We start from the raw sequence: 121,896 nt of genomic DNA on the forward strand, positions 1-121,896 counted from the left end.
CACCGACCGGCATCCCATGTCCCACCCACCGACCCGCATCCCATGTCCCACCCACCGACCCGCATCCCATGTCCCACCCACCGACCCGCATCTCATGTTCCACCCACCGACCCGCACCCCATATCCCACCCACCGACCCACATCCCATATCTCACCCACACCCCTTGTCCCACCCACCGACCCGCATCCCATGTCCCACCCACCGACCCGCATCCCATATCCCACCCACCGACCCACATCCCATATCTCAACCACACCCCATGTCCCACCCACCGACCCGCATCCCATGTCCCATCCACCGACCTGCACCCCATGCCCCACCCACCGACCCGCATCCCATGTCCCACCCACCGACCCGCATCCCATGTCCCACCCACCGTTCCGCACCCCATATCCCACCCACCGACCCACATCTCATATCTCACCCACCGACCAGCACCCCATGTCCCACCCACCGACCCGCATCCCATGTCCCACCCACCGACCCGCATCCCATGTCCCACCCACCGTTCCGCACCCCATATCCCACCCACCGACCCACATCTCATATCTCACCCACCGACCCACACCCCATGTCCCACCCACCGACCCACATCCCATGTCCCACCCACCGACCCGCATCCCATGTCCCACCCACCGACCAGCACCCCATAACTCACCCACACCCCATGTCCCACCCACCGACCCACATCCCATGTCCCACCCACCGACCCACATCCCATGTCCCACCCACCGACCCACATCCCATGTCCCACCCACCGACCCACACCCCATGTCCCACCCACCGACCCGCACCCCATGTCCCACCCACCGACCCGCACCCCATGTCCCACCCACCGACCCACATCCCATGTCCCACCCACCGACCCACATCCCATGTCCCACCCACCGACCCGCACCCCATATCCCACCCACCGACCGGCATCCCATGTCCCACCCACCGACCCACATCCCATGTCCCACCCACCGACCCGCACCCCATATCCCACCCACCGACCCGCACCCCATGTCCCACCCACCGACCCACATCCCATGTCCCACCCACCGACCCACATCCCATGTCCCACCATCCGACCCGCATCCCATGTCCCACCCACCGACCAGCACCCCATATCTCACCCACATCCCATGTCCCACCCACCGACCAGCACCCCATATCTCACCCACACCCCATGTCCCACCCACCGACCCGCACCCCATGTCCCACCCACCGACCAGCACCCCATATCTCACCCACACCCCATGTCCCACCCACCGACCCGCACCCCATGTCCCACCCACCGACCAGCACCCCATATCTCACCCACACCCCATGTCCCACCCACCGACCAGCACCCCATATCTCACCCACATCCCATGTCCCACCCACCGACCAGCACCCCATATCTCACCCACACCCCATGTCCCACCCACCGACCCACACCCCATGTCCCACCCACCGACCAGCACCCCATATCTCACCCACATCCCATGTCCCACCCACCGACCAGCACCCCATATCTCACCCACACCCCATGTCCCACCCACCGACCCGCACCCCATGTCCCACCCACCGACCAGCACCCCATATCTCACCCACACCCCATGTCCCACCCACCGACCCACACCCCATGTCCCACCCACCGACCCACACCCCATGTCCCACCCACCGACCCACATCCCATGTCCCACCCACCGACCCACACCCCATGTCCCACCCACCGACCCACATCCCATGTCCCACCCACCGACCAGCACCCCATGTCCCACCCACCGACCCACATCCCATGTCCCACCCACCGACCCGCATCCCATGTCCCACCCACCGACCCACACCCCATGTCCCACCCACCGACCCACATCCCATGTCCCACCCACCGACCCACACCCCAAGTCCCACCCACCGACCCGCACCCCATGTCCCACCCACCGACCCGCACCCCATGTCCCACCCACCGACCCACATCCCATGTCCCACCCACCGACCCGCATCCCATGTCCCACCCACCGACCCACATCCCATGTCCCACCCACCGACCCGCATCCCATGTCCCACCCACCGACCCGCACCCCATATCTCACCCACACCCCATGTCCCACCCACCGACCCACACCCCATGTCCCACCCACCGACCCACACCCCATGTCCCACCCACCGACCCACATCCCATGGCCCACCCACCGACCCACACCCCATGTCCCACCCACCGACCCACATCCCATATCTCACCCACACCCCATGTCCCACCCACCGATCAGCACCCCATGTCCCACCCACCGACCCGCACCCCATATCACACCCACACCCCATGTCCCACCCACCGACCCGCATCCCATGTCCCACCCACCGACCCACATCTCATATCTCACCCACAGCCCATGTCCCACCCACCGACCCACACCCCATATCACACCCACACCCCATGTCCCACCCACCGACCCACATCCCATGCCCCACCCACCGACCCGCACCCCATGTCCCACCCACCGACCCACACCCCATGCCCCACCCACCGACCCACATCCCATGTCCCACCCACCGACCCACATCCCATGTCCCACCCACCGACCCGCATCCCATGTCCCACCCACCGACTCACACCCCATGTCCCACCCACTGACCCACATCCCATATCTCACCCACACCCCATGTCCCACCCACCGATCCGCACCCCATGTCCCACCCACCGACCGGCACCCCATGTCCCACCCACCGACCCGCACCCACGTCCCACCCACCGACCCACATCCCATGTCCCACCCACCGACCAGCACCCCATGTCCCACCCACCGACCCGCACCCCATGTCCCACCCACCGACCCGCACCCCATGTCCCACCCACCGACCAGCACCCCATGTCCCACCCACCGACCCGCACCCCATGTCCCACCCACCGACCCGCACCCCATGTCCCACCCACCGATCCACACCCCATGCCCCACCCACCGACCCGCATCCCATATCCCACCCACCGACCCACACCCCATGTCCCACCCACCGACCCACACCCCATGTCCCACCCACCGACCACACCCCATGTCCCACCCACCAACCCGCACCCACGTCCCACCCACCGACCCACATCCCATGTCCCACCCACCGACCCGCACCCACGTCCCACCCACCAACCTGCACCCCATGTCCCACCCACCGACCCGCATCCCATGTCCCACCCACCGACCCGCATCCCATGTCCCACCCACCGACCCACATCCCATGTCCCACCCACCGATCCTGAGAACCTGCACCCACTTGGAGTGAGCATTGACAAGGTAGAGGAACATTGCCCTTTGAAAGGAGCCCGCAAAGTCTATATGGAGGCGAGATCACGGTCTACCTGGCCATTCCCACGGGTGAAGCGGGGCTGCAGAAGGCAACTTCTGGTGTGAATCATAGAACTTACAGTGCTGAAGGAGGCCATTCGGCCCATCGAGTCTGCACCGGCCCTTGAAAAGAGCACCCTATCCAAGTAACCTCTACCCTATCCCTGAAACCCAGTAACCCCACTTAACCTTTTTGGACACTAAGGGCAATTTATCATGGCAAATCCACCTAACCAGCACATCTTTGGACTGTGGGAGGAAACCGGAGCGCCCGGAGGAAACCCACGCAGACACTGGGAGGACGTGCAGACTCCGCACAGACAGTGACCCAAGCCGGAATCGAACCTGGGACCCTGGAGCTGTGAAGCAGCCGTGCTAACCACTGTGCTACCGTGCTGCCACGGTTGCTTTTCAGGATACTGAGGTGCCGGACGAGGAACTGCCCAGCTTCGCCTCTGAAACTGAAATGAATGTTTCACCACGTCCAGAAACACCACCGACTGGATGCTAATCACGCAAATGCCGCTCTCCGGTCCGATATACGCCTCCTAAAGCCACACGTCTGTGTATGCATCCCATCCCTGGATGTGAACGTTGGAACAGACTTCGTCGGGGAAGAGTGTTATAACCCCAGTGGGAGGTCCCAATATCGGGACTATTTGGTTGCTCATGACTATCACGGAATATGAACTGCCCCTTTAAGGGGGCGGGGCTTCCCCTTAACAGTGGGAAGGGCGGAGGTCAAGGAAGGAAACTTTTAGGGGAGAAGTTTGGATTTGTATCGTAATAAACCTTGTTCGTTAATTTCTACCTATCACAGAATCACAGAATTATACAGTACAGAAATGGCCCTTCGGCCCATCGAGTCTGCACCGCCACATGAAAGACACCTAATCTGTCAATCCTAATCCCATTTGCCAGCACTTGGCCCATAGCCTCGAATACTATGACGTGACAAGTGCTCATCCAGGTACTTTTTAAAGGATGCGAGGCTCCCCCCTCTACCACCCTCACAGGCCGTGCGTTCATGGCCGTCACCACCCTCTGGGTAAAAACTTTTTTCCTCAAATCCCCCCTAAACCTCCCATCCCCCACCTTGAACTTGTGTCTCCTTGTAACTGACTCATCAACTGAGGGGAACAGCTGTTCCCTATCCACCCTGTCCATGCCCCTCATAATCTTGTCCACCTCGACCAGGTCACCCCTCAGTCTTCTCTGCTCCAGCGAAAACAACCCAAGCTTATCCAACCTCTTCAGAACTTAAATGTTCCATCCCAGGCAACATCCTGGTGAATCTCCTCTGCACCCCCTCCAGTGCAATCACATCCTTCCTATAATGTGGCAACCAGAATTGCACACAGCCCTCCAGCTGTGGTCTCACCAAAGTTCTGTACAACTCCATCATGACCTCCCTGCTTTTGTAATTTATGCCCCGATTGATAAAAGTGTGTGTTCCATCTGCCTTTTTCACCACCCCATTAACCTGCCCTTCTGCCTTCAGAGATTTATTTCGGACTTTCAGAAGGCGTTTGACAAAGTCTCGCATCAGAGATTATTGTGCAAAATCAAAGCACATGGGTTTGGGGGAGATGTATTGAGGTGGATAGAAAACTGGTTGGCAGAGAGGAAACAAAGAGTAGGGATTAATGGGACCTTTTCAAATTGGCAGGCAGTAACCAGTGGGGTACCACAGGGATCGGTGCTGGGACCCCAGCTATTCACAATATATATTAATGATTTGGATGAGGGAACAAAATGTAACATCTCAAAGTTTGCAGACGATACCAAATAAGGTGGGAGGGTGAATTGTGACGAGGATGCAGGGATCCTACAGCATTATCTGGACAGGTTGGACGAGTGGGCAAACCAATGGCAGATGCAGTATAATTTGAATAAGTGTGAGGTTTGGAAGCAGAAACAGGAAGGCAGATTACTCCCTGAATGGTTGTAAATTGGGAGAGGGGAGTGTGCAGCGGGACCTGGGTGTCCTTGTGCACCAGTCGCTGAAGGTAAGCATGCAGGTGCAGCAGGCGGTAAAGAAGGCTAATGGTATGTTGGCCTTCATTGCGAGAGGTTTCGAGTATCGAAGCAGGGATGTGTTGCTGCAATTGGACAGGGCCTTGGTGAGGCCACACCTGGAGGGAGAGCAGCGAAGGGTTACCAGACTGATTCCAGGGATGGCGGGACTGTCATATGAGGAGAGATTGACTAGGTTGGGATTGATCTCGCTGGAGTTCAGAAGAATGAGGGGGATCTCATAGAGACTTATAAAATTCAACAGGACTAGACAGGGTAGATGCAGGGAAGATGTTACCAATGACGGGTGTGTCCAGAACCAGGGGTCACAGCCTGAGGATTCAGGGTAAACCATTTCGGACAGAGATAAGGAGACATTTCTTCACACAAAGAGTGGTGAGCCTGTGGAATTCATTACCACAGGAAGTAGTTGATGCTAGAACTTTGCATATATTCAAGACTGCATAACCACTTCCTTACCTTGCAGGTCAGCTGTTCGGGAGAGAGAGGGAGCCAGGACCTTGGAAACAGCGCGGGAGTTTCAAAAAGCGCGGGAGCTGCGAGGCAGAGGGGACAGTTTAAAAGGGCGCGCTGTGGGTGAGGTAAGTACTGCATAACCACTTCCTTACCTTGCAGGTCAGCTGTTCGGGAGAGAGAGGGAGCCAGGACCTTGGAAACAGCGCGGGAGTTTCAAAAAGCGCGGGAGCTGCGAGGCAGAGGGGACAGTTTAAAAGGGCGTGCCGTGGGTGAGGTAAGTACTGCATAACCACTTCCTTACCTTGCAGGTCAGCTGTTCGGGAGAGATCAGTTTTGGGAGCAGGCCTATTGGCTGACTGTAAATCAGGAAGGATACAAAGGGTGTGGCTGAAGTGCCTATAGAAACAGAGTGCTGAAGGCAAACAGAGTGTATCTGAGTTTGGGTAAGGCTGAGTTCGGGTAAGAGGGGAGTGACAAAAAAAAAAAAAAAAAAAAAATCAAGTTAATTAAGTAAAGTAATTAACTAGTTAAGGGAATTTGGTGCTCACCTGAAGGAGGTGCAGAGAAGCAGACCTGTGAGGGAGTCTCTGGAGCATCACAGCCAGCAGGTAAGTGTTTGGCTTGTAACTGGTAAGTGATTTCTCTCTCTTTGACTTTCTCCTAGCTGTGTCGTGTAGTTCAAATTTAACTTCAGGTTTAAGTCATGGCAGGAGAGCTCAGACCCGTGTCATGCTCCTCTTGTGAGATGTGGCAAGTCAGGGACCCTTCTGGTGTCCCTGACTCCTTCATCTGCAAGAAGTGTGTCCAACTGCAGCTCCTGTTAGACCGCTTGACGGCTCTGGAGCTGCGGATGGACTCACATTGGAGCATCCGCGATGCTGAGGAAGTTGTGGAAAACACATTCAGTGAGTTGGTCACACCGCAGATTAAAATTACTGAGGCAGATAGGGAAAGGGTGACCAACAGACAGAGGAAGAGTAGGAAGGCAGTGCAGGGATCCCCTGCGGTCATCTCCCTCCAAAACAGATTTACCGTTTTGGAAACTGTTGGGGGAGATGGCTCACCAGGGGAAGGTGGCAGCAGCCAGGTTCATGGCACCGTGGCTGGCTCTGCTGCACAGAAGGGCGGGAAAAAGAGTGGCAGAGCTATAGTGATAGGGGATTCAATCGTAAGGGGAATAGACAGGCGGTTCTGCGGACGCAATCGAGACTCCAGGATGGTATGTTGCCTCCCTGGTGCAAGGGTCAAGGATGTCTCGGAGCGGCTGCAGGGCATTCTGGAGGGGGAGGGTGAACAGCCAGCTGTCGTGGTGCATATAGGCACCAACGATATAGGTAAAAAACGGGATGAGGTCCTACAAGCTGAATTTAGGGAGTTAGGAGTTAAACTAAAAAGTAGGACCTCAAAGGTAGTAATCTCAGGATTGCTACCAGTGCCACGTGATAGTCAGAGTAGGAATGACAGGATAGCTAGGATGAATACGTGGCTTGAGAGATGGTGCAAGAGGGAGGGTTTCAAATTCCTGGGACATTGGGACCGATTCTGGGGGAGGTGGGACCTGTACAAATCGGACGGTCTGCATCTGGGTGGGACCGGAACCAATGTTCTCGGGGGGGTGTTTGCTAGTGCAGTTGGGGAGGGTTTAAACTAATGTGCCAGGGGGATGGGAACCGATGTAGGAAGTCAGTGGGGACAGAAACAAAAGGCAGGAAGGGAGAGTGTGTAAAGCATGACCAGAGAAAGCAGGGCAGAGAGCAAGGAAGGTCTACATTAAACTGCATTTATTTCAATGCAAGGGGCCTGACGGGCAAAGCGGATGAACTCAGGGCATGGACGGGCACATGGGACTGGGATATTATAGCTATGACTGAAACATGGCTAAGGGAGGGGCAGGACTGGCAGCTCAATGTTCCGGGCTACAGATGCTATAGAAAGGATAGAACAGGAGGTAAGAGAGGAGGGGGAGTGGCGTTTTTGATTAGGGAGAACATCACGGCAGTACTTAGAGGGGATATATCCGAGGGTTCGCCCACTGAGTCTATATGGGTGGAACTGAAAAATAAGAAGGGAGAGATCACCTTGGTAGGACTGTACTACAGGCCCCCAAATAGTCAGCGGGAAATTGAGGAGCAAATATGTAAGGAGATTACAGATAGCTGCAAGAATAATAGGGTGGTAGTAGTAGGGGACTTTAACTTTCCCAACATTGACTGGGACAGTCATAGCATTAGGGGCTTGGATGGAGGGAAATTTGTTGAGTGTATTCAGGAGGAATTTCTCATTCAGTATGTGGATGGACCGACTAGAGAGGGGGCAAAACTTGACCTCGTCTTGGGAAATAAGGAAGGGCAAGTGATAGAAGTGCTAGTGAGGGATCACTTTGGGACAAGTGACCATAATTCCATTAGTTTTAAGATAGCTATGGAGAATGATAGGTCTGGCCCAAGAGTTAAAATTCTTAATTGGGGCAAGGCCAATTTTGATGGTATCAGACAGGAACTTGCAGAGGTAGATTGGGGGAGACTATTGGCAGACAAAGGGACGGCTGGTAAATGGGAGGCTTTTAAAAATGTGTTAACCAGGGTGCAGGGTAAGCACATTCCCTTTAGAGTGAAGGGCAAGGCTGGTAGAAGTAGGGAACCCTGGATGACTCGAGATATTGAGACTCTGGTCAAAAAGAAGAAGGAGGCATATGACGTACATAAGCAACTGGGATCAAGTAGATCCCTTGAAGAGTATAGAGATTGTCGAAATAGAGTTAAGAGGGAAATCAGGAGGGCAAAAAGGGGACATGAAATTGCTTTGGCAAATAATGCAAGGGAGAATCCAAAGAGATTCTACAGATACATAAAGGGGAAAAGAGTAACTAGGGACAGAGTAGGACCTCTTAAGGATCAACAAGGGCATTTATGTGCAAAGCCACAAGAGTTGGGTGAGATCCTGAATGAATATTTCTCATCGGTATTCACGGTGGAGAAAGGCATGGATGTTAGGAAACTAAGGGAAATAAATAGTGATGTCTTGAGAAGTGTGCATATTACAGAGGAGGAGGTGCTGGAAGTCTTAAAGCGCATCAAGGTAGATAAATCCCCGGGACCTGATGAAATGTATCCCAGGATGTTGTGGGAGGCTAGGGAGGAAATTGCGGGTCCCCTAACCGAGATATTTGAATCATCGGCAGCCACAGGTGAGGTGCCTGAAGATTGGAGAGTGGCGAATGTTGTGCCCTTGTTTAAGAAGGGCAGCAGGGAAAAGCCTGGGAACTACAGACCGGTGAGCCTAACGTCTGTAGTAGGTAAGTTGCTAGAAGGTATTCTGAGAGACAGGATCTACAAGCATTTAGAGAGGCAAGGACTGATTCGGGGCAGTCAGCATGGCTTTGTGCGTGGAAAATCATGTCTCACAAATTTGATTGAGTTTTTTGAGGGAGTGACCAAGAAGGTAGATGAGGGTAGTGCAGTAGACGTTGTCTACATGGACTTTAGCAAAGCCTTTGACAAGGTACCGCATGGTAGGTTGTTGCAGAAGGTTAAAGCTCACGGGATCCAGGGTGAGGTTGCCAATTGGATTCAAAATTGGCTGGACGACAGAAGGCAGAGGGTGGTGGTAGAGGGTTGTTTTTCAAACTGGAGGCCTGTGACCAGTGGTGTGCCTCAGGGATCGGTGCTGGGTCCACTGTTATTTGTGATTTATATTAATGATTTGGATGAGAATTTAGGAGGCATGGTTAGTAAGTTTGCAGATGACACCAAGATTGGTGGCACAGTGGATAGTGAAGAAGGTTATCTAGGATTGCAACGGGATCTTGATCAATTAGGCCAGTGGGCCGACGAATGGCAGATGGAGTTTAATTTAGATAAATGTGAGGTGATGCATTTTGGCAGATCGAATAAGGCCAGGACCTACTCAGTTAATGGTATGGCGTTGGGGAGAGTTATAGAACAAAGAGATCTAGGAGTACAGGTTCATAGCTCCTTGAAGGTGGAGTCGCAGGTGGACAGGGTGGTGAAGAAGGCATTCGGCATGCTTGGTTTCATTGGTCAGAACATTGAATATAGGAGTTGGGACGTCTTGTTGAAGTTGTACAAGACATTGGTACGGCCACACTTGGAATACTGTGTGCAGTTCTGGTCACCCTATTATAGAAAGGATATTATTAAACTAGAAAGAGTGCAGAAAAGATTTACTAGGATGTTGCCGGGACTTGATGGTTTGAGTTATAAGGAGAGGCTGGATAGACTGGGACTTTTTTCCCTGGAGCGTAGGAGGCTTAGGGGTGATCTTATAGAGGTCTATAAAATAATGAGGGGCATAGATAAGGTAGATAGTCAACATCTTTTCCCAAAGGTAGGGGAGTCTAAAACTAGAGGGCATAGGTTTAAGGTGAGAGGGGAGAGATTCAGAAGGGCCCAGAGGGGCAATTTCTTCACTCAGAGGGTAGTGAGTGTCTGGAATGGGCTGCCAGAGGTAGTAGTAGAAGCGGGTACAATTGTGTCTTTCAAAAAGCATTTAGATGGTTACATGGGTAAGATGGGTATAGAGGGTTATGGGCCAAGTGCGGGCAACTGGGACTAGCTTAATGGTAAAAAACTGGGCGGCATGGACTGGTTGGGCCGAAGGGCCTGTTTCCATGCTGTAAACTTCTATGATTCTATGATTCTAAGAGGTGGCTGGATATAGCACTTGGGGAGAATGGGATCAAAGTCTATGGGGAGAAAGCAGGATCAGGCTATAGAGTTGGATGATCAGCCATGATAGTGATGAATGATGGAGCAGGCTCGAAGGGCCAAAAGGCCTCCTCCTGCTCCTATCTTCTATGTTTCTTTTGTGAGGGCCAAGAAGAATCCAGCACGAGTTTCAAGGATACAAGAAATAACATTTATTTACAATAACATATATATATATACACAACAGCAGCAACCTCACTTGCTGCTTACTCCTTCCTGCTAGCTCCAAACTGGCCAGCTTTATTTATACAGGGAGTCTGCTAATGATTTCTCTGCCCCCCTCATTGGGGAAGCTCATACTCCCACAGGATTGTGGGATTGTCATTAGTCCCCAGCCAATGGTAAGCAGGCAGGTTATAACAGTATCTATGTATTTACTAACACACCAAGGTCTCTTTGTTCCTCTGGACTTCCCAGTGTGGTGCCATTCATTGAATATTTCCTCGTCAAATTGCTCCTTCCAAAGTGTATCACCTCACACTTTTCAGGGTTAAATTCCATCTGCCACTTATCTGCCCATTTGATCATCTATATCTTCTTGTTACCCAAGACACTCAGCCTCACAGTTAACCACCCGGCCAATCTTTGTGTCATCCGCAAACTTATTGATCCTTTATTGTCATTTATATTTATGTCATTTATATAAATGACGAACAATCGGGGGCCCAGCACAGATCCCTGTGATGCCCCACAGGACACCGGCTACCGGTCACTAAAGCAGCTGTCTGTCATCACCCTCCGTCTCCTACAGCTCAGCCAGCTTTGAATCCACCTTATCAGGTTCCCTGTATCCCATGTGCATTTGCCTTCTTAATAAGTCTCCCATGTGGGGCCTTGTCAAAGGCTTTGCTGAAATCCATGTAAACTGCATCAACTGCACTCCCCTCATTACACACCTGGTCACATGCTCAAAAAATTCAAATTTGTTAGGCATGACCTCCCTCTGCCAAGCCATGCTGACTATTCCTGATCTCTAAAAATTCCTGGGGCGTCATTCACCGACCCCCCAGAGGGTCGGAGAATGGCCGTTGGCCGCCGTGAATCCCGCCCCCGCCGGTTGCCGAAGTCTCCGAAGGGAGAAAAGTCGGCGGGGCGTTAATGGCGCCGCTGCCGCGGAGAATGTCACGGGTCTGCGCAAGGCAGCCGATTTTCGGCCTGCCGATATTCTCCCTTCCGGATGGGCCGAAGTCCCGTCGACCTGATGACCGTTCACGTCGACGTAAATTAAACCTCCTTTTCATCGCCGTGACCCGGTGCTCCAGGTTCACGCCGACCAGCGTGGAGGTGAGTGACGGCCTGGGGGGTTGGCTCTGGGCAGGCGATGGCGTGGCCGCAGTCTGAATGTGTGAGGAGAGGTGTGTCTCGGGTTGTGTGTGTGTGTGTGTGTGTGTGTGCGGCGGGGGGGGTGGTTAGAGTGGGCTGGGCTCCGGGGGAGTGCCGGGGAGGAGGTTGGGGTCCGTGCCGGGGAGGAGGTTGGGGGGGTCCGTGCCGGGGAGGAGGTTGGGGGGGTTCCGTGCCGGGATGGGGGATGGGGGGTCCGTGCCAGGGAGGAGGTTGGGGTCCGTGCCGGGGAGGAGGTTGTGGGGGTCCGTGCCGGGGAGGAGGTTGGGGGGGGGGTCCGTGCCGGGGAGGGGGATGGGGGGTCCGTGCCGGGGAGGAGGTTGGGGGGGTCCGTGCCGGGGAGGAGGTTGGGGGGGTCCGTGCCGGGGAGGAGGTTGGGGGGGGGTCCGTGCCGGGGAGGAGGTTGGGGGGGTCCGTGCCGGGGAAGGGGATGGGGGCTCCGTGCCGGGGAGGTGGATGCGAGGGCAAGTGAGTTGGTCCACCTGGCCAGGTGCCAGCCTCCAACAGTTGGACCCATGCGGTCCATGCCACCTGGCTGGGGGGAGGAGGGGAAATGGGCAATGGGATATGGGACATGTCGTCGTTCCCCTCCCCCCCACCAGGCCGTCATGTTTTCCGATCATCCAGCGATGTTCGCCGCCGTGGCGGCAGCCGCTAATGTCTATGTTGTCCTGAATGAGGAGGAGGGGGAGGAGGACGTCGCGGCCCCACGGCAACGGAGGCACCCGAGGGCGCCCCGTGTGTACCGGCCCCGGCAGTCATACCAGGACCTCACGGACCGGGAATGCAGGAGGAGACTCCGGATGAGGCGGGAAACTGTGGTACACATCTGCCACCTGCTGGCACACCTGTCACCACGTGGCACTGGCGGGGGACACCCTCTCCCCGTGTCCGTCAAGGTTACGGTGACCCTGAGCTTTTATGCAACGGGGTCATTCCAGGCACCGAGTGGGGATCTGTCCGGCATATCGCAGACATCGGTGCATCGGTGCATCCGGGCAGTGACAGATCCCCTATATGCCATGGCGCACCGCTACATCCGCTTCCCCGTGCACCGGGCCAGCCAAGATGCCCGGGCCGTGGGCTTCTCTGCCGTTGCCGGGTTCCCCATGGTCCAGGGCGCGATCGATGGGATGCACGTCGCCGTGCGGCCACCTGCAGATAACAGGGCCGTGTTCACCAATAGGAAGGGGACCTATTCGATGAACAAAGAACAAAGAAATGTACAGCACAGGAACAGGCCCTTCGGCCCTCCAAGCCCGTGCCGACCATGCTGCCCGACTAAACTACAATCTTCTACACTTCCTGGGTCCGTATCCTTCTATTCCCATCCTATTCATATATTTGTCAAGATGCCCCTTAAATGTCCCTATCGTCCCTGCTTCCACCACCTCCTCCGGTAGCGAGTTCCAGGCACCCACTACCCTCTGCGTAAAAAACTTGCCTCGTACATCTACTCTAAACCTTGCCCCTCTCACCTTAAACCTATGCCCCCTAGTAATTGACCCCTCTACCCTGGGGAAAAGCCTCTGACTATCCACTCTGTCTATGCCCCTCATAATTTTATATACCTCTATCAGGTCTCCCCTCAACCTCCTTCGTTCCAGTGAGAACAAACCAAGTTTATTCAATCTCTCCTCATAGCTAATGCCCTCCATACCAGGCAACATTCTGGTAAATCTCTTCTGCACCCTCTCTAAAGCCTCCACATCCTTCTGGTAGTGTGGCGACCAGAATTGAACACTATACTCCAAGTGTGGCCTAACTAAGGTTCTATACAGCTGCAACATGACTTGCCAATTCTTATACTCAAACATACAGGTGGTCTGCGACCACCGCATGATGATCCTGCACGTCTGCGCCCGTTACCCAGGCAGTGTACACGACTCATACGTGTTGTCGCCGTCATCCATCCCCGGCATGTACGAGGGACGCCATCCCCGGCTGAGGGGCTGGTTGCTGAGCGACAGGGGCTACCCATTGCGATCGTGGCTGATGACGCCTATACGGAGGCCACGCAATGAGGTGGAGAACCGCTACAATGATGCCCATGTAGCGACAAGGGGAGTGATAGAGAGGTGCTTTGGCGTGCTGAAGATGCGTTTCAGGTGCCTGGATCTCTCTCTGGGGGCGCCCTCCAGTATCCGTCAGATAGGGTCGGCCGCATCATTGTGGTGTGCTGCGTCCTGCACAACATAGCCCAGCAGAGGGGCGATGTGCCGCAGGCAGAGGAGGGCGGAGTGGAGGAGCAGCAGGAAGAGGCGCAGTCCTCCCCAGATGAGGGGGATGGGGGCAATGGTCAGGGCAGATGGGCTAGACACGGGCGGGTGGCTGTCCACCGTTACCGGCTGGCCCAGCGGGCACGGGACAGACTGATAGCCGCCCGCTTCACTGACTAGATGGGCGTGGGAATCGGGTAGTATGGCCACAGACCGCACACCATGGCAACAGCCGACCACCCACACTCCCCACCCATCCACCCACCCAGCACCCTCACCCCCCTCCCCAACCCCACCCGCATGCACACCCCCCCCCCCATTGCCGATCCACCTGCGGCACAACGGGCCGGGCTCACACAGTTGCGGGTGGACGCGTGTCTATTGCAGGCCATGGAGGATGATGACAACCCGCCCTGCGGTGAGCTCCTGTCTCCACATCGTTGGACTATGTCTGACCCATGGCCACAGTACCACCATCCACCCGGACCATCCCTGCATGCGGCTGTGACACTGCAGCGCACGGTCCCGTCCTCTGCCCGGGGGGATGTTGATGGCGGCCCAGGGGGAAGGGGGCAGACTCACCTGGGGCTGAGGTAAGACCACCCCTCACACACACACTTGCGCTCAACGTACATGACACCCCCGCACGCTTTGGACAGAGCACAAAGGCAGCTTCTGTAGGTGTAACATTGACTTTAATAACCAAAGGAGTTCATGCACGTGCCCTAGCCCCTAAAACTCATTTGTGCCCTGCACCCGTGCCAACTTACTCAGTGTCTAATTGTTTGGCCTTACGGGCCCTTTGACTACATCTACGTGGTTCCCCAGACGGTACAGCAGAACTGGAGGTGGACTCCTGTGGTTCCTGCCCTCTGACACTGGATCCCTTTGGCGGCCGTTTCCTGGGGCGTCCTGGCCTAGATGGGCCTGGCTGCGGCCCGGGCGACTGGGATGGCGAGCTGCCAGCCTGTCCTGCCCGTTGCCCACCCGATGCACCTGGGACGGAAGGGGGGGGGGAAGAGTCCGAGGTGTCGCGGTGTTCCGGGATCTCCCCTACATGGGGAGCCAGGACGGACCACACCACCTCCTCCTCCCTCGGGGTGCCCGATGGCCCCCAGGCCTCTACATGGGTGGGGGATGCGAACGGACTGGCCATCCGACGCCCCCCCGACATCTGGCGCTGCCAGTCCTGGAGGCCCGTGCTGGTATCGACAGGGGTCTGCAGCCATGGAGCCCAGGGGGTTGGCAAACCCTGTCTGTGACAGTGCGACGCCGGCTCGCACATGACCACTGGCGCCGATGCCCTCAGCGATGGCCTGCAGAGACTGGGCCATGGCCTGCAGAGACTGGGCTATGGTGTTGAGCGCCTCTGCCATCTGGCGCTGGCACTGGCTCATGGCCTCCTGTGAGAGGGCAGCCATGTCCTGGGCCACAGACGCCGCCTGCACGGAAAGCCCCAGGCCTCGCAAACCGTTCCCCATGTCTGACACCGTCGCACCCATTGCCTCCACCGCGGACGCCACCCGTGCGGTGTCGGCCTGGGTGGCACGCATGACCGGCACCACTCCCAGCTCCTGGACGCGGGTGGACTCCTCCACCTGCGACTGCAGCCGCCGCAAGCCGGCCGTCACCCATCTTCGCTCGTCTCCGGGTCGGTGGTTGCATCGGATCTATGTGTGGGTGTGGAACCTCCAGGAACCCGGGATCCATCTGGGCGGCAGATGTTCGCTTGGGCTGGGCTGCCCTCCGACCGCCCGGCCCCTCTGCTGCTCCTACCTCCACCTGCTGTACCGGGACGGCTGTGTTGTGCGCACCAGTGAGTGTAGCAGACGCCTCATCACTAAAGTGCCCAACCGAGGTGAGTGTTTCTGCGATGGTGGAGGGTGTTGGTGACAGCAGTGACGTTGTGTCGTGCTCTTCGCCCCACTCTGAGTCCATGGCACTTTGGGGTGGGGGTTCGTCTCCACCCATCCACTCTGAGTCACTGTCCGGTATTTCGTCTTCCTGGGCAGTGGTGTCCTGGGCAGTGGTGTCCTGGGCAGTGGTGTCCTGGGCAGTGGTGTCCTGGGCAGTGGTGTCCTGGGTAGTGGTGTCCTGGGTAGTGGTGTCCTGGCTCAGATGTGACGGGGCCTGTGGCTGCCCCCTTGTCGCTGGGTGGTCGCTCCCGCACGTGACGGGGGTGTCGTCTCCCTGTTCCTCCAGGTCTCTCCGTCTCCCGTGGTGTGCGAGGGGCATCCTGCGGGCGTCGCATGCTGGAGGGTCCGGGTCTCTCTCTCTCCCGTGGCCTCCGAGGGGCATCCTGCGGGCGTCGCATGCTGGAGGGTCCGGGTCTCTTTGTCTCCCGTGGCCTCCGAGGGGCATCCTGCAGGCGTAGCATGCTGGAGGGTCCGGGTCTCTCTGTCTCCCGTGGCCTCCGAGGGGCATCCTGCGGGCGTCGCATGCTGGAGGGTCCGGGTCTCTCTGTCTCCCGTGGCCTCCGAGGGGCATCCTGCGGGCGGTCTGCATCTGCGTGGATGGGTGCCTGGACGTTTGGTCCTGCGATACACAATGAAGCATGCATGGTTAGACATCAGGCAGTGATCAGGTGATATTGGGGAGGGGGATATAGGGGAGGGGGGATATGGGGACGGGCTGTCGTTGGCTCACTTGCTAGTACGCCCCCGACCTCTGCATCAGCAACCTCCCGGTCCTCAGGTCCGCCAGCCAGTTCCAGGGCCCTTTCCTCGTGTTCGGTCAGTGGCCTCTCATCAGCGGGGCCTCCTCCAGTCCTCACATGCTCCCTATTGTTGTGTGCGCGCTTCTCCTGTGGGAGTGGGGGGTTGGGGTGGTGGCAGGGGTAAAAGGCAACACTGTTAGGCAGGTATATGAATGCATGCCATCGGTTGCGCGTGCATAGCAGAGGTTAAGGTTAGGGCTGGATTCGCTTGGGGATATGGGGGAGGGATGATATTGGGGAGGGGGGGATATTGGGGAGGGGGGGATATGGGGGAGGGGGGGATATGGGGGAGGGGGGGATATGGGGGAGGGGGGGATATGGGGGAGGGGGGGATATGGGGGAGGGGGGATATGGGGGAGGGGGGATATGGGGGAGGGGGGATATGGGGGAGGGGGGATATGGGGGAGGGGGGATATGGGGGAGGGGGGATATGGGGGAGGGGGGATATGGGGGAGGGGGGATATGGGGGAGGGGGGATATGGGGGAGGCTCACCCTGACTGCTCTGACGAGGTCGTTCACCTTCTTGTGGCACTGGGTGCCTGTCCGTGGTGTCAGGGCCACAGCGGTGACGGCCTCTGCCACTTCCCTCCACAGACGCCGGCTGTGGCGTGGGGCAACTCTGCGGCCGTGTCCGGGATACAGGGCGTCCCTCCTCTGCTCCACCGCGTCCAGGAGCGCCTCCACATCCCGTGACTCGAACCTCGGGGCTGAGCGGCGGCCAGCCATCCAGTCGGGTGTTCTGGTCGGGTGTTCCGGTCGGGTGGGAGGGAGCAGCGCGGCCTGATGAGCCGTCACGCCGTGCGGCGCGTATGACGCTGCACGGCGTGAACCAAGTGCGCAAGCGCGGATCCCGTTACGTCGCTGCTAGCCCATTTCGGGCCGGAGACTTTCGACCCATTTTTCCGACGTGACGCAAGTCGGATTTGCGCCATTTTTTGCGCCGATCGGCGGACTTTCCGCCGATAATGGAGAATTTCGCCCCTGATGTCTAAAAATAGACATTGGACCACGAGAAAATGTGGCTGGAGAAGTAATAATAGGAAACAAAGAAATGGCAGAGGAACTGAATAGTTACTTTGCATCAGTCTTCACGGTGGAAGTCACCAGTGGGAGGCCAGAGCTCCAGGAGAACCAGGGGACAGAGGTGAGTGCAGTGGTCATCACTAAGGAGAAGGTTCTGGGGAAACTGAAAGGTCTGGACGTGGATAAGTCACCTGGACCGGATGGACTACACCCCAGGGTTCTAAAAGAGATAGCTGAGGAGATTGTGGAGGCTTTGGTGATGATCTTTCCAAGAGCCGGTGCAGACTCGATGGGCCGAATGGTCTCCTTCTGCACTGTAAATTCTATGATTCTATGATCATTCAGGAATCACTGGAGGCAGGAAGGGTCCCCGAGGACTGGAAGGTGACTAATGTAACACCGCTGTTTAAGAAGGGAGGGAGGCAGAAGACGGGAAATTATAGGCCGGTTAACATGACTTCGGTCATTGGTAAGATTTTAGAGCCTGTTATTAAAGATGAGATCGCGGAGTACTTGGAAGTGCATGGTAAAATAGGACTGAGTCAGCACGGCTTCGTCAAAGGCAGGTCGTGTCTGACAAATCTGTTAGAGTTCTTTGAGGAGGTAACAAGAACGTTAGACAAAGGAGAACCAGTGGACGTGATTTTTTTAGATTTCCAGAAGGCCTTTGACAAGGTACCGCATAGGAGACTGTTAAATAAGTTAAGAGCAAGATCCTGGCATGGACAGAGGATTGGCTGACTGGCAGAAGGCAGAGAATGGGGATAAAGGGGCCTTTTTCAGGATGGGAGCCGGTGACTAGTAGTGTGCCTCAGGGGTCGGTGCTGGGACCACAACTTTTCACAATATACATCAATGATCTGGAAGGTACTGAAGGCAGTGTTGCTAAGTTTGCAGATGATACAAAGATCTGTAGAGGGGCAGGTAGTATTGAGGAAGCAAGGGGGCTGCAGAAGGACTTGGACAAGCTAGGAGAGCGGGCAATGAAGTGGCAGCTGGAATACAATGTGGAAAAGTGTGAGGTTATGCACTTTGGAAGGAGGAATTTAGGCATAGACTATTTTCTAAATGGGGAAATGCTTCAGAAAGCAGAAGCACAAAGGGACTTGGGAGTCCTTGTTCACGATTCTCTTAAGGTTAACGTGCAGGTTCAGTCGGCAGTTAGGAAGGCAAATGCAATGTTAGCATTCACGTCGAGAGGGCTAGAATACAAGAGCAGGGATGTACTTCTGAGGCTGTAAAAAGGCTCTGGTCAGACCCCATTTGGAGTATTGTGAGCAGTTTTGGGCCCCATATCTAAGGAAGGATGTGCTGGCCTTGGAAAGGGTCCAGAGGAGGTTCACACGAATGATCCCTGGAATGAAGAACTTGTCGTATGAGGAACGCTTGAGGACTCTGGGTCTGTACTCATTGGAATTTCGAAGGATGAGGGGGGATCTTATTGAAACTTACAAGATACTGCGAGACCTGGATAGAGTGGATGTGGAGAGGATGTTTCCACTTGTAGGAGAAACTAGAACCAGAGGACACAATCTCAGACTAAAGGGACGATCCTTTAAAACAGAGATGAGGAGGAATCTCTTCAGCCAGAGGGTGGTGAATCTGTGGAACTCTTTGCCGCAGAAGGCTGTGGAGGCCAATTCACTGAGTGTCTTTAAGGCAGAGATAGATAGGTTCTTGATTAATAAGGGGATCAGGGGTTATGGGGAGAAGGCAGGAGAATGGGGATGAGAAAATATCAGCCAAGATTGAATGGTGGAGCAGACTCGATGGGCCGAATGGCCTAATTCTGCTCCTGTGTCTTATGGTCTTATGGTCTAAACCTTTCCTCTCCAAGTGGAGATAGATTCTCTCCTTCAGAATTTTCTCCATGAGTTTCCCAACCACTGATGTGAGACTCACTGGTCTGTAGTTCTCTGGCTTATCCCCACAGCCTTTCTTAAATAGTGGGGCCACATTCACGGTTCTCCAGTCCTCTGGCATCTCTCCCATAGCCAGAGAAGAATTAAAAATTTGGATCAAGTCCCCTGCAATTTCCTCCCTCGTCTCCCACAGCATCCTAGGATACAATTCGACCGGACCTGGCGATTTTTCCACTTTTGAGCCTGCCAATACCTCCTATATCTTGTCCCTCCCGATAACAACTTGCTGAATAACGTCACAGTCTCTCTCCCCGAGTTCCATATCAGCCGCCTCATGAGCTTGGGTCTGTGCATCCTGCTTACCGCAGGGCAGTCATATGAGGAGAGACTAAGTCAGTCAGGATTATATTCATTGGAGTTTAGAAGAGTGAGGGGGGATTTCATCGAAATTTATAACATTCTAACAGGATTAGACAGGGTAGATTCAGAAAGAATGTTTCCGATGGTGGGGATTCAGAACTAGGGGTCATAGTTTGAGGATGAGGTAAACCTTTTAGGACTGAGGTGAGGTGGAATTTCATGGTTCTAAGGGATCGAGGGATATGGGGGGAAGACAGGATCAGGGTATTGAACTTGATCAGCTATGATCATAAAGAATGGTGGAGCAGGCTCGAAGGGCCGAATGGCCTCCTCCTGCTTCTATTTTCTATGTATCTCTATAGAGACGTACTCCTGACTGATAACTGGATTTGAGTGTGTGTAAATCAGAGTGAGTTCGCCAGCAGCGAAGAATTCAACAAGTGTCGCTAAAAACCTGCAGAGTGAATCAGATCGTTACAGGCCCGAGGAAGAGAGAACAAGCATGCCTTTCTTCGGGAAGTTGGAAGTTTTCGGCTTGATTACTGAGAATTGGGTGCAGTATATTGAATGACTGAAATATTTTTTCAGAGCTAATGGAATGGACGGGGAGGGGATAAAGAAAGTAATTTTACTTCCTGCATGTGGGACCCAGACTTAGAATCTATTTCATATTTTAACATCTCCCGAGATTCTAATGCTAAGTTGTTTGCAGAACTAGTGGGACTAATGAAAGGGCATAATCGCCCTAAAACCTCGGTCACACCGTAAATATATAAGTTTAACTTATGGGGAGCGCCCCAGGAGAGACCATCACAGCATTCGTAGCCAAGCTAAAGCAGATTGCAGATTATTACTTTTAGATCAGCTTTGAATGATATGTTCAGAGATTGCCTTGCATGCGGTGTGAATAGTGTAGCCATACAAAATAAACTATTGACTGAGTCCAAATTGACTTTCAAGTAGGCGTTAGAAATGGCGACAGCAGTTGAGATCTCCGAAAAGGCGCTCAAGTGCTAAAAGGCAAATAAAGCTTTGAAGTTGGGGGTGGGAAACTGTGCGTAGTAACGGCGCCAGATGCAAGGATATGGGATGAGGCTCAGGCAATGCATTGAGTGCAGAAATGGGAAGAATCGCGAAATACCGAAGATTTAAATAGCATAGGAATAAAACAGGGTACTACCTAAGGCACAGATGCAGAGTAAGCAGGGCTAGCCCAGTATAAAAGACAGGTAATCCAGCATCGGTAAATAACATGGGAGATTGTCCAGTGGGACAACGTAATAATAATAAGAACCGCTTATTGTCACAAGTCGGCTTCAGTGAAGTTACTGTGAAAAGCCCCTAGTCGCCACATTCCGGCATCTGTTCGGGGAGGCTGGTACGGGAATTGAACCCGCACTTCAGCTTGTGTCCTTCAGTAATGTGGGAGAGGGCAAGGTAGCTCCCATCACAGTCGTGCTGACAGTAAACAGCCGGCCACTAACAATGGAGCTAGACATGGGGCTGCCAGCTACTGTTGTAAACAAACTAACCGACCGGTATCTGAAACCCTAAAGTTGCCAAAACAAGACAGCAAAATTAGCCAGCTATATCGGAGAGGCTATGAAAATAGCAGGAACAACTACAACCCCTGTGAGGTGTGGACAGCAGTCTGCACAGCTTCCACTGATGGTGCTGTCAGGTCGCGGACCGACCTTGATGGGACGTGATCGGCTCCGGGAGATCAAATTAAACTGGCCGGGGACCTTTAAGATTAAAGGAGGGACCTGAATGAGGCCTTAATGAAATATGAAGAAGTATTCCAAGAAGAACTTGGAAAGATTAAAGGTTTACAAAGTAGGATCCACATAGATCCGGAAGCTACATTAAGACTTTTTTGGGGCAAGGTGTTACTGGAAAAAGTTGAAGCAGAATTGCAGCGAATGGAAGATCTGCGATTCATTGAACCTGTACACTGTGCTGAGTGGGTCGCACCCAGAGTACCGGGAGCTAAACCCCACAAGACATCAGAATTTGTGGAGAGGAGAAGATAACGGTGAATCAAGCCGGTCCCTTAAGGCAGCAGGGCAGGTGGATACGTGGTTAAGAAGGCATATAGTTTAAAAACAGAAAATACTGGACAATCTCAGCAGGTCTGACAGCATCTGTGGAGAGAGAAGGGAGCTAACGTTTAGAGTCTGGATGACTCTTTGTCAAAAGCATATGGTATATGAAGAGGTAAGAAGAGAGATTGGATAGATTTGGATTGTTTTCCTTAGAGCAGAGGAGACTGAGGGAGGACAGGATTGAGATGTGTAAAATTATGAGGGGCATAGATAGAGTAGACAGGAAGAAACTTTTCACCTTGGTGGAGGGATCAATGACCAGGGGGCAGAGATTTAAGGGAAGGGGCAGCAGGTTTAGAGGGGATGTGAGGAAAACCTTTTCACCCAGAGGGTGGTGGGAGTCTGGAACTCGCTGCCGGAAAGGGTGGTGGAGGCAGAGACCCCCATTATGTTGCAGAAATATTTAGATGTAACTTGTGATCCCATGGCAGACAAGGCTAAGGGCCATTTGCTGGAAAATAGGATGAGAATGGTTAGGTGGTTGTCTTTGACCAGTGCAGACACGATGGACCAAATGGCTTTTTCTGTGCTGTACACCTCGATGACTCTTTTACCTCCTTCCCTAACCTGTCTGAAGATCCTGTATCCTGGGTTATTGAGCTGCTAATCCTGCCCCCCTCTCAACCATGTCCCAGTGACAGCAGTAACACATAGAGCCCCATGTTTGAATCTGTGCCCTCAATTCATCCACCTTGTTCATCAGACTCCATCCAATCTTGCCAAACTCCCTGCTGACTTAACTGGTCTCGACATTCTATGTCTTCCTGACTCACTTGAAGTCTCTTGTAATTTGGGCTGTGCATCTATCCCTGCTGAACCTTCCCTCTGGTTCCCAGGCTCCTGCCAAGTTAGTTTAAACGCTTCCCAACAGCACCAGCAAACCTCCCTGCAAGGACACTGGGCCCAGTGTATTTGTTTGTGAGTGACTCTGTTTGCGAGTGTCTGCAGTTTCTTACCTGTGTGTGCACATGAGATCATTACTTCTGAGGTGGCAGCTTTTGAGGCATTCCTACCATGTTTGACCTGTGGGGTAGTGGGAGCTGAAAAGATACAGTTTATCGTGATTCAGTGCCATAAGCAACATATTTCTACAGTTATTCAGGTCTGACAGACAGTATCCCAAAGGCCAGGCCTATGTTTCGGGTTCGAATCCCACTATGCAGCTTGTGGAATTTAAATGGAATCAGAATTCTGGAATTCAAAACTATTTTCAGGGATGGTTACCATAACAATTATCATCAATTATTGTAAAAACCCAACTAGTTCATGTCCTTTAGGGGAGGAAATCTGCCGTCCTGACCTGGTCTGGCCTACACGTGACTTTTCGTGACCCCTCCTGACTCCTTGCTTAAGTTCCTTCCTACTTTCCTTATATTCCGCACAGATTTCGTCTGTTCCCAGCCTTCTAGCCCTGACAAATGCCTCCTTTTTCTTTTTGATGAGGCCTACAATATCTCTCGTTATCCAAGGTTCCCGAAATTTGCTGTATTTATCCTTGTTCCTCACAGGAAAATGCCGGTCCTGAATTCCTTTCAACTGAGACTTGAAAGCCTCCCACATGTCAGATGTTGATTTACCCTCAAACATCCGCCCCCAATCTATGTTCTTCAGTTCCCGCCTAATATTGTTATAATTAGCCTTCCCCCAATTTAGCACATTCACCCTAGGACCACTCTTATCTTTGCCGACCAACACTTTAAAACTTCCTGAATTGTGGTCACTGTTTCCGAAATGCTCCCCTGCTGAAACTTCTACCACCTGGCCGGGCTCATTCCCCAATACCAGGTCCAGTACCGCCCCTTCCCTAGTTGGACTATCTACATATTGTTTTAAGAAGCCCTCCTGGATGCTCCTTACAAACTCCGCCCCGTCCAAGCCCCTGGCACTAAGTGAGTCCCAGTCAATATTGGGCAAGTTAAAGTCTCCCATCGCAACAACCCTGTTGCTTTTACTCCTTTCCAAAATCTGTCTACCCATCTGCTCCTCTATCTCCCTCTGGCTGTTGGGAGGCCTGTAGTAAACCCCCAACATTGTGACTGCACCCTTCTTATTCCTGATCTCTACCCATATAGCCTCGCTGCCCTCTGAGGTGTCCTCCCGCAGTACAGCTGTGATATTCTCCCTAACCAGTAGCGCAACTCCTCCACCCCTTTTACATCCCCCTCTATCCCGCCTGAAACATCTAAATCCTGGAATGTTTAGCTGCCAATCCTGTCCTTCTCCCAACCAGGTCTCTGTAATGGCAACACCATCATAGTTCCAAGTACTAATCCAAGCTCTAAGTTCATCTTCCTTACCTGGTATACTTCTTGCATTAAAACATATGCACTTCAGGCCACCAGACCCGCTGTGTTCAGCAACTTCTCCCTGTCTGCTCTGCCTCAGAGCCACACTGTCCCTATTCCCTAGTTCTCCCTCAATGCTCTCACCTTCTGACCTATTGCTCCCGTGCCCACCCCCCTGCCATACTAGTTTAAACCCTCCCGTGTGACACTTGCAAACCTCGCGGCCAGGATATTTATGCCTCTCCGGTTTAGATGCAACCCGTCCTTCTTATACAGGTCACACCTGCCCCGGAAGAGCTCCCAGTGGTCCAGATAACGGAAACCCTCCCTCCTACACCAGCTGTTTAGCCGCGTGTTTAGCTGCTCTATCTTCCTATTTCTAGCCTCACTGGCATGTGGCACAGGGAGTAATCCCGAGATTACAACCCTAGAGGTCCTGTCTTTTAACTTTCTGCCTAGCTCCCTGAATTCCTGCTGCAGGACCTCATGCCCCTTCCTGCCTATGTCGTTAGTGCCAATATGTACAACGACCTCTGCCTGTTTGCCCTCCCCCTTCAGGATTCCCTCTACCCGTTCGGAGACATCCTGGACCCTGGCACCAGGGAGGCAACATACCATCCTGGAGTCTCTTTCACATCCACAGAAGCGTCGATCTGTGCCCCTGACTATAGAGTCCCCTATTACTATTGCTGTTCTGCGCTTTGACCCTCCCTGCTGAACATCAGAGCCAGCCGTGGTGCCACTGCTCTGGCTGCTGCTGTTTTCCCCTGATAGGCTATCCCCCCGACAGTATCCAAAGGGGTATACCTGTTTGAGAGGGGGACAACCACAGGGGATTCCTGCACTGACTGCCTGCCCCTTCTGGTGGTCACCAATTTCTCTGCCTGCACCTTGGGTGTGACCACATTTATATAACTGCGATCTATGACGCTTTCCGCCACCTGCATGCTCCTAAGTGCACCCAATTGCTGTTCCAACCGAACCACGCGGAGCTGACATTGGTTACACTTGCTGCAGATGTAGTTGACCGGAACGCTGGGAGCGTCACAGATCTGCCACATCTCACAGTTGGAGCACTGCACCCTGCTGGCTGGGGGTGACAGGGGGAGGGGGTGACAGCTGCTGCTGGGACAGTGACCGGGGGGGGGGGGGTGGAGGGGAGGCAGCTGCTGCTGGCACACTGGCTGGGGGGGAGGGGGGCAGCTGCTGCTGGGGCTCTAGCTGGGGGAGGGGGGCAGCTGCTGCTGGGACACTTGCTGGGGGGACAGCTGCTGCTGGGACACTGGCTGGGGGGACGGGGGCAGCTGCTGCTGGGACACTGGCTGAGGGGGAGGGGGCAGCTGCTGCTGGGACTCTGGCTGGGGAGGAGGGGTGCCAGCTGCTGCTGGGACACTGGCTGGGGGAGGAGGGGTGCCAGCTGCTGCTGGGACACTGGCTGGGGGGGGGGGAGGGGGCAGTGCTGGTGGGATACTGGCTGGGGGGACAGCTGCTGCTGGGACACTAGCTGGGGGGAGGGGGCAGCTGCTGCTGGGACACTGGCTGGGTGGAGGGGGGCAGCTGCTGCTGGCACACTGGCTGAGGGGGAGGGGGCAGCTGCTGCTGGGACTCTGGCTGGGGGAGGAGGGGTGCCAGCTGCTGCTGGGACACTGGCTGGGGGGAGGGGGCAGCTGCTGCTGGGACTCTGGCTGGGGGGGGCAGCTGCTGCTGGGACACTGGCTGGTGGGGAGGGGGGCAGCTGCTGCTGGGTCACTGGCTGGTGGGGAGGGGGGCAGCTGCTGCTGGGTCAGTGGCTGGTGGGGATGGGGCAGCTGCTGCTGGGTCACTGGCTGGGGGAGGCAGCTGCTGCTGGGACACTGGCTGGGGGGATGGGGCAGCTGCTGCTGGGTCACTGGCTGGGGGTGCCAGCTGCTGCTGGGACACTGGCTGGTGGGGAGGGGGCAGCTGCTGCTGGGACACTGGCTGGGGGGATGGGGCAGCTGCTGCTGGGTCACTGGCTGGGGGTGCCAGCTGCTGCTGGGACACTGGCTGGGGGCGGCAGCTGCTGCTGGGACACTGGCTGGGGGGAGGGGGCAGCTGCTGCTGGGACACTGGCTGGGGGGCAGCTGCTGCTGGGACACTGGCTGGGGGAGGGGGGCAGCTGCTGCTGGGTCACTGGCTGGGGGAGGCAGCTGCTGCTGGGTCACTGGCTGGGGGGATGGGGCAGCTGCTGCTGGGTCACTGGCTGGGGGTGCCAGCTGCTGCTGGGACACTGGCTGGTGGGGAGGGGGCAGCTGCTGCTGGGTCACTGGCTGGGGGGATGGGCAGCTGCTGCTGGGTCACTGGCTGGGGGTGCCAGCTGCTGCTGGGACACTGGCTGGGGGCGGCAGCTGCTGCTGGGACACTGGCTGGTGGGGAGGGGGGCAGCTGCTGCTGGGACACTGGCTGGGGGGATGGGGCAGCTGCTGCTGGGTCACTGGCTGGGGGTGCCAACTGCTGCTGGGACACTGGCTGGGGGCGGCAGCTGCTGCTGGGTCACTGGCTGGGGGGAGGGGGCAGCTGCTGCTGGGTCACTGGCTGGGGGGAGGGGGCAGCTGCTGCTGGGTCACTGCTGACATCATCCCCACGCATGCGCAGGGGAGGGGGTCTCTTCCGCCCCTGCCATAGTGAAGACCATGGCAAAGGCGGAAGAAAAAGAGTGCCCCCACAGCACAGGCCCGCCCGCGGATCGGTGGGCCCTGATCGCGTGCCAGGCCACCGTGGAGGCAACCCCCCGGGGCCAGATCGCCCCGCCACCCTCCAGGACCCCAGAGCCCGCCCGCGCCGACTTTTCCCGCCATTCAAAAGGAGTTTTAATCCACGCCGGCGGGAGATGGTTGACAGCGGCGGGACTTCAGCCCATCGCGGGCCGGAGAATCGTCGGGGGTGGGCCCGCCGACCGGCGCGCCGCCATTCCAGCCCCCGCCGAATCTCTGGTGGCAGAGACTTCGGGACATGGCGGGGGCGGGATTCACGCCAGCTCCCGGCGATTCTCCGACCTGGTGGGGGGTCGGAGAATCGCGCCCCTGGTACTTCCTCAGGCTCACAAAGAAATGTTTAAAAACCATGAAAATGTTTAATATATGCAGCTCTGCAGATCCTTGCGTTTTTATACTCTCATTCTGTCTTGCCACTTGAGAATTTAAACATTATTCAGACCCTCACAGTGCTTGCAATAGGCTGCTGAACCCAGGGCTGCTGTAACCATGTCTGCAATATTGTGAAGGAGGTTGCGAGAGTAAACACTGAGGGACTGCTTCCGCTGGTTGGGGCATAGTCTTCTGGATAAGGGGCCACGCAATGTGGACAGAGTTGAGGAGAAATGACTTCACTCAGTTATGAATCTTTGGAATTCTCTGGCCCAGAGAATTGTGGGTGCTCCATGGTTGGATTCATTCCCAGAATAGACATATTTTGGCCTCTCAGGGGATTGAGGAATAAGATACAGAGCCCATCAAACCTTTTATGCCATTGAATATCATCGGTTTCAACTCTATTTTCCCTCCTGCTCACCATGAGGACTTGCTGCTTGTCTTGCTTTTGCTGAGACCTGAATGTGCTGGCCTGCTGATTGGCGGGAGCACACGCAGACAGTTCCATTTCTGACTTAGTACATTTATCTAAATCTTACCTAATTTAGTGATGGAGCCAAAGGTGCTGTCGTTTCCAAATTTCACTGCAGTGAAAAGTAAAAGAGTTGAATAGCAGAACCAGTATGTTACATTGCATGAAAATATAAACTCAATGTCGTACAGAATTTGAGAGGTACTGAAAAAAGACACATGCTACTCAAACTTTTCATGTTGAACTCATCAGGGCAGATGAGAGAATCCCAAATTTCAAGGGGAGACCAATTTATATTGCAGGGAGAAAGGGGTTCTGATTGGTTGGCAAGTTATCTCTGATTAATTAAAGTGTTGCACCAGGGAATTATTGTTCCTCACGCTTTTGTTTAATTTGAACAAAGCTGCAATGCCTGCACACATTCCTTTTGTCTGCAAAGAACAGGCTGGTTTCTCCGTCAACGGGTTCCTCAATTTCACCGGCAGCGCATGTGGTAAACCACTGTGTTCCTATATTAGAGGTTGTACGGTAGAACCTGCACTACAGGTTCACCTGGGCCCCTGCATGCTAGCTCCGCCCAGGAGCCGGGTTATAAATATGCGTGGCCTCCAGCTCGCAGCCATTTGATCAGCTGCTGTGGGAGGCCACACATCTGATACTAGCCTCAGTTTGAATTCAACTTCGTCTCCAGTCAAATTGATCGTGCCTCAATTTATTAGTATCTGATTCAGAAGATGGACCTCCGGATTAGACCAGATCGCCTGCAGCTGGATCCACACGCAAGCGATGCCAGAAAGGACTTTCAGCACTGGCTAGCTTGTTTTGAAGCGTATATCAACGCGGCGCCGACCCCTGTTCCAGAGGCTCAGAAGATTCAAATCTTGTACTCCAGACTCAGCTCCAAAGTCTTCCCGCTGATCCAGGATGCTTCCAATTACGCTGATGCCATGACTCGACTCAAAGAAAATTATGAGCAGAAGACGAACACGCTTTTCGCCAGCCACGAGCTCGCAACGCGTACTCAACTACCTGGTGAGTCAATCGAGGACTTCTGGAGGGCCCTGATCCCACTAGTTCGGGACTGTGACTGCCAGGACGTTACAGCTAAGCAGCACTCAGATCTCCTTATGAGGGACGCTTTTGTAACTGGGATTGGGTCTGATGTTATCAGGCAGCGGCTCTTAGAAGGGGCCACGCACGACCTTGCAGAGACTAAAACACTAGCGCTTATGACGGTCGCCCTGCGCAATGTCCAGTCCTACGCCCCCAATCGCGCAGCCCACTCCTCCTACGCTTCATGGGCCCCACAGGCAGCCGCCCTAGCGGGGGCGCTACCCACCCAATACGCCTGCGCTACTCGCCAGCCAGTGATCTCCGGGAGGCCCCGATGCTATTTTTGCGGCCAACAAAAACACCCCCGCCAACGCTGCCCGGCCCACACTCCCTTTGTAAGGCCTGCGCGAAGAAGGGCCATTTCGCAGTGATGTGCCAGGCCCGCTCAGCGGCCGCGGTCGCCCCCACCCCCCCCGGCATCGGACAATGGGCGCCGCTATCCTCCTCTCCCCCCCAGGCCATGTGCGAGCAATGGACGCTGCCATCTTCCCCCCCGCACAACACGTGCGTTCCATGGGCGCTGCCATTTTGTAATCCCCAGGACCTCCAGGCGCCGCCATCTTGTCCACCCCGCAGTTCATGGATACCAACGGCATTTCAGGACCCCAATTCATCAGCCGCCTCACTACCCAACGATCAACCATGGCTCACATAAGGGCAGCACGGCACCGAGGTCCCAGGTTCGATCCCGGCTCTGGGTCACTGTCCGTGTGGAGTTTGCACATTCTCCCCGTGTCTGCGTGGGTTTCGCTCCCACAACCCAAAGATGTGCAATGTAGGTGGATTGAACACGTTAAATTGCCCCTTAATTGGAAAATTGAATTGGGTACTCTAAAATTATATTTAAAAAAAACCACGGCTCGCATCCGTGGCAATCGACCAGTCCCGACCACATACTCTGACCGACGCATCCACCAGCGTGAAAGTCAACGGCCATGTGACCTCCTGCCTACTGGACTCCGGGAGCACCCGAATACGGTAAGGCGCTGCTCCCTTAAGGTACACCCTACCAATCAAAGTATCTCCCTGGCCTCCGGATCCCATCATGTAGCGATCCGGGGGTACTGCACAGTCACGCTCACAGTCCAAGGCGTAGAGTTCCACGGTTTTCGCCTCTACGTCCCCCCTAACCTCTGCACTGCACTTATCCTCGGCCTGGACTTCCAGTGCAATCTCCAGAGTCTGACCCTTAAATTCGGTGGGCCCTTACCACCCCTCACTGTGTGCGGCCTCGCGATCCTAAAGGTCGATCCTCCTTCCCTCTTTGCCAATCTAATTCCAGATTGCAAACCCGTCGCCACCAGGAGCAGACGGTACAGCACCCAGGATAAGACCTTCATCAGGTCCGAGGTCCAGCGGGTGCTTCGGGAGGGAGTCATCGAGGCCAGCAACAGCCCCTGGAGAGCTCAAGTCGTAGTAGTTAAGTCTGGGGAGAAAAACCGAATGGTCGTGGACTACAGCCAGACCATCAACAGGTACACGCAGCTCGACGCGTACCCCCTCCCACGCATATCTGACATGGTTAACCAGATTGCACAGTACCGGGTCTTCTCAACGGTGGACTTGAAATCCGCTTACCACCAGCTCCCCATCCGTAAATCGGACCGGCCATACACCGCCTTTGAGGCGGACGGCCGGCTATATCACTTCTTTAGGGTCCCCTTCAGTTTCACCAATGGGGTTTCGGTCTTCCAAAGGGAGATGGACCGAATGGTCGACCGGTACAGTTTGCGGGCCACGTTTCCGTATCTAGACAATGTGACCATCTGCGGCCATGATCAGCAGGACCACGACGCCAACCTCGCTAAATTTCTCTGCACCTCCACTCTCCTCAACCTCACGTACAACAAGGAGAAGTGTGTGTTCCGTACAAACCGCTTCGCCATCCTCAGCTACGTAGTCCAGAACGGAGTTCTAGGGCCCAATCCCGACCGCATGCGCCTCCTCATGGAGCTCCCCCTCCCCCACTGCCCAAGGCCCTCAAACGCTGCCTGGGGTTCTTCTCATATTACGCACAGTGGGTCCCAAACTATGCGGACAAGGCCCGCCCACTCATACAGTCCACTCATTTCCCCCTGACGGCCGAGGCCCAACAGGCTTTCGCCCGGATCAGAGCTGATATTGTCAAAGCTGGAATGCACGCTGTAGACGGAACACTCCCGTTCCAAGTAGAAAGCGACGCATCGGACGTCGCCCTTGCCGACACTCTCAACCAGGCAGGCAGGCCCGTGGCATTCTTTTCCCGCACCCTCCATGCCTCCGAAATTCGGCACTCCTCCGTCGAAAAGGAGGCCTAGGCTATCGTTGAGGCTGTGCGACATTGGAGGCATTACCTGGCCGGCAGGAGATTCACTCACCTCACTGACCAACGGTCGGTAGCCTTCATGTTCAATAACACACAGCGGGGCAAAATCAAAAATGATAAAATCTTGCTGTGGAGAATCGAGCTCTCCACCTATAATTACGAGATTAAGTATCGCCCTGGCAAACTCAACGAGCCCCCAGATGCCCTATTCCGAGGTACATGTGCCAGCGCACAAGTAGACCGACTCTGGACCCTGCACGACAGCCTTTGTCACCCAGGGGTCACTCGGTTGTACCACTTCATTAAGGCACGAAGTTTGCCCTACTGCGTCGAGGAAGTAAGGACGATCACCAAGGACTGCCAGGTCTGTGCGGAGTGCAAGCCGCACTTCTACCGGCCGGACCACGCACGCCTGGTGAAGGCCTCCTGCCCCTTTGAATGCCTCAGCGTGGATTTCAAAGGCCCACTCCCCTCCTCCAATCGACACACATATTTCCTCAGTGTGATCGATGAATACTCCCGGTTTCCCTTCGCCATCCCATGCCCCAACATGACGTCTGCCACCGTCATTAAAGCCCTTAATTCTATCTTCACTCTGTTCGGCTTCCCCGCCTACATCCACAGTGACAGGGGATCCTCATTCATGAGTGATGAGCTACGTCAGTTCCTGCTCAGCAGGGGTATCGCCTCCAGAAGAACGACGAGCTACAACCCCCGGGGAAACGGACAGGGAGAAAGGGAGAATGGGAGAAAGGGGATTGCTGGACCTTTGGCTTTGATTTTTATGTCATCATTGGCTACAGGAATAGTGCCAGAGGACTGGAGGACAGCAAATGTGGTCCCTTTGTTCAAAAAGGGGAGCAGAGACAACCCCGGCAACTATAGACCGGTGAGCCTCACGCCTGTAGTGGGTAAAGTCTTGGAGGGGATTATAAGAGACAAGATTTATAATCATCTAGATAGGAATAATATGATCAGGGATAGTCAGCATGGCTTTGTGAAGGGTAGGTCATGCCTCACAAACCTTATTGAGTTCTTTGAGAAGGTGACTGAACAGGTAGACGAGGGTAGAGCAGTTGATGTGGGGTATATGGATTTCAGCAAAGCATTTGATAAGGTTCCCCATGGTAGGCTATTGCAAAAAATACGGAGGCCAGGGATTGAGGGTGATTTAGAGATGTGGATCAGAAATTGGCTAGCTGAAAGAAGACAGAGGGTGGTGGTTGATGGGAAATGTTCAGAATGGAGTACAGTCACAAGTGGAGTACCACAAGGATCTGTTCTGGGGCCGTTGCTGTTTGTCATTTTTATCAATGACCTAGAGGAAGGCGCAGAAGGGTGGGTGAGTAAATTTGCAGACGATACTAAAGTCGGTGGTGTTGTCGATAGTGTGGAAGGATGTAGCAGGTTACAGAGGGATATAGATAAGCTGCAGAGCTGGGCTGAGAGGTGGCAAATGGAGTGTAATGTAGAGAAGTGTGAGGTGATTCACTTTGGAAGGAATAACAGGAATGCGGAATATTTGGCTAATGGTAAAGTTCTTGAAAGTGTGGATGAGCAGAGGGATCTAGGTGTCCATGTACATAGATCCCTGAAAGTTGCCACCCAGGTTGATAGGGTTGTGAAGAAGGCCTATGGAGTGTTGGCCTTTATTGGGAGAGGGATTGAGTTCCGGAGTCGGGAGGTCATGTTGCAGCTGTACAGAACTCTGGTACGGCCGCATTTGGAGTATTGCGTACAGTTCTGGTCACCGCATTATAGGAAGGACGTGGAGGCTTTGGAGCGGGTGCAGAGGAGATTTACCAGGATGTTGCCTGGTATGGAGGGAAAATCTTATGAGGAAAGGCTGATGGACTTGAGGTTGTTTTCGTTGGAGAGAAGAAGGTTAAGAGGAGACTTAATAGAGGCATACAAAATGATCAGGGGGTTGGATAGGGTGGACAGTGAGAGCCTTCTCCCGCGGATGGATATGGCTGGCACGAGGGGACATAACTTTAAACTGAGGGGTAATAGATATAGGACAGAGGTCAGAGGTAGGTTCTTTACGCAAAGAGTAGTGAGGCCGTGGAATGCCCTACCTGCTACAGTAGTGAACTCGCCAACATTGAGGGCATTTAAAAGTTTATTGGATAAACATATGGATGATAATGGCATAGTGTAGGTTAGATGGCTTTTGTTTCGGTGCAACATCGTGGGCCGAAGGGCCTGTACTGCGCTGTATTGTTCTATGTTGTATGTTCTATGGGTGGAGGTGTGGACCTTGGGTGGGTTGCTCTTTCCAAGAGCCGGTGCAGACTCGATGGGCCGAATGGCCTCCTTCTGCACTGTAAATTCTATGAAATCATTCTATGAAATCTATGAAATGGGGCGGTATGGAGGGCCATCCAGCTGGCCCTACGGTCCAGAAATCTCCCGGCCTCCCACTGGCAAGAGGTCCTCCCTGATGCACTGCATTCCATTCGCTCATTACTCTGCACTGCTACTAACAGTACACCGCATGAACGTCTTTTTGCCTTCCCCAGGAAGTCCACATCCAGGGTATCGCTCCCAACTTAGCTCACAGTTCCGGGAACCGTGCTTCTCCGTAAACATGTGCGGCTCCACAAGGCGGATCCGTTGGTGGAAAGGGTGCACCTGCTCCACGCAAACCCACAGTCCGCCTAATTGGCGTTCCCCAACGGCCGCCAGGATACCGTCTCCCTCAGGGACCTGGCACCAGTAGGTTCCACCCCCACACTACCCCCGTTGCCACCCTCCCCTCCCCCGCCGCCCCCATCACCCCCCCCTAGGACCGTCCGTCCTCCCCCTTCCCTCCCCCGTTGATGAAGAGGATTTTGGCACGCTCCCGGAGTCAACTTCGACCACGACAGCACCAACATCGCCGGCTCCACTTCGTCGATCTCAAAGGACCATAAAGGCGCCGGACCGGCTGAACCTCTGACTGGCCCACCGGATGACCAGAGACATTTTTTTACTGTTCTGTAAATATTAAAGATTGCGAATTGTATATAGTTATCCACCACCTCTGCCGGACTCAATTTTAACAGGGGGTGAATGTGGTAAACCACTGTGTTCTGATATTAGGAGTTGTACGGTAGAACCTGCACTACAGGTTCACCTGGGGCCCCTGCATGCTAGCTCCGCCCAGGAGCTGGGTTATAAATATGCGTGGCCTCCAGCTCACAGCCATTTCGTCAGCTGCTGTGGGAGGCCACACATCTGGGGCGAAATTCTCCCTAATCGGCGCGATGTCCGCCGTCCGGCGCCCAAAACGACGCAAGTCAGTCCGGCATCGCGCTGCCCCAAAGGTGCGGAATCCTCCGCATCTTGGAGGGCTGAGCCCTAACCTTGAGGGGCTAGGCCCGCGCCGAACTGATTTCCGCCCCGCCAGCTGGCGGGAAAAGCCTTTGGTGCCCCGCCAGCTGGCGCGGAAATGACATTGCCGGGCGGCGCATGCGCGGGAGCGGCCGCTCACGGCATCCCCGCGCATGCGCAGTGGAGGGGGCCGCTTCCGCCTCCGCCATGGTGGAGACCATGGCGAAGGCGGAAGGAAAAGAGTGCCCCCACGGCACAGGCCCGCCCGCGGATCGGTGGGCCCCGATCGCGGGCCAGGCCACCGTGGGGGCACCCCCCGGGGCCAGATCGCCCCCCAGGACCCCGGAGCCCGCCCATGCCGCCTTGTCCCACCGGTAAGAGAGGTGGTTTAATCCACGCCGGCGGGACAGGCATTCCAGCAGCGGGACTTCGGCCCATCCGGGCCAGAGAAGCGTTGGGGGGGGGGCCCGCCAACCGGCGCGGCGCGATCCCCCCCCCGCCGAATCTCCGGCGTGAATCCCGCCCCCGGCGATTCTCCGACCCGGAGGGGGGTCGGAGAATCTCGCCCCATACTAATAAAGCCTCATAAAGCGAAATTCTCCGGTATCGGCGCGACGTCTGCCGACCGGTGCCAAAAACGGCGCAAATCAGTCCGGCATTGCGCCGCCCCAAAGGTGCGGAATCCTCCGCCCCTTGACCGGCCGAGTCCTAACCTTGAGGGGCTAGGCCCGCGCCGGACTGATTTTCACCCCGCCAGCTGGCAGAAGTGCCCCGACAATGAAATTATGTAGCTTCTAGCGACGGTAAGTGAACCACACTGCGAGCCTGATTGATAAAAAATTGGTTTGTTGTTAGTCCAATTCTTTTTTTTTCATTTTATAAAATTTAGAATACCCAATTCATTTTTTCCAATTAAAGGGGCAATTTAGCGTGGCCAATCCACATACACTGCACATCTTTGGGTTGTGGGGGTGAAACCCACGCAAATACGGGGAGAATGTGCAAACTCCACACGGACAGTGACCCAGAACCGGAATCGAATCTGGGACCTCGGCGGCATGAGGCAGCAGTACTCAAGAAGGGTGCTCCTACCACCTTCTCAAGAGCAATTAGGGACGGGCAATAAATGCTGGCCTAGCCAGCGACACCTACATTCACAAATGAATAAGTATTTAGAAAAAAGCTTTGACAAAGGGTCATCTGGACTCGAAACGTTCGCTCTTTTCTCTCCCTACAGATGCTGCCAGACCTGCTGCGATTTTCCAGCATTTTCTCTTTGGTTTCAGATTCCAGCATCCACAGTAATTTGCTTTTATTTAGAAAAATGTGAGTTGATGTTATTGAAACATAAGCTCCTGTGGGGATATGGCAGCGTCGATGCTGAGGGGATGTTTCCCCTTGTGCGTGAGTCTAGAACTAGGGGACACAGTTTAAAAATGATGAGTCTCCTATTTAAGGCTGAGGTGAGGAGAATTGTCTTTTTCTTAGAGGATAGTCTGTGAATTCTCTTTGCCAGACAGAAAATGAAACGAAAATCGCTTATTGTCACAAGTCGGCTTCAAATAAAGGTACTGTGAAAAGCCCCTAGTCGCCACATTGCGGCGCCTGTTCGGGGAGGCTGGTATGGGAATTGAACCGTGCTGCTGGCCTGCCTTGGTCTGCTTTCAAAGCCAGCGATTTAGCCCTGTGCTAAACTAGCCCGTTAGTGGGGATGGGCCATTAAATATATTGAAGACAGAGTTGAATAGATTTTTGATTGTCAAGGGTTATGGAAGGAAGACAGGTCGGTGGAGTTGAGGCCACAATTATATCGAATGGTGATGTCGGATGGAGGGGATGAAGGAGCTACTCTTACTCCGAGAGTTTGAAGATGTCTGCGAATACCCCCACCAGGTGATCCGCACAAGACCTGAGTGCCCGTCCGGGTACCCGATCCGGGCCAGCGGCTTTCCGTGGGTTGACCTTCGAGAAGGCTGCTCTGACATCTGCAATGGTGATCTCAGATACAAGTTCATCCGAGGCTTCCGGGGTGGAGGGCTCGCTCTCGCTGACCTCTTGCTCAAAGCTTGCATAGAATGCATTGGGCTCATCACGGAGGCGTGCATTGGAGCCGGCGATTTTACATGCCTTCATCTTGTAGCCCGTTATGTCTTGCAGACCTTGCCATAGACGGCGGGGATCCGTGTGGCTAGCCTGGGACTCGAGCTTGGTCCGGGACTGTCTTTTGGCATTTTGGATGGATCTCCTTAGATCATATCTATAGGTCAGAGTCGCCTGACTTGAACGCCTCAGGCCTAGACTTCAGCAAGCAGTGGATATCCCTGTTCATCCAGGGTTTCCGGTTGGGAAACACACGGATTTGTTTCTTTGGCACACAGTCTTCGACACACTTACTGATGAAGTCAGATACTGTAGTGGCGTACTCGTTCAGGCTGGTCGCAGAGTTTTTAAATACTGACCAGTCCACTGACTCTAAGCAGTCCCGTAGAAGATCATCCGATTCCTCAGACCAATAATGCACGACTTTGTTAGTATTGGTATTAACAAAGAACAAAGAACAAAGAAATGTACAGCACAGGAACAGGCCCTTCGGCCCTCCAAGCCCGTGCCGACCATACTGCCCGACTAAACTACAATCTTCTACACTTCCTGGGTCCGTATCCTTCTATTCCCATCCTATTCATATATTTGTCAAGATGCCCCTTAAATGTCCCTATCGTCCCTGCCTCCACTACCTCCTCCGGTAGTGAGTTCCAGGCACCCACTACCCTCTGCGTAAAAAACTTGCCTCGTACATCTACTCTAAACTTTGCCCCTCTCACCTTAAACCTATGCCCCCTAGTAATTGACCCCTCTACCCTGGGGAAAAGCCTCTGACTATCCACTCTGTCTATGCCCCTCATAATTTTGTATACCTCTATCAGGTCGCCCCTCAACCTCCTTCGTTCCAGTGAGAACAAACCGAGTTTATTCAATCGCTCCTCATAGCTTATGCCCTCCATACCAGGCAACATTCTGGTAAATCTCTTCTGCACCCTCTCTAAAGCCTCCACATCCTTCTGGTAGTGTGGCGACCAGAATTGAACACTATACTCCAAGTGTGGCCTAACTAAGGTTCTATACAGCTGCAACATGACTTGCCAATTCTTATACTCAATGCCCCGGCCAATGAAGGCAAGCATGCCGTATGCCTTCTTGACTACCTTCTCCACCTGTGTAGCCCCTTTCAGTGATCTGTGGACCTGTACTCCTAGATCTCTTTGACTTTCAATACTCTTGAGGGTTCTACCATTCACTGTATATTCCCTACCTGCATTAGCCCTTCCAAAATGCATTACCTCACATTTGTCCAGGTTAAACTCCATCTGCCATCTCTCCGCCCAAGTCTCCAGACAATCTAAATCCTGCTGTATCCTCAGACAGTCCTCATCGCTATCCGCAATTCCACCAACCTTTGTGTCGTCTGCAAACTTACTAATCAGACCAGTTACATTTTCCTCCAAATCATTTATATATACTACAAAGAGCAAAGGTCCCAGCACTGATCCCTGTGGAACACCACTGGTCACAGCCCTCCAATTAGAAAAGCATCCCTCCATTGCTACCCTCTGCCTTCTATGGCCTAGCCAGTTCTGTATCCACCTTGCCAGTTCACCCCTGATCCCGTGTGACTTCACCTTTTGTACTAGTCTACCATGAGGGACCTTGTCAAAGGCCTTACTGAAGTCCATATAGACAACATCTACTGCCCTACCTGCATCAATCATCTTAGTGACCTCCTCGAAAAACTCTATCAAGTTAGTGAGACACGACCTCCCCTTCACAAAACCGTGCTGCCTCTCACTAATACGTCCATTTGCTTCCAAATGGGAGTAGATCCTGTCTCGAAGAATTCTCTCCAGTAATTTCCCTACCACTGAAGTAAGGCTCACCGGCCTGTAGTTCCCGGGATTATCCCTGCCACCCTTCTTAAACAGAGGAACAACATTGGCTATTCTCCAGTCCTCCGGGACATCCCCTGAAGACAGCGAGGATCCAAAGATTTCTGTCAAGGCCTCAGCAATTTCCTCTCCAGCCTCCTTCAGTATTCTGGGGTAGATCCCATCCGGCCCTGGGGACTTATCTACCTTAATATTTTTTAAGACACCCAACACCTCGTCTTTTTGGATCACAATGTGACCCAGGCTATCTACACCCCCTTCTCCAGACTCAACATCTACCAATTCCTTCTCTTTGGTGAATACTGATGCAAAGTATTCATTTAGTACCTCGCCCATTTCCTCTGGCTCCACACATAGATTCCCTTGCCTATCCTTCAGTGGGCCAACCCTTTCCCTGGCTACCCTCTTGCTTTTTATGTAAGTGTAAAAAGCCTTGGGATTTTCCTTAACCCTATTTGCCAATGACTTTTCATGACCCCTTCTAGCCCTCCTGACTCCCTGCTTAAGTTCCTTCCTACTTTCCTTATATGCCACACAGGCTTCGTCTGTTCCCAGCCTTTTAGCCCTGACAAATGCCTCCTTTTTCTTTTTGACGAGGCCTACAATATCATTCGTCATCCAAGGTTCCCGAAAATTGCCGTATTTGTCTTTCTTCCTCACAGGAACATGCCTGTCCTGTATTCCTATCAACTGACACTTGAAAGCCTCCCACATGTCAGATGTTGATTTGCCCTCAAACATCCGCCCCCAATCTATGCTCTTCAGTTCCCGCCTAATATTGTTATAATTAGCCTTCCCCCAATTTAGCACATTCATCCTCGGACCACTCTTATCCTTGTCCACCAGTACTTTAAAACTTACTGAATTGTGGTCACTGTTACCGAAATGCTCCCCTACTGAAACATCTACCACCTGGCCGGGCTCATTCCCCAATACCAGGTCCAGTACCGCCTCTTCCCTAGTTGGACTGTTTACATATTGTTTTAAGAAGCCCTCCTGGATGCTCCTTACAAACTCTGCCCCGTCTAAGCCCCTGGCACTAAGTGAGTCCCAGTCAATATTGGGGAAGTTGAAGTCTCCCATCACCACAACCCTGTTGTTTTTACTCTTTTCCAAAATCTGTCTACCTATCTGCTCCTCTATCTCCCGCTGGCTGTTGGGAGGCCTGTAGTATACCCCCAACATTGTGACTGCACCCTTCTTATTCCTGATCTCTACCCATATAGCCTCACTGCCCTCTGAGGTGTCCTCTCGCTGTATAGCTGTGATACTCTCCTGAACAAGTAGCGCAACTCCGCCTCCCCTTTTACATCCCCCTCTATCCCGCCTGAAACATCTAAATCCTGGAACGTTTAGCTGCCAATCCTGCCCTTCCCTCAACCAGGTCTCTGTAATGGCAACAACATCATAGTTCCAAGTAGTAATCCAAGCTCTAAGTTCATCTGCCTTACCCGTAATGCTCCTTGCATTAAAACATATGCACTTCAGGCCACCAGACCCGCTGTGTTCAGCAACTTCTCCCCGTCTGCTCTGCCTCAGAGCCACACTGTCCATATTCCCTATTTCTCCCTCAACGCTCTCACCTTCTGACCTATTGCTCCCGTGCCCACCCCCCTGCCATACTAGTTTAAACCCTCCCGTGTGACACTAGCAAATCTCGCGGCCAGGATATTTATGCCTCTCCGGTTTAGATGCAACCCGTCCATCTTATACAGGTCACACCTGCCCCGGAAGAGCTCCCAGTGGTCCAGATAACAGAAACCCTCCCTCCTACACCAACTGTTCAGCCACGTGTTTGTCTGCTCTATCTTCCTATTTCTAGCCTCACTGGCACGTGGCACAGGGAGTAATCCCGAGATTACAACCCTCGAGGTCCTGTCTTTTAACTTTCTGCCTAGCTCCCTATTAGTATTTGATGCACGATTAATCACTACTGAAGCGAGATTGTCGTCCAATTGAAGGCTTTAATGAACAAGTAGTTACCCCAGCAGCTCCGGTACAGAATGACTGCTGTGGGTGAAACACAGACTCTTATGCTCCTCCTGCTGGGCGGAACCAGCAGGCAGGTTCCACCACTCATACCACTACAGTATAAGGTACATCCCACCTAGGTACCACGATACCCCTAATATAGCCTACCGCATTCACCCCCTATTTAAACAAAGAGTCCGGCGGGGGTAGTGCAGATTGCGGGTTTTAACAAAATGGAAGAACCGGGTGACCCCCGGGTGGCAGAGGTTGTCGTGGAGGGTCCGGAGTCGGCCTACTTGTTCACTGGCACAAGTGCCGCGGGACAGGGCATCAGGGGGCTTGTTGAGCTTCCCGGGGCGATGCAAGATCTCATAATTATAGGTGGAGAGCTCGATCCTCCACCGTAAGGTCTTATCATTCTTAATTTTGCCCCGCTGTGCATTGTCAAACATGAAGGCTACCGGTCAGTGAGTAGAGTGAATCTCCTGCCTGCCAGGTAATGCCTCCAATGCCGCACAGCTTCGACGATGGCTTGGGCCTCGTTCTCGACGGAGGAATGGCGGATTTCTAAGGCGTGGAGGGTGCTTGAAAAGAAGGCCACGGGTCTGCCCGCCTGATTGAGGGTGGCAGCCAGAGCTATGTCTGATGCATCGCTCTCTACCTGGAAGGGGAGGGACTCATCGATTGCGTCCATCGTCGCCCTGGCGATGTCTGCTTTGATGCGACTGAAAGCCTGGCGGGCCTCTGCTGATAGGGGAAAAACCATGGACTGGATTAGTGGGCGGGCCTTGTCCGCATAATTGGGGACCCACTGGGCGTAATAAGAAAAGAAGCCCAGGCAACGTTTCAGGGCTTTGGGGCAGTGGGGGAGGGGATCCCCAAGAGGGGGCGCATGCGTTCGGGATCTGGACCTATGACTCCATCATGCACTACGTAGCCAAGGATGGCTAGGCGATCGGTGCTAAACACGCATTTTGTCCTTGTTATAGGTTAAGTTAAGGATTTTTGCGGTATGGAGGAATTTGCAGAGGTTGGTGTCGTGACCCTGCTGGTCGTGGCCGCAGATGTTGACATTGTCGAGGTACGGGAACGTAGCCCGCAGACCGTACCGGTCAACCATTCGGTCCATCTCCAGTTGGAAGACCGAGACCTCATTTGTGACACCAAAGAGAACCCTTAGAAAGTGGTAGAGCCGCCCATCTGCTTCGAATGCAGTGTACTTGTGGTCGTCCAGGCGAATGGGAAGCTGGTGGTAGGCTGATTTAAGGTCTACTGTGGAGAAAACCTTGTATTGCGCTATCTGGTTGACCATTTCAGATATGCGGGGGAGAGGGTACGCGTTGAGATGCGTATACCTGTTGATGATCTGACTGCAGTCTATGACCATCCTATGTTTCTCCCCGGTCCTTACAACCACCACTTGAGCTCTCCAGGGGCTGTTGCTGGCCTCGATAATGCCTTCCTTTAGTAACCGTTGGACTTCCGACCTAATGAAGATGCCGGCAGGCAGGTTCCACCACTCATACTACAGTATAAGGTACATCCCACCTAGGTACCGCGATACCCCTATTATGCCTACCACCGTGTTATAATTAGTATTCTTGTAACATAACCACAATCCTGCCATACCGGCAATCATTTAATAATAATCTTTATTGTCACAAGTAGGCTTACATTAAGACTGCAATGAATTTACTGTGAAAATCCCCTCGTCGCCACATTCTGGCGCCTGTTCGGGTACACGGAGGGAGAATTCAGAATGTTCAATTCACCTAATAGCACATCTTCTGGGAGGAAACCGGAGCAACCAGAGGAAACCGTAACAGACACGGGGTGAACGTGCAGAGGAATCGAACCTGGGTCCCTGGTACTGTGAAGCAACAGTGCTAACCACTGTGCTATTCATTTAGCCAACAGATTGTCAAAATTGATCTGCGAGATCCCAAAGTTCATCAAGAACAGAAATCTATTCTCCTTCCCAAGCACACAGCAATACAGAAGGCCTGTAATGGCAGGGGGAAATGGCTGGAAACACATTCAAGCATGAACAAGGATCAATACCACCATCTCGAGGACAACTAAACTTGGCCTTGCCAATGGTGTCCACATCTCTTGAATGAATAAAAAAATATGATGCCTTTAGGATAGAAATCAAGAGAATCTTTTTTACAGAGGGCTGTGAGTGTGTGAAATACAAGGTGGGAGTTTATGGCTGAAGTAACGGGGATGGTAACATTTAGAATTAGGCAAGAAAGATGGTAAAAAAGCAAAAACGGAGTGAAAGCTTTTCAAATTCATACTTGAAATAGTGAGCTGTGAGGACCATACCGAAAGTATTGTGTGCAGTGAGGACGATACTGAAAGTATTGTGTAGAGTGAGGACGATACGGAAAGTATTGTGCAGAGTGAGGACGATACTGAAAGTATTGTGTAGAGTGAGGACGATACTGAAAGTATTGTGTGCAGTGAGGACGATACTGAAAGTATTGTGTGCAGTGAGGTCGATACTGAAAGTATTGTGTGCAGTGAGGACGATACTGAAAGTATTGTGTGCAGTGAGGACGATACTGAAAGTATTGTGTGCAGTGAGGATAATACTGAAAGTATTGTGAGCTGTGAGGATGATACTGAAAGTATTGTGTAGAGTGAGGCCGATACTGAAAGTATTGTGTAGAGTGAGGACGATACTGAAAGTATTGTGTAGAGAGAGGACAATACTGAAAGTATTGTGAGCTGTGAGGACGATACTGAAAGTATTGTGTAGAGTGAGGATGATACTGAAAGTATTGTGAGCTGTGAGGATGATACTGAAAGTATTGTGTAGAGTGAGGACGATACTGAAAGTATTGTGCAGAGTGAGGACGATACTGAAAGTATTGTGTGCAGTGAGGACGATACTGAAAGTATTGTGTAGAGTGAGGACGATACTGAAAGTATTGTGAGCTGTGAGGACGATACTGAAAGTATTGTGTGCAGTGAGGACGATACTGAAAGTATTGTGCAGAGTGAGGACGATACTGAAAGTATTGTGAGCTGTGAGGACGATACTGAAAGTATTGTGTAGAGTGAAGACGATACTGAAAGTATTGTGTAGAGTGAGGATGATACTGAAAGTTTTGTGTAGAGTGAGGACGATACTGAAAGTATTGTGTGCAGTGAGGACGATACTGAAAGTATTGTGTAGAGTGAGGCCGATACTGAAAGTATTGTGGAGAGTGAGGCCGATACTGAAAGTATTGTGTAGAGTGAGGACGATACTGAAAGTATTGTGTGCAGTGAGGATGATACATAAAGTATTGTGTAGAGTGAGTATGATACTGAAAGTATTGTGAGCTGTGAGGATGATACTGAACGTTTTGTGTAGAGTGAGGACGATACTGAAAGTATTGTGTGCAGTGAGGACGATACTGAAAGTATTGTGTAGAGTGAGGACGATACTGAAAGTATTGTGTAGAGTGAGGACGATACTGAAAGTATTGTGTAGAGTGAGGACGATACTGAAAGTATTGTGGAGAGTGAGGACGATACTGAAAGTATTGTGTAGAGTGAGGACGATACTGAAAGTATTGTGGAGAGTGAGGACGATACTGAAAGTATTGTGTAGAGTGGGGACGATACTGAAAGTATTGTGGAGAGTGAGGACGATACTGAAAGTATTGTGCAGAGTGAGGCCGATACTGAAAGTATTGTGAGCTGTGAGGACGATACTGAAAGTATTGTGTAGAGTGAGGACGATACTGAAAGTATTGTGTAGAGTGAGGCCGATACTGAAAGTATTGTGTAGAGTGAGGACGATACTGGAAGTATTGTGTAGAGTGAGGACGATACTGAAAGTATTGTGTAGAGTGAGGACGATACTGAAAGTATTGTGTGCAGTGAGGACGATACTGAAAGTATTGTGTAGAGTGAGGACGATACTGAAAGTATTGTGAGCTGTGAGGACGATACTGAAAGTATTGTGTAGAGTGAGGACGATACTGAAAGTATTGTGTAGAGTGAGGACGATACTGAAAGTATTGTGGAGAGTGAGGACGATACTGAAAGTATTGTGCAGAGTGAGGCCGATACTGAAAGTATTGTGTAGAGTGAGGACGATACTGAAAGTATTGTGTAGAGTGAGGACGATACTGAAAGTATTGTGAGCTGTGAGGACGATACTGAAAGTATTGTGTAGAGTGAGGACGATACTGAAAGTATTGTGAGCTGTGAGGACGATACTGAAAGTATTGTGTAGAGTGAGGACGATACTGAAAGTATTGTGTAGAGTGAGGACGATACTGAAAGTATTGTGTAGAGTGAGGACGATACTGAAAGTATTGTGGAGAGTGAGGACGATACTGAAAGTATTGTGCAGAGTGAGGCCGATACTGAAAGTATTGTGTAGAGTGAGGACGATACTGAAAGTATTGTGTAGAGTGAGGACGATACTGAAAGTATTGTGTAGAGTGAGGACGATACTGAAAGTATTGTGCAGAGTGAGGCCGATACTGAAAGTATTGTGTAGAGTGAGGACGATACTGAAAGTATTGTGTAGAGTGAGGACGATACTGAAAGTATTGTGAGCTGTGTGGCCGATACTGAAAGTATTGTGTAGAGTGAGGATGATACTGAAAGTATTGTGAGCTGTGAGGACGATACTGAAAGTATTGTGTAGAGTGAGGACGATACTGAAAGTATTGTGTAGAGTGAGGACGATACTGAAAGTATTGTGAGCTGTGAGGACGATACTGAAAGTATTGTGTAGAGTGAGGATGATACTGAAAGTATTGTGAGCTGTGAGGACGATACTGAAAGTATTGTGGAGAGTGAGGACGATACTGAAAGTATTGTGCAGAGTGAGGCCGATACTGAAAGTATTGTGTAGAGTGAGGACGATACTGAAAGTATTGTGTGCAGTGAGGACGACACTGAAAGTATTGTGTAGAGTGAGGACGATACTGAAAGTATTGTGTAGAGTGAGGACGATACTGAAAGTATTGTGTAGAGTGAGGACGATACTGAAAGTATTGTGTAGAGTGAGGCCGATACTGAAAGTATTGTGAGCTGTGACGATGATACTGAAAGTATTGTGTAGAGTGAGTATGATACTGAAAGTATTGTGCAGAGTGAGGCCGATACTGAAAGTATTGTGTGCTGTGACGATGATACTGAAAGTATTGTGTAGAGTGAGTATGATACTGAAAGTATTGTGCAGAGTGAGGCCGATACTGAAAGTATTGTGTAGAGTGAGGACGATACTGAAAGTATTGTGCAGAGTGAGGCCGATACTGAAAGTATTGTGGAGAGTGAGGACGATACTGAAAGTATTGTGCAGAGTGAGGCCGATACTGAAAGTATTGTGTGCAGTGAGGACGATACTGAAAGTATTGTGTAGAGTGAGGACGATACTGAAAGTATTGTGTGCAGTGAGGACGATACTGAAAGTATTGTGTAGAGTGAGGACGATACTGAAAGTATTGTGTAGAGTGAGGACGATACTGAAAGTATTGTGAGCTGTGAGGATGATACTGAAAGTATTGTGTAGAGTGAGGACGATACTGAAAGTATTGTGTAGAGTGAGTACGATACTGAAAGTATTGTGTAGAGTGAGGACGATACTGAAAGTATTGTGTAGAGTGAGGACGATACTGAAAGTATTGTGTAGAGTGAGGACGATACTGAAAGTATTGTGCAGAGTGAGGACGATACTGAAAGTATTGTGTAGAGTGAGGACGATACTGAAAGTATTGTGTAGAGTGAGGACGATACTGAAAGTATTGTGTAGAGTGAGGACGATACTGAAAGTATTGTGTAGAGTGAGGACGATACTGAAAGTATTGTGAGCTGTGAGGACGATACTGAAAGTATTGTGTGCAGTGAGGACGATACTGAAAGTATTGTGTAGAGTGAGGACGATACTGAAAGTATTGTGTAGAGTGAGGACGATACTGAAAGTATTGTGTAGAGTGAGGACGATACTGAAAGTATTGTGTGCAGTGAGGACGATACTGAAAGTATTGTGTGCAGTGAGGACGATACTGAAAGTATTGTGTGCAGTGAGGACGATACTGAAAGTATTGTGTGCAGTGAGGATAATACTGAAAGTATTGTGAGCTGTGAGGATGATACTGAAAGTATTGTGTAGAGTGAGGCCGATACTGAAAGTATTGTGTAGAGTGAGGACGATACTGAAAGTATTGTGCAGAGTGAGGATGATACTGAAAGTATTGTGTAGAGTGAGGACGATACTGAAAGTATTGTGTAGAGTGAGGACGATACTGAAAGTATTGTGTGCTGTGAGGACGATACTGAAAGTATTGTGAGCTGTGAGGACGATACTGAAAGTATTGTGAGCTGTGAGGACGATACTGAAAGTATTGTGTAGAGTGAGGACGATACTGAAAGTATTGTGTAGAGTGAGGACGATACTGAAAGTATTGTGCAGAGTGAGGACGATACTGAAAGTATTGTGTAGAGTGAGGACGATACTGAAAGTATTGTGTAGAGTGAGGACGATACTGAAAGTATTGTGAGCTGTGAGGACGATACTGAAAGTATTGTGAGCTGTGAGGACGATACTGAAAGTATTGTCTGCTGTGAGGACGATACTGAAAGTATTGTGTAGAGTGAGGATGATACTGAAAGTTTTGTGTAGAGTGAGGACGATACTGAAAGTATTGTGTAGAGTGAGGATGATACTGAAAGTTTTGTGTAGAGTGAGGACGATACTGAAAGTATTGTGTAGAGTGAGGACGATACTGAAAGTATTGTGTAGAGTGAGGACGATACTGAAAGTATTTTGTGCAGTGAGGACGATACTGAATGTATTGTGTAGAGTGAGGACGATACTGAAAGTATTGTGAGCTGTGAGGACGATACTGAAAGTATTGTGTAGAGTGAGGACGATACTGAAAGTTTTGTGTAGAGTGAGGACGATACTGAAAGTATTGTGCAGAGTGAGGACGATACTGAAAGTTTTGTGTAGAGTGAGGACGATACTGAAAGTATTGTGAGCAGTGAGGACGATACTGAAAGTATTGTATAGAGTGAGGACGATACTGAAAGTATTGTGTAGAGTGAGGACGATACTGAAAGTATTGTGAGCTGTGAGGACGATACTGAAAGTACTGTGTGCAGTGAGGACGATACTGAATGTATTGTGTAGAGTGAGGACGATACTGAAAGTATTGTGTAGAGTGAGGACGATACTGAAAGTATTGTGAGCTGTGAGGACGATACTGAAAGTACTGTGTGCAGTGAGGACGATACTGAATGTATTGTGTAGAGTGAGGACGATACTGAAAGTATTGTGTAGAGTGAGGACGATACTGAAAGTATTGTGAGCTGTGAGGACGATACTGAAAGTATTGTGTAGAGTGAGGACGGTACTGAAAGTATTGTGCAGAGTGAGGACGATACTGAAAGTATTGTGTAGAGTGAGGACGATACTGAAAGTATTGTGTGCAGTGAGGACGATACTGAAAGTATTGTGTGCAGTGAGGACGATACTGAAAGCATTGTGTGCAGTGAGGACGATACTGAAAGTATTGTGTGCAGTGAGGATAATACTGAAAGTATTGTGAGCTGTGAGGATGATACTGAAAGTATTGTGTAGAGTGAGGACGATACTGAAAGTATTGTGTGCAGTGAGGATAATACTGAAAGTATTGTGAGCTGTGAGGATGATACTGAAAGTATTGTGTAGAGTGAGGACGATACTGAAAGTATTGTGCAGAGTGAGGACGATACTGAAAGTATTGTGAGCTGTGAGGATGATACTGAAAGTATTGTGTAGAGTGAGGACGATACTGAAAGTATTGTGTAGAGTGAGGACGATACTGAAAGTATTGTGAGCTGTGAGGACGATACTGAAAGTATTGTGTAGAGTGAGGACGATACTGAAAGTATTGTGTAGAGTGAGGACGATACTGAAAGTATTGTGAGCTGTGAGGATGATACTGAAAGTATTGTGTAGAGTGAGGACGATACTGAAAGTATTGTGTAGAGTGAGGACGATACTGAAAGTATTGTGAGCTGTGAGGACGATACTGAAAGTATTGTGTAGAGTGAGGACGATACTGAAAGTATTGTGTAGAGTGAGGACGATACTGAAAGTATTGTGAGCAGTGAGGACGATACTGAAAGTATTGTGTAGAGTGAGGTCGATACTGAAAGTATTGTGGAGAGTGAGGACCATACTGAAAGTATTGTCTGCTGTGAGGACGATACTATAAGTATTGTGTAGAGTGAAGACGATACTGAAAGTATTGTGTAGAGTGAGGACCATACTGAAAGTATTGTGTAGAGTGAGGACGATACTGAAAGTATTGTGTGCAGTGAGGACGATACTGAAAGTATTGTGTAGAGTGAGGACGATACTGAAAGTATTGTGTCGAGTGAGTATGATACTGAAAGTATTGTGTAGAGTGAGGACGATACTGAAAGTATTGTGAGCTGTGAGGATGATACTGAAAGTTTTGTGTAGAGTGAGGACGATACTGAAAGTGTTGTGTGCAGTGAGGACGATACTGAAAGTATTGTGTAGAGTGAGGACGATACTGAAAGTATTTTGTGCAGTGAGGACGATACTGAAAGTATTGTGTAGAGTGAGGACGATACTGAAAGTATTGTGAGCTGTGAGGACGATACTGAAAGTATTGTGTGCAGTGAGGACGATACTGAAAGTATTGTGTGCAGTGAGGATGATACTGAAAGTATTGTGAGCTGTGAGGACGATACTGAAAGTATTGTGTGCAGTGAGGACTATACTGAAAGTATTGTGTGCAGTGAGGACGATACTGAAAGTATTGTGTGCAGTGAGGATGATACTGAAAGTATTGTGAGCTGTGAGGACGATACTGAAAGTATTGTGTGCAGTGAGGACGATACTGAAAGTATTGTGAGCTGTGAGGACGATACTGAAAGTATTGTGTGCAGTGAGGACTATACTGAAAGTATTGTGTGCAGTGAGGATGATACTGAAAGTATTGTGAGCTGTGAGGACGATACTGAAAGTATTGTGTAGAGTGAGGACGATACTGAAAGTATTGTGTGCAGTGAGGACGATACTGAAAGTATTGTGTAGAGTGAGGACGATACTGAAAGTATTGTGTAGAGTGAGGACGATACTGAAAGTATTGTGAGCTGTGAGGACGATACTGAAAGTATTGTGTAGAGTGAGGACGATACTGAAAGTATTGTGTGCTGTGAGGACGATACTGAAAGCATTGTGTAGAGTGAGGACGATACTGAAAGTATTGTGCAGAGTGAGGACGATACTGAAAGTATTGTGTAGAGTGAGGACGATACTGAAAGTATTGTGTGCAGTGAGGAGGATACTGAAAGTATTGTGTGCAGTGAGGACGATACTGAAAGTATTATGTGCAGTGAGGACGATACTGAAAGTATTGTGTAGAGTGAGGACGATACTGAAAGTATTGTGTGCAGTGAGGATAATACTGAAAGTAATGTGTAGAGTGAGGACAATACTGAAAGTATTGTGTAGAGTGAGGACGATACTGAAAGTATTGTGTAGAGTGAGGACAATACTGAAAGTATTGTGTAGAGTGAGGACGATACTGAAAGTATTGTGTAGAGTGAGGACAATACTGAAAGTATTGTGTAGAGTGAGGACGATACTGAAAGTATTGTGTAGAGTGAGGACAATACTGAAAGTATTGTGAGCTGTGAGGACGATACTGAAAGTATTGTGTAGAGTGAGGATGATACTGAAAGTATTGTGAGCTGTGAGGATGATACTGAAAGTATTGTGTAGAGTGAGGCCGATACTGAAAGTATTGTGTAGAGTGAGGACGATACTGAAAGTATTGTGTAGAGTGAGGACAATACTGAAAGTATTGTGTAGAGTGAGGACGATACTGAAAGTATTGTGTAGAGTGAGGACAATACTGAAAGTATTGTGAGCTGTGAGGACGATACTGAAAGTATTGTGTAGAGTGAGGATGATACTGAAAGTATTGTGAGCTGTGAGGATGATACTGAAAGTATTGTGTAGAGTGAGGACGATACTGAAAGTATTGTGAGCTGTGACGATGATACTGAAAGTATTGTGTGCAGTGAGGACGATACTGAAAGTATTGTGTAGAGTGAGGCCGATACTGAAAGTATTGTGTAGAGTGAGGACGATACTGAAAGTATTGTGTAGAGTGAGGACAATACTGAAAGTATTGTGAGCTGTGAGGACGATACTGAAAGTATTGTGTAGAGTGAGGATGATACTGAAAGTATTGTGTAGAGTGAGGACGATACTGAAAGTATTGTGTAGAGTGAGGACGATACTGAAAGTATTGTGTAGAGTGAGGACGACACTGAAAGTATTGTGCAGAGTGAGGACGATACTGAAAGTATTGTGAGCTGTGAGGATGATACTGAAAGTATTGTGTAGAGTGAGGACAATACTGAAAGTATTGTGTAGAGTGAGGACGATACTGAAAGTATTGTGAGCTGTGAGGACGATACTGAAAGTATTGTGTAGAGTGAGGACGATACTGAAAGTATTGTGTAGAGTGAGGTCGATACTGAAAGTATTGTGTAGAGTGAGGACCATACTGAAAGTATTGTCTGCTGTGAGGACGATACTATAAGTATTGTGTAGAGTGAGGACGATACTGAAAGTATTGTGTAGAGTGAAGACGATACTGAAAGTATTGTGTAGAGTGAGGACGATACTGAAAGTATTGTGTAGAGTGAGGACGATACTGAAAGTATTGTGTGCAGTGAGGACGATACTGAAAGTATTGTGTAGAGTGAGGACGATACTGAAAGTATTGTGTAGAGTGAGGACGATACTGAAAGTTTTGTGTAGAGTGAGGACGATACTGAAAGTATTGTGTGCAGTGAGGACGATACTGAAAGTATTGTGTAGAGTGAGGACGATACTGAAAGTATTGTGTAGAGTGAGGATGATACTGAAAGTTTTGTGTGCAGTGAGGACGATACTGAAAGTATTGTGACCTGTGAGGACGATACTGAAAGTATTGTGTAGAGTGAGGACGATACTGAAAGTATTGTGTAGAGTGAGGACGATACTGAAAGTATTGTGTGCAGTGAGGACGATACTGAAAGTATTGTGTAGAGTGAGGACGATACTGAAAGTATTGTGTAGAGTGAGGATGATACTGAAAGTTTTGTGTGCAGTGAGGACGATACTGAAAGTATTGTGTAGAGTGAGGACGATACTGAAAGTATTGTGTGCAGTGAGGACGATACTGAAAGTATTGTGTAGAGTGAGGCCGATACTGAAAGTATTGTGTAGAGTGAGGACGATACTGAAAGTATTGTGTAGAGTGAGGACAATACTGAAAGTATTTTGTGCAGTGAGGACGATACTGAAAGTATTGTGATCTGTGAGGATGACACTGAAAGTTTTGTGTAGAGTGAGGACGATACTGAAAGTATTGTGTGCAGTGAGGACGATACTGAAAGTATTGTGTAGAGTGAGGACGATACTGAAAGTATTTTGTGCAGTGAGGACGATACTGAAAGTATTGTGTAGAGTGAAGACGATACTGAATGTATTGTGTAGAGTGAGGACGATACTGAAAGTATTTTGTGCAGTGAGGACGATACTGAAAGTATTGTGTGCAGTGAGGACGATACTGAAAGTATTGTGTGCAGTGAGGACGATACTGAAAGTATTGTGTGCTGTGAGGACGATACTGAAAGTATTGTGTAGAGTGAGGACGATACTGAAAGTATTTTGTGCAGTGAGGACGATACTGAAAGTATTGTGTAGAGTGAGGACGATACTGAAAGTATTTTGTGCAGTGAGGACGATACTGAAAGTATTGTGTAGAGTGAAGACGATACTGAAAGTATTGTGTGCAGTGAGGACGATACTGAAAGTATTGTGAGCAGTGAGGACTATACTGAAAGTATTGTGTGCAGTGAGGACGATACTGAAAGTATTGTGTAGAGTGAGGACGATACTGAAAGTATTGTGTGCAGTGAGGATGATACTGAAAGTATTGTGAGCTGTGAGGACGATACTGAAAGTATTGTGTAGAGTGAGGACGATACTGAAAGTATTGTGAGCTCTGTGGATGATACTGAAAGTATTGTGTAGAGTGAGGACGATACTGAACGTATTGTGTAGAGTGAGGACGATACTGAAAGTATTGTGTGCAGTGAGGACGATACTGAAAGTATTGTGTAGAGTGAGGATGATACTGAAAGTATTGTGTAGAGTGAGGATTATACTGAAAGTATTGTGTGCAGTGAGGACGATACTGAAAGTATTGTGTAGAGTGAGGATTATACTGAAAGTATTGTGAGCTGTGAGGACGATACTGAAAGTATTGTGTGCAGTGAGGACGATACTGAAAGTATTGTGTAGAGTGAGGACGATACTGAAAGTATTGTGTAAAGTGAGGATGATACTGAAAGTATTGTGAGCTGTGAGGGCTATACTGAAAGTATTGTGGACAGTGAGGACGATACTGAAAGTATTGAGAGCTGTGAGGACGATACTGAAAGTATTGTGTAGAGTGAGGACGATACTGAAAGTACTGTGTGCAGTGAGGACGATACTGAAAGTATTGTGAGCTGTGAGGACGATACTGAAAGTATTGTGTGCAGTGAGGACGATACTGAAAGCATTGTGTGCAGTGAGGACGATACTGAAAGTATTGTGTGCAGTGAGGATAATACTGAAAGTATTGTGAGCTGTGAGGACGATACTGAAAGTATTGTGTAGAGTGAGGACGATACTGAAAGTATTGTGTAGAGTGAGGATGATACTGAAAGTATTGTGAGCTGTGAGGACTATACTGAAAGTATTGTGGGCAGTGAGGACGATACTGAAAGTATTGTGAGCTGTGAGGACGATACTGAAAGTATTGTGTGCAGTGAGGACGATACTGAAAGCATTGTGTAGAGTGAGGACGATACTGAAAGTATTGTGTAGAGTGAGGACGATACTGAAAGTATTGTGTAGAGTGAGGACGATACTGAATGTATTGTGTGCAGTGAGGACGATACTGAAAGTATTGTGAGCTTTGAGGACGATACTGAAAGTATTGTGTAGAGTGAGGACGATACTGAAAGTATTGTGTAGAGTGAGGACGATACTGAAAGTACTGTGAGCTGTGAGGACGATACTGAAAGTATTGTGTAGAGTGAGGACGATACTGAAAGTATTGTGTAGAGTGAGGCCGATACTGAAAGTATTGTGAGCTGTGAGGACGATACTGAAAGTATTGTGTAGAGTGAGGACGATACTGAAAGTATTGTGAGCTGTGAGGACGATACTGAAAGTATTGTGTAGAGTGAGGACGATACTGAAAGTATTGTGTGCAGTGAGGACGATACTGAAAGTATTGTGTAGAGTGAGGACGATACTGAAAGTACTGTGTGCAGTGAGGACGATACTGAAAGTATTGTGTAGAGTGAGGACGATACTGAAAGTACTGTGTGCAGTGAGGACGATACTGAAAGTATTGTGCAGAGTGAGGACGATACTGAAAGTATTGTGTAGAGTGAGGACGATACTGAAAGTATTGTGAGCAGTGGGGACGATACTGAAAGCATTGTGTAGAGTGAGGACGATACTGAAAGTATTGTGAGCAGTGGGGACGATACTGAAAGTATTGTGTAGAGTGAGGACGATACTGAAAGTATTGTGTGCAGTGAGGACGATACTGAAAGTATTGTGTGCAGTGAGGTCGATACTGAAAGTATTGTGTGCAGTGAGGACGATACTGAAAGTATTGTGTGCAGTGAGGACGATACTGAAAGTATTGTGTGCAGTGAGGATAATACTGAAAGTATTGTGAGCTGTGAGGATGATACTGAAAGTATTGTGTAGAGTGAGGCCGATACTGAAAGTATTGTGTAGAGTGAGGACGATACTGAAAGTATTGTGTAGAGAGAGGACAATACTGAAAGTATTGTGAGCTGTGAGGACGATACTGAAAGTATTGTGTAGAGTGAGGATGATACTGAAAGTATTGTGAGCTGTGAGGATGATACTGAAAGTATTGTGTAGAGTGAGGACGATACTGAAAGTATTGTGCAGAGTGAGGACGATACTGAAAGTATTGTGTGCAGTGAGGACGATACTGAAAGTATTGTGTAGAGTGAGGACGATACTGAAAGTATTGTGAGCTGTGAGGACGATACTGAAAGTATTGTGTGCAGTGAGGACGATACTGAAAGTATTGTGCAGAGTGAGGACGATACTGAAAGTATTGTGAGCTGTGAGGACGATACTGAAAGTATTGTGTAGAGTGAGGACGATACTGAAAGTATTGTGAGCTGTGAGGACGATACTGAAAGTATTGTGTAGAGTGAGGACGATACTGAAAGTATTGTCTGCTGTGAGGACGATACTGAAAGTATTGTGTAGAGTGAGGACGATACTGAAAGTATTGTGAGCTGTGAGGACGATACTGAAAGTATTGTGTAGAGTGAGGACGATACTGAAAGTACTGTGTGCAGTGGGGACGATACTGAAAGTATTGTGTGCAGTGAGGACGATACTGAAAGTATTGTGTAGAGTGAGGACGATACTGAAAGTATTGTCTGCTGTGAGGACGATACTGAAAGTATTGTGTAGAGTGAAGACGATACTGAAAGTATTGTGTAGAGTGAGGATGATACTGAAAGTTTTGTGTAGAGTGAGGACGATACTGAAAGTATTGTGTGCAGTGAGGACGATACTGAAAGTATTGTGTAGAGTGAGGCCGATACTGAAAGTATTGTGGAGAGTGAGGCCGATACTGAAAGTATTGTGTAGAGTGAGGACGATACTGAAAGTATTGTGTGCAGTGAGGATGATACATAAAGTATTGTGTAGAGTGAGTATGATACTGAAAGTATTGTGAGCTGTGAGGATGATACTGAACGTTTTGTGTAGAGTGAGGACGATACTGAAAGTATTGTGTGCAGTGAGGACGATACTGAAAGTATTGTGTAGAGTGAGGACGATACTGAAAGTATTGTGTAGAGTGAGGACGATACTGAAAGTATTGTGTAGAGTGAGGACGATACTGAAAGTATTGTGAGCTGTGAGGACGATACTGAAAGTATTGTGTAGAGTGAGGACGATACTGAAAGTATTGTGAGCTGTGAGGACGATACTGAAAGTATTGTGTAGAGTGAGGACGATACTGAAAGTATTGTGTAGAGTGAGGCCGATACTGAAAGTATTGTGTAGAGTGAGGACGATACTGAAAGTATTGTGTAGAGTGAGGACGATACTGAAAGTATTGTGTGCAGTGAGGACGATACTGAAAGTATTGTGTAGAGTGAGGATGATACTGAAAGTATTGTGTAGAGTGAGGATGACACTGAAAGTATTGTGTAGAGTGAGGACGATACTGAAAGTATTGTGTAGAGTGAGGACGATACTGAAAGTATTGTGTAGAGTGAGGACGATACTGAAAGTATTGTGTAGAGTGAGGATGACACTGAAAGTATTGTGTAGAGTGAGGACGATACTGAAAGTATTGTGTAGAGTGAGGACGATACTGAAAGTATTGTGTAGAGTGAGGACGATACTGAAAGTATTGTGTAGAGTGAGGACGATACTGAAAGTATTGTGTGCAGTGAGGACGATACTGAAAGTATTGTGTAGAGTGAGGACGATACTGAAAGTATTGTGTAGAGTGAGGACGATACTGAAAGTATTGTGTAGAGTGAGGATGACACTGAAAGTATTGTGGAGAGTGAGGACGATACTGAAAGTATTGTGTAGAGTGAGGACGATACTGAAAGTTTTGTGTAGAGTGAGGACGATACTGAAAGTATTGTGTAGAGTGAGGACGATACTGAAAGTATTGTGTGCAGTGAGGACGATACTGAAAGTATTGTGTAGAGTGAGGACGATACTGAAAGTATTGTGAGCTGTGAGGACGATACTGAAAGTACTGTGTGCAGTGAGGACGATACTGAAAGTATTGTGTAGAGTGAGGATGACACTGAAAGTATTGTGGAGAGTGAGGACGATACTGAAAGTATTGTGTAGAGTGAGGACGATACTGAAAGTTTTGTGTAGAGTGAGGACGATACTGAAAGTATTGTGTAGAGTGAGGACGATACTGAAAGTATTGTGTAGAGTGAGGATGACACTGAAAGTATTGTGAGCTGTGAGGATGATACTGAAAGTATTGTGTAGAGTGAGGACGATACTGAAAGTATTGTGTAGAGTGAGGATGACACTGAAAGTATTGTGAGCTGTGAGGACGATACTGAAAGTATTGTGTAGAGTGAGGACGATACTGAAAGTATTGTGTAGAGTGAGGACGATACTGAAAGTATTGTGGAGAGTGAGGACGATACTGAAAGTATTGTGTAGAGTGAGGACGATACTGAAAGTATTGTGTAGAGTGAGGATGACACTGAAAGTATTGTGGAGAGTGAGGACGATACTGAAAGTATTGTGTAGAGTGAGGACGATACTGAAAGTTTTGTGTAGAGTGAGGACGATACTGAAAGTATTGTGTAGAGTGAGGATGACACTGAAAGTATTGTGTAGAGTGAGGACGATACTGAAAGTATTGTGTGCAGTGAGGACGATACTGAAAGTATTGTGTAGAGTGAGGACGATACTGAAAGTATTGTGAGCTGTGAGGACGATACTGAAAGTATTGTGTAGAGTGAGGACGATACTGAAAGTATTGTGTAGAGTGAGGCCGATACTGAAAGTATTGTGTAGAGTGAGGACGATACTGAAAGTATTGTGGAGAGTGAGGATGACACTGAAAGTATTGTGGAGAGTGAGGACGATACTGAAAGTATTGTGTAGAGTGAGGACGATACTGAAAGTATTGTGTAGAGTGAGGATGACACTGAAAGTATTGTGGAGAGTGAGGACGATACTGAAAGTATTGTGTAGAGTGAGGACGATACTGAAAGTTTTGTGTAGAGTGAGGACGATACTGAAAGTATTGTGTAGAGTGAGGATGACACTGAAAGTATTGTGTAGAGTGAGGACGATACTGAAAGTATTGTGTGCAGTGAGGACGATACTGAAAGTATTGTGTAGAGTGAGGACGATACTGAAAGTATTGTGAGCTGTGAGGACGATACTGAAAGTATTGTGTAGAGTGAGGACGATACTGAAAGTATTGTGTAGAGTGAGGCCGATACTGAAAGTATTGTGTAGAGTGAGGACGATACTGAAAGTATTGTGGAGAGTGAGGACGATACTGAAAGTATTGTGAGCTGTGAGGACGATACTGAAAGTATTGTGAGCTGTGAGGACGATACTGAAAGTATTGTGCAGAGTGAGGCCGATACTGAAAGTATTGTGTAGAGTGAGGACGATACTGAAAGTATTGTGTAGAGTGAGGACGATACTGAAAGTATTGTGAGCTGTGAGGACGATACTGAAAGTATTGTGCAGAGTGAGGACAATACTGAAAGTATTGTGAGCTGTGAGGACGATACTGAAAGTATTGTGAGCTGTGAGGACGATACTGAAAGTATTGTGTAGAGTGAGGACGATACTGAAAGTATTGTGAGCTGTGAGGACGATACTGAAAGTATTGTGTAGAGTGAGGACGATACTGAAAGTATTGTGTAGAGTGAGGACGATACTGAAAGTATTGTGAGCTGTGAGGACGATACTGAAAGTATTGTGGAGAGTGAGGACGATACTGAAAGTATTGTGAGCTGTGAGGACGATACTGAAAGTATTGTGTAGAGTGAGGACGATACTGAAAGTATTGTGTAGAGTGAGGACGATACTGAAAGTATTGTGCAGAGTGAGGCCGATACTGAAAGTATTGTGTAGAGTGAGGACGATACTGAAAGTATTGTGCAGAGTGAGGCCGATACTGAAAGTATTGTGTGCAGTGAGGACGATACTGAAAGTATTGTGAGCTGTGAGGACGATACTGAAAGTATTGTGTAGAGTGAGGACGATACTGAAAGTATTGTGTAGAGTGAGTATGATACTGAAAGTATTGTGCAGAGTGAGGCCGATACTGAAAGTATTGTGTAGAGTGAGGACGATACTGAAAGTATTGTGCAGAGTGAGGACGATACTGAAAGTATTGTGTAGAGTGAGGACGATACTGAAAGTATTGTGAGCAGTGGGGACGATACTGAAAGCATTGTGTAGAGTGAGGACGATACTGAAAGTATTGTGAGCAGTGGGGACGATACTGAAAGTATTGTGTAGAGTGAGGACGATACTGAAAGTATTGTGTGCAGTGAGGACGATACTGAAAGTATTGTGTGCAGTGAGGTCGATACTGAAAGTATTGTGTGCAGTGAGGACGATACTGAAAGTATTGTGTGCAGTGAGGACGATACTGAAAGTATTGTGTGCAGTGAGGATAATACTGAAAGTATTGTGAGCTGTGAGGATGATACTGAAAGTATTGTGTAGAGTGAGGCCGATACTGAAAGTATTGTGTAGAGTGAGGACGATACTGAAAGTATTGTGTAGAGAGAGGACAATACTGAAAGTATTGTGAGCTGTGAGGACGATACTGAAAGTATTGTGTAGAGTGAGGATGATACTGAAAGTATTGTGAGCTGTGAGGATGATACTGAAAGTATTGTGTAGAGTGAGGACGATACTGAAAGTATTGTGCAGAGTGAGGACGATACTGAAAGTATTGTGTGCAGTGAGGACGATACTGAAAGTATTGTGTAGAGTGAGGACGATACTGAAAGTATTGTGAGCTGTGAGGACGATACTGAAAGTATTGTGTGCAGTGAGGACGATACTGAAAGTATTGTGCAGAGTGAGGACGATACTGAAAGTATTGTGAGCTGTGAGGACGATACTGAAAGTATTGTGTAGAGTGAGGACGATACTGAAAGTATTGTGAGCTGTGAGGACGATACTGAAAGTATTGTGTAGAGTGAGGACGATACTGAAAGTATTGTCTGCTGTGAGGACGATACTGAAAGTATTGTGTAGAGTGAGGACGATACTGAAAGTATTGTGAGCTGTGAGGACGATACTGAAAGTATTGTGTAGAGTGAGGACGATACTGAAAGTATTGTCTGCTGTGAGGACGATACTGAAAGTATTGTGTAGAGTGAAGACGATACTGAAAGTATTGTGTAGAGTGAGGATGATACTGAAAGTTTTGTGTAGAGTGAGGACGATACTGAAAGTATTGTGTGCAGTGAGGACGATACTGAAAGTATTGTGTAGAGTGAGGCCGATACTGAAAGTATTGTGGAGAGTGAGGCCGATACTGAAAGTATTGTGTAGAGTGAGGACGATACTGAAAGTATTGTGTGCAGTGAGGATGATACATAAAGTATTGTGTAGAGTGAGTATGATACTGAAAGTATTGTGAGCTGTGAGGATGATACTGAACGTTTTGTGTAGAGTGAGGACGATACTGAAAGTATTGTGTGCAGTGAGGACGATACTGAAAGTATTGTGTAGAGTGAGGACGATACTGAAAGTATTGTGTAGAGTGAGGACGATACTGAAAGTATTGTGTAGAGTGAGGACGATACTGAAAGTATTGTGGAGAGTGAGGACGATACTGAAAGTATTGTGTAGAGTGGGGACGATACTGAAAGTATTGTGGAGAGTGAGGACGATACTGAAAGTATTGTGGAGAGTGAGGACGATACTGAAAGTATTGTGAGCTGTGAGGACGATACTGAAAGTATTGTGTAGAGTGAGGACGATACTGAAAGTATTGTGTAGAGTGAGGCCGATACTGAAAGTATTGTGTAGAGTGAGGACGATACTGGAAGTATTGTGTAGAGTGAGGACGATACTGAAAGTATTGTGTAGAGTGAGGACGATACTGAAAGTATTGTGTGCAGTGAGGACGATACTGAAAGTATTGTGTAGAGTGAGGATGATACTGAAAGTATTGTGTAGAGTGAGGACGATACTGAAAGTATTGTGTAGAGTGAGGACGATACTGAAAGTATTGTGTAGAGTGAGGATGACACTGAAAGTATTGTGTAGAGTGAGGACGATACTGAAAGTATTGTGTAGAGTGAGGACGATACTGAAAGTATTGTGTAGAGTGAGGACGATACTGAAAGTATTGTGTAGAGTGAGGACGATACTGAAAGTATTGTGTAGAGTGAGGATGACACTGAAAGTATTGTGTAGAGTGAGGACGATACTGAAAGTATTGTGTAGAGTGAGGACGATACTGAAAGTATTGTGTAGAGTGAGGATGACACTGAAAGTATTGTGTAGAGTGAGGCCGATACTGAAAGTATTGTGTAGAGTGAGGACGATACTGAAAGTATTGTGAGCTGTGAGGACGATACTGAAAGTATTGTGAGCTGTGAGGATGACACTGAAAGTATTGTGCAGAGTGAGGACGACACTGAAAGTATTGTGTAGAGTGAGGACGATACTGAAAGTATTGTGTAGAGTGAGGACGATACTGAAAGTATTGTGTGCAGTGAGGACGATACTGAAAGTATTGTGTAGAGTGAGGACGATACTGAAAGTATTGTGAGCTGTGAGGACGATACTGAAAGTATTGTGTAGAGTGAGGACGATACTGAAAGTATTGTGTAGAGTGAGGACGATACTGAAAGTATTGTGTAGAGTGAGGACGATACTGAAAGTATTGTGTAGAGTGAGGACGATACTGAAAGTATTGTGTAGAGTGAGGATGACACTGAAAGTATTGTGGAGAGTGAGGACGATACTGAAAGTATTGTGTAGAGTGAGGACGATACTGAAAGTTTTGTGTAGAGTGAGGACGATACTGAAAGTATTGTGTAGAGTGAGGACGATACTGAAAGTATTGTGTAGAGTGAGGATGACACTGAAAGTATTGTGAGCTGTGAGGACGATACTGAAAGTATTGTGTAGAGTGAGGATGACACTGAAAGTATTGTGGAGAGTGAGGACGATACTGAAAGTATTGTGTAGAGTGAGGATGACACTGAAAGTATTGTGAGCTGTGAGGACGATACTGAAAGTATTGTGTAGAGTGAGGATGACACTGAAAGTATTGTGGAGAGTGAGGACGATACTGAAAGTATTGTGTAGAGTGAGGACGATACTGAAAGTTTTGTGTAGAGTGAGGACGATACTGAAAGTATTGTGTAGAGTGAGGATGACACTGAAAGTATTGTGAGCTGTGAGGATGATACTGAAAGTATTGTGTAGAGTGAGGACGATACTGAAAGTATTGTGTAGAGTGAGGATGACACTGAAAGTATTGTGAGCTGTGAGGACGATACTGAAAGTATTGTGTAGAGTGAGGACGATACTGAAAGTATTGTGTAGAGTGAGGATGACACTGAAAGTATTGTGAGCTGTGAGGACGATACTGAAAGTATTGTGTGCAGTGAGGGCGATACTGAAAGTATTGTGTAGAGTGAGGATGACACTGAAAGTATTGTGAGCTGTGAGGACGATACTGAAAGTATTGTGTAGAGTGAGGACGATACTGAAAGTATTGTGTAGAGTGAGGACGATACTGAAAGTATTGTGTAGAGTGAGGACGATACTGAAAGTTTTGTGTAGAGTGAGGACGATACTGAAAGTATTGTGTAGAGTGAGGACGATACTGAAAGTATTGTGTAGAGTGAGGATGACACTGAAAGTATTGTGAGCTGTGAGGACGATACTGAAAGTATTGTGTAGAGTGAGGACGATACTGAAAGTATTGTGTAGAGTGAGGACGATACTGAAAGTATTGTGGAGAGTGAGGACGATACTGAAAGTATTGTGTAGAGTGAGGACGATACTGAAAGTATTGTGTAGAGTGAGGACGATACTGAAAGTATTGTGTAGAGTGAGGACGATACTGAAAGTATTGTGTAGAGTGAGGATGACACTGAAAGTATTGTGTAGAGTGAGGACGATACTGAAAGTTTTGTGTAGAGTGAGGACGATACTGAAAGTATTGTGTAGAGTGAGGATGACACTGAAAGTATTGTGAGCTGTGAGGACGATACTGAAAGTATTGTGTAGAGTGAGGACGATACTGAAAGTATTGTGTAGAGTGAGGCCGATACTGAAAGTATTGTGTAGAGTGAGGACGATACTGAAAGTATTGTGGAGAGTGAGGACGATACTGAAAGTATTGTGAGCTGTGAGGACGATACTGAAAGTATTGTGAGCTGTGAGGACGATACTGAAAGTATTGTGCAGAGTGAGGCCGATACTGAAAGTATTGTGTAGAGTGAGGACGATACTGAAAGTATTGTGAGCTGTGAGGACGATACTGAAAGTATTGTGCAGAGTGAGGACAATACTGAAAGTATTGTGAGCTGTGAGGACGATACTGAAAGTATTGTGAGCTGTGAGGACGATACTGAAAGTATTGTGTAGAGTGAGGACGATACTGAAAGTATTGTGAGCTGTGAGGACGATACTGAAAGTATTGTGTAGAGTGAGGACGATACTGAAAGTATTGTGTAGAGTGAGGACGATACTGAAAGTATTGTGAGCTGTGAGGACGATACTGAAAGTATTGTGGAGAGTGAGGACGATACTGAAAGTATTGTGAGCTGTGAGGACGATACTGAAAGTATTGTGTAGAGTGAGGACGATACTGAAAGTATTGTGTAGAGTGAGGACGATACTGAAAGTATTGTGTAGAGTGAGGCCGATACTGAAAGTATTGTGCAGAGTGAGGCCGATACTGAAAGTATTGTGTAGAGTGAGGACGATACTGAAAGTATTGTGCAGAGTGAGGCCGATACTGAAAGTATTGTGTGCAGTGAGGACGATACTGAAAGTATTGTGAGCTGTGAGGACGATACTGAAAGTATTGTGTAGAGTGAGGACGATACTGAAAGTATTGTGTAGAGTGAGTATGATACTGAAAGTATTGTGCAGAGTGAGGCCGATACTGAAAGTATTGTGTAGAGTGAGGACGATACTGAAAGTATTGTGCAGAGTGAGGCCGATACTGAAAGTATTGTGGAGAGTGAGGACGATACTGAAAGTATTGTGCAGAGTGAGGCCGATACTGAAAGTATTGTGTGCAGTGAGGACGATACTGAAAGTATTGTGAGCTGTGAGGACGATACTGAAAGTATTGTGTAGAGTGAGGACGATACTGAAAGTATTGTGCAGAGTGAGGCCGATACTGAAAGTATTGTGTGCAGTGAGGACGATACTGAAAGTATTGTGTAGAGTGAGGACGATACTGAAAGTATTGTGTGCAGTGAGGACGATACTGAAAGTATTGTGTAGAGTGAGGACGATACTGAAAGTATTGTGTAGAGTGAGGACGATACTGAAAGTATTGTGAGCTGTGAGGATGATACTGAAAGTATTGTGTAGAGTGAGGACGATACTGAAAGTATTGTGTAGAGTGAGTATGATACTGAAAGTATTGTGTAGAGTGAGGACGATACTGAAAGTATTGTGTAGAGTGAGGACGATACTGAAAGTATTGTGTAGAGTGAGGACGATACTGAAAGTATTGTGTAGAGTGAGGACGATACTGAAAGTATTGTGTAGAGTGAGGACGATACTGAAAGTATTGTGAGCTGTGAGGACGATACTGAAAGTATTGTGTGCAGTGAGGACGATACTGAAAGTATTGTGTAGAGTGAGGACGATACTGAAAGTATTGTGTAGAGTGAGGACGATACTGAAAGTATTGTGTGCAGTGAGGACGATACTGAAAGTATTGTGTGCAGTGAGGACGATACTGAAAGTATTGTGTGCAGTGAGGACGATACTGAAAGTATTGTGTGCAGTGAGGATAATACTGAAAGTATTGTGAGCTGTGAGGATGATACTGAAAGTATTGTGTAGAGTGAGGCCGATACTGAAAGTATTGTGTAGAGTGAGGACGATACTGAAAGTATTGTGCAGAGTGAGGATGATACTGAAAGTATTGTGTAGAGTGAGGACGATACTGAAAGTATTGTGTAGAGTGAGGACGATACTGAAAGTATTGTGTGCTGTGAGGACGATACTGAAAGTATTGTGAGCTGTGAGGACGATACTGAAAGTATTGTGAGCTGTGAGGACGATACTGAAAGTATTGTGTAGAGTGAGGACGATACTGAAAGTATTGTGTAGAGTGAGGACGATACTGAAAGTATTGTGCAGAGTGAGGACGATACTGAAAGTATTGTGTAGAGTGAGGACGATACTGAAAGTATTGTGTAGAGTGAGGACGATACTGAAAGTATTGTGAGCTGTGAGGACGATACTGAAAGTATTGTGAGCTGTGAGGACGATACTGAAAGTATTGTCTGCTGTGAGGACGATACTGAAAGTATTGTGTAGAGTGAGGATGATACTGAAAGTTTTGTGTAGAGTGAGGACGATACTGAAAGTATTGTGTAGAGTGAGGAGGATACTGAAAGTATTGTGTAGAGTGAGGACGATACTGAAAGTATTGTGTAGAGTGAGGACGATACTGAAAGTATTTTGTGCAGTGAGGACGATACTGAATGTATTGTGTAGAGTGAGGACGATACTGAAAGTATTGTGAGCTGTGAGGACGATACTGAAAGTATTGTGTAGAGTGAGGACGATACTGAAAGTTTTGTGTAGAGTGAGGACGATACTGAAAGTTTTGTGTAGAGTGAGGACGATACTGAAAGTATTGTGAGCAGTGAGGACGATACTGAAAGTATTGTATAGAGTGAGGACGATACTGAAAGTATTGTGTAGAGTGAGTATGATACTGAAAGTATTGTGTAGAGTGAGGACGATACTGAAAGTATTGTGAGCTGTGAGGATGATACTGAACGTTTTGTGTAGAGTGAGGACGATACTGAAAGTATTGTGTGCTGTGAGGACGATACTGAAAGTATTTTGTGCAGTGAGGACGATACTGAATGTATTGTGTAGAGTGAGGACGATACTGAAAGTATTGTGAGCTGTGAGGACGATACTGAAAGTACTGTGTGCAGTGAGGACGATACTGAATGTATTGTGTAGAGTGAGGACGATACTGAAAGTATTGTGTAGGGTGAGGACGATACTGAAAGTATTGTGAGCTGTGAGGACGATACTGAAAGTACTGTGTGCAGTGAGGACGATACTGAATGTATTGTGTAGAGTGAGGACGATACTGAAAGTATTGTGTAGAGTGAGGACGATACTGAAAGTATTGTGAGCTGTGAGGACGATACTGAAAGTATTGTGTAGAGTGAGGACGGTACTGAAAGTATTGTGCAGAGTGAGGACGATACTGAAAGTATTGTGTAGAGTGAGGACGATACTGAAAGTATTGTGTGCAGTGAGGACGATACTGAAAGTATTGTGTGCAGTGAGGACGATACTGAAAGCATTGTGTGCAGTGAGGACGATACTGAAAGTATTGTGTGCAGTGAGGATAATACTGAAAGTATTGTGAGCTGTGAGGATGATACTGAAAGTATTGTGTAGAGTGAGGACGATACTGAAAGTATTGTGTGCAGTGAGGATAATACTGAAAGTATTGTGAGCTGTGAGGATGATACTGAAAGTATTGTGTAGAGTGAGGACGATACTGAAAGTATTGTGCAGAGTGAGGACGATACTGAAAGTATTGTGAGCTGTGAGGATGATACTGAAAGTATTGTGTAGAGTGAGGACGATACTGAAAGTATTGTGTAGAGTGAGGACGATACTGAAAGTATTGTGAGCTGTGAGGACGATACTGAAAGTATTGTGTAGAGTGAGGACGATACTGAAAGTATTGTGTAGAGTGAGGACGATACTGAAAGTATTGTGTGCAGTGAGGACGATACTGAAAGTATTGTGTAGAGTGAGGACGATACTGAAAGTATTGTGAGCAGTGAGGACGATACTGAAAGTATTGTGTAGAGTGAGGTCGATACTGAAAGTATTGTGTAGAGTGAGGACCATACTGAAAGTATTGTCTGCTGTGAGGACGATACTATAAGTATTGTGTAGAGTGAAGACGATACTGAAAGTATTGTGTAGAGTGAGGACCATACTGAAAGTATTGTGTAGAGTGAGGACGATACTGAAAGTATTGTGTGCAGTGAGGACGATACTGAAAGTATTGTGTAGAGTGAGGACGATACTGAAAGTATTGTGTCGAGTGAGTATGATACTGAAAGTATTGTGTAGAGTGAGGACGATACTGAAAGTATTGTGAGCTGTGAGGATGATACGGAAAGTTTTGTGTAGAGTGAGGACGATACTGAAAGTGTTGTGTGCAGTGAGGACGATACTGAATGTATTGTGTAGAGTGAGGACGATACTGAAAGTATTGTGAGCAGTGAGGACGATACTGAAAGTATTGTGTAGAGTGAGGACGATACTGAAAGTATTGTGAGCTGTGAGGACGATACTGAAAGTATTGTGTGCAGTGAGGACGATACTGAAAGTATTGTGTGCAGTGAGGACTATACTGAAAGTATTGTGTGCAGTGAGGACGATACTGAAAGTATTGTGTGCAGTGAGGATGATACTGAAAGTATTGTGAGCTGTGAGGACGATACTGAAAGTATTGTGTGCAGTGAGGACGATACTGAAAGTATTGTGAGCTGTGAGGACGATACTGAAAGTATTGTGTGCAGTGAGGACTATACTGAAAGTATTGTGTGCAGTGAGGACGATACTGAAAGTATTGTGTGCAGTGAGGATGATACTGAAAGTATTGTGAGCTGTGAGGACGATACTGAAAGTATTGTGTAGAGTGAGGACGATACTGAAAGTATTGTGTGCAGTGAGGACGATACTGAAAGTATTGTGTAGAGTGAGGACGATACTGAAAGTATTGTATAGAGTGAGGACGATACTGAAAGTATTGTGTAGAGTGAGGACGATACTGAAAGTATTGTGTAGAGTGAGGACGATACTGAAAGTATTGTGAGCTGTGAGGACGATACTGAAAGTATTGTGTAGAGTGAGGACGATACTGAAAGTATTGTGTGCTGTGAGGACGATACTGAAAGCATTGTGTAGAGTGAGGACGATACTGAAAGTATTGTGCAGAGTGAGGACGATACTGAAAGTATTGTGTAGAGTGAGGACGATACTGAAAGTATTGTGTGCAGTGAGGAGGATACTGAAAGTATTGTGTGCAGTGAGGACGATACTGAAAGTATTATGTGCAGTGAGGACGATACTGAAAGCATTGTGTGCAGTGAGGATAATACTGAAAGTAATGTGTAGAGTGAGGACAATACTGAAAATATTGTGTAGAGTGAGGACGATACTGAAAGTATTGTGTAGAGTGAGGACAATACTGAAAGTATTGTGTAGAGTGAGGACGATACTGAAAGTATTGTGTAGAGTGAGGACAATACTGAAAGTATTGTGTAGAGTGAGGACGATACTGAAAGTATTGTGTAGAGTGAGGACAATACTGAAAGTATTGTGAGCTGTGAGGACGATACTGAAAGTATTGTGTAGAGTGAGGATGATACTGAAAGTATTGTGAGCTGTGAGGATGATACTGAAAGTATTGTGTAGAGTGAGGCCGATACTGAAAGTATTGTGTAGAGTGAGGACGATACTGAAAGTATTGTGTAGAGTGAGGACAATACTGAAAGTATTGTGTAGAGTGAGGACGATACTGAAAGTATTGTGTAGAGTGAGGACAATACTGAAAGTATTGTGAGCTGTGAGGACGATACTGAAAGTATTGTGTAGAGTGAGGATGATACTGAAAGTATTGTGAGCTGTGAGGATGATACTGAAAGTATTGTGTAGAGTGAGGACGATACTGAAAGTATTGTGAGCTGTGACGATGATACTGAAAGTATTGTGTGCAGTGAGGACGATACTGAAAGTATTGTGTAGAGTGAGGCCGATACTGAAAGTATTGTGTAGAGTGAGGACGATACTGAAAGTATTGTGTAGAGTGAGGACAATACTGAAAGTATTGTGAGCTGTGAGGACGATACTGAAAGTATTGTGTAGAGTGAGGATGATACTGAAAGTATTGTGTAGAGTGAGGACGATACTGAAAGTATTGTGTAGAGTGAGGACGATACTGAAAGTATTGTGTAGAGTGAGGACGATACTGAAAGTATTGTGCAGAGTGAGGACGATACTGAAAGTATTGTGAGCTGTGAGGATGATACTGAAAGTATTGTGTAGAGTGAGGACAATACTGAAAGTATTGTGTAGAGTGAGGACGATACTGAAAGTATTGTGAGCTGTGAGGACGATACTGAAAGTATTGTGTAGAGTGAGGACGATACTGAAAGTATTGTGTAGAGTGAGGTCGATACTGAAAGTATTGTGTAGAGTGAGGACCATACTGAAAGTATTGTCTGCTGTGAGGACGATACTATAAGTATTGTGTAGAGTGAAGACGATACTGAAAGTATTGTGTAGAGTGAGGACGATACTGAAAGTATTGTGTAGAGTGAGGACGATACTGAAAGTATTGTGTGCAGTGAGGACGATACTGAAAGTATTGTGTAGAGTGAGGACGATACTGAAAGTATTGTGTAGAGTGAGGACGATACTGAAAGTTTTGTGTAGAGTGAGGACGATACTGAAAGTATTGTGTGCAGTGAGGACGATACTGAAAGTATTGTGTAGAGTGAGGACGATACTGAAAGTATTGTGTAGAGTGAGGATGATACTGAAAGTTTTGTGTGCAGTGAGGACGATACTGAAAGTATTGTGACCTGTGAGGACGATACTGAAAGTATTGTGTAGAGTGAGGACGATACTGAAAGTATTGTGTAGAGTGAGGACGATACTGAAAGTATTGTGTGCAGTGAGGACGATACTGAAAGTATTGTGTAGAGTGAGGACGATACTGAAAGTATTGTGTAGAGTGAGGATGATACTGAAAGTTTTGTGTGCAGTGAGGACGATACTGAAAGTATTGTGTAGAGTGAGGACGATACTGAAAGTATTGTGTGCAGTGAGGACGATACTGAAAGTATTGTGTAGAGTGAGGCCGATACTGAAAGTATTGTGTAGAGTGAGGACGATACTGAAAGTATTGTGTAGAGTGAGGACAATACTGAAAGTATTTTGTGCAGTGAGGACGATACTGAAAGTATTGTGATCTGTGAGGATGACACTGAAAGTTTTGTGTAGAGTGAGGACGATACTGAAAGTATTGTGTGCAGTGAGGACGATACTGAAAGTATTGTGTAGAGTGAGGACGATACTGAAAGTATTTTGTGCAGTGAGGACGATACTGAAAGTATTGTGTAGAGTGAAGACGATACTGAATGTATTGTGTAGAGTGAGGACGATACTGAAAGTATTTTGTGCAGTGAGGACGATACTGAAAGTATTGTGTGCAGTGAGGACGATACTGAAAGTATTGTGTGCAGTGAGGACGATACTGAATGTATTGTGTAGAGTGAGGACGATACTGAAAGTATTTTGTGCAGTGAGGACGATACTGAAAGTATTGTGTAGAGTGAAGACGATACTGAAAGTATTGTGTGCAGTGAGGACGATACTGAAAGTATTGTGAGCAGTGAGGACTATACTGAAAGTATTGTGTGCAGTGAGGACGATACTGAAAGTATTGTGTAGAGTGAGGACGATACTGAAAGTATTGTGTGCAGTGAGGATGATACTGAAAGTATTGTGAGCTGTGAGGACGATACTGAAAGTATTGTGTAGAGTGAGGACGATACTGAAAGTATTGTGAGCTCTGTGGATGATACTGAAAGTATTGTGTAGAGTGAGGACGATACTGAACGTATTGTGTAGAGTGAGGACGATACTGAAAGTATTGTGTGCAGTGAGGACGATACTGAAAGTATTGTGTAGAGTGAGGATGATACTGAAAGTATTGTGTAGAGTGAGGATTATACTGAAAGTATTGTGTGCAGTGAGGACGATACTGAAAGTATTGTGTAGAGTGAGGATTATACTGAAAGTATTGTGAGCTGTGAGGACGATACTGAAAGTATTGTGTGCAGTGAGGACGATACTGAAAGTATTGTGTAGAGTGAGGACGATACTGAAAGTATTGTGTAAAGTGAGGATGATACTGAAAGTATTGTGAGCTGTGAGGGCTATACTGAAAGTATTGTGGACAGTGAGGACGATACTGAAAGTATTGAGAGCTGTGAGGACGATACTGAAAGTATTGTGTAGAGTGAGGACGATACTGAAAGTACTGTGTGCAGTGAGGACGATACTGAAAGTATTGTGAGCTGTGAGGACGATACTGAAAGTATTGTGTGCAGTGAGGACGATACTGAAAGTATTGTGTGCTGTGAGGGTGATACTGAAAGTATTGTGTGCAGTGAGGACAATACTGAAAGTATTGTGAACAGTGAGGACGATACTGAAAGTATTGTGTGCAGTGAGGACGATACTGAAAGTATTGTGTGCAGTGAGGATAATACTGAAAGTATTGTGTGCAGTGAGGACGATACTGAAAGTATTGTGTGCAGTGAGGATAATACTGAAAGTATTGTGAGCTGTGAGGACGATACTGAAAGTATTGTGTAGAGTGAGGACGATACTGAAAGTATTGTGTAGAGTGAGGATGATACTGAAAGTATTGTGAGCTGTGAGGACTATACTGAAAGTATTGTGGGCAGTGAGGACGATACTGAAAGTATTGTGAGCTGTGAGGACGATACTGAAAGTATTGTGTGCAGTGAGGACGATACTGAAAGTATTGTGTAGAGTGAGGACGATACTGAATGTATTGTGTGCAGTGAGGACGATACTGAAAGTATTGTGAGCTGTGAGGACGATACTGAAAGTATTGTGTAGAGTGAGGACGATACTGAAAGTATTGTGTAGAGTGAGGACGATACTGAAAGTACTGTGAGCTGTGAGGACGATACTGAAAGTATTGTGTAGAGTGAGGACGATACTGAAAGTATTGTGTAGAGTGAGGCCGATACTGAAAGTATTGTGAGCTGTGAGGACGATACTGAAAGTATTGTGTAGAGTGAGGACGATACTGAAAGTATTGTGAGCTGTGAGGACGATACTGAAAGTATTGTGTAGAGTGAGGACGATACTGAAAGTATTGTGTGCAGTGAGGACGATACTGAAAGTATTGTGTAGAGTGAGGACGATACTGAAAGTACTGTGTGCAGTGAGGACGATACTGAAAGTATTGTGTAGAGTGAGGACGATACTGAAAGTATTGTGTGCAGTGAGGACGATACTGAAAGTATTGTGTAGAGTGAGGACGATACTGAAAGTACTGTGTGCAGTGAGGACGATACTGAAAGTATTGTGCAGAGTGAGGACGATACTGAAAGTATTGTGTAGAGTGAGGACGATACTGAAAGTATTGTGAGCAGTGGGGACGATACTGAAAGTATTGTGTAGAGTGAGGACGATACTGAAAGTATTGTGAGCAGTGGGGACGATACTGAAAGTATTGTGTAGAGTGAGGACGATACTGAAAGTATTGTGTAGAGTGAGGACGATACTGAAAGTATTGTGTAGAGTGAGGACGATACTGAAAGTATTGTGAGCTGTGAGGACGATACTGAAAGTATTGTGTAGAGTGAGGACGATACTGAAAGTACTGTGTGCAGTGGGGACGATACTGAAAGTATTGTGTAGAGTGAGGACGATACTGAAAGTATTGTGTAGAGTGAGGACGATACTGAAAGTATTGTGTAGAGTGAGGACGATACTGAAAGTATTGTGTGCAGTGAGGACGATACTGAAAGTATTGTGTAGAGTGAGGACGATACTGAAAGTACTGTGTGCAGTGGGGACGATACTGAAAGTATTGTGTAGAGTGAGGACGATACTGAAAGTATTGTGTAGAGTGAGGACGATACTGAAAGTATTGTGCAGAGTGAGGACGATACTGAAAGTATTGTGTAGAGTGAGGACGATACTGAAAGTATTGTGTAGAGTGAGGACGATACTGAAAGTATTGTGTAGAGTGAGGACGATACTGAAAGTATTGTGTAGAGTGAGGACGATACTGAAAGTATTGTGTGCAGTGAGGACGATACTGAAAGTATTGCGTAGAGTGAGGACGATACTGAAAGTATTGTGTAGAGTGAGGACGATACTGGAAGTATTGTGTGCAGTGAGGACGATACTGAAAGTATTGTGAGCTGTGAGGACGATACTGAAAGTATTGTGAGCTGTGAGGACGATACTGAAAGTATTGTGTAGAGTGAGGACGATACTGAAAGTATTGTGTAGAGTGAGGACGATACTGAAAGTATTGTGTAGAGTGAGGACGATACTGAAAGTATTCTGTAGAGTGAGGACGATACTGAAAGTATTGTGTAGAGTGAGGACGATACTGAATGTATTGTGTGCAGTGAGGACGATACTGAAAGTATTGTGTAGAGTGAGGACGATACTGAAAGTACTGTGTGCAGTGAGGACGATACTGAAAGTATTGTGTAGAGTGAGGATGATACTGAAAGTATTGTGAGCTGTGAGGACTATACTGAAAGTATTGTGGGCAGTGAGGACGATACTGAAAGTATTGTGAGCTGTGAGGACGATACTGAAAGTATTGTGTAGAGTGAGGATGATACTGAAAGTATTGTGAGCTGTGAGGACTATACTGAAAGTATTGTGGGCAGTGAGGACGATACTGAAAGTATTGTGAGCTGTGAGGACGATACTGAAAGTATTGTGTAGAGTGAGGACGATACTGAAAGTATTGTGTGCAGTGAGGACGATACTGAAAGTATTGTGTAGAGTGAGGACGATACTGAAAGTACTGTGTGCAGTGGGGACGATACTGAAAGTATTGTGTAGAGTGAGGACGATACTGAAAGTATTGTGTAGAGTGAGGACGATACTGAAAGTATTGTGTAGAGTGAGGACGATACTGAAAGTATTGTGTAGAGTGAGGACGATACTGAAAGTATTGTGTAGAGTGAGGACGATACTGGAAGTATTGTGTGCAGTGAGGACGATACTGAAAGTATTGCGTAGAGTGAGGACGATACTGAAAGTATTGTGTAGAGTGAGGACGATACTGAAAGTATTGTGTAGAGTGAGGACGATACTGGAAGTATTGTGTGCAGTGAGGACGATACTGAAAGTATTGCGTAGAGTGAGGACGATACTGAAAGTATTGTGTAGAGTGAGGACGATACTGGAAGTATTGTGTGCAGTGAGGACGATACTGAAAGTATTGTGAGCTGTGAGGACGATACTGAAAGTATTGTGAGCTGTGAGGATGATACTGAAAGTATTGTGAGCTGAGGACGATACTGAAAGTATTGTGTTGAGTGAGGACGATACTGAAAGTATTGTGAGCTGTGAGGACGACACTGAAAGTATTGTGTGCAGTGAGGACGATACTGAAAGCATTGTGTAGAGTGAGGACGATACTGAAAGTATTGTGAGCTGTGAGGACGATACTGAAAGTATTGTGAGCTGTGAGGATGATACTGAAAGTATTGTGAGCTGAGGACGATACTGAAAGTATTGTGTAGAGTGAGGACGATACTGAAAGTATTGTGAGCTGTGAGGACGATACTGAAAGTATTGTGTAGAGTGAGGACGATACTGAAAGTATTGTGTAGAGTGAGGACGATACTGAAAGTATTGTGAGCTGTGAGGACTATACTGAAAGTATTGTGGGCAGTGAGGACGATACTGAAAGTATTGTGATCTGTGAGGACGATACTGAAAGTATTGTGCAGAGTGAGGACGATACTGAAAGTATTGTGTAGAGTGAGGACGATACTGAAAGTATTGTGTGCAGTGAGGACGATACTGAAAGTATTGTGTGCAGTGAGGACGATACTGAAAGTATTCTGTAGAGTGAGGACGATACTGAAAGTATTGTGTAGAGTGAGGACGATACTGAAAGTATTGTGCAGAGTGAGGATGATACTGAAAGTATTGTGTAGAGTGAGGACGATACTGAAAGTATTGTGTGCAGTGAGGACGATACTGAAAGTATTGTGTAGAGTGAGGACGATACTGAAAGTATTGTGTAGAGTGAGGACGATACTGAAAGTATTGTGTAGAGTGAGGACGATACTGAAAGTATTGTGTAGAGTGAGGACGATACTGAAAGTATTGTGTAGAGTGAGGACGATACTGAAAGTATTGTGAGCTGTGAGGACGATACTGAAAGTATTGTGTAGAGTGAGGACGATACTGAAAGTATTGTGAGCAGTGAGGACGACACTGAAAGTATTGTGTAGAGTGAGGACGATACTGAAAGTATTGTGTAGAGTGAGGACGATACTGAAAGTATTGTGAGCTGTGAGGACGACACTGAAAGTATTGTGTAGAGTGAGGACGATACTGAAAGTATTGTGTAGAGTGAGGACGATACTGAAAGTATTGTGTAGAGTGAGGATGATACTGAAAGTATTGTGTGCAGTGAGGACGATACTGAAAGTATTGTGTAGAGTGAGGACGATACTGAAAGTATTGTGTAGAGTGAGGACGATACTGAAAGTATTGTGTAGAGTGAGGACGATACTGAAAGTATTTTGTGCAGTGAGGACGATACTGAAAGTATTGTGTAGAGTGAAGACGATACTGAATGTATTGTGTAGAGTGAGGACGATACTGAAAGTATTTTGTGCAGTGAGGACGATACTGAAAGTATTGTGTGCAGTGAGGACGATACTGAAAGTATTGTGTGCAGTGAGGACGATACTGAATGTATTGTGTAGAGTGAGGACGATACTGAAAGTATTTTGTGCAGTGAGGACGATACTGAAAGTATTGTGTAGAGTGAAGACGATACTGAAAGTATTGTGTGCAGTGAGGACGATACTGAAAGTATTGTGAGCAGTGAGGACTATACTGAAAGTATTGTGTGCAGTGAGGACGATACTGAAAGTATTGTGTAGAGTGAGGACGATACTGAAAGTATTGTGTGCAGTGAGGATGATACTGAAAGTATTGTGAGCTGTGAGGACGATACTGAAAGTATTGTGTAGAGTGAGGACGATACTGAAAGTATTGTGAGCTCTGTGGATGATACTGAAAGTATTGTGTAGAGTGAGGACGATACTGAACGTATTGTGTAGAGTGAGGACGATACTGAAAGTATTGTGTGCAGTGAGGACGATACTGAAAGTATTGTGTAGAGTGAGGATGATACTGAAAGTATTGTGTAGAGTGAGGATTATACTGAAAGTATTGTGTGCAGTGAGGACGATACTGAAAGTATTGTGTAGAGTGAGGATTATACTGAAAGTATTGTGAGCTGTGAGGACGATACTGAAAGTATTGTGTGCAGTGAGGACGATACTGAAAGTATTGTGTAGAGTGAGGACGATACTGAAAGTATTGTGTAAAGTGAGGATGATACTGAAAGTATTGTGAGCTGTGAGGGCTATACTGAAAGTATTGTGGACAGTGAGGACGATACTGAAAGTATTGAGAGCTGTGAGGACGATACTGAAAGTATTGTGTAGAGTGAGGACGATACTGAAAGTACTGTGTAGAGTGAGGACAATACTGAAAGTATTGTGAGCTTTGAGGACGATACTGAAAGTATTGTGTGCAGTGAGGACGATACTGAAAGTATTGTGAGCTGTGAGGACGATACTGAAAGTATTGTGTGCAGTGAGGACGATACTGAAAGCATTGTGTGCAGTGAGGACGATACTGAAAGTATTGTGTGCAGTGAGGATAATACTGAAAGTATTGTGAGCTGTGAGGACGATACTGAAAGTATTGTGTAGAGTGAGGACGATACTGAAAGTATTGTGTAGAGTGAGGATGATACTGAAAGTATTGTGAGCTGTGAGGACTATACTGAAAGTATTGTGGGCAGTGAGGACGATACTGAAAGTATTGTGAGCTGTGAGGACGATACTGAAAGTATTGTGTGCAGTGAGGACGATACTGAAAGTATTGTGTAGAGTGAGGACGATACTGAATGTATTGTGTGCAGTGAGGACGATACTGAAAGTATTGTGAGCTGTGAGGACGATACTGAAAGTATTGTGTAGAGTGAGGACGATACTGAAAGTATTGTGTAGAGTGAGGACGATACTGAAAGTACTGTGAGCTGTGAGGACGATACTGAAAGTATTGTGTAGAGTGAGGACGATACTGAAAGTATTGTGTAGAGTGAGGCCGATACTGAAAGTATTGTGAGCTGTGAGGACGATACTGAAAGTATTGTGTAGAGTGAGGACGATACTGAAAGTATTGTGAGCTGTGAGGACGATACTGAAAGTATTGTGTAGAGTGAGGACGATACTGAAAGTATTGTGTGCAGTGAGGACGATACTGAAAGTATTGTGTAGAGTGAGGACGATACTGAAAGTACTGTGTGCAGTGAGGACGATACTGAAAGTATTGTGTAGAGTGAGGACGATACTGAAAGTATTGTGTGCAGTGAGGACGATACTGAAAGTATTGTGTAGAGTGAGGACGATACTGAAAGTACTGTGTGCAGTGAGGACGATACTGAAAGTATTGTGCAGAGTGAGGACGATACTGAAAGTATTGTGTAGAGTGAGGACGATACTGAAAGTATTGTGAGCAGTGGGGACGATACTGAAAGTATTGTGTAGAGTGAGGACGATACTGAAAGTATTGTGAGCAGTGGGGACGATACTGAAAGTATTGTGTAGAGTGAGGACGATACTGAAAGTATTGTGTAGAGTGAGGACGATACTGAAAGTATTGTGTAGAGTGAGGACGATACTGAAAGTATTGTGAGCTGTGAGGACGATACTGAAAGTATTGTGTAGAGTGAGGACGATACTGAAAGTACTGTGTAGAGTGAGGACGATACTGAAAGTATTGTGTAGAGTGAGGACGATACTGAAAGTATTGTGTAGAGTGAGGACGATACTGAAAGTATTGTGTAGAGTGAGGACGATACTGAAAGTATTGTGTAGAGTGAGGACGATACTGAAAGTACTGTGTGCAGTGGGGACGATACTGAAAGTATTGTGTAGAGTGAGGACGATACTGAAAGTATTGTGTAGAGTGAGGACGATACTGAAAGTATTGTGTAGAGTGAGGACGATACTGAAAGTATTGTGTGCAGTGAGGACGATACTGAAAGTATTGTGTAGAGTGAGGACGATACTGAAAGTACTGTGTGCAGTGGGGACGATACTGAAAGTATTGTGTAGAGTGAGGACGATACTGAAAGTATTGTGTAGAGTGAGGACGATACTGAAAGTATTGTGCAGAGTGAGGACGATACTGAAAGTATTGTGTAGAGTGAGGACGATACTGAAAGTATTGTGTAGAGTGAGGACGATACTGAAAGTATTGTGTAGAGTGAGGACGATACTGAAAGTATTGTGTAGAGTGAGGACGATACTGAAAGTATTGTGTGCAGTGAGGACGATACTGAAAGTATTGCGTAGAGTGAGGACGATACTGAAAGTATTGTGTAGAGTGAGGACGATACTGGAAGTATTGTGTGCAGTGAGGACGATACTGAAAGTATTGTGAGCTGTGAGGACGATACTGAAAGTATTGTGAGCTGTGAGGACGATACTGAAAGTATTGTGTAGAGTGAGGACGATACTGAAAGTATTGTGTAGAGTGAGGACGATACTGAAAGTATTGTGTAGAGTGAGGACGATACTGAAAGTATTCTGTAGAGTGAGGACGATACTGAATGTATTGTGTGCAGTGAGGACGATACTGAAAGTATTGTGTAGAGTGAGGACGATACTGAAAGTACTGTGTGCAGTGAGGACGATACTGAAAGTATTGTGTAGAGTGAGGATGATACTGAAAGTATTGTGAGCTGTGAGGACTATACTGAAAGTATTGTGGGCAGTGAGGACGATACTGAAAGTATTGTGAGCTGTGAGGACGATACTGAAAGTATTGTGTAGAGTGAGGATGATACTGAAAGTATTGTGAGCTGTGAGGACTATACTGAAAGTATTGTGGGCAGTGAGGACGATACTGAAAGTATTGTGAGCTGTGAGGACGATACTGAAAGTATTGTGTAGAGTGAGGACGATACTGAAAGTATTGTGTGCAGTGAGGACGATACTGAAAGTATTGTGTAGAGTGAGGACGATACTGAAAGTACTGTGTGCAGTGGGGACGATACTGAAAGTATTGTGTAGAGTGAGGACGATACTGAAAGTATTGTGTAGAGTGAGGACGATACTGAAAGTATTGTGTAGAGTGAGGACGATACTGAAAGTATTGTGTAGAGTGAGGACGATACTGAAAGTATTGTGTAGAGTGAGGACGATACTGGAAGTATTGTGTGCAGTGAGGACGATACTGAAAGTATTGCGTAGAGTGAGGACGATACTGAAAGTATTGTGTAGAGTGAGGACGATACTGAAAGTATTGTGTAGAGTGAGGACGATACTGGAAGTATTGTGTGCAGTGAGGACGATACTGAAAGTATTGCGTAGAGTGAGGACGATACTGAAAGTATTGTGTAGAGTGAGGACGATACTGGAAGTATTGTGTGCAGTGAGGACGATACTGAAAGTATTGTGAGCTGTGAGGACGATACTGAAAGTATTGTGAGCTGTGAGGATGATACTGAAAGTATTGTGAGCTGAGGACGATACTGAAAGTATTGTGTTGAGTGAGGACGATACTGAAAGTATTGTGAGCTGTGAGGACGACACTGAAAGTATTGTGTGCAGTGAGGACGATACTGAAAGCATTGTGTAGAGTGAGGACGATACTGAAAGTATTGTGAGCTGTGAGGACGATACTGAAAGTATTGTGAGCTGTGAGGATGATACTGAAAGTATTGTGAGCTGAGGACGATACTGAAAGTATTGTGTAGAGTGAGGACGATACTGAAAGTATTGTGAGCTGTGAGGACGATACTGAAAGTATTGTGTAGAGTGAGGACGATACTGAAAGTATTGTGTAGAGTGAGGACGATACTGAAAGTATTGTGAGCTGTGAGGACTATACTGAAAGTATTGTGGGCAGTGAGGACGATACTGAAAGTATTGTGATCTGTGAGGACGATACTGAAAGTATTGTGCAGAGTGAGGACGATACTGAAAGTATTGTGTAGAGTGAGGACGATACTGAAAGTATTGTGTGCAGTGAGGACGATACTGAAAGTATTGTGTGCAGTGAGGACGATACTGAAAGTATTCTGTAGAGTGAGGACGATACTGAAAGTATTGTGTAGAGTGAGGACGATACTGAAAGTATTGTGTAGAGTGAGGACGATACTGAAAGTATTGTGCAGAGTGAGGATGATACTGAAAATATTGTGTAGAGTGAGGACGATACTGAAAGTATTGTGTGCAGTGAGGACGATACTGAAAGTATTGTGTGCAGTGAGGACGATACTGAAAGTATTGTGTGCAGTGAGGACGATACTGAAAGTATTCTGTAGAGTGAGGACGATACTGAAAGTATTGTGTAGAGTGAGGACGATACTGAAAGTATTGTGTAGAGTGAGGACGATACTGAAAGTATTGTGTAGAGTGAGGACGATACTGAAAGTATTGTGTAGAGTGAGGACGATACTGAAAGTATTGTGTAGAGTGAGGACGATACTGAAAGTATTGTGTGCAGTGAGGACGACACTGAAAGTATTGTGTAGAGTGAGGACGATACTGAAAGTATTGTGAGCAGTGAGGACGATACTGAAAGTATTGTGCAGAGTGAGCACGATACTGAAAGTATTGTGTAGAGTGAAGAAAATACTGAAAGTATTGTGTAGAGTGAGGACGATACTGAAATTATTGTGAGCTGTGAGGACGACACTGAAAGTATTGTGTAGAGTGAGGACGATACTGAAAGTATTGTGTAGAGTGAGCACGATACTGAAAGTATTGTGTAGAGTGAAGAAAATACTGAAAGTATTGTGTAGAGTGAGGACGATACTGAAATTATTGTGAGCTGTGAGGACGACACTGAAAGTATTGTGTAGAGTGAGGACGATACTGAAAGTATTGTGAGCAGTGAGGACGATACTGAAAGTATTGTGCAGAGTGAGCACGATACTGAAAGTATTGTGTAGAGTGAGGACGATACTGAAAGTATTGTGTAGAGTGAGGACGATACTGAAAGTATTGTGAGCTGTGAGGACGACACTGAAAGTATTGTGTAGAGTGAGGACGATACTGAAAGTATTGTGTAGAGTGAGGACGATACTGAAAGTATTGTGTAGAGTGAGGATGATACTGAAAGTATTGTGTGCAGTGAGGACGATACTGAAAGTATTGTGTAGAGTGAGGACGATACTGAAAGTATTGTGTAGAGTGAGGATGATACTGAAAGTATTGTGTAGAGTGAGGCCGATACTGAAAGTATTGTGTAGAGTGAGGACGATACTGAAAGTATTGTGTAGAGTGAGGATGATACTGAAAGTATTGTGAGCTGTGAGGACGATACTGAAAGTATTGTGTAGAGTGAGGACGATACTGAAAGTATTGTGTAGAGTGAGGACGATACTGAAAGTATTGTGTAGAGTGAGGACGATACTGAAAGTATTGTGTAGAGTGAGGACGATACTGAAAGTACTGTGTAGAGTGAGGACGATACTGAAAGTATTGTGTAGAGTGAGGACGATACTGAAAGTATTGTGAGCAGTGAGGACGACACTGAAAGTATTGTGTAGAGTGAGGACGATACTGAAAGTATTGTGAGCTGTGAGGACGATACTGAAAGTATTGTGTAGAGTGAGGACGATACTGAAAGTATTGTGTAGAGTGAGGACGATACTGAAAGTACTGTGTAGAGTGAGGACGATACTGAAAGTATTGTGTAGAGTGAGGACGATACTGAAAGTATTGTGAGCAGTGAGGACGATACTGAAAGTATTGTGTAGAGTGAGGACGATACTGAAAGTATTGTGTAGAGTGAGGACGATACTGAAAGTACTGTGTAGAGTGAGGACGATACTGAAAGTATTGTGTAGAGTGAGGACGATACTGAAAGTATTGTGAGCAGTGAGGACGACACTGAAAGTATTGTGTAGAGTGAGGACGATACTGAAAGTATTGTGTGCAGTGAGGACGATACTGAAAGTATTGTGAGCTGTGAGGACGACACTGAAAGTATTGTGTAGAGTGAGGACGATACTGAAAGTATTGTGTAGAGTGAGGACGATACTGAAAGTATTGTGAGCTGTGAGGACGACACTGAAAGTATTGTGTAGAGTGAGGATGATACTGAAAGTATTGTGTAGAGTGAGGCCGATACTGAAAGTATTGTGTAGAGTGAGGATGATACTGAAAGTATTGTGTAGAGTGAGGCCGATACTGAAAGTATTGTGTAGAGTGAGGCCGATACTGAAAGTATTGTGTAGAGTGAGGCCGATACTGAAAGTATTGTGCAGAGTGAGGCCGATACTGAAAGTATTGTGAGCTGTGAGGACGATACTGAAAGTATTGTGAGCTGTGAGGACGATACTGAAAGTATTGTGTAGAGTGAGGACGATACTGAAAGTATTGTGTAGAGTGAGGACGATACTGAAAGTATTGTGAGCTGTGAGGACGATACTGAAAGTATTGTGTAGAGTGAGGACGATACTGAAAGTATTGTGAGCTGTGAGGACGATACTGAAAGTATTGTGTGCTGTGAGGATGATACTGAAAGTATTGTGTAGAGTGAGGACGATACTGAAAGTATTGTGAGCTGTGAGGACGATACTGAAAGTATTGTGTGCTGTGAGGATGATACTGAAAGTATTGTGTAGAGTGAGGACGATACTGAAAGTATTGTGTAGAGTGAGGATGATACTGAAAGTATTGTGAGCTGTGAGGACGATACTGAAAGTATTGTGTAGAGTGAGGACGATACTGAAAGTATTGTGTAGAGTGAGGACGATACTGAAAGTATTGTGTAGAGTGAGGACGATACTGAAAGTACTGTGTAGAGTGAGGACGATACTGAAAGTATTGTGTAGAGTGAGGACGATACTGAAAGTATTGTGTAGAGTGAGGACGATACTGAAAGTATTGTGTGCAGTGAGGACGATACTGAAAGTATTGTGTAGAGTGAGGATAATACTGAAAGTATTGTGAGCAGTGAGGACGACACTGAAAGTATTGTGTAGAGTGAGGACGATACTGAAAGTACTGTGTAGAGTGAGGACGATACTGAAAGTATTGTGTAGAGTGAGGACGATACTGAAAGTATTGTGTGCAGTGAGGACGATACTGAAAGTATTGTGTAGAGTGAGGACGATACTGAAAGTATTGTGTAGAGTGAGGATAATACTGAAAGTATTGTGAGCAGTGAGGACGACACTGAAAGTATTGTGTAGAGTGAGGACGATACTGAAAGTATTGTGTGCAGTGAGGGTGATACTGAAAGTATTGTGTAGAGTGAGGACGATACTGAAAGTATTGTGCAGAGTGAGGATGATACTGAAAGTATTGTGTAGAGTGAGGACGATACTGAAAGTATTGTGTAGAGTGAGGACGATACTGAAAGTATTGTGTAGAGTGAGGACGATACTGAAAGTATTGTGCAGAGTGAGGATGATACTGAAAGTATTGTGAGCAGTGAGGACGATACTGAAAGTATTGTGAGCAGTGAGGATGATACTGAAAGTATTGTGTGCAGTGAGGACGATACTGAAAGTATTGTGCAGAGTGAGGATGATACTGAAAGTATTGTGTAGAGTGAGGACGATACTGAAAGTATTGTGCAGAGTGAGGATGATACTGAAAGTATTGTGAGCAGTGAGGACGATACTGAAAGTATTGTGTAGAGTGAGGACGATACTGAAAGTATTGTGAGCTGTGAGGATGATACTGAAAGTATTGTGTAGAGTGAGGATGATACTGAAAGTATTGTGTGCAGTGAGGACGATACTGAAAGTATTGTGTAGAGTGGGGACGATACTGAAAGTATTGTGTAGAGTGAGGACGATACTGAAAGTATTGTGTAGAGTGAGGACGATACTGAAAGTATTGTGTAGAGTGAGGACGACACTGAAAGTATTGTGTAGAGTGAGGATGATACTGAAAGTATTGTGAGCTGTGAGGACTATACTGAAAGTATTGTGTAGAGTGAGGACGATACTGAAAGTATTGTGTAGAGTGAGGATGATACTGAAAGTATTGTGTAGAGTGAGGACGATACTGAAAGTATTGTGCAGAGTGAGGACGATACTGAAAGTATTGTGTAGAGTGAGGATGATACTGAAAGTATTGTGTAGAGTGAGGATGATACTGAAAGTATTGTGTAGAGTGAGGACGATACTGAAAGTATTGTGTAGAGTGAGGACGATACTGAAAGTATTGTGCAGAGTGAGGACGATACTGAAAGTATTGTGTAGAGTGAGGACGATACTGAAAGTATTGTGTAGAGTGAGGACGATACTGAAAGTATTGTGTAGAGTGAGGACGATACTGAAAGTATTGTGTGCAGTGAGGACGATACTGAAAGTATTGTGAGCTGTGAGGACGATACTGAAAGTACTGTGTGCAGTGAGGACGATACTGAAAGTATTGTGTAGAGTGAGGACGGTACTGAAAGTATTGTGTAGAGTGAGGACGATACTGAAAGTATTGTGCAGAGTGAGTACGATACTGAAAGTATTGTGTAGAGTGAGGACGATACTGAAAGTATTGTGCAGAGTGAGGATGATACTGAAAGTATTGTGTAGAGTGAGGACGACACTGAAAGTATTGTGAGCTGTGAGGATGATACTGAAAGTATTGTGTAGAGTGAGGACGATACTGAAAGTATTGTGCAGAGTGAGGACGATACTGAAAGTATTGTGTAGAGTGAGGATGATACTGAAAGTATTGTGTAGAGTGAGGATGATACTGAAAGTATTGTGTAGAGTGAGGACGATACTGAAAGTATTGTGTAGAGTGAGGACGATACTGAAAGTATTGTGCAGAGTGAGGACGATACTGAAAGTATTGTGTAGAGTGAGGACGATACTGAAAGTATTGTGTAGAGTGAGGACGATACTGAAAGTATTGTGTAGAGTGAGGACGATACTGAAAGTATTGTGTGCAGTGAGGACGATACTGAAAGTATTGTGAGCTGTGAGGACGATACTGAAAGTACTGTGTGCAGTGAGGACGATACTGAAAGTATTGTGTAGAGTGAGGACGGTACTGAAAGTATTGTGTAGAGTGAGGACGATACTGAAAGTATTGTGCAGAGTGAGTACGATACTGAAAGTATTGTGTAGAGTGAGGACGATACTGAAAGTATTGTGCAGAGTGAGGACGATACTGAAAGTATTGTGTAGAGTGAGGACGATACTGAAAGTATTGTGTGCATTGAGGACGATACTGAAATTATTGTGAGCTGTGAGGACGATACTGAAAGTATTGTGTAGAGTGAGGACGATACTGAAAGTATTGTGTGCATTGAGGACGATACTGAAATTATTGTGAGCTGTGAGGACGATACTGAAAGTATTGTGTAGAGTGAGGACGATACTGAAAGTATTGTGTAGAGTGAGGACGATACTGAAAGTATTGTGTAGAGTGAGGACGATACTGAAAGTATTGTGTAGAGTGAGGACGATACTGAAAGTATTGTGTGCATTGAGGACGATACTGAAATTATTGTGAGCTGTGAGGACGATACTGAAAGTATTGTGTAGAGTGAGGACGATACTGAAAGTATTGTGTAGAGTGAGGACGATACTGAAAGTATTGTGTAGAGTGAGGACGATACTGAAAGTATTGTGTAGAGTGAGGACGATACTGAAAGTATTGTGTGCAGTGAGGACGATACTGAAAGTATTGTGTAGAGTGAGGACGATACTGAAAGTCTTGTGAGCTGTGAGGACGATACTGAAAGTATTGTGTAGAGTGAGGACGATACTGAAAGTATTGTGTGCATTGAGGACGATACTGAAATTATTGTGAGCTGTGAGGACGATACTGAAAGTATTGTGTAGAGTGAGGACGATACTGAAAGTATTGTGTAGAGTGAGGACGATACTGAAAGTATTGTGTAGAGTGAGGACGATACTGAAAGTATTGTGAGCTGTGAGGACGATACTGAAAGTATTGTGTGCAGTGAGGACGATACTGAAAGTAATGTGAGCTGTGAGGACGATACTGAAAGTATTGTGTAGAGTGAGGACGATACTGAAAGTATTGTGAGCTGTGAGGACGATACTGAAGGTATTGTGTGCAGTGAGGATGATACTGAAAGTATTGCAGTGCACTACCTGTGAGATGTGGGATATCTGTGACACTTAAAGCATTCTGGTCGACTACGTCTGCTGGAAGTGTTACCAATGGCAGCTAGTCACATGATTTGGTTGGAGCAGGAATTGGATGCACTTAGGAGCAGATGGCGGGAAGCGTCATAGATAGGCGTTATAGAGATGTGGTCACACCCAAGCTGCAGTCAGAGAGATGGGTGACCGTTTGAAAGGGCAGGCAGTCAGAGCAGCAATCCTCTGTGGCTGTCCCCCTGTCTAACAGAAATACCCTTTGGGATACTGTTTGGGGAGGTAGCCTCTCAGAGGAAAACAACAGCAGCCAGAACAGTGGCATCACAACTGGCTCTGTTGCTCAGCAGGGGAGGACAAGTGCAGGGGAGCAATAGTTATAGGGGACTCAGATAGGTGCTTCTGTGGAAGAGACTCCAGGATAGTATGTTGCCTCCCTGATGCAGGGGAAGGATGTCTCTGAACAAACAGAGGGCATCCTGAAGGGGGAGGTGAACAGCAGAGGTCATAGTACACATAGGTACTGACGACATAGGCAGGATGAGTGATGAGGTCCTGCAGAAGGAGTTCAGGGAGTTAGGCAGTAAGCTATAAAGCAGGACCTCTAGGGTTGTAATCTCAGGATTATGCCCTGTGCCATGTGCCAGTGAGGCTAGAAATAGGAGGACAGTGCAGCTAAATACGTGGCTAAACTGGTGGTGAAGTAGGGAGGGGCACTAATATCCTGGCTGGGAGGTTTGATAGAGTCACTCGGGAGGATTTAAACTAGTATGGCCGGGGGGTGGGAACCAGAGTGTTAGCTTAGAAGGTGTAATAATTGAAGGAGAAATAGAGAACAAAAATAAAAGAACATCACCCTGTCTGCTCAAACACAGTAGTCTGAAGCGTATTTGTTTTGTCATTTGAGAGTACCTTTAAGAAATGGGTGTTTATAAAAATATCTTCAGTGGATGTACCTTTAAGAAATGTGTGTTTATCAGTGATGTCAGAGTGTGGGTGGAGCTGGGCTGTCTGTCTGATTTACTTTCATTTTAGGCTGTTTGCTACAGGGTGTGTTCTAGTTTTGTTTTGGGAGTTGGATGGCTGCAGGCAAAACAAGGAGCTGTATAAGGATCTCTCTGTAAACTTAAGACAGTCTCCAGATCAATTGGGTGATTTCAAAGTGCTGACTGCTCTCAGTTGTGAATTTAAACCTGATCTCTGTGTTAAAAAGGGTCTTTTGTCTCATGGATGTTAATAAGGAAAGATTAAGGTTTAATTATTGAATATTGTACCTGAGGGGAGGATTGGTGTTGATAGTTGTTAAGATGTTTACTGTGGGTTTATAAAGTGTTAACAGGTTTCATAAATAAACATTGTTTTAATTTAAAAGTACTGTAGATTTCTGTTGCACCACACCTGTAAGGTCGGCCCGTGTGTTCCCCATAACCACAATCTATTAAAAGTTGTGGATCAGGTGAACTCCATGATACACTTTTGTGGCTCTCTAAACCCTGGCCCATAACAAATTGGGGGCTTGAGGGGGATAAAAGTCTATCTATTGGATTGGCTTAGTGAACGTAAAGACAGTGAGGGGTGAGCATATTGTGGTTGCTTTTCAGGTGTGGTATTTCAGTTTAAGTGGGGAGTGTGTTGCGGACAATGGCTCTTTCAGATGCTCTGAAGTTTTTGGGGGTGGAGACGGTCACACGCAGGACCTTATGGACAGAGACTAAAAGCAGGCTTTCAGATTTGGTAAAAACATTGCAGGTAACATTTCCAGACAAAATGCAAAAAGATGAGGGGCTGGGTCGGAGAATCGGTGGCGGGCTGTGCAAATCGCGCCAAGCCGCCCTGATGCAGGGACGCGATTTTCCACAGAGCGGAGATTCGCCGCCACTGGGGCCAGCATGGTCGGCATGGCGCCGGTAGGGGTATGCGGCGACTCTCCGGCCCGGGCCGGCATCGGCCGGCGCGCCGATTCTCCGGCCCGGATCGGCCGTCAACAAAAAGCCAAGTCCCGCCTGCGCCGTTCTAACATCCTCTGAGCCGGTGGTACCTCGGCCTTGAAGGGTGGGGGTGGGGGTGGGGGTGGGGGGGTGGGTGGGGAGGTCCGACCCTGGGCGGGGCCTCCGTAGTGGCCTGGCCCGCGATCGGGGCCTACCGATCCGTGGGCCGGCCTTTCTATCGGGGGAGCCTCCTTTCCTCTGCGCCGGCTCCTGTAGCCCTGCGCCATTTGGCGTCGGGGCCAGCGCAGGGAAGAAGGCCACTGCACATGTGTTAGTTGGTGCCGGGCCAACTGTACATGTGCGGACCCCGCGGTGCAGGGTTTACGTAGGGATCGGCAGCTGGAACGACATGGGCTGATCCAGCGCCGTGCTACCCCACTGTGGCCTGGAGAATCAGGTCTCGGAACGAGCACCAACGCCGGAGTAAAACACTGCCGTTTTTACGTTGGCGTCGACACTTAGCCGCCCGATGGGTGAATCCCGCCCGCGGTAGCTGAGCATTTAAAATTGCCTGAGATAGAGTCTGACTCATTAGAAATGGCAAAGATCCAGTTTCAGATTAAGCAACTTGAACATGAAAAAGAATTAAAGCAGCTTGAATATGCAATGAGTGAAAAAGAAAGAGAAAGGGAGATACAGATCAGGGAAAAAGAAAAGGAGAGAGAAGAAAGAAACAAAGAAAGAATAGCCCTCGCAGAACAAAAAGAAAGAGATAGAGAGGAAAGGGAAAAAGAGAGAGAGTTTGAACTTCAGAAAATGGCTATGAAACATAAGTCAGTCAAAATTGGCAGACATAAAGGGAAACGTACAGTTGGAGGGTAGTGATGAGGATAGTGAGAAAGAGCATTATAGTCAAAGGCTTGGTGGGGATCTACTTAAATATGTCCAAGAATTGCCAAGGTTTGATGAGAAGGAGGTGGAAGCCTTTTTAAATTTCATTTGAGAAGGTAGCTAAACAAATGAAATGGCCACAGGATATGTGGGTATTACTGATTCAAACAAAGCTGGTAGGTAGGGCTAGTGAAGTGTTAGCATCACTACCGGAGGAGGTATCTGGGACGTATGAGGAGGTGAAGAAATCCATCTTAGGTGCATATGAGCTAGTGCCTGAAGCTTACAGACAAAGGTTTAGAAATGTAAGGAAAGAATGTATGAAGCTCTCAGAGAAATTATACTTTTGGAGGAGTTTAAAAATTCAATTCCTGATGTGGTCAGAAATCACGTGGAAGAGCAGAGGGTTATAACTGCAAGGTTAGCAGCAGAAATGATTATGAATTAGTTCATAAATCAAAGATTGATTTCCGACATCAGTTTCAGCCTGTGAGGGATAGAAACTGGGGACATGAGAAATACTCAAGTGGTAAAGGTAAAGGTGATCTGATGGGAGACAATAAGGAGAGTGTACCTCAGATTAAAAAAGAAATCCAGGAGGGTGGAAAAGAAATGAAAAGTTTCAAATGTTTTCACTGTAATAAACTAGGCCATGTAAAGTCACAGTGTTGGTGGTTGAAGAAAAGCACTGGAAAGGCTGATGTGGTAAAACAGGATAAGATAGTGGGGTTTGTTAAAGTGGTAAAGGAAAGTCCAAGTGAAGCGAAGGAGGTGCAAAAGGTTGTACAGCCTGATCAAGAGGTGATTGATAAGATCGCTTTAAAGAATTTACTTGTGTGGGTAAAGGTTACTCATTTGTATCAGGAGGAACAGGTAAAGAAGTCACAATGTTAAGAGATACGGCAGCTAGTCAATCATTAATTGTAAGAGTTGAGGAGTTATGTAGTTTGGGAACAATGTTGCCAGAAAAGGTGGTGATATGTGGAATTCAGGGTGAGAGGAGTAGTGTTCCATTATATAAGGTAAGGTTGGAAAGTCCAGTGAAGAGTGAGTAAGTGGTAGCAGGAATAATAGAGAAACTATCTTGTCCAGGAATACAGTTTATCTTGGGTAATAATATATCTGGATCGCAGGTGGGAGTGATGCCTACTGTGGTTGATAAGCCAGTGGAAAATCAGACAACTGAAGTATTGAAGGACAAATATCCTGGGATTTTTCCGGTTTGTGTAGTAACAAGGTCGCAAAGTCACAGGTTAAGTCAAGCGGAGAAATCAAAGAGTGAAGATGAAGTTGAAGTTCAATTATCAGAAACGATTTTTGATCAGATGGTTAGAAAAGAAGAACAGGCGGAGGATGAGGCAGATATTTTTAGTTCAGGAAAATTGGCGGAGTTACAACAGAAAGATATATAAATAAAATGGATGTATCACAAAGCATACATGGAGGAGGAATCTGAGTGTATACCAGAGTGTTATTACCGTAAATGTGATGTCTTGATGAGAAAATGGAGACCTTTACATATGTAGGCGGATGAAAAGTTGGCAGACGTTCACCAAGTCGATTTCGGCGGGAGAACAGCTGGTGAGTCAGTTTCAGTGGGAGCAGTGCGGAAGTGGCTGCTGGGAGGTAAGTCTGTCCTTTAAAAGCACTTGTCTTTGCAGGGGCAGGCCAGTCAATTTCGGCGGGAGAACAGCTGGTGAGTCAGTTTCAGCGGGAGCAGTGCGGAAGTGGCTGCTGGGAGGTAAGTCTGTCCTTTAAAAGCACTTGTCTTTGCAGGGGCAGGCCAGTCGATTTCGGCGGGAGAACAGCTGGTGAGTCAGTTTCAGCGGGAGCAGTGCGGAAGTGGCTGCTGGGAGGTAAGTCTGTCCTTTAAAAGCACTTGTCTTTGCAGGGGCAGGCCAGTCGATTTCGGCGGGAGAACAGCTGGTGAGTCAGTTTCAGCGGGAGCAGTGCGGAAGTGGCTGCTGGGAGGTAAGTCTGTCCTTTAAAAGCACTTGTCTTTGCAGGGGCAGGCCAGTCGATTTCGGCATGAGAACAGCTGGTGAGTCAGTTTCAGCGGGAGCAGTGCAGAAGTGGCTGCTGGGAGGTAAGTCTGTCCTTTAAAAACACTTGTCTTTGCAGGGGCAGGCCAGTCGATTTCGGCGGGAGAACAGCTGGTGAGTCAGTTTCAGCGGGAGCAGTGCGGAAGTGGCTGCTGGGAGGTAAGTCTGTCCTTTAAAAGCACTTGTCTTTGCAGGGGCAGGCCAGTCGATTTCGGCGGGAGAACAGCTGGTGAGTCAGTTTCAGCGGGAGCAGTGCGGAAGTGGCTGCTGGGAGGTAAGTCTGTCCTTTAAAAGCACTTGTCTTTGCAGGGGCAGGCCAGTCGATTTCGGCGGGAGTGGAGCTGGCTGGTTAGTCAATTTCAGCAGGAGCTGAGAATTTTTCTTTTTTTTAAAATTAGTTTTTTAGGCGGGAACAGGAAGTCGACCCGCGGACGTCTGGGAAGACCCTCACCAATAAATTCTGGTGGAGAGGAAACCCGAGACACTACACGTGTAGTGTCTCCCACCCGCCCTCCTCCTCTAACCTAATAATAAAACCCATTGGTCTGAGGTAAGTACCATATTTTATTATATTATTATTATTTTTTATAAAAAATTTAATTTAGTTGTTATCCAGATCTTGGTAGAAAGTTAGAGGAATGGCAGGGAAGGGAGTGCAATGTTCCTCCTGCAGGATGTTTGAGGTGAGGGATGCAGTTAGTGTCCCTGCTGATTTTACCTGCAGGAAGTGCTGCCATCTCCAGCTCCTCCAAGACCGAGTTAGGGAACTGGAGCTGGAGTTGGAAGAACTTCGGATCATTCGGGAGACAGAAGGGGTCATAGATAGCAGTTTCAGGGAATTAGTTACACCAAAGATTGGAGATAGGTGGGTAACTGTCAGAGGGACTGGGAAAAAGCAGTCAGTGCAGGGATATCCTGCGGTCGTTCCCCTGAGAAACAAGTATACCGCTTTGGATACTTGTGGGGGGGACGACTTACCAGGGGTAAGCCATGGGGTACGGGCCACTGGCACGGAGTCTGTCCCTGTTGCTCAGAAGGGAAGGGGGGAGAGGAGCAGAGCATTAGTAATTGGGGACTCTATAGTCAGGGGCACAGATAGGAGATTTTGTGGGAGCGTGAGAGACTCACGTTTGGTATGTTGCCTCCCAGGTGCAAGGGTACGTGATGTCTCGGATCGTGTTTTCCGGGTCCTTAGGGGGAGGGGGAGCAGCCCCAAGTCGTGGTCCACATTGGCACTAACGACATAGGTAGGAAAGGGGACAAGGATGTCAGGCAGGCTTTCAGGGAGCTAGGATGGAAGCTCAGAACTAGAACAAACAGAGTTGTTATCTCTGGGTTGTTGCCCGTGCCACGTGATAGTGAGATGAGGAATAGGGAGAGAGAGCATTTAAACACGTGGCTACAGGGATGGTGCAGGCGGGAGGGATTCAGATTTCTGGATAACTGGGGCTCTTTCTGGGGAAGGTGGGACCTCTACAGACAGGATGGTCTACATCTGAACCTGAGGGGCACAAATATCCTGGGGGGGAGATTTGTTAGTGCTCTTTGGGGGGGTTTAAACTAATGTAGCAGGGGCATGGGAACCTGGATTGTAGTTTTAGGGTAAGGGAGAATGAGAGTAGAGAGGTCAGGAGCACAGATTTGACGTCGCAGGAGGGGGCCAGTGTTCAGGTAGGTGGTTTGAAGTGTGTCTACTTCAATGCCAGGAGTATACGAAACAAGGTAGGGGAACTGGCAGCATGGGTTGGTACCTGGGACTTCGATGTTGTGGCCATTTCGGAGACATGGATAGAGCAGGGACAGGAATGGATGTTGCAGGTTCCGGGGTTTAGGTGTTTTAGTAAGCTCAGAGAAGGAGGCAAAAGAGGGGGAGGTGTGGTGCTGCTAGTCAAGAGCAGTATTATGGTGGCGGAGAGGATGCTAGATGGGGACTCTTCTTCCGAGGAAGTATGGGTTGAAGTTAGAAACAGGAAAGGAGAGGTCACCCTGTTGGGAGTTTTTTATAGGCCTCCTAATAGTTCTAGGGATGTAGAGGAAAGGATGGCGAAGATGATTCTGGATAAGAGCGAAAGTAACAGGGTAGTTATTATGGGAGACTTTAACTTTCCAAATATTGACTGGAAAAGATATAGTTTGAGTACAATAGATGGGTCGTTTTTTGTACAGTGTGTGCAGGAGAGTTTCCTGAAACAATATGTTGACAGGCCAACAAGAGGCGAGGCCACGTTGGATTTGGTTTTGGGTAATGAACCAGGCCAGGTGTTGGATTTGGAGGTAGGAGAGCACTTTGGGGACAGTGACCACAATTCGGTGACGTTTACGTTAATGATGGAAAGGGATAAGTATACACCGCAGGGCAAGAGTTATAGCTGGGGGAAGGGCAATTATGATGCCATTAGACGTGACTTGGGGGGGATAAGGTAGAGAAGTAGGCTGCAAGTGTTGGGCACACTGGACAAGTGGGGCTTGTTCAAGGATCAGCTACTGCGTGTTCTTGATAAGTATGTACCGGTCAGGCAGGGAGGAAGGCGTCGAGCGAGGGAACCGTGGTTTACCAAGGAAGTGGAATCCCTTGTTAAGAGGAAGAAGGAGGCCTATGTGAAGATGAGGTGTGAAGTTTTGGTTGGGGCGATGGAGAGTTACAAGGTAGCGAGGAAGGATCTAAAGAGAGAGCTAAGACGAGCAAGGAGGGGACATGAGAAGTATTTGGCAGGAAGGATCAAGGAAAACCCAAAAGCTTTCTATAGGTATGTCAGGAATAAGCGAATGACTAGGGAAAGAGTAGGACCAGTCAAGGACAGGGATGGGAAATTGTGTGTGGAGTCTGAAGAGATAGGCGAGATACTAAATGAATATTTTTCGTCAGTATTCACTCAGGAAAAAGATAATGTTGTGGAGGAGAATGCTGAGCCCCAGGCTAATAGAATAGATGGCATTGAGGTACGTAGGGAAGAGGTGTTGGCAATTCTGGACAGGCTGAAAATAGATAAGTCCCCGGGACCTGATGGGATTTATCCTAGGATTCTCTGGGAGGCCAGTTAAGAGATTGCTGGACCTTTGGCTTTGATTTTTATGTCATCATTGGCTACAGGAATAGTGCCAGAGGACTGGAGGACAGCAAATGTGGTCCCTTTGTTCAAAAAGGGGAGCGGAGACAACCCCGGCAACTATAGACCGGTGAGCCTCACGTCTGTAGTGGGTAAAGTCCTGGAGGGGATTATAAGAGACAAGATTTATAATCATCTAGATAGGAATAATATGATCAGGGATAGTCAGCATGGCTTTGTGAAGGGTAGGTCATGCCTCACAAACCTTATTGAGTTCTTTGAGAAGGTGACTGAACAGGTAGATAAGGGTAGAGCAGTTGATGTGGTGTATATGGATTTCAGCAAAGCGTTTGGTAATGTTCCCCACGGTAGGCTATTGCAGAAAATACGGAGGCTGGGGATTGAGGGTGATTTAGAGATGTGGATCAGAAATTGGCTAGCTGAAAGAAGACAGAGGGTGGTGGTTGATGGGAAAAGTTCAGAATGGAGTTCAGTCACAAGTGGAGTACCACAAGGAACTGTTCTGGGGCCGTTGCTGTTTGTCATTTTTATCAATGACCTAGAGGAAGGCGCAGAAGGATGGGTGAGTAAATTTGCAGACGATACTAAAGTCGGTGGTGTTGTCGATTGTGTGGAAGGATGTAGCAGGTTACAGAGGGATATAGATAAGCTGCAGAGCTGGGCTGAGAGGTGGCAAATGGAGTTTAATGTAGAGAAGTGTGAGGTGATTCACTTTGGAAGGAATAACAGGAATGCGGAATATTTGGCTAATGGTTAAGTTCTTGAAAGTGTGGATGAGCAGAGGGATCTAGGTGTCCATGTACATAGATCCCTGAAAGTTGCCACCCAGGTTGATAGGGTTGTGAAGAAGGCCTATGGAGTGTTGGCCTTTATTGGTAGAGGGATTGAGTTCCGGAGTCGGGAGGTCATGTTGCAGCTGTACAGAACTCTGGTACGGCCGCAATTGGAGTATTGCGTACAGTTCTGGTCACCGCATTACAGGAAGGATGTGGAGGCTTTGGAGCGGGTGCAGAGGAGATTTACCAGGATGTTGCCTGGTATGGAGGGAAAATCTTATGAGGAAAGGCTGATGGACTTGAGGTTGTTTTCGTTGGAGAGAAGAAGGTTAAGAGGAGACTTAATAGAGGCATACAAAATGATCAGGGGGTTGGATAGGGTGGACAGTGAGAGCCTTCTCCCGCGGATGGAAATGGCTGGCATGAGGGGACATAACTTTAAACTGAGGGGTAATAGATATAGGACAGAGGTCAGAGGTAGGTTCTTTACGCAAAGAGTAGTGAGGCCGTGGAATGCCCTACCTGCTACAGTAGTGAACTCGCCAACATTGAGGGCATTTAAAAGCTTATTGGATAAGCATATGGATGATAATGGCATAGTGTAGGTTAGATGGCTTTTGTTTCGGTGCAACATCGTGGGCCGAAGGGCCTGTACTGCGCTGTATTGTTCTATGTTCTATGTTCTAAGTAGTATTGCCGGTAGGGTATAGAAAGGAGGTGTTGCGAGTTGCACATGAGGTACCAGTGGGAGGTCATTTGGGAATAGGGGAGCTCAAGCTAAAATCCAGAAACATTTCTATTGGCCTGGACTACATAAAGATGTAGTTAAATTTTATCGATCACGTCACACAAGTCAAGTGGTAGGGAAACCTCAAGCAGTGATAAAACCAACGCCCTTAATACCCGTTCCAGCATTTGAGGAACCTTTTACAAGGGTCCTAATTGATTGCTTAGGACCGCTTCCTAAAATGAAATGTGGGAATCAATATCTTTTGACTATAATGGATGTGTCTACTAGGTATCCAGAGGCCATTCCAGTATGTAATATTACAGCTAAAAGGATTGTGGAGGAATTACTTAAATTCTTTACTCGATATGGACTACCCACAGAAATACAATCGGATCAAGGATCAAATTTTACCTCAAGGCTATTCAAAGAATTCATGGATAGCTCAGGAATAAAACAATTTAAATCAACTGTGTACCATCCAGAATCGCAGGGAGCGTTAGAAAGGTGGCATCAGACATTAAAGACAATGTTGAGGGCTTATTGTCACGATTATACAGAGGATTGGGATAAAGGAATCCCATTCGTATTGTTTGCAATTAGGGATGCACCTAATGAGTCAACCAAATTCAATCCTTTTGAACTAATTTTAGGTCATGAGGTAAGAGGACCAATTAAATTGATTGAGGAAAAATTAGTGAGTGAGAAATCAGAACTTACATTATTGGATTACGTGTCAAATTTTACGGAACGATTAAATAGAGCATGTGAATTGGCGAGACAACATTTAAAAATTGCACAAAATGTGATGAAACGGGTAGCGGACAAGAAATCAAAAGTTTGGAGTTTTGCCAGTGGAAATAAAGTTTTAGTATTGTTACCAGTGGTAGGCGAACCTTTAAAAGCTAGGTTTTGTGGACCTTATCAAATTGAAAGGAAATTAAGTGAGGTGAATTATGTGGTAAAAACGCCATATAGAAGGAAAACCCGCCGAGTGTGTCATGTGAATATGCTTAAAAGGTACTTTGAAAGGGAAGGAGAGAAAAAGGAGGAGGTTTTAATGATTATAACTCAAAGTGACGAACCAAATCCAGATGACGTTGAATTTGATATCCCTAAAATTAAATTGGAAAACGAGGATATTCTTAAAGTTACCTTCCAGAGGAAAAACGGACTGAGCTTAAAGAGTTATTGATATCACATGGGCAAGTTTGTGCAGATAAATTGGGAAGTACTAAATGGCTATACATGATGTAGATGTGGGAAATGCTGTTCCAATCAAACAACATCCGTATAGACTTAACCCGTTAAAATTGGCACAGGTTAACAGAGAGGTTGAGAGTGTGCTTAAAAATGGCATAATTGAAGTGGGTTGGAGCCAATGGAGCTCACCCATAGTGATAGTACCTAAACCAGATGGTACCCAATGATTGTGTCTGGACTATAGAAAGGTTAGGGTTAGGATTAGGGTTACGGTTAGGGTTAGGGTTACAAACAGGATGGGTTACACCTGAACCAGAGGAGCACCAATATCCTGGGAGGGAAATTTGCTTCAGCTCTTCGGAGGGGGTTTAAACTAATTTGGCAGGAGGATGGAAAACTGATTTGTAGTCCAGGAGATAGCGTTGCTGGAGTTCACGAAGTTGAGGGTAGTGCAGTACTGAGGAAGATACCAAGGTCACAAGAGTGGACCTGCAGGCATGAAGGTGGTTTGAAGTGTGTCTACTTCAATGCGAGGAGCATCAGGAATAAGGTTGGTGAGCTTGAAGCATGGATTGGTACCTGGGACTATGTTGTTGTGGCCATTACGGAGACGTGGTTAGAACAGGGGCAGGAATGGTTGTTGCAGGTTCCGGGGTTTAGATGTTTCAGTAAGATTAGGGAAGGTGGTAAAAGAGGTGGAGCAGTAGCATTATTAATCAAGGATAGTATAATGGCTGCAGAAAGGCAGTATGAGGAGGATCTGTCTACTGAGGTAGCGTGGCCTGAAGTTAGAAACAGGAAAGGAGCAGTCACTTTGTTAGGAGTTTTCTATAGGCCCCCAAACAGTAACAGAGATGTGGAGGAAAAGATTGCAATGCAGATTTTGGATAGGTGCGGTAGTCCCAGGGTAGTTGTCATGGGTGACTTTAACTTTCCAAATATTGACTGGAACCACTATAATTCGAATAGTTTGGATGGGGCTGTTTTTATCCAGTGTGTCAGGAGGGTTTCCTCACACAATATGTGGATAGACCGACAAGAGGCGGGGCCACATTGGATTTGGTACTGGGTAATTAACCGGGCCAAGTGTTAGATTTGGTTGTGGGAGAGCACTTTGAAGATAGTGACCACAATTCGGTGACTTTCACTATAGCAATGGAGAGAGATAGCAGCATACGGCAGAGCAAGGTTTATAACTGGGGAAGGGTAATTACGATGCGATTAGGCAAGAATTGGGGAGCATAAGATGGAAACAGGAATTGTCAGGGATAGGCACAATTGAGATGTGGAGCTTGTTCAAGGAGCAAATACTGCGTGTCCTTGATATGTGTGTCCCTGTCAGGCAGGGAGGAAATGGTCGAGTGAGGGGACCATGGTTTACAAAAGAGGTTGAATGTCTTGTCAAGAGGAAGAAGGGGGCTTATGGAAGGATGAGAAAACAAGATTCAGTTAGGGCACTTGAGGGATACAAGATAGTTAGGAAGGAGCTCAAGAAAGGGCTTAGGAGAGCTAGGAGGGGGCATGAGAAGTCCTTAGCGGGTAGGATCAAGGAAAACCCCAAGGCTTTTTACACTTATGTGAGGAATAAAAGAATGACCAAGGTGAAGTTAGAGCCAGTCAAGGACAGTAGTGGGAACGTGTGCATGGAGTCTGAAGATATAGGCCCTAAATGAATACTTTTCTTCAGTGTAGAATTTGGTGGAATTTTTTGAGGACGTTACCAGTGCAGTAGATAACGGGGAGCCAATGGATGTGGTATATCTGGATTTCCAGAAAGCTTTTGACAAGGTGCCACACAAAAGCCTGCTGCATAAACTAAAGATGCATGGCATTGAGGGTAAAGTGGTAGCATGGGTAGAGGATTGGTTAACTAACAGAAAGCAGAGAGTGGGGATAAATGGGTGTTTCTCTGGTTGGCAACCTGTAACTAGTGGGGTCCCTCAAGGATCAGTGTTGGGCCCACAGTTGTTCACAATTTACATAGATGATTTGGAGTTGGGGACCAAGTGCAATGTGGCAAAGTTTGCAGACGACACTAAGTTGCATGGTAAAGCAAAAAGTGCAGAGGATACCGGAAGTCTGCAGAAGGATTTGGATAGGTTAGGTGAATGGGCTAGGGTCTGGCAGATGGAATTCAATGTTGCCAAGTGTGAGGCTATCCATTTTGGGAGGAATAACAGCAGAATGGATTATTATTTAAATGGTAAGATGTTAAAACATGCTGCTGTGCAGAGGGACCTGGGTGTGCTGGTGCACGAGTCGCAAAAAATTGGTGTGCAGGTGCAACAGGTGGTTAAGAAGGCTTATCAAGTTTTGTCTTTCATTGCTAGAGGGATGGAGTTCAAGACTAGGGAAGTTATGCTGAAATTGTATAAGGTGTTGGTGAGGCCACATCTGGAGTATTGTGTTCAGTTTTGCTCTCCTTACCTGAGAAAGGGGAGTTTAAACTAATGCAGCAGGGGCATGGGAACCTGGATTGTAGTTTTAGGGTAAGGGAGAATGAGAGTATAGAGGTCAGGAGCACAGATTTGACATTGCAGGAGGGGGCCAGTGTTCAGGTATGTGGTTTGAAGTGTGTCTACTTCAATGCCAGGAGTATATGAAATAAGGTAAGGGAACTGGCAGCATGGGTTGGTACCTGGGACTTCGATGTTGTGGCCATTTCGGAGACATGGATAGAGCAGGAACAGGAATGGTTGTTGCCGGTTCCGGGGTTTAGGTGTTTTAGTAAGCTCAGAGAAGGGGGCAAAAGAGGGGGAGGTGTGGCGCTGCTAGTCAAGAACAGTAGTACGGTGGCGGAGAGGATGCTAGATGGGGACTCTTCTTCCGAGGTAGTATGGGCTGAGGTTAGAAACAGGAAAGGAGAGGTCACCCTGTTGGGAGTTTTCTATAGGCCTCCTAATAGTTCTAGGGATGTAGAGGAAAGGATGGCGAAGATGATTCTGGATAAGAGCGAAAGTAACAGGGTAGTATTTATGGGAGACTTTAACTTTCCAAATATTGACCGGAAAAGATATAGTTCGAGTACATTAGATGGGTCGTTTTTTGTACATTGTGTGCAGGAGGGTTTCCTGACACAATATGTTGACAGGCCAACAAGAGGCAAGGCCATATTGGATTTGGTTTTGGGTAATGAACCAGGCCAGGTGTTAGATTTGGAGGTAGGTGAGCACTTTGGGGACAGTGACCACAATTCGGTGACGTTTACGTTAGTGATGGAAAGGGATACGTATACCCCGCAGGGCAAGAGTTATAGCTGGGGGAAGGGCAATTATGATGCCATTAGACATGACTTGGGAGGGGTAGGTTGGAGAAGTAGGCTGCAAGTGTTGGGCACACTGGGTATGTGGAGCTTGTTCAAGGATCAGCTACTGCGTGTTCTTGATAAGTACGTACCGGTCAGACAGGGAGGAAGGTGTCGAGCGAGGGAACCGTGGTTTACCAAAGAAGTGGAATCTCTTGTTAAGAGGAAGAAGGAGGCCTATGTGAAGATGAGGTGTGAAGTTTCAGTTGGGGCGCTTGATAGTTACAAGGTAGCGAGGAAGGATCTAAAGAGAGAGCTAAGACGAGCAAGGAGGGGACATGAGAAGTATTTGGCAGGTAGGATCAAGGAAAACCCAAAAGCTTTCTATAGGTATGTCAGGAATAAAAGAATGACTAGGGTAAGAGTAGGGCCAGTCAAGGACAGGGATTGGAAGTTGTGTGTGGAGTCTGAAGAGATAGGCGAGATACTAAATGAATAGTATCTCAGGAAAAAGATAATGTTGTGGAGGAGAATGCTGAGACCCAGGCTATTAGAATAGATGGCATTGAGGTACATAGGGAAGAGGTGTTGGCAATTCTGGACAGGCTGAAAATAGATAAGTCCCCGGGGCCTGATGGGATTTATCCTAGGATTCTCTGGGAAGCCAGGGAAGAGATTGCTGAGCCTTTGGCTTTGATTTTTATGTCATCATTGGCTACAGGAATAGTGCCAGAGGACTGGAGGATAGCAAATGTGGTCCCTTTGTTCAAGAAGGGGAGTAGAGACAACCCCGGCAACTATAGACCGGTGAGCCTCACGTCTGTAGTGGGTAAAGTCTTGGAGGGGATTATAAGAGACAAGATTTATAATCATCTAGATAGGAATAATATGATTAGGGATAGTCAGCATTGCTTTGTAAAGGGTAGGTCATGCCTCACAAACCTTATCGAGTTCTTTGAGAAGGTGACTGAACAGGTAGACGAGGGTAGAGCAGTTGATGTGGTGTATATGGATTTCAGCAAAGCGTTTGATAAGGTTCCCCACGGTAGGCTATTGCAGAAAATACGGAGGCTGGGGATTGAGGGTGATTTAGAGATGTGGATCAGAAATTGGCTAGCTGAAAGACAGAGGGTGGTGGTTGATGGGAAATGTTCAGAATGGAGTTCAGTTACAAGTGGCGTACCACAAGGATCTGTTCTGGGGCCGTTGCTGTTTGTCATTTTTATAAATGACCTAGAGGAAGGCGCAGAAGAGTGGGTGAGTAAATTTGCAGATAACACTCAAGTCGGTGGTGTTGTCGACAGTGCGGAAGGATGTTGCAGGTTACAGAGGGACATAGATAAGCTGCAGAGCTGGGCTGATAGGTGGCAAATGGAGTTTAATGTAGAGAAGTGTGAGGTGATTCACTTTGGAAGGAATAACAGGAATGTGGAATATTTGGCGAATGGTAAAATTCTTGGAAGTGTGGATGAGCAGAGGGATCTCGGTGTCCATGTACATAGATCCCTGAAAGTTGCCACCCAGGTTGATAGGGTTGTGAAGAAGGCCTATGGTGTGTTGGCCTTTATTGGTAGAGGGATTGAGTTCCGGAGTCAGGAGGTCATGTTGCAGCTGTACAAAACTCTGGTACGGCCGCATTTGTAGTATTGCGTACAGTTCTGGTCACCTCATTATAGGAAGGACGTGGAAGCTTTGGAACGGGTGCAGAGGAGATTTACCAGGATGTTGCCTGGTATGGAGGGAAAATCTTATGAGGAAAGGTTGATGGACTTGAGGTTGTTTTCGTTAGAGAGAAGGTTAAGAGGAGACTTAATAGAGGCATACAAAATGATCAGAGGATTAGATAGGGTGGACAGTGAGAGCCTTCTCCCGCGGATGGAAATGGCTAGCACGAGGGGACATAACCTTAATCTGAGGGGTAATAGATATAGGACAGAGGTCAGAGGTAGGTTCTTTACGCAAAGAGTGGTGAGGCCGTGGAATGCCCTACCTGCAACAGTAGTGAACTCGCCAACATTGAGGGCATTTAAAAGTTTATTGGATAAGCATATGGATGATAATGGCATAGTGTAGGTTAGATGGCTTTTGTTTTTTGTCTTCCCAAGTCGGAGCAACATCGTGGGCCGAAGGGCCTGTAATGCGCTGTATCGTTCTATGTTCTATATTGGCACTGGAGGGAGTGCAAAGGAGATTCACTCGGTTGATCCCAGAGTTGAGGGGATTAGATTATGACGAGAGGTTGAGTAGACTGGGACTGTACTCATTGGAGTTTAGAAGGATGCGGGGGGGATCTTATTGAAACATATAAAATTATGAAGGGAATAGATAGGATAGATGCAGGCAGGTTGTTTCCACTGGTCGGGGAAAGCAGAACTAGGGGGCATAGCCTCAAAATAAGGGGAAGTAGATTTAGGACCGAGTTTAGGAGGAACTTCTTCACCCAAAGGGTTGTGTATCTCTGGAATTCCTTGCCCAGTGAAGCAGTTGAGGCTCCTTCTTTAAACGTTTTTAAGAAAAAGATAGATACCTTTCTAAAGAATAAAGGGATTCGGGGATATGGTGTACGGGCCGGAAAGTGGAGCTGAGTCCACAAGGATCAGCCATGATCTCATTGAATGGCGGAGCAGGCTCGAGGGGCCAGATGGCCTACTCCTGTTCCTAGTTCTTACGTTCTTATGTGTTCACAAAGGAGAGGGGCTATGTTGTTGAGGAGGATAGTGCGATACAGGCTGGTAGGCTGGGGGAGGTAGATATTCGGAAGGAAGATGTGTTAGAAATGTGTTAGAAGCCTGAGGATAGATAAGTCCCCTGGGCCTGATGGGATATATCCTAGGATTCTTTGGGAGGCGAGGGATGAGCCTTTGGCTTTGATCTTTATGTCCTCACTGTCTACAGGAATAGTGCCAGAAGGCTGGAGAGAGGCAAATGTTGTCCCCTTGTTCAAGAAAGGGACTAGGTATAACCCTGGGAATTATAGGCCGATTAGTCTCACTTCGGTCAGAGGTAAATTATTGGAAAGGGTCCTGAGGGATAGGATTTATGATCATTTGGAAAGATACAGCTTAATCCAGGATAGTCAGCATGGATTTGTGAGAGGTAAGTCTTGCCTCACAAGTTTGATTGTATTCTTTGAGGAGGTAACTAAGTACATAGATGAAGTTAGAGCAGTTGATGTCGTATACATGGATTTTAGTAAGGCGTTTGATAAGGTGCCCCATGGTCGGCTCATGAAGAAAGTAAGGAGGTGTGGCGTAGAGGGAAATTTGGCCGATTGGATCAGTAACTGGCTATCACATAGAAGACAGAGGATGGTGGTTGATGGTAAATTTTCATCCTGGAGCCCAGTCACCAGCGGTGTGCCACAGGGATCAGTGCTGGGTCCTCTGCTATTTGTGATTTTTATCAATGACTTGGAGGAGGGGGCTGAAGGGTGGGTCAGCAAATTTGCTGATGACAACAAGATTGGTGGAGTAGTGGATAATGTGGAGGACTGTTGTAGGCTGCAAAGAGACATTGATAGGATGCAGAGCTGGGCTGGAATGTGGCAGATGGAGTTTAACCCTGATAAGTGTGAGGTGATTCATTTTGGTAGGACTAATTTGAATGCGGATTACATGGTTAACGGCAGGGTTCTGAAGAATGTGGAGGAGCAGAGAGATCTCGGAGTTCATGTCCATAGATCTCTGAAAGTTGCCACCCAAGTGGATAGAGCCGTGAAGAAAGCCAATAGTGTGTGAGCATTTATTAACAGGGGGATTGAGTTTAAGAGCTGTGAGGTTATGCTGCAACTATACAAGACCTTGGTTAGGCTACATTTGGAGTATTGTGTGCAGTTCTGGTCACATCATTACAGGAAGGATATGGAAGCATTGGAAAGGGTGCAAAGGAGATTTACCAGGATGCTGCCTGGATTGGAGGGTAGGTCTTATGAGGAAAGGTTGAGGGAGCTCGGGCTTTTCTCATTGGAGCGAAGGAGGATGAGAGGTGACTTATTTGAGGTGTATAAGATGATGAGAGGGATAGATAGAGTGGACGTTCAGCGACTTTTTCCTCAGGTGGATGTAGCTGTTATGAAGGGGCATAACTATAAGGTTCATGGTGGAAGATATAGGAGGGATGTCAGAGGTAGGTTCTTTACTCAGAGATTGGTTGGGGCGTGGAACGCACTCCCAGCTATGGCAGTGGAGCCGGACACTTTAGGAACTTTCAAGCGGTTATTGGATAGGCATATGGAGTGCACCAGAATGATTGGGAGCAGGTTGATTTAATCTTAGTTTCAGACTAGTTCGGCACAACATCGTGGGCCGAAGGACCTGTACTGTGCTGTACAGTTCTATGTTAATGCAGTTACAAGAACGGACTCTTATCCTATCCCACGGTTGGAGGTTTGCATTGAGAAAGTGGGACAACCAGCTTTTATTTCCAAACTGGATTTACTTAAAGGTTACTGGCAGGTACCTTTATCCGAAAGGGCGAAGGAGATTTCAGCTTTTGTGACTCCAGATGGTATATACCAGTTCAAAGTTATGCCATTTGGCACGAAAAACACCCCAGCCCCATTTCAACGGTTAACTAACAAAGTTGTTTCAGGATTACCCAATTGTGCGGTATACATCGACGATCTGGTAATTTTCAGCCAGACATGGGAAGAACATTTAAAACATCTGAGGGAGTTATTCGATCGACTTCAGGAGGTGGGTTTGGTGATAAACCTAGCCAAAAGTGAATTTGGAAAAGCCCAAGTCACTTTCCTTAGCCATACAATCGGACACGGTCGAATGCTCATACAGGATGTGAAAAGTTATTGAGGAGTTTACAATACCCTCAAGATGAATGGAAATAATGCGAGTAGATTTGATCGAACATTTGTGCCAAATCTTTGCAGTGTGGTTGCTCCACTGATGAACTTGCTGAAGAAACATCGAACATTTCAGTGGACAGTGGAGTTTCAACAGGCATTTGACGGCCTGAAAGCTGTGATAACCAATGCTCCTGTGTTGGAGAATTACAAGGAACTCTGCGATCAGATTGAACTAAAGTATCTGACTTTAAAGAGAAATGCCGAAGCGTAGAGAAGTCAGATGAACTTGGAGCACTATTAGTACTTGGAACTATGATGTTGTGGCTATCACAGAAACGTGGTTAAAGGAGGGGCAGGATTGGCAGCTGAACGTTGCACAAATTTAAGCACAAAACACGAGTGCTTGATTTTACCTTCTCACCATCCACCTGTATTTTATATTCCACCATATTGTGATCACTCCTTCCAAGAGGATCCCAAACTATGATTTCATTAATCAATCCTGTCTCATTACACAGGACCAGATCTAGGACCACTTGTTCCCTCGTAGGTTCCGTTACATACTGTTTGAGGAAATTATTGCGGATACATTCTATAATGTCCTCCTCACGGCTGCCTTGACTGACCTGGTTAAACCAATCGACATGTTGATTAAAATCCCCCATGATAACTGCTGTACCATTTCTACTTGCATCTGTTATTTCTTTGTTTATTGCCTGCCCCACCATATTGTTACTATTTGGTGGCCTATAGACTACTCCTATCAGTGACTTTTTCGCCTTACTATTTCTGATTTCCACCCAAATGGATTCAACCACATCCTCCATAGCACCGATGTCATTCCTCACTACTGCCCGAATGTCATCCTTAAATAACAGAGCTACACTCTGTCCTTCCGAATAGTTTGATACCCTTGGATATTTAACTCCCAGTCGTGACCATCCTTTAACCATATTTCAGTAATGGCCACTAAATCATAGTCATTCACGATGATTTGTGCCATCAACTCATTTATCTTTTCCGAATACTACGAGCATTCAGGTAAAGTACCCTTGTGTTGGCTTTTATACCTCCGTTTTGAGTCTTAACACCTCTATCAGTAATCTCTCCTAAGTTATTTTTCCTTTTAACTTTGGTCCTAATTTTCCCTATTGTTGAACCCATATCACTGATTAACAACTTCCTTACCTTGCAGGTCAGCTGTTAGTTCGGGAGAGAGAGGGAGCCGGGACCTTAGAAACAGCGAGGTAGTTTGAAAAAGCGCGGGAGCTGCGAGGCAGAGGGGACAGTTTAAAAGGTCGCTGCCTGGGTGAGGTAAGTACTGATTAACAACTTCCTTACCTTGCAGGTCAGCTGTTAGTTCGGGAGAGAGAGAGAGCCGGGACCTTAGAAACAGCGCGGGAGTTTTGAAAAAGCGCGGGAGCTGCGAGGCAGAGGGGACAGTTTAAAAGGTCGCTGCCTGGGTGAGGTAAGTACTGATTAACAACTTCCTTACCTTGCAGGTCAGCTGTTAGTTCGGGAGAGAGAGAGAGCCGGGACCTTAGAAACAAGCGCGGGAGTTTGAAAAAGCGCGGGAGCTGCGAGGCAGAGGGGACAGTTTAAAAGGTCGCTGCCTGGGTGAGGTAAGTACTGATTAACAACTTCCTTACCTTGCAGGCCCTGTCGATTTGAGCAGGAGCGGAGCAGGCTAGTCCATTTCAGCGGGGGCAGTGCGGAAGTGATTTCTGGAAGGTATGTCTCTCCTTCAAAAACACTTACCTGGTCCCGTTTTCGGTCCCTCTTTGCTGTTTTTTTTTAAATTTTAGTGTTTAAGGCGGGAACAGGAAGTCGACCCGCGGACTTCTGGGAAGACCCTCACCAATAAATTCTGGTGGAGAGGAAACCCGAGACACTACACGTGTAGTGTCTCCCACCCTCCCTCCTCCTCTAACCTAATAATAAATCCCATTGGTGTGAGGTAAGTACCATATTTTATTATTATTATTATTTTTTTTAATATAATAAAAAATTTAATTTAGTTGTTAGCCAGATCTTGGTAGAAAGTTAGAGGGATGGCAGGGAAGGGAGTGCAATGTTCCACCTGCAGGATGTTTGAGGTGAGGGATGCCGTTAGTGTCCCTGCTGATTTTACCTGCAGGAAGTGCTGCCATCTCCAGCTCCTCCAAGACCGAGTTAGGGAACTGGAGCTGGAGTTGGAAGAACTTCGGATCATTCGGGAGGCAGAGGGGGTCATAGATAGCAGCTTCAGGGAATTAGTTACACCAAAGATTGGAGATAGATGGGTAACTGTAAGAGGGACTGGGAAAAAGCAGTCAGTGCAGGGATCCCCTGCGGTCGTTCCCCTGAGAAACAAGTATACCGCTTTGGATACTTGTGGGGAGGACGACTTACCAGGGGTAAGCCATGGGGTACGGGCCTCTGGCACGGAGTCTGTCCCTGTTGCTCAGAAGGGAAGGGGGGAGAGGAGCAGAGCATTAGTAATTGGGGACTCGATAGTCAGGGGCACAGATAGGAGATTTTGTGGGAGTGTGAGAGACTCACGTTTGGTATGTTGCCTCCCAGGTGCAAGGGTACGTGATGTCTCGGATCGTGTTTTCCGGGTCCTTAAGGGGGAGGGGGAGCAGCCCCAAGTCGTGGTCCACATTGGCACTAACAACATAGGTAGGAAAGGGGATAAGGATGTCAGGCAGGCTTTCAGGGAGCTAGGATGGAAGCTCAGAACTAGAACAAACAGAGTTGTTATCTCTGGGTTGTTGCCCGTGCCACGTGATAGTGAGATGAGGAATAGGGAGAGAGAGCAATTAAACACGTGGCTACAGGGATGGTGCAGGCGGGAGGGATTCATATTTCTGGATAACTGGGGCTCTTTCTGGGGAAGGTGGGACCTCTACAGACAGGATGGTCTACTTCTGAACCTGAGGGGCACAAATATCCTGGGGGGTAGATTTGTTAGTGCTCTTTGGGGGGGTTTAAACTAATACAGCAGGGGCATGGGAACCTGGATTGTAGTTTTAGGGTAAGGGAGAATGAGAGTATAGCGGTCAGGAGCTCAGATTTGATGTCGCAGGAGGGGGCCAGTGTTCAGGTAGGTGGTTTGAAGTGTGTCTACTTCAATGCCAGGAGTATACGAAATAAGGTAGGGGAACTGGCAGCACGGGTTGGTACCTGGGACTTCGATGTTGTGGCCATTTCGGAGACATGGATAGAGCAGGGACAGGAATGGATGTTGCAGGTTCCGGGGTTTAGGTGTTTTAGTAAGCTCAGAGAAGGAGGCAAAAGAGGGGGAGGTGTGGCGCTGCTAGTCAAGAGCAGTATTACGGTGGCTGAGAGGATGCTAGATGGGGACTCATCTTTCGAGGTAGTATGGGCTGAGGTTAGAAACAGGAAAGGAGAGGTCATACTGTTGGGAGTCTTCTATAGGCCTCCAAATAGTTCTAGGGATGTAGAGGAAAGGATGGCGAGGATGATCCTGGATAAGAGCGAAAGTAACAGGGTAGTTATTATGGGAGACTTTAACTTTCCAAATATTGACTGGAAAAGATATAGTTCGAGTACATTAGATGGGTCGTTTTTTTGTACAGTGTGTGCAGGAGGGTTTCCTGACACAGTTTGTTGACAGGCCAACAAGAGGCGAGGCCACGTTGGATTTGGTTTTGGGTAATGAACCAGGCCAGGTGTTGGATTTGGAGGTAGGAGAGCACTTTGGGGACAGTGACCACAATTCGGTGACGTTTACGTTAATGATGGAAAGGGATAAGTATACACCGCAGGGCAAGAGTTATAGCTGGGGGAAGGGCAATTATGATGCCATTAGACGTGACTTGGGGGGGATAAGGTGGAGAAGTAGGCTGCAAGTGTTGGGCACACTGGATAAGTGGGGCTTGTTCAAGAATCAGCTACTGCGTGTTCTTGATAAGTATGTACCGGTCAGGCAGGGAGGAAGGCGCCGAGCGAGGGAACCGTGGTTTACCAAAGAAGTGGAATCTCTTGTTAAGAGGAAGAAGGAGGCCTATGTGAAGATGAGGTGTGAAGTTTCAGTTGGGGCGATGGATAGTTACAAGGTAGCGAGGAAGGATCTAAAGAGAGAGCTAAGACGAGCAAGGAGGGGACATGAGAAGTATTTGGCAGGAAGGATCAAGGAAAACCCAAAAGCTTTCTAAAAGTATGTCAGGAATAAGCGAATGACTAGGGAAAGAGTAGGACCAGTCAAGGACAGGGATGGGAAGTTGTGTGTGGAGTCTGAAGAGATAGGCGAGATACTAAATGAATATTTTTCGTCAGTATTCACTCAGGAAAAAGATAATGTTGTGGAGGAGAATGCTGAGCCCAAGGCTAATAGATTAGATGGCATTGAGGTACGTAGGGAAGAGGTGTTGGCAATTCTGGACAGGCTGAAAATAGATAAGTCCCCGGGACCTGATGGGATTTATCCTAGGATTCTCTGGGAGGCCAGGGAAGAGATTGCTGGACCTTTGGCTTTGATTTTTATGTCATCATTGGCTACAGGAATAGTGCCAGAGGACTGGAGGATAGCAAATGTGGTCCCTTTGTTCAAAAAGGGGATCAGAGACAACCCCGGCAACTGTAGACCGGTGAGCCTCACGTCTGTAGTGGGTAAAGTCTTGGAGGGGATTATAAGAGACAAGATTTATAATCATCTAGATAGGAATAATATGATCAGGGATAGTCAGCATGGCTTTGTGAAGGGTAGGTCATGCCTCACAAACCTTTTCGAGTTCTTTGAGAAGGTGACCGAACAGGTAGATGAGGGTAGAGCAGTTGATGTGGTGTATATGGATTTCAGCAAAGCGTTTGGTAAGGTTCCCCACGGTAGGCTATTGCAGAAAATACGGAGGCTGGGGATTGAGGGTGATTTAGAGATGTGGATCAGAAATTGGCTAGCTGAAAGAAGACAGAGGATGGTGGTTGATGGGAAATGTTCAGAATGGAGTTCAGTCACAAGTGGAGTACCACAAGGAACTGTTCTGGGGCCGTTGCTGTTTGTCATTTTTATCAATGACCTAGAGGAAGGCGCAGAAGGGTGGGTGAGTAAATTTGCAGACGATACTAAAGTCGGTGGTATTGTCGATAGTGTGGAAGGATGTAGCAGGTTACAGAGGGATATAGATAAGCTGCAGAGCTGGGCTGAGAGGTGGCAAATGGAGTTTAATGTAGAGAAGTGTGAGGTGATTCACTTTGGAAGGAATAACAGGAATGCAGAATATTTGGCTAATGGTAAAGTTCTTGAAAGTGTGGATGAGCAGAGGGACCTAGGTGTCCATGTACATAGATCCCTGAAAGTTGCCACCCAGGTTGATAGGGTTGTGAAGAACGCCTATGGAGTGTTGGCCTTTATTGGTAGAGGGATTGAGTTCCGGAGTCAGGAGGTCATGTTGCAGCTGTACAGAACTCTGGTACGGCCGCATTTGGAGTATTGCGTACAGTTCTGGTCACCGCATTATAGGAAGGACGTGGAGGCTTTGGAGTGGGTGCAGAGGAGATTTACCAGGATGTTGCCTGGTATGGAGGGAAAATCTTATGAGGAAAGGCTGATGGACTTTAGGTTGTTTTCGTTGGAGAGAAGAAGGTTAAGAGGAGACTTAATAGAGGCATACAAAATGATCAGGGGGTTGGATAGGGTGGACAGTGAGAGCCTTTTCCCGCGGATGGAAATGGCTGGCACGAGGGGACATAGCTTTAAACTGAGGGGTAATAGATATAGGACAGAGGTCAGAGGTAGGTTCTTTACGCAAAGAGTAGTGAGGTGGTGGAATGCCCTACCTGCTACAGTAGTGAACTCGCCAACATTGAGGGCATTTAAAAGTTTATTGGATAAACATATGGATGATAATGGCATAGTGTAGGTTAGATGGCTTTTGTTTCGGTGCAACATCGTGGGCCGAAGGGCCTGTACTGCGCTGTATTGTTCTATGTTCTATCTTCATGTAATAACCTGCTGCTTCGTTTTCCATTTATGTTTTTACTTTCTGTTTTATTCCTTTTAGTATTATTGGGCCTATTCACTGAGCTCTCCTCAGTCACTGTACCTTGTACTGTCACCCCTCTTGCTTTTTGACTATGGCCTCTCCGCCTTACACTTTCCCCCTTACTGTCTTTTGTTTCTGTCCCCGTTTTACTTCCCTCCAACTTCCTGCATCGGTTCCCATCCCTCTGCCACATTAGTTTAAACCTTCCCCAACAGCACTAGCAAACACTAGGACATTGGTTCCAGTCCTGTCCAGATGCAGACCGTACGGTTTGTACTCGCCCCACTTCCCCCAGAACCGGTTCCAATGCCCCAGGAATTTGAATCCCTCTCTACGATAGGTCTAGGCTTCTAAAAACTGACAAAGCCCTTGAGGAATATAGTGAAAGTAGGAAGGAACTTAAACGTGGAATTAGGAGGGCTAAAAGGGGCCATGAAATGTCTTTCGCAAATATGGTCAAGGAGAATCCCAAGACTTTTTATGCATATATTAGGGGATCTATCACAGATTACTGCGGGAGGCAAGGGGAGAAATAACTGGGGCCTTAACAGATATCTTCCCATCCTCTTTGACCACAGGCAAGGTTCCAGAGGACTGGAGAATAGCCAATGTTATTCCCTTGTTTAAGAAAGGAAGCAGGGATAATCCAGCAAATTATAGGCCGGTGAGCCTGACATCAGTGGTGGGGAAGCTGATAGATTCTTGATTCATTGATTTATTGATTTTTTTAGGTCCTAAAAGAGTGTAATTATTCAAATTGCCATGACTGTAAAAAGATAGTCATGGTTTCAGATAATGAAATAACTATTGAACGTTAGGGTCTTGTCTGTAGAAATTTAGATATTGTTTCAACGAATGTTTCATATAATAGGTTCAGCGCATTTAGCAACAAGATTATATCAACTAATTAGTTACAGCAAGGTCTATGGCCAGCAGTAGCGTGAGAGACCTAGTCTCACAAGGCAGTGCACGTAGACACTGAATTATTCCTGATGGATACCAGTCAATCTTAAATAATGGCCAATGTTTGATTAATAAATTATCCTCTAAGTAACAGACATCTATTTGAACACACCAGGAGGTCTCAGCTGAGAGTTAGAAACCAATGAGAGTAAATGATGGATTAGACCATCGATAAAGATTCCCTTAAGTGGCCGAGGTTGGCCTCCTGAGATCCTGCCTTCCGAAATTCTTGAATCATCCCATTCATTTACTTTAAAACTGATTTCTTTATGCTTTATGATTAATGATTTCCTTTGCCATGTATTTGACCAACTCATGTATTGTTTGATATTTTGTTTCTAAGTTTTGATTTTGTTCGTATGCAAGTGTATTAAAGTGAATAATTAGAAATAAAGTTGTTTTTTCGACACCTCCAATCAACCCGACAATCGTCTCTCATTAGAAGATAAAATAAGAGATCCTACAGAAGCTTTAGAACATAGAATATACAGTGCAGAAAGAGGCCATTCGGCCCATCAGGTCTGCATCGACCCACTTAAGCCCTCACTTCCACCCTAGCCCCGTAACCCAATAACCCCTCCCAACCTTTTTGGTCACGAAGGGAAATTTATCATGGCCAATCCACCTAACCTGCACGTCTTTGGACTGTGGGAGGAAACCGGAGCACCCGGAGGAAACCACGCACACACGGGGATAACGTGCAGACTCCTCACAGACAGTGACCCAAGCCGGAATCGAACCTGGGACCCTGGCGCTGTGAAGACACAGTGCTATCCACTTGTGCTACCGTGCTGACCTTTTGGAAGCTTTTGGAAATCATTCTGAGGAACAGGATATATGGACATTTGGAGGAAAATGGACTAGTTAGTGACAGGCAGCATGGTTTTGTATGGGGGAGGTCATGTCTCACCAACTTGTTGAGTTTTTTGAAGAGGTGACAAAGAAAATTGATGAGGCCGTGGATGTGGTAATGCAGACTTTGGTTCGGCGTTTTGAGTAGTGGGTGCCTGGAATGCGCTGCCAGAGGATGTGGTGGAAACAGGCACATTAGCAACATTTAAGAGGCATCTGGATGGGCATACGAATAGGGAGGAAATAGAGGGATACGGACCGAATAAGGGCAGAACGTTTTTTTTTGATTAGGGTATCATGATCGGCACAGGTTTCGAGGGCCGAAGGGCCTGTTCCTGTGCTGCACTCTTCTTTGTTCTTTGCTCTTCAATTGTTGTAAAAACCCATCTAATTCACTATTCTGCTTTCGGTAAGGAATTCTGCAGTCCTTACCTGATCTGGCCTACACATGATTCTAGGCATATGGTTGACTCTGAATTGCCCTCTGAAAGGCTGAACAAGCCTCTCATTTCAAGGGAAATATGTATTTTTTAAATTTACGGAATGTGGGTGTCGCTGGTCAGGCCAGCATTTATTGCCCATCCCTAGTTGCCCTTCAGAAGGTGGTGGGTGATCAGCTTCTTGAACCACTGCAGTCGTTGAGGTGTAGGTATGACGAATGTGATATAAAATAGTTACTTTAGAGATATTAGTTACTGTAATGTAGAGATAGGCCAGTCTAACCCTGGTGAGTTCACAGACAAAGGATTTCAGACCGGATGGCAAAGCAAGGAGGAGGTGTGTCCACCAAAGGAGGAGAAAAGGATGCTGGGTAATAAGGGGGCCAGAGGAAGGGATGAGAAGTGAGCCAATCAGAATGTATGACCAGGTATGGAGGGTTATAGGATGACCTATGGGAATCGTGTATGTGAAACTTGATACCATTTGAATTGATTTGCAGAGATCCCTTTGTCTCTTTGTTCATTCACTTTCCGGGGTGTAGGAGACTAGATGTGTCTTATACCTTTGTGAAATGAATCAGGCTTGCAAGCCAAATAAAATAACTAATGCTGTACCTGCAAATCCATCTTGACTTTTATTGAGGCCAGACTGACGGGTAAAGAAATTTGGGATTTGTCATTTGGTGCCGAAAACCCGGGATTTCTCAAGACGGTTCTGACCAACTGCGAAATCAGAATTAGACTGATTATGAACAGGAGGATGGGAAAAAGGGGCCCACAATGTACAGCTGGAAAATGACCGCGCATTGCTTTTCCCCCTCTTCTTATCGTCTGATTAGTCTGGTTACTCGCGGTTGGTACGGAAAGATCGTCTCGACGAAATCAAAGGTCAGACTGGGAATTAGAAATTTAATTGATGGGATTTCATATTGTTGATTCGGCTTGGGTTAGGTTTTGGGTTGATGGGACATCTAAAACGATGATTCAATTCCAAGTATAAGTGTTTTTAAGGCTGATGTGACTTCAGTAGATGGAGGTTCAGTTAAGTAAGTGTTTTTAAGGCTGATGTGACTTCAGTAGATGGAGGTTCTATTAAGTAAGTGTTTTTAAGGCTGATGTGACTTCAGTAGATGGAGGTTCAGTTAAGTAAGTGTTTTTAGGGTTGATGAGACTTCAGTAGATGAAGGTTCAGTTCAATAAGTGTTTTTAAATCTGAAGATGATTCAATTCCATGTGTGAGTGTTTTAAATCTATAGTTGATTAAGCTAAAATTGTACCCTTGGACTGTAGTGACGAAAAACGCAGTTCTGAGGACTAGTTGAGATTGTGGGGAATTGCTTGGATAAATTTCAAGACAAAGAACATCCATAGAGCTGGATGCTGCATGTTGGTTGAAGCAGAGGTCTCTCAAAGGGTTAACAGCAGCAGCCAAAGTTAAAGACGACAGACAGTGCTTCTCACTCAGGCCTTGAGATAACAGCAGCAGCCTGTAGTGTAATCGGATACCTGTCCTTTGAGTCAGTGAACTCCAGCAAAGTTACGTTTTGAATTAATTAAAGGAAACCAGTGGGTTTCTCCACCTCTTTGATAAAAGTTATTATTTTCGAAAGCAATTGATTGAAATTGCCAGAATCTTAAGTTTTACTTACTTGAAATAATGTTTATCTCATTTTATTTGTGAATTAATAGAAACTTAAAGAAACTCACTGATACCATTTTAAAAAGTGTAAATCTGGAGATGACAGTTGACTTTGCTCCGGTATACATCACCGCAGCTAACTGCTCCCTCATTGATAGCAGCCAACATTTTTGAGAATGTAAGAAAAACTTGTTAAAAGAAAAATTGTTAAGATAAAGAATTAATTAAGTTGTAAATGTTATACAAGTTTGTGTTAAGCAAATCGTAAATTTAGTTCTGATTTGAGATCAGAGCTAAGCTTGCAAGTTGAAGTAATTCAATTTGAATTTTCAAACATTTTAAGTTTTAAAAGAACACTGTTAGAACCTTTTCAATCATTTTGCCAAGGAGCAAAAATTGCCATTGGTTATAAATAAGCAAATAAAAAAAATATATATATAATTAAAAAAAAAGAAAGAGCCAAAGTATGAAAGCTAAAGAGTTAATTAGATTATGGAGACAATATTGTCAAGCGGAAAGAGATAGGATCATGTTATCAAGTTGGCAGGACAATGCCCTTAAAATGGGAATTCCAATTAGTGAACAGGGTAACAAAAAAAAACATTACAGGTCTTGAAAAAGGAATGTGCATTAAAAAAAAAACGCGCAAGTAAAGACAGGAAAAGCTCGGGTCAAACAAAAGATGGGCTACGTAGTTCAATGGCTGGCCTTGAATTGACAGAAAATGACCAATTCGATAATTTGAAAATGTCAGCAAAGGATTTCGACTGCACCTGTAGCATTGTCTGCACTAATTCCAGAACCACCAGAGTATAATAATTTATATCCAGTCACTGCTCCCCAGATCCCAATCATGCCAGTCACCCCAGCCCTTTTGGTTGATAGCGTGGGTCCCGATTTACCATCTTCACGATCAGTAGGGGAAGAGGAGCTCTGTTCCGCAAGCCCAGTTAGCTCTAGGACCCGATCTCGGACAGCGAGAGAAGGGCTTGATCCTAACCAGAAACAATTAAGCATACCACCTAAATCCCTTCAGACCAAGGGGAAACCGCACATTTCGAGAACAAAGGGAGATGCCAGGATTGAAAGAGAAAGAACTCCCTCTAGTGACAGGGAGGGACGTCGAAGTCTTGGAAGAACCAGAGGAAATAGCTAGAGTGTCCCCTGGTGAGACTCGGAGACAGTTGCCGATTAGGAAGATACCAAACCTTGACGCCGGGGCCCAGCCCACGATAGACGTTTATTTCCCATGGACACCCAGTGAGATGATGGCTATTATGGCTACAATCCCAGATAGAAAAGAATCTCCTGCTGCTTTTGTGGATTCCCTGAGAACTACCATCTCAATTTATCAAGCTGATTCGAGGGACCTCTGGGCCCTAGTCCAGCAGGTTTTAACCCCAGCAGAGTACCGCAATCATCTTAAGCACTTGAATTATGCTAGCCACGCCGCACTTCAGCCAGTTACAAAGATTAAGACTGAGTATGTAATGAAAAAGGATGATCTGCGACCCCAACAAGCGGCAGAAATGGTAGCTTACCAGCTGGAGCCCCAATATTGTGACTTTGGGTGGGTGGATCAGCGAGGGGGAGGATATCAAACCCACCCAAAGGGACCCTCAGCTCCTTTTTATGGCCCACCGTATGCACCAACAGCTTTACAACCGCCGCCCCCTCTGAGGGGCCATTGGTCTACTGGGAGAAGAGGACGGGGCAGATATAGAGGGAGCAATGCATGTTTTAATTGCGGCCGTGCAGATCACTGGCAACAGGAATGCCCCTTTAAAAGACAGGCAGCAGAAGGAGGAGGTACCCACCAAGGGGAGGACAGACGAGACACACTGACTTCTCCTAGGCAAACCCTTTTCCAACACAGGATTGACTAGCTAATTTAGTCATAAGGACTCTCCAATCGGACAGGGAACCTATTATCTCTCTGTAGATAGGTGATGAACATCACCCATTTGTAATCGACACTGGAGCAGCCATGTCTTCTGTGCAATCAGAACTTCGACTACCATTATCCGACCACACGCAGCATTTGTCGGGGTTCCAAGGACAGGTGTGTGAGTATCCTATTTCTGAACCTGTGACAGTCACTTATGAGAATAAGTCTGCAGATCATCAGTTTGTAGTGACTACTGGATTGGACTGTAACTTGTTGGCCCGAGATTTACTGTGTATCTTCCAGCTACAGCTAGAGTACGGAGACGAAGGGGTAACGGTCCAATCATGAAGGATGAGACAACAGTGCTATATTTCTATCACCCCCAGTGGTGGACGTTAGACATTGAACATTCACTGCATCACGTTACCCTGGCCTATGACAGAACCGGACAAAACAGGGAGTTGGAGGACAAATACCGGCCATTAATTTGGACCGAATGGCCAGTCAAAGTTACAGCCACAGTCACGGGAAAAGAAGATACAGCCGATTTTGTTCCAATAACCACCATATTTATGGCCACAGTCCGCTTCGGTAAGCCCTCATATTACACGTCAGGTCCACGACCAGTACCATGCCAGGGATCTGGAACCTATGGTCAGGAGGGCAGTGGATCATTCAGATCCAACAGAGTACGCACTTCAAATCACGCCAGACGGCACTGCCATAAAATATTTTGAGGTCCTTGAAACGATTCACACTCGACTGCAGCCCCTCTATGGACAAATTAATCCGAGAGCTGTTGCAACAGGGTATTTTGGTCCCTTGCCAATCAGAATGTAACACCCCCATACTTGCTGTGCCTAAACCAGCCAAGCCAGACCAGTACTGATTAGTACAGGATTTACGTTCAATCAATGCCATCGCACAGCCGTTACATGCTCTCACTCTCCAACAGGATATTACGGTGTATAGCTCCCACTCGGTCATCGCACTACTGAGGCAACTGCAGACTAAGCATCTTACCGCAGCTCGTCAGAATAGGTATGAGATATACCTTTTGAACAATCCATGTCTGACATTTAAACACTGTACCACTATCAATCCAGCCTGTTTTCTTAGTGGTCCCCCTGTCCATGAAGACGCACCTGGCCACGACTGTTTAGCCTTGATTCAGGAAACTACCACAATAAAGGACGATTTGAGTGATATTTCGTCAGAACAACCTGACATGATTATGTGTGGTCAAATAGCCCACCAGGGTTTAGTTAATGACTTACTGCAGGCCCTCCTTATGCCCGCACAGATTTTCGCCATTAAATGCGCTGCCCACACAAATGGTAAGACCCCAGTTGACGTTGGTAATGAACAAGCAGATTGTGCAGCGCGGACAGCCGCGCAAATTCAGCAAGTGATGGTGCCTAAAATGTTAAGTCAGACTAAACGATCGACTATAAATATTTCTGCTTCTGACAAGTCAATGCCAACCGTCCAAGACGTCATAAGGTTACAGGAGGACGCTCCTGAGAGTGATAAACAAATGTGGAAACGGTTAGGTTGTACATATGATTCTGTTTCCTCTTTATGGACCACGCCAGCACATCAGACTTGTATGTCTGATGTACTGGCTTTATGGGTCACTGAATGTGTACACTTTGCAACTCATTGTGGGGCTCGAGGGACTAGTGATTTGTTGCTGGACACTTGGTGGCACCCTGAAATGCAGGGGTTGGCCCAGAGTATCAGTAATCGGTGTTTGATTTGTTAGCAATATAACACCGGCAAACTTTGTGGGATGGGGCAAACCCCGTTGCCCAGTGGTCCCTTTGAGACGCTCCAAATGGATTACATTGAGTTGGAAAGGTGTCAATGTTATAAATATGTTTTGGTCATTGTGGATGTGTTCAGCAGATGGGTTGAGGCGTATCCGACTACCGATAATAAAGCTGCTACTGTGGTTAAAGTTCTGATGCGGGAAACCATTCCCCGGTACAGTAGACCAGCTCAGTTGAGTTCTGATAACGGGCCTCATTTTCTTGGACAGATTAACCTGCCTCCCTTCCCCAGTGCTATTTTACAGGTGTGGAGCATGATGGGGTGGCTACGCACCGCCTGTGTGATGTACGGCCTCACCTCGCTTGGAGTGTTATTGGCCATGGACATGGAAAAGGGAAATAGTATCTACATTTGTAACCCCAATCAAACTACAAGGACATTTCGTTTATGCAGAGGTGATGTTCGTTCTTCACTGCCCCCATATACGAGGACATGGTATCGACTCATGGAAGGTCATCAGGATAACGGAAAATGCAGGAGTCATGAAGCAATTGCACCGGTCCCGGCGATGGGAAGGGAACATTATATGGACATTGCCTTGTTTTTGGAGTACATGTAAATTTGATTTTGGATGTGTTAAGATTGGTGCGATAAAGGTAACATCAGACCGTCAGGAGAGCGTAGGAAGAGGCTGTGAGAGAGCGAGGGGGACTAGAGAGAGGACGGGGTGTGTGAGAAGGGAAGTACAGCTAGAACGTAGGTTATCGGGAGATACACTTAATTTAGTTAAAGGCCAAACTGAGGAAAACCTGGGTAGTATGAATCACTTCTACCAGATTTACCACCGCTTGTATGGCCAGGGACGGGTTGTCTGCTACCCGAACCCCGCAGCGGTGTCTAGGTTATTTTCTGTTTCACCACTTTGGGGCACTCCCCAAACAGTGGTTCATTGTCAGCGTTCCGAGTCACCGCCCGAGCAAGTCACTCTTCCTTACGATCCGGGTTCAGCACCACCGGCTATTTGCCTTCCCCTTCCCCGGGATAATTCCCACTCACAGTATGATAGGCTGCGACGGTGGAGGGCGTATATACCTAGCCACTTCACTCCCAATAGGGATTCCCGGTCGTACGAGAATTTGTTTCAGCAGTGAAGGATACGGCTGTTTGCTGGTAGAGGTGGAAACGAATATAACATGTCTGTTCCCCACCTGTACGGACAGGAGGTGTCATATCACCCAGGCGTCTGGTCAATGCGTTTGTTACAACACCACTGGTGTTCTATTGAACGCCGGCCTCCAGCTCCTTTGTGGCTGGGCGAATGTCTCTCATATCACTGTTGGGACTAGGACTTTCCGCATTGCTAGGCGGCCCGAATGGGCGTTCCAAAGCTGGATAAACTGGGCTACTGGGGGATCCCTACGCAACCGATATACTGTTTGTGATGCTCACCTGTACACGGAACAAGGATACTACTTCAAAAAAAAAATGGTACAGCAACTAATGTTTTGTCACCCCCATTTCCCCGCCAAATTGCTATTGGGACTCTAGTCCCTACCACAGTCCCCTGCCCCTCGGCGTGGATGCTGCATAGTCAGTTAGCACGCCGGGCAGTCTCAGCTGAATTCTGCGAGAACTGGAAAAAACCTCAGGTTCTCGCACCCAACCGGGGCCCCTCAGCCCGGTGGGGAATTCGGAGCGTCTTGACACTGGGAGGTGTGGGGGGTTCCTTGGCTGTCAGCAATAGGAATTATTTTATTTGTGGCCTTACCATCTTGGGAAATGAAACCTTGGGAGCCCTCGGGGCAATAACCAAGGAATTGTCTCAGCTGCGGTTGTTGCAATGCAGAACCGGTATGCTCTTGACTATCTTCTGGCCCATGAGGGTGGGGTATGCGCCATAGTACAGGGCAAGTGTATCCTGGGAGTTCAAGACTTAACCGCTAACATCACTAAATTTATGGATCGCACACGGGATCACCTGGACGGAATGCAGGATCCTGGCTCTTGGGGTAACTGGGGATTTGGAGGTTGGAAGGACTGGTTGATAAATATGGCCATGTATTTAGCAGTGGCTATTGGCTGCATCTTTGTGGGCCCAGCCATCCTTAAATGTGTGATGGGTAGAATGCGGGGTGCACTGGAACAGATCAACGCCCCTAAAATCTTAGCTGTCAAAATCCATGAGGGTGCAGCAGATGAAGGGGGGCTACGCCAGGAATTGGAAATGCAGCGACGGATCTTTTTAGATGAGGGACCGTAGCTATGGATTGGATAGTTCGGTTATCATGGAATGATAAAAGGAGGGAATGACGAATGTGATATAAAATAGTTACTTTAGAGATATTAGTTACTGTAATGTAGAGATAGGCCAGTCTCATTCTGGTGAGTTCACAGACAAAGGATTTCAGACCGCATGGCAAAGCAAGGAGGAGGTGTGTCTACCAAAGGAGGAGAAAAGGATGCTGGGTAATAAGGGGGCCAGAGGAAGGGATGAGAAGTGAGCCAATTAGAGTGTATGGATAGGTCAGGAGGGGTATAGGATGACCTATGGGAATCGTGTATGTGAAACTTGATGCCAGTTGTGTGAGTAGTAGAGATCCCTTTGTCCTACAGACTCACTTGATTCCGGAGGTGTACGAAGAAAGATGTGCTTTGTACTTGCTGAGAATTGAGAAAGGCTTGCAAGCCAAATAAAATAACTAATGCTGTACCTGCAAATCCATCTCGACTTTTATTGAGGCCAGACTGACGGCTAAAGAAATTTGGGATTTGTCAGGTACACCCACTGTGCTGTTAGGGAGGGAGTTCCAGGATGTTGCCCCAGCGACAGTGAAGGAACGGCGATATATTTCCGAGTCAGGGCGGTGAGTGACTTGGAGGGGACCCTCCAGGCGGTGGGGGTCCCAGGTATCTGCTGCTCTTTTTGACAGACTTTGCCCTTGATTGTTAACAGAATGAAGGAATGAGACAATCTGCCTGTCTGCAGCTTCTTTTTGATTTTTGAGGTGCTGAGAACCAACACGATGCAAAGGAGAAAGTCATTATCAACAAAAGAAAAAGGCAGTTGGATAGGAAATTTTGTACCTTGTAACGGTCCGGGCACTGCTGTTCTATGGCTGGGTAACAGACCGCTTTTCAAGACAATACGAGTTCCAAACAGTCCTCCTGTAAAATCAATGGAAAACACTTTGAGGCTCTCAAACCGGGCGGCCTGAAGAATTTACCTGCTGTCCACATGCCTGTCACAACCAGAGATTCTGCGAATTTCAGCAAATCATACAACCAAAAATTCTCACTGATACAAAGAAATAAACAAAAAAAGGAAGATCAACTTCAGACTGTCCTTGCAAACCCGCCCCGGGCGCTTCTATCTGCAAAGACAAGGTCAGCAGATATTTGGGAAGCCCACCATCAAGTGGGGCACCCAAAGTCACTGACCACCCTGATCTGGCAATAGGTCTGCAGTGTGAATGCTGCTTTGCCTGAGTGAGAGTGCTTCTTGGAGTTGGGTACACTGGGAGTTATGTGGAACTGGGAAGTGCGTGTACACTGCGAGTCATGTGGAACTGGGAGGTGGGTGTACACTGGGCGTTATGTGGAACTGGGAGATGGGTGTACACTGGGAGTTATGTGGAACTGGGAAGTGCGTGTACACTGGGAGTCATGTGGAACTGGGAGATGGGTGTACACTGGGAGTTATGTGGAACTGGGAAGTGCGTGTACACTGGGAGTCATGTGGAACTGGGAGATGGGTGTACACTGGGAGTTATGTGGAACTGGGAGATGGGTGTACACTGGGAGTTATGTGGAACTGGGAAGTGGGTGTACACTGGGAGTTATGTGGAACTGGGAGGTGGGTGTACACTGGGAGTTATGTGGAACTGGGAAGTGGGTGTACACTGGGAGTTATGTGGAACTGGGAGGTGGGTGTACACTGGGAGTTATGTGGAACTGGGAGGTGGGTGTACACTGGGAGTTATGTGGAACTGGGAAGTGGGTGTACACTGGGAGTTATGTGGAACTGGGAGGTGGGTGTACACTGGGAGTTATGTGGAACTGAGAGGTGGACAAACAGGGAGCTGAGTCTCCAAAGGGGAGAAGTGACTGGTAAGTCTCCAGGGGCAGAGTCAGAGACATGCTAAATTTGTATCTATCTGGTAAGTAATGGTGACTGGGAAGCAGTTTTT

General features: G+C 47.1%; 1 long non-coding RNA gene across 1 annotated transcript; it reads right to left on the bottom strand.

Annotated features, from left to right (window-relative positions):
• Positions 1-23,114: 23,114 nt before the first annotated feature.
• LOC140409646 (uncharacterized) lies at positions 23,115-120,865 on the bottom strand. Its single transcript, XR_011940452.1, has 3 exons — positions 120,794-120,865; positions 28,082-28,126; positions 23,115-23,190 (listed from the first exon to the last, which is right to left on the bottom strand). It is a non-coding gene; the product is annotated as an uncharacterized lncRNA (long non-coding RNA).
• Positions 120,866-121,896: the final 1,031 nt, after the last annotated feature.

The sequence above is a fragment of the Scyliorhinus torazame genome, chromosome 3 (assembly GCF_047496885.1).
Source record: "Scyliorhinus torazame isolate Kashiwa2021f chromosome 3, sScyTor2.1, whole genome shotgun sequence".
Lineage (NCBI taxonomy): Eukaryota > Metazoa > Chordata > Chondrichthyes > Carcharhiniformes > Scyliorhinidae > Scyliorhinus > Scyliorhinus torazame.